Here is a 143,101-nt window from a genome sequence, read left to right as displayed (position 1 = left end):
TTTGTCCAGCACCTCAAGTGTCCATAGTCCATCCTGAAATCTAAATGATAATCAGAATTACCTTTAAAATCACAAATCACATCAAAAATGAATGGATCCAAGAAGTATAATCTAAAACATATGAATTTATATATACAATAATTTTTACTTCAGATTATTCACATCATCAAAAGTGTATGTCCCAAATCTGCATTTTTCATGTGATGCTGTCACCTTTGGAGGCATGGTGTACCTACACATAAAGAAATGCCACACAAAATTCCCAGAATACAAGGCAATCTGCATGGGTTTGAGTTACTTATTGGACAACAATAAATACATACATACATACCTTTCAGATGGACCACGGACTCTGTGTATTACTTGGAACATGATAATGTCATGTATAAGCAGATCCTTGTCTTCCAGCCTCCGTAGCGGCCTCAGGCAGCCAGCATTGGCTAAGTATTCCTGAAGTGGCTCAGTTGCTACTATCAGATCTTCAAAGGATTTACACTCTTTAACCTTCAAATAAAAAAATAAAAAATTAATGGGCCCCAATTAATACATGGAGTAGAACGAAATGCACACAATACTAAAACATTATCCAACAACTGACAAATCAGTTTTACCCTTTTAATTTTTTCACGCAGGTCACTATCGGCAACATCTTCTAAAACTGGTTTAGCCAAATCTGGGCCATCAACAAGGCAAGAGAAGAGTGTTGGGGACAGAAAGCCTGCTGGTGGACCACCATGTACAAGGCTTACTGCAATGGCTCTGCCTGCAATGAAGTACCTGTCCTCCCTCATGGCTAGAAATAATGAAAAACATTACATGTCAATAGATGCATGAAAGCGCTTGACAAGAACTTCATAAAAATGATTTTTTTATTGCATTACTCCAGGGATATCAGCCTAAAATCAATACATACCAGCACTATCAAGCGCCAAGTTCATTTTGCCTTCTTCACCCTCAAACATTGGAGACAGGGGCAAAGCTTCGATCAGAAGTCTTAGAAATTCTCTTCTTGGTCCACCCAAGTCAACAGCCTCTTCAGGTACTCCCATATCGTCAGAAAACCTGACAGAAATTGTGTGGCATGGATCATATGTTGCTCGTTTAAAACCTCTAATTGCTCCATCCAGGACTGTTGATCTATTAATGTTGAACTTGCATTTCTTCTGTTGGTTTACTTTTGCAGAAAGTTCCTCCAAAATATCTTTTGCTGATACCAAACAACTTGAAGTCCTGTAGGATTAAAAAAAAGAAAAGAAAAAAAAAAAGAAAAAATATTGAAAAGAACATCAGTAAAAACATTCACATACAAGGGCTACAAGGACATACAAAGTTTTGTCAAAATCAGAATCAGCATACTTTATTAATCCCTAAAGGAAATTATCATAATCATAAGCAAAATGTACAAAGGAGTATATTGCTCAGTGGCTTTTTATATTGTTTATATGTTTTGGAGAACTAGAAAGCACTAGAGCAAAGAAAAATAGTTTCAATGCACAATAAGTAAATTTCATTTCATTGTCAGATAGGCTGTTAAAAATTCGCTGCCTATTTCAAATAAAATAAAATTTGCCAGCATTACAGCATTATCATTTGACTCTGTAGACATTATTCAAAAAACTGTTTTGTTAACAGCAAATATAAATATCATATATGCATATAAATATCTGAGGATGGATTACACTCCTTCACAACACTGGTTACAGTATTGGATTGCAACAAATATGGTGTGTTTAATTGGCTACTGTAAAACATTTGTATTTGAAACTAACCTTTCGCTCTGCAGGCTTGCTAGTATAGCCTGGTTAAGTTCCTCATCATCAGAAGACATGTCAGATAGTGGAGTCATGATTGAAAGGTAGTTATCGTAGTTTACAGATTGACTGTGTGTTGATGTACAGGGTAATGCTGAACAATGATTCTCTGGATTCCTGGTCTGGTAGGGTGAGCTTGAGGTATTTCGGCACGTCAGGACCAGAACTGGATCACTTAAAGATGCAGATGATGAGGTAGAAGGCTGACTAGTGGAAGGGTAGATTTCCAATGAAGACACTGGTAACTGGCTGAAGGAAATGTTTGTTGAAGCGCTGCTGTACTTGTGTGAGATACTACTTTCATGGGTCAAGGCAGGAGTTTCCGTTAATAATGTTCCATTACAAACTGATGAGGCAGGAGATTGCGTCGGAGCAGAGATTGGTTGGAAGGCAGCTGTTGAACTGGTAAAACTGTCTGAAGATGATGAGCGCAGCTGCCTTGATGAAACAGGGTTTTCTTCACAGTTTTCCTCACTGCTGTAGCTTGTAATATCATCCTTAGAAATAAAATAATAATTATAATAATTCACATATATTGAATTTGAACATTAAATACCATATATCCAACCTCTTCTGCTTATTCTTATCAGAGGTGGGGTGGTTGGAGCCTATCCCAGCTACCATAGGGTGAGAAATTTCAAGAGTTAATAGATCTTTCTCACAATTACTTTGACATACTAGGCAGACAAAATTGTAACACATCTCCTGAACAGCAGTAGTCTTACGTTCTATAATTCACAAACAGCCCAACAGAGCAGCTGTAAATTTAGTCAATACCAGAGCTTAGGATTAACATTTTTAAAAAGGAACATTAACTTGGTACTATTCTATCCAACTACAAAAGGTGAAAGGCAAGTTTAAAAAGAACAGAGATGAGAAAGTTCAAAGGTTGTTTATGCACCAATTTCTGGTCTTCATATTATTACTGTACAGTGCTATGTAGATTCATTTAAAAGTCAAATAATGTACCAAAATTGGTTTTGATGGTCTGATGTATAGGGCTCTCGATTTATAAATTTTATGTATGAGATTTGCATCCAGCGCCTGTCCTGCTCGCAGTTTGGGCGCAATCAGTCTGTTGCCACAAGCCATCAGAAACTCCAGGCTGGAAAACAGTTAAGTTGTAAAATGTTTAAAATCCAAAACAGCAAAAATGTTCCAATAACTTTTTTAGAGCTAATCTTGTTTTCCTCTTTGAATCAGACTTAAACCAGTAGTAACAGAAGTAAACTTTATACAAATGTCAAAAAAGTATGCCAAAAATGGAGTGTTCAAGAAAGGATAACTGATTTGGTTCTTTTAGTTTAGTTTACTGATTCATGTCTACCTGTTCTCTGACTTAAATCGTTATGTAAAGCTTTGAAATGCCTAGATATCGAAAAGACTACTGACAAAAGCTGTGTCGTATTAGGTTTCGACTGCTAGCACAACCTACCTTACATCAATAGAAAGTTTATCTCCAAAGGCGTCCCTTATTTGTTCAGAGACAGTTTTCTGGTCCCAGGATTTTTGGAATTCAAATCCATTCAATATATGCCCTTGTTCATGTAAATGTTGTTTTGTGCGATGCTTGACAACAACACTGCTTGATGGCCGTGGAAGAAGGATGACAACTTTGTTGAAAGTATCATGATAATGTGTCTTGGCCCTATAAAACAAAACAGAAACTATATTCAGATTTATGTATCCTTTGTTTTATTTACCTATACTTAGACACTATCAGTTCCTTAAGAAAGTTGCTAATGTCACTTGGTAGTGACCAGCTTACACGTTAAACTGTTGCTAAGCTTTTATAAATAAAATAAAATGTTACACAGTTTATATTAAAAAAAACAGTATCGCAGCTAGCCATTTAGCCCACTTGAATATGTTTAAAGTTGCTCGTGCATGTAAGAGTTGAGTATAATAGCAAACACAAATAACAGAAACATAATTTGAAAGAAAAAAAATGCATAAAGTAATAGCATGCTTATAAATTGCCTTTGAAAAAAAATGGAAAATGTACGTAAAATAGAAAATGTTTTGGGGTTTGACCATTATAATTCACTGACGCTTGAATAAAAAAAAAAAATATATATATATATATATATAGTACAATGAAAGAAAATCTAAGAGCTCCAGTTCAACTACAGTGCGGCCCCTTCAATCACAAAAGCTCAAAAAATAAACTGCATGAGGATTTATTTTACTGCTCTTTAAAATGAAATACGCCTACAAAGAGGCATACAAAGAAACATTTGCTATTACTTTTTACTTTGACTAAAGAACAAAAAAGACACCGATCATATTTCTTTTTTTCTTATTTCATACACTTTAGAAACTGGACTGAAGGCATGACTTGGCATCCATGTTTATCTACCTCTACAGTGGTACAGATATTGATCCACTCACAACACAGAGTTGGATTGATGTCTTCTAGCAAGATTAAAATTCTACCCCAAAAAATAAATAAATAAATAAATACAAAACTAAACAAAAACAACAAGAAAATTAACCCAACCTTTTATTTAGCAGGAGGTGGTAGCTACATCAGTGAATAATGTAGCTACCACCTCCCACATTAATAAAGAAGATTTAATATAAATAATCTTAAAGTAAGCATCAACTTACACTCGGGTCACAAGTACAAACAGCCACTAATATTGAAATAAATGCCACGGTCTTTACTGTTTTTAATGTGGATGCTGCTGAATAAATTAGCTAGGGATAAAAAATTATAAGGGTAACAAAGTGCGTTGCTAAATGAGCAAAGCACATTTCGTATTTTGTATTTCGCAGTTGTATAGTTAAGTGGCAAACTGTTTTGTTCTTACCTTTTCCTTGATCTGCAGTTCCAGTTGCCAAAGTGTTTCTGGGTCTGATATCGCAAAGACTGCCCCACTCCAGTCGAACTCCGTGTAGCTACTTGACTCGTTGAAGATACCCGGGTGTTAGCTGGTCTAAAAAGTTCCCTCATCTCACTTTCCACCGTGCTGTGGGTAACACTGGGTGCAGTTGAGCCCGTCCGATCTCGATCAAGTGACGAGGACAACGATGTGACCGTTTCAGGAGATGATAAAATATTTCTTAACAACCCGACAGCTTGCTGAAGAACTCGAGTTTCTTCTCCCCCCTCCATGCTGTCAGACACTTGAAAGTGACCCGCGCGTGCTTCTCAGCCAATCACAGCGGTACAGACACCCAGCCTTCCGTTTCCATTAAACTCCTTCCGTTTCCACTATACTCTTTCATTCACATACATTATTCTCTTGCATACATATATTTTCTTCAGATATGTATGCATTCTCTTCTTACATACATATATTATTTGTAAGATTAAATGCATTTTGAATGCATGTAAATGAGAGCAAAATGTAGGAATGCATAAATGAAAATGCATGTATGTTAGAGTGCAAATGTGTAAATATGTAGATTAAAATACATGTATAAGAGAGCATAATATTGCAATGTGTGTGTTAAATATGTGTAAACATGAGAATAAAAATATCTAAATATAAAAATTAAAATAAAACAACATGAGAGTGAAAGTATATGTATGTGAAAGAAGAATATATGTGTGTGAGAATGAAAATATATGTATGTGAGAGTGAAAATATGTGTGTGAAAGAAGAATGTATGTATGTGAGAGTGAAAGAATAAATTTTGGCTTGTACGGCCCCTCATACAAACTTGTTAGAGCCGTTTATAAGAGTCTAAAGAAGACATATAAGTCTAAAATGATGGTACAGACTGCCATGGAATTCAGGCAGTTAAACTTTGAAGATAATATAGCAAGAACGGTGATATCTGAAGTGAACAAGATGAAGGAGAAGAGGATTAAGGTTTTTGTTGTTAAGGAGAATAACAACAATTCATCTGAACAATCCTCTTCAAAGACCACTAGGAACTTGTTAAGGGATTCTTTTATCAAGCACTCAGACGTAATGAAATAACACTCAGACACTTCAGCAGTTTAACGTGCACGGGTGAAACCTCAAAAGAGATTCACACACTTCCCTGTTGCAGTCTGCCTTTATTTATACAAAGCAGGAAGCATACAAAAAAGGAAATATCATGCTTATCTTGTCAAGCAAGCAGGTATGATTTCTCAAGAACTTTGTATCCTCCACAAGGTCGTTTCTTACTCTTGGGTGGCGGTTTCCTGCTGCTGACAGATAATGTGAAGGCAAACAGTTTCCGTTACAGAGTAGAGAGCCAGCAATTAAAATATGCAGCTGGTTGAGTACAGAAGAGAAATGTAAACACTCTTAGCTGATTATTATATGAATAATAAAACCTTTAAAAACAAAAATCCGCTGACAGAACTGTTGTTCTTTTGGGAAATTTTTGAAAACATTGTTTCCCTACAAAATCATAGTCGAAATCAGGCTATGATTTCGACTATGATATATACAATTCACAAGATTTCAACAATTTTAAAATCCTACAGTGTTGGTTCTGTCTCGCATCAGCCCCATCCAAACAGGTCGCGGCAGATGGCTGACCCTCTCTGAGCCTGGTTCTGCTGGAGGTTTCTTCCTGTTGAAAGGGAGTTTTTCCTCCCCACTGTTGCCAAGTGCTTGCTCGTGGGGGATTGTTTGGGTTGGAGCTTTAATTTTGTAAGGTTTTTACCTTACAATTTAAAACACCTCGATTCAGAACCTCTCACTGTTGTTGAAATTGTTTGGCCCTTTCTGTGAGGGCACTGCATGTTCTCAATCTCATTGGGAAATGCTACATTTTGCACATGAATGCAGATTTATTCTAAATTGCAAAATGCATTTGCTAAAAATAAACAAACTAAACTAATGCATGGCTATGGTGTATTTTTATGAATCTCGTACTCAGGTAATAAATACTTTTGTCTTATTACTGAGCAATAATAAAGTTAAAAAAAAAAACCCTCATGTCTTTTAATGAACCGCTTGTGTTTTAGTTTAGTTATAGTTATAGGTAGTGGCCGAAAGAGTTTTGGTCCCTCTTACTCCAATGTAAGCTTGTGGAAAAAGCCCAAGAAGTGTGTTCAAGCCTGTCTATTGAGCAGCGTTTAGATTATGAAACTCTTAAGAAAACTGTGCTGCAGGCGTATGAACTTGTCCCTGAAGCATATCGGCAGAAATTTAGGAATCTTAATAAAACTGCTAACCAGACTTTTGTTGAGTTTGCGCGAGAAAAGAATGTGTTGTTTGAGAAATGGTGTTGTTCATGTAAAGTTAAAACCGTGGAAGAGTTAAACCCTTATTTTGCTGGAGGAGTTTAAAAAGTGTTTGCCGGAACGCATCGTGACTTATTTAAACGAACAAAAGGTGTCGTCTCTCACTAACGCGGCACTCCTGGCTGACGACTTTGTTTTAACGCACAAAAGTGTGTTCTGTGCACAGAATTCGTTTCAGGAAAATTTCTCTGAACGAAAAAAGTCACCACGAGCAGTGCGTAAAAATGTATCAGCGTTCATTGCTAGATCAAACGGTCGAGAATGTTTTTATTGTCACGACTCAGGACATTTGATTGCTGCGTGTCCAGTATTAAAAAGAAAAGAAGCGAGGGGCACTAAATTCCCCGCAGGCGTGGGTTTGATTAAAACCGCTTGCTCGCCAAAGGTGCACGCGGAGGCTGAACAAAACCCGAAAACTGACATTGATCCGCAGTTGTGTCATGCGGCTTTGTTTCGTTGACGGGTGAAGAAAATGATAAAGTGCCAGTCACGGTTCTTAGAGATACGGGTGCGTACCACTCATTCTTACTAGAATCTGTGCTGCCTTTGTCTGAAAAACATCCTGTGGTTCCGACATAGTAGTGTGGGGAATAAAAATGAGTGTCACCAAAGCCCCTCTGCATATGGGTGCATTCGCCGTTAGTGTCGGGCTACGTTAAAGTCGCCGTGCGCCAGCGATTACCAATCGAAGGAGTTTCCTTCATTCTTGGTAATGATCTAGCTGGTGGGCATGTTTTTCCCCCGCCAGAAGTTGTTGATGTTCCTGCCCTTGCTGCTGACTCAGGCTCCACTGCTTCAGAGGTGTTTCCTGCGTGCGCAATTACTCGTGCTCAGGCTCGTAAAATGGGTGAGATTGTGGATTTGTCGGGGTCGTTTATGGCTACGCTTGATGAAGACGACTCTTTCGTGTCACCCATTGATTCTGTAAAAAATCTCCACATGTGACGTCCCTGAAATGATTCCTGAGGACATTAATCAGAGCTTGAATATGACCAGAGCACAGCAGGGTGATCCTTCACTGGTGCCTTGTTTTTCCTCTGTTGTGGACAGAGAGGGATCTAAAGCTCCAGTGAAATATTTCATTTGTTCTAATTTGCTATGACCTCAGAGTAGGGCTGTGCGATGTGACCAAAATCACATATCCCAATATAAGCATCTATAGCCCCGATAACGATAGAAATCACAAAAATGTACAGAGCGTTCTCACTCCCGAGGCGTAACATGTTGACGTTTTGTCACGTCCCGCGGCGTTCCTGAGGAACGCGAAAGGAGACCTTCGGCGTTCTTATGGTAAGCGGCGGGTTATTGCTGGAATCCAGTGCAATGACGCTCCCGCGGTAGTAGACGTTCCAGCCCTGTATTCCAGCCCTAAACCTAACCTTATCCCTAGCCCTGACCATAACCTTATTCCTGACCTTAACCAGGACTTTAATGATGTTAAATAGCGTGTTTCTAAGCGATTTGAAGAAAAAGAGCGAACATGTGTAGGTTCAGTCCAGACGGTTCTCATATTTCCTCTTTTTCCGAGGTCGTCATTTAGGAACGTGGTGGGTAGCCGAAAACGTAATATGGTGACGATTTGTCACCTAGCGTAAAATATTACGCTTTGGGAGTGAGAACGGGTTGAAATGTAACATTTTCTGTAAATTCTGTGAATCTCGGGCAGCTCGACTCAGCTGGGCATCGTGTACCTGGAGTTGAGTGTTTTAACCGATGCATGAAACGATACATAAGTTGTAACGGCCGCCGTTTTCTTCGTGAGTATTTATTCAACGGCGTGCTGCGGGGAAAGGCCTGTTCTAACGTTTGAGTCTAAGGTTTATTTTTAGCAACTGCCGGCTCTTTTTTGCTTCTCATCTATGGGCTCAAATTGTGGTCATAAATATTTTGTTATTTATTTGTGGGGCGGTCGTGGTTCAAGAGTTGGGAGTTCGCCTTGTAATCAGAAGGTTGCCGGTTCCAGTTTCACATGTACTTTTTGGCTAAGTCCACACACAAATCTTTTTTACACATACAAATCTTTTTTACAAGTACAACATATTTATGACCACAATTTGAGCCCATACTCATCCGTAAACACTCTTTCACGTCATTCAGTTTATTTTGAAAAGTCTCAACAGGATCTTGAGCTTTATTGTGAAAGGGAAATAAACAAGCGTACACGATGGTTTTACCGTCCTTGTTGCTAACGACAACACATAAAAACAGTCGCTACACCCTGCTGTGACATCACACTCCAGAGCTGACGTCGGTGTCACGTGATACATTTTCAGCTTTGATCTGGTCCTACCAGCTCATAAATAGGGGCGGAGGCAAGGCAAGTTTATTTGTATCGCACAATTCGACACCGATGGTTTGCTTTGCAGAGACATTAGAAACAAAAGTTATTACAGACACTAGCAACGGGATCAGAGAACAGCACAGAAAAAAACTCAAATGGATTCCTTTAAAGGAGACAGTCCACAGGAAACCAGGCCCATAGAAATATCTGAAGAGGAGATGCAGACACTTCTCTTCAAATCCGTCTTTATGACCTGTACACAGGCAGAGAGACGAGAAATGGATGAAAAAAACTTTATCGTTCAGTTTGTTGTAAAGCTTTCAAACACCATTACAACAAAAACTAAATTAGTCATAAAACCCATCGACATGTTTTCACTCATCAAAACAGTCACAGAAAAAACTGCAGGAAAATTACCTGCAGAACTGCCAACATCTATAAACAGGGTGGTTAAGTCTGTTTTCCGTGGACTGCACAAGATGTACAACTCCAAGGACTTGCTACAATTTTTCATTGTATTTCGTCAGTCAACATTTGAAGAAAATGTCTCAAGAATTTTAATATCAGAGATCAATAAGGTAAAGGAGAAAAGGATAAAGGGTTCTGTTGTTTGGGAAAATCAGACCAGTCCTGCTGAAACGTCTGAAGAACAGATCCCCAGTCCAGGGCAAAGGACACAAGAAACTAAAGAAAGAAACTTTATAATTCAGTTTCTTGTTAGGCTGAACAACATGGTCGCCTTAAAGACAGGCACAGCAACAAAGCAGGTCAACATTTTTGCCATTTTAGAAAATGTCATTGAAATGGCTGTGGGTAAACTACCCACACAACTTCCAAAATCTTTAGACAAACTTGTTAGAGCCGTTTATAAGAGTCTAAAGAAGACATATAAGTCTAAACTGATGGTACAGACTGCCATGGAATTCAGGCAGTTAAACTTTGAAGATAATGTAGCAAGAATGTTGATATCTGAAGTGAACAGGATGAAGGAGAAGAGGATTAAGGTTTTTGTTGTTAAGGAGAATAATAACAACAATTCATCTGAACAATCCTCTTCAAACACCACTAGGAACTGTTGTTCTTTTGGGAAATTTTTGAAAACATTGTTTCCCTACAAAATCATAGTCGAAATCAGGCTATGATTTCGACTATGATATATACAATTCACAAGATTTCAACAATTTTAAAATCCTACAGTGTTGGTTCTGTCTCGCATCAGCCCCATCCAAACAGGTCGCGGCAGATGGCTGACCCTCTCTGAGCCTGGTTCTGCTGGAGGTTTCTTCCTGTTGAAAGGGAGTTTTTCCTCCCCACTGTTGCCAAGTGCTTGCTCGTGGGGGATTGTTTGGGTTGGAGCTTTAATTTTGTAAGGTTTTTACCTTACAATTTAAAACACCTCGATTCAGAACCTCTCACTGTTGTTGAAATTGTTTGGCCCTTTCTGTGAGGGCACTGCATGTTCTCAATCTCATTGGGAAATGCTACATTTTGCACATGAATGCAGATTTATTCTAAATTGCAAAAAGCATTTGCTAAAAATAAACAAACTAAACTAATGCATGGCTATGGTGTATTTTTATGAATCTCGTACTCAGGTAATAAATACTTTTGTCTTATTACTGAGCAATAATAAAGTTTAAAAAAAAAACCTCATGTCTTTTAATGAACCGCTTGTGTTTTAGTTTAGTTATAGTTATAGGTAGTGGCCGAAAGAGTTTTGGTCCCTCTTACTCCAATGTAAGCTTGTGGAAAAAGCCCAAGAAGTGTGTTCAAGCCTGTCTATTGAGCAGAGTTTAGATTATGAAACTCTTAAGAAAACTGTGCTGCAGGCGTATGAACTTGTCCCTGAAGCATATCGGCAGAAATTTAGGAATCTTAATAAAACTGCTAACCAGACTTTTGTTGAGTTTGCGCGAGAAAAGAATGTGTTGTTTGAGAAATGGTGTTGTTCATGTAAAGTTAAAACCGTGGAAGAGTTAAACCCTTATTTTGCTGGAGGAGTTTAAAAAGTGTTTGCCGGAACGCATCGTGACTTATTTAAACGAACAAAAGGTGTCGTCTCTCACTAACGCGGCACTCCTGGCTGACGACTTTGTTTTAACGCACAAAAGTGTGTTCTGTGCACAGAATTCGTTTCAGGAAAATTTCTCTGAACGAAAAAAGTCACCACGAGCAGTGCGTAAAAATGTATCAGCGTTCATTGCTAGATCAAACGGTCGAGAATGTTTTTATTGTCACGACTCAGGACATTTGATTGCTGCGTGTCCAGTATTAAAAAGAAAAGAAGCGAGGGGCACTAAATTCCCCGCAGGCGTGGGTTTGATTAAAACCGCTTGCTCGCCAAAGGTGCACGCGGAGGCTGAACAAAACCCGAAAACTGACATTGATCCGCAGTTGTGTCATGCGGCTTTGTTTCGTTGACGGGTGAAGAAAATGATAAAGTGCCAGTCACGATTCTTAGAGATACGGGTGCGTACCACTCATTCTTAATAGAATCTGTGCTGCCTTTGTCGGAAAAAACATCCTGTGGTTCCGACATAGTAGTGTGGGGAATAAAAATGAGTGTCACCAAAGCCCCTCTGCATATGGGTGCATTCGCCGTTAGTGTCGGGCTACGTTAAAGTCGCCGTGCGCCAGCGATTACCAATCGAAGGAGTTTCCTTCATTCTTGGTAATGATCTAGCTGGTGGGCATGTTTTTCCCCCGCCAGAAGTTGTTGATGTTCCTGCCCTTGCTGCTGACTCAGGCTCCACTGCTTCAGAGGTGTTTCCTGCGTGCGCAATTACTCGTGCTCAGGCTCGTAAAATGGGTGAGATTGTGGATTTGTCGGGGTCGTTTATGGCTACGCTTGATGAAGACGACTCTTTCGTGTCACCCATTGATTCTGTAAAAAATCTCCACATGTGACGTCCCTGAAATGATTCCTGAGGACATTAATCAGAGCTTGAATATGACCAGAGCACAGCAGGGTGATCCTTCACTGGTGCCTTGTTTTTCCTCTGTTGTGGACAGAGAGGGATCTAAAGCTCCAGTGAAATATTTCATTTGTTCTAATTTGCTATGACCTCAGAGTAGGGCTGTGCGATGTGACCAAAATCACATATCCCAATATAAGCATCTATAGCCCCGATAACGATAGAAATCACAAAAATGTAACATTTTCTGTAAATTCTGTGAATCTCGGGCAGCTCGACTCAGCTGGGCATCGTGTACCTGGAGTTGAGTGTTTTAACCGATGCATGAAACGATACATAAGTTGTAACGGCCGCCGTTTTCTTCGTGAGTATTTATTCAACGGCGTGCTGCGGGGAAAGGCCTGTTCTAACGTTTGAGTCTAAGGTTTATTTTTAGCACCTGCCGGCTCTTTTTTGCTTCTCATCTATGGGCTCAAATTGTGGTCATAAATATTTTGTTAATTATTTGTGGGGCAGTCGTGGTTCAAGAATTGGGAGTTCGCCTTGTAATCGGAAGGTTGCCGCTTCGAGTTTCACATGTACTTTTTGGCTAAGTCCACACACAAATCTTTTTTACACATACAAATCTTTTTTACAAGTACAACATATTTATGACCACAATTTGAGCCCATACTCATCCGTAAACACTCTTTCACGTCATTCAGTTTATTTTGAAAAGTCTCAACAGGATCTTGAGCTTTATTGTGAAAGGGAAATAAACAAGCGTACACGATGGTTTTACCGTCCTTGTTGCTAACGACAACACATAAAAACAGTCGCTACACCCTGCTGTGACATCACACTCCAGAGCTGACGTCGGTGTCACGTGATACATTTTCAGCTTTGATCTGGTCCTACCAGCTCATAAATAGGGGCGGAGGCAAGGCAAGTTTATTTGTATCGCACAATTCGACACCGATGGTTTGCTTTGCAGAGACATTAGAAACAAAAGTTATTACAGACACTAGCAACGGGATCAGAGAACAGCACAGAAAAAAACTCAAATGGATTCCTTTAAAGGAGACAGTCCACAGGAAACCAGGCCCATAGAAATATCTGAAGAGGAGATGCAGACACTTCTCTTCAAATCCGTCTTTATGACCCGTACACAGGCAGAGAGACGAGAAATGGATGAAAAAAACTTTATCGTTCAGTTTGTTGTAAAGCTTTCAAACACCATTACAACAAAAACTAAATTAGTCATAAAACCCATCGACATGTTTTCACTCATCAAAACAGTCACAGAAAAAACTGCAGGAAAATTACCTGCAGAACTGCCAACATCTATAAACAGGGTGGTTAAGTCTGTTTTCCGTGGACTGCACAAGATGTACAACTCCAAGGACTTGCTACAATTTTTCATTGTATTTCGTCAGTCAACATTTGAAGAAAATGTCTCAAGAATTTTAATATCAGAGATCAATAAGGTAAAGGAGAAAAGGATAAAGGGTTCTGTTGTTTGGGAAAATCAGACCAGTCCTGCTGAAACGTCTGAAGAACAGATCCCCAGTCCAGGGCAAAGGACACAAGAAACTAAAGAAAGAAACTTTATAATTCAGTTTCTTGTTAGGCTGAACAACATGGTCGCCTTAAAGACAGGCACAGCAACAAAGCAGGTCAACATTTTTGCCATTTTAGAAAATGTCATTGAAATGGCTGTGGGTAAACTACCCACACAACTTCCAAAATCTTTAGACAAACTTGTTAGAGCCGTTTATAAGAGTCTAAAGAAGACATATAAGTCTAAACTGATGGTACAGACTGCCATGGAATTCAGGCAGTTAAACTTTGAAGATAATGTAGCAAGAATGTTGATATCTGAAGTGAACAGGATGAAGGAGAAGAGGATTAAGGTTTTTGTTGTTAAGGAGAATAACAACAATTCATCTGAACAATCCTCTTCAAACACCACTAGGAACTGTTGTTCTTTTGGGAAATTTTTGAAAACATTGTTTCCCTACAAAATCATAGTCGAAATCAGGCTATGATTTCGACTATGATATATACAATTCACAAGATTTCAACAATTTTAAAATCCTACAGTGTTGGTTCTGTCTCGCATCAGCCCCATCCAAACAGGTCGCGGCAGATGGCTGACCCTCTCTGAGCCTGGTTCTGCTGGAGGTTTCTTCCTGTTGAAAGGGAGTTTTTCCTCCCCACTGTTGCCAAGTGCTTGCTCGTGGGGGATTGTTTGGGTTGGAGCTTTAATTTTGTAAGGTTTTTACCTTACAATTTAAAACACCTCGATTCAGAACCTCTCACTGTTGTTGAAATTGTTTGGCCCTTTCTGTGAGGGCACTGCATGTTCTCAATCTCATTGGGAAATGCTACATTTTGCACATGAATGCAGATTTATTCTAAATTGCAAAATGCATTTGCTAAAAATAAACAAACTAAACTAATGCATGGCTATGGTGTATTTTTATGAATCTCGTACTCAGGTAATAAATACTTTTGTCTTATTACTGAGCAATAATAAAGTTAAAAAAAAAAACCCTCATGTCTTTTAATGAACCGCTTGTGTTTTAGTTTAGTTATAGTTATAGGTAGTGGCCGAAAGAGTTTTGGTCCCTCTTACTCCAATGTAAGCTTGTGGAAAAAGCCCAAGAAGTGTGTTCAAGCCTGTCTATTGAGCAGCGTTTAGATTATGAAACTCTTAAGAAAACTGTGCTGCAGGCGTATGAACTTGTCCCTGAAGCATATCGGCAGAAATTTAGGAATCTTAATAAAACTGCTAACCAGACTTTTGTTGAGTTTGCGCGAGAAAAGAATGTGTTGTTTGAGAAATGGTGTTGTTCATGTAAAGTTAAAACCGTGGAAGAGTTAAACCCTTATTTTGCTGGAGGAGTTTAAAAAGTGTTTGCCGGAACGCATCGTGACTTATTTAAACGAACAAAAGGTGTCGTCTCTCACTAACGCGGCACTCCTGGCTGACGACTTTGTTTTAACGCACAAAAGTGTGTTCTGTGCACAGAATTCGTTTCAGGAAAATTTCTCTGAACGAAAAAAGTCACCACGAGCAGTGCGTAAAAATGTATCAGCGTTCATTGCTAGATCAAACGGTCGAGAATGTTTTTATTGTCACGACTCAGGACATTTGATTGCTGCGTGTCCAGTATTAAAAAGAAAAGAAGCGAGGGGCACTAAATTCCCCGCAGGCGTGGGTTTGATTAAAACCGCTTGCTCGCCAAAGGTGCACGCGGAGGCTGAACAAAACCCGAAAACTGACATTGATCCGCAGTTGTGTCATGCGGCTTTGTTTCGTTGACGGGTGAAGAAAATGATAAAGTGCCAGTCACGGTTCTTAGAGATACGGGTGCGTACCACTCATTCTTACTAGAATCTGTGCTGCCTTTGTCTGAAAAACATCCTGTGGTTCCGACATAGTAGTGTGGGGAATAAAAATGAGTGTCACCAAAGCCCCTCTGCATATGGGTGCATTCGCCGTTAGTGTCGGGCTACGTTAAAGTCGCCGTGCGCCAGCGATTACCAATCGAAGGAGTTTCCTTCATTCTTGGTAATGATCTAGCTGGTGGGCATGTTTTTCCCCCGCCAGAAGTTGTTGATGTTCCTGCCCTTGCTGCTGACTCAGGCTCCACTGCTTCAGAGGTGTTTCCTGCGTGCGCAATTACTCGTGCTCAGGCTCGTAAAATGGGTGAGATTGTGGATTTGTCGGGGTCGTTTATGGCTACGCTTGATGAAGACGACTCTTTCGTGTCACCCATTGATTCTGTAAAAAATCTCCACATGTGACGTCCCTGAAATGATTCCTGAGGACATTAATCAGAGCTTGAATATGACCAGAGCACAGCAGGGTGATCCTTCACTGGTGCCTTGTTTTTCCTCTGTTGTGGACAGAGAGCCTAAACCTAACCTTATCCCTAGCCCTGACCATAACCTTATTCCTGACCTTAACCAGGACTTTAATGATGTTAAATAGCGTGTTTCTAAGCGATTTGAAGAAAAAGAGCGAACATGTGTAGGTTCAGTCCAGACGGTTCTCATATTTCCTCTTTTTCCGAGGTCGTCATTTAGGAACGTGGTGGGTAGCCGAAAACGTAATATGGTGACGATTTGTCACCTAGCGTAAAATATTACGCTTTGGGAGTGAGAACGGGTTGAAATGTAACATTTTCTGTAAATTCTGTGAATCTCGGGCAGCTCGACTCAGCTGGGCATCGTGTACCTGGAGTTGAGTGTTTTAACCGATGCATGAAACGATACATAAGTTGTAACGGCCGCCGTTTTCTTCGTGAGTATTTATTCAACGGCGTGCTGCGGGGAAAGGCCTGTTCTAACGTTTGAGTCTAAGGTTTATTTTTAGCAACTGCCGGCTCTTTTTTGCTTCTCATCTATGGGCTCAAATTGTGGTCATAAATATTTTGTTATTTATTTGTGGGGCGGTCGTGGTTCAAGAGTTGGGAGTTCGCCTTGTAATCAGAAGGTTGCCGGTTCCAGTTTCACATGTACTTTTTGGCTAAGTCCACACACAAATCTTTTTTACACATACAAATCTTTTTTACAAGTACAACATATTTATGACCACAATTTGAGCCCATACTCATCCGTAAACACTCTTTCACGTCATTCAGTTTATTTTGAAAAGTCTCAACAGGATCTTGAGCTTTATTGTGAAAGGGAAATAAACAAGCGTACACGATGGTTTTACCGTCCTTGTTGCTAACGACAACACATAAAAACAGTCGCTACACCCTGCTGTGACATCACACTCCAGAGCTGACGTCGGTGTCACGTGATACATTTTCAGCTTTGATCTGGTCCTACCAGCTCATAAATAGGGGCGGAGGCAAGGCAAGTTTATTTGTATCGCACAATTCGACACCGATGGTTTGCTTTGCAGAGACATTAGAAACAAAAGTTATTACAGACACTAGCAACGGGATCAGAGAACAGCACAGAAAAAAACTCAAATGGATTCCTTTAAAGGAGACAGTCCACAGGAAACCAGGCCCATAGAAATATCTGAAGAGGAGATGCAGACACTTCTCTTCAAATCCGTCTTTATGACCTGTACACAGGCAGAGAGACGAGAAATGGATGAAAAAAACTTTATCGTTCAGTTTGTTGTAAAGCTTTCAAACACCATTACAACAAAAACTAAATTAGTCATAAAACCCATCGACATGTTTTCACTCATCAAAACAGTCACAGAAAAAACTGCAGGAAAATTACCTGCAGAACTGCCAACATCTATAAACAGGGTGGTTAAGTCTGTTTTCCGTGGACTGCACAAGATGTACAACTCCAAGGACTTGCTACAATTTTTCATTGTATTTCGTCAGTCAACATTTGAAGAAAATGTCTCAAGAATTTTAATATCAGAGATCAATAAGGTAAAGGAGAAAAGGATAAAGGGTTCTGTTGTTTGGGAAAATCAGACCAGTCCTGCTGAAACGTCTGAAGAACAGATCCCCAGTCCAGGGCAAAGGACACAAGAAACTAAAGAAAGAAACTTTATAATTCAGTTTCTTGTTAGGCTGAACAACATGGTCGCCTTAAAGACAGGCACAGCAACAAAGCAGGTCAACATTTTTGCCATTTTAGAAAATGTCATTGAAATGGCTGTGGGTAAACTACCCACACAACTTCCAAAATCTTTAGACAAACTTGTTAGAGCCGTTTATAAGAGTCTAAAGAAGACATATAAGTCTAAACTGATGGTACAGACTGCCATGGAATTCAGGCAGTTAAACTTTGAAGATAATGTAGCAAGAATGTTGATATCTGAAGTGAACAGGATGAAGGAGAAGAGGATTAAGGTTTTTGTTGTTAAGGAGAATAATAACAACAATTCATCTGAACAATCCTCTTCAAACACCACTAGGAACTGTTGTTCTTTTGGGAAATTTTTGAAAACATTGTTTCCCTACAAAATCATAGTCGAAATCAGGCTATGATTTCGACTATGATATATACAATTCACAAGATTTCAACAATTTTAAAATCCTACAGTGTTGGTTCTGTCTCGCATCAGCCCCATCCAAACAGGTCGCGGCAGATGGCTGACCCTCTCTGAGCCTGGTTCTGCTGGAGGTTTCTTCCTGTTGAAAGGGAGTTTTTCCTCCCCACTGTTGCCAAGTGCTTGCTCGTGGGGGATTGTTTGGGTTGGAGCTTTAATTTTGTAAGGTTTTTACCATACAATTTAAAACACCTCGATTCAGAACCTCTCACTGTTGTTGAAATTGTTTGGCCCTTTCTGTGAGGGCACTGCATGTTCTCAATCTCATTGGGAAATGCTACATTTTGCACATGAATGCAGATTTATTCTAAATTGCAAAAAGCATTTGCTAAAAATAAACAAACTAAACTAATGCATGGCTATGGTGTATTTTTATGAATCTCGTACTCAGGTAATAAATACTTTTGTCTTATTACTGAGCAATAATAAAGTTTAAAAAAAAAACCTCATGTCTTTTAATGAACCGCTTGTGTTTTAGTTTAGTTATAGTTATAGGTAGTGGCCGAAAGAGTTTTGGTCCCTCTTACTCCAATGTAAGCTTGTGGAAAAAGCCCAAGAAGTGTGTTCAAGCCTGTCTATTGAGCAGAGTTTAGATTATGAAACTCTTAAGAAAACTGTGCTGCAGGCGTATGAACTTGTCCCTGAAGCATATCGGCAGAAATTTAGGAATCTTAATAAAACTGCTAACCAGACTTTTGTTGAGTTTGCGCGAGAAAAGAATGTGTTGTTTGAGAAATGGTGTTGTTCATGTAAAGTTAAAACCGTGGAAGAGTTAAACCCTTATTTTGCTGGAGGAGTTTAAAAAGTGTTTGCCGGAACGCATCGTGACTTATTTAAACGAACAAAAGGTGTCGTCTCTCACTAACGCGGCACTCCTGGCTGACGACTTTGTTTTAACGCACAAAAGTGTGTTCTGTGCACAGAATTCGTTTCAGGAAAATTTCTCTGAACGAAAAAAGTCACCACGAGCAGTGCGTAAAAATGTATCAGCGTTCATTGCTAGATCAAACGGTCGAGAATGTTTTTATTGTCACGACTCAGGACATTTGATTGCTGCGTGTCCAGTATTAAAAAGAAAAGAAGCGAGGGGCACTAAATTCCCCGCAGGCGTGGGTTTGATTAAAACCGCTTGCTCGCCAAAGGTGCACGCGGAGGCTGAACAAAACCCGAAAACTGACATTGATCCGCAGTTGTGTCATGCGGCTTTGTTTCGTTGACGGGTGAAGAAAATGATAAAGTGCCAGTCACGATTCTTAGAGATACGGGTGCGTACCACTCATTCTTAATAGAATCTGTGCTGCCTTTGTCGGAAAAAACATCCTGTGGTTCCGACATAGTAGTGTGGGGAATAAAAATGAGTGTCACCAAAGCCCCTCTGCATATGGGTGCATTCGCCGTTAGTGTCGGGCTACGTTAAAGTCGCCGTGCGCCAGCGATTACCAATCGAAGGAGTTTCCTTCATTCTTGGTAATGATCTAGCTGGTGGGCATGTTTTTCCCCCGCCAGAAGTTGTTGATGTTCCTGCCCTTGCTGCTGACTCAGGCTCCACTGCTTCAGAGGTGTTTCCTGCGTGCGCAATTACTCGTGCTCAGGCTCGTAAAATGGGTGAGATTGTGGATTTGTCGGGGTCGTTTATGGCTACGCTTGATGAAGACGACTCTTTCGTGTCACCCATTGATTCTGTAAAAAATCTCCACATGTGACGTCCCTGAAATGATTCCTGAGGACATTAATCAGAGCTTGAATATGACCAGAGCACAGCAGGGTGATCCTTCACTGGTGCCTTGTTTTTCCTCTGTTGTGGACAGAGAGGGATCTAAAGCTCCAGTGAAATATTTCATTTGTTCTAATTTGCTATGACCTCAGAGTAGGGCTGTGCGATGTGACCAAAATCACATATCCCAATATAAGCATCTATAGCCCCGATAACGATAGAAATCACAAAAATGTAACATTTTCTGTAAATTCTGTGAATCTCGGGCAGCTCGACTCAGCTGGGCATCGTGTACCTGGAGTTGAGTGTTTTAACCGATGCATGAAACGATACATAAGTTGTAACGGCCGCCGTTTTCTTCGTGAGTATTTATTCAACGGCGTGCTGCGGGGAAAGGCCTGTTCTAACGTTTGAGTCTAAGGTTTATTTTTAGCACCTGCCGGCTCTTTTTTGCTTCTCATCTATGGGCTCAAATTGTGGTCATAAATATTTTGTTAATTATTTGTGGGGCAGTCGTGGTTCAAGAATTGGGAGTTCGCCTTGTAATCGGAAGGTTGCCGCTTCGAGTTTCACATGTACTTTTTGGCTAAGTCCACACACAAATCTTTTTTACACATACAAATCTTTTTTACAAGTACAACATATTTATGACCACAATTTGAGCCCATACTCATCCGTAAACACTCTTTCACGTCATTCAGTTTATTTTGAAAAGTCTCAACAGGATCTTGAGCTTTATTGTGAAAGGGAAATAAACAAGCGTACACGATGGTTTTACCGTCCTTGTTGCTAACGACAACACATAAAAACAGTCGCTACACCCTGCTGTGACATCACACTCCAGAGCTGACGTCGGTGTCACGTGATACATTTTCAGCTTTGATCTGGTCCTACCAGCTCATAAATAGGGGCGGAGGCAAGGCAAGTTTATTTGTATCGCACAATTCGACACCGATGGTTTGCTTTGCAGAGACATTAGAAACAAAAGTTATTACAGACACTAGCAACGGGATCAGAGAACAGCACAGAAAAAAACTCAAATGGATTCCTTTAAAGGAGACAGTCCACAGGAAACCAGGCCCATAGAAATATCTGAAGAGGAGATGCAGACACTTCTCTTCAAATCCGTCTTTATGACCCGTACACGGGCAGAGAGACGAGAAATGGATGAAAAAAACTTTATCGTTCAGTTTGTTGTAAAGCTTTCAAACACCATTACAACAAAAACTAAATTAGTCATAAAACCCATCGACATGTTTTCACTCATCAAAACAGTCACAGAAAAAACTGCAGGAAAATTACCTGCAGAACTGCCAACATCTATAAACAGGGTGGTTAAGTCTGTTTTCCGTGGACTGCACAAGATGTACAACTCCAAGGACTTGCTACAATTTTTCATTGTATTTCGTCAGTCAACATTTGAAGAAAATGTCTCAAGAATTTTAATATCAGAGATCAATAAGGTAAAGGAGAAAAGGATAAAGGGTTCTGTTGTTTGGGAAAATCAGACCAGTCCTGCTGAAACGTCTGAAGAACAGATCCCCAGTCCAGGGCAAAGGACACAAGAAACTAAAGAAAGAAACTTTATAATTCAGTTTCTTGTTAGGCTGAACAACATGGTCGCCTTAAAGACAGGCACAGCAACAAAGCAGGTCAACATTTTTGCCATTTTAGAAAATGTCATTGAAATGGCTGTGGGTAAACTACCCACACAACTTCCAAAATCTTTAGACAAACTTGTTAGAGCCGTTTATAAGAGTCTAAAGAAGACATATAAGTCTAAACTGATGGTACAGACTGCCATGGAATTCAGGCAGTTAAACTTTGAAGATAATGTAGCAAGAATGTTGATATCTGAAGTGAACAGGATGAAGGAGAAGAGGATTAAGGTTTTTGTTGTTAAGGAGAATAATAACAACAATTCATCCGAACAATCCTCTTCAAAGACCACTAGGAACTGTTGTTCTTTTGGGAAATTTTTGAAAACATTGTTTCCCTACAAAATCATAGTCGAAATCAGGCTATGATTTCGACTATGATATATACAATTCACAAGATTTCAACAATTTTAAAATCCTACAGTGTTGGTTCTGTCTCGCATCAGCCCCATCCAAACAGGTCGCGGCAGATGGCTGACCCTCTCTGAGCCTGGTTCTGCTGGAGGTTTCTTCCTGTTGAAAGGGAGTTTTTCCTCCCCACTGTTGCCAAGTGCTTGCTCGTGGGGGATTGTTTGGGTTGGAGCTTTAATTTTGTAAGGTTTTTACCTTACAATTTAAAACACCTCGATTCAGAACCTCTCACTGTTGTTGAAATTGTTTGGCCCTTTCTGTGAGGGCACTGCATGTTCTCAATCTCATTGGGAAATGCTACATTTTGCACATGAATGCAGATTTATTCTAAATTGCAAAATGCATTTGCTAAAAATAAACAAACTAAACTAATGCATGGCTATGGTGTATTTTTATGAATCTCGTACTCAGGTAATAAATACTTTTGTCTTATTACTGAGCAATAATAAAGTTTAAAAAAAAAACCTCATGTCTTTTAATGAACCGCTTGTGTTTTAGTTTAGTTATAGTTATAGGTAGTGGCCGAAAGAGTTTTGGTCCCTCTTACTCCAATGTAAGCTTGTGGAAAAAGCCCAAGAAGTGTGTTCAAGCCTGTCTATTGAGCAGAGTTTAGATTATGAAACTCTTAAGAAAACTGTGCTGCAGGCGTATGAACTTGTCCCTGAAGCATATCGGCAGAAATTTAGGAATCTTAATAAAACTGCTAACCAGACTTTTGTTGAGTTTGCGCGAGAAAAGAATGTGTTGTTTGAGAAATGGTGTTGTTCATGTAAAGTTAAAACCGTGGAAGAGTTAAACCCTTATTTTGCTGGAGGAGTTTAAAAAGTGTTTGCCGGAACGCATCGTGACTTATTTAAACGAACAAAAGGTGTCGTCTCTCACTAACGCGGCACTCCTGGCTGACGACTTTGTTTTAACGCACAAAAGTGTGTTCTGTGCACAGAATTCGTTTCAGGAAAATTTCTCTGAACGAAAAAAGTCACCACGAGCAGTGCGTAAAAATGTATCAGCGTTCATTGCTAGATCAAACGGTCGAGAATGTTTTTATTGTCACGACTCAGGACATTTGATTGCTGCGTGTCCAGTATTAAAAAGAAAAGAAGCGAGGGGCACTAAATTCCCCGCAGGCGTGGTTTTGATTAAAACCGCTTGCTCGCCAAAGGTGCACGCGGAGGCTGAACAAAACCCGAAAACTGACATTGATCCGCAGTTGTGTCATGCGGCTTTGTTTCGTTGACGGGTGAAGAAAATGATAAAGTGCCAGTCACGATTCTTAGAGATACGGGTGCGTACCACTCATTCTTAATAGAATCTGTGCTGCCTTTGTCGGAAAAAACATCCTGTGGTTCCGACATAGTAGTGTGGGGAATAAAAATGAGTGTCACCAAAGCCCCTCTGCATATGGGTGCATTCGCCGTTAGTGTCGGGCTACGTTAAAGTCGCCGTGCGCCAGCGATTACCAATCGAAGGAGTTTCCTTCATTCTTGGTAATGATCTAGCTGGTGGGCATGTTTTTCCCCCGCCAGAAGTTGTTGATGTTCCTGCCCTTGCTGCTGACTCGGGCTCCACTGCTTCAGAGGTGTTTCCTGCGTGCGCAATTACTCGTGCTCAGGCTCGTAAAATGGGTGAGATTGTGGATTTGTCGGGGTCGTTTATGGCTACGCTTGATGAAGACGACTCTTTCGTGTCACCCATTGATTCTGTAAAAAATCTCCACATGTGACGTCCCTGAAATGATTCCTGAGGACATTAATCAGAGCTTGAATATGACCAGAGCACAGCAGGGTGATCCTTCACTGGTGCCTTGTTTTTCCTCTGTTGTGGACAGAGAGGGATCTAAAGCTCCAGTGAAATATTTCATTTGTTCTAATTTGCTATGACCTCAGAGTAGGGCTGTGCGATGTGACCAAAATCACATATCCCAATATAAGCATCTATAGCCCCGATAACGATAGAAATCACAAAAATGTAACATTTTCTGTAAATTCTGTGAATCTCGGGCAGCTCGACTCAGCTGGGCATCGTGTACCTGGAGTTGAGTGTTTTAACCGATGCATGAAACGATACATAAGTTGTAACGGCCGCCGTTTTCTTCGTGAGTATTTATTCAACGGCGTGCTGCGGGGAAAGGCCTGTTCTAACGTTTGAGTCTAAGGTTTATTTTTAGCACCTGCCGGCTCTTTTTTGCTTCTCATCTATGGGCTCAAATTGTGGTCATAAATATTTTGTTATTTATTTGTGGGGCGGTCGTGGTTCAAGAGTTGGGAGTTCGCCTTGTAATCGGAAGGTTGCCGGTTCCAGTTTCACATGTACTTTTTGGCTAAGTCCACACACAAATCTTTTTTACACATACAAATCTTTTTTACAAGTACAACATATTTATGACCACAATTTGAGCCCATACTCATCCGTAAACACTCTTTCACGTCATTCAGTTTATTTTGAAAAGTCTCAACAGGATCTTGAGCTTTATTGTGAAAGGGAAATAAACAAGCGTACACGATGGTTTTACCGTCCTTGTTGCTAACGACAACACATAAAAACAGTCGCTACACCCTGCTGTGACATCACACTCCAGAGCTGACGTCGGTGTCACGTGATACATTTTCAGCTTTGATCTGGTCCTACCAGCTCATAAATAGGGGCGGAGGCAAGGCAAGTTTATTTGTATCGCACAATTCGACACCGATGGTTTGCTTTGCAGAGACATTAGAAACAAAAGTTATTACAGACACTAGCAACGGGATCAGAGAACAGCACAGAAAAAAACTCAAATGGATTCCTTTAAAGGAGACAGTCCACAGGAAACCAGGCCCATAGAAATATCTGAAGAGGAGATGCAGACACTTCTCTTCAAATCCGTCTTTATGACCCGTACACGGGCAGAGAGACGAGAAATGGATGAAAAAAACTTTATCGTTCAGTTTGTTGTAAAGCTTTCAAACACCATTACAACAAAAACTAAATTAGTCATAAAACCCATCGACATGTTTTCACTCATCAAAACAGTCACAGAAAAAACTGCAGGAAAATTACCTGCAGAACTGCCAACATCTATAAACAGGGTGGTTAAGTCTGTTTTCCGTGGACTGCACAAGATGTACGACTCCAAGGACTTGCTACGATTTTTCATTGTATTTCGTCAGTCAACATTTGAAGAAAATGTCTCAAGAATTTTAATATCAGAGATCAATAAGGTAAAGGAGAAAAGGATAAAGGGTTCTGTTGTTTGGGAAAATCAGACCAGTCCTGCTGAAACGTCTGAAGAACAGATCCCCAGTCCAGGGCAAAGGACACAAGAAACTAAAGAAAGAAACTTTATAATTCAGTTTCTTGTTAGGCTGAACAACATGGTCGCCTTAAAGACAGGCACAGCAACAAAGCAGGTCAACATTTTTGCCATTTTAGAAAACGTCATTGAAATGGCTGTGGGTAAACTACCCACACAACTTCCAAAATCTTTAGACAAACTTGTTAGAGCCGTTTATAAGAGTCTAAAGAAGACATATAAGTCTAAACTGATGGTACAGACTGCCATGGAATTCAGGCAGTTAAACTTTGAAGATAATGTAGCAAGAATGTTGATATCTGAAGTGAACAGGATGAAGGAGAAGAGGATTAAGGTTTTTGTTGTTAAGGAGAATAATAACAACAATTCATCTGAACAATCCTCTTCAAACACCACTAGGAACTGTTGTTCTTTTGGGAAATTTTTGAAAACATTGTTTCCCTACAAAATCATAGTCGAAATCAGGCTATGATTTCGACTATGATATATACAATTCACAAGATTTCAACAATTTTAAAATCCTACAGTGTTGGTTCTGTCTCGCATCAGCCCCATCCAAACAGGTCGCAGCAGATGGCCGCCCCTTCTTGAGCCTGGTTCTGCCGGAGGTTTCTTCCTAAAGGGAGTTTTTCCTCCCCACTGTCGCCCAGTGCTTGCTCAAAGGGGATCATTGGATTGTTGGGGTTTTCTGGCTTTTACTGTAGTGTTTTCACCTTACAGTATAAAGCAGCTTGAGGAGACTGTTGTTTTGCCATGATGCAATATAGTATTAAATATGACTACATTTTAAAAACATCTATTATAGCATCAAAGTAAAACAAAAAAACTAAATGAAATGAATCAAAATGTCTAATCTGGCAAAACAAGAAAAGAAAAAAGGTTTCACCTTTAAATAAAAATCCAAATCACAAACACATTCTGATTTTTGTTGTGTGTGGTTTTTTGTGTGTGTTGTCACGTATAAAATCTTTGCACTCTGTCTCGGTGTCTGCCCGGCCGGCTCCGCAAGGCTACATATGTTTATTGTGTTGCTGCTTTCTTCCACTCGTCATTCTGCCTGGGCGGAGCTCAGGCCCACGCACCTGTCTGCAATTACGCTGCAACGTGTCCTGTCTGTATGGAGACTGAGAGCTGCCAGAGTAATAATGTAGATACAGGCCTCTTTCTCCTTCTGCTGCTGTTCATGCTTTTATTCCATTGATGTTGCTATCATTTGTAAATATATTTATTTGCTCTTATTTTATCAATTTACTGTCGTTCATGTATTTAATCTTCTTTGTATTTAAATATGATTTTTTTTTAAAGTAATGCCGCGAGATGGACAGTTAAATAAAGGTTTCATTGAATTAAAAAAAAGATTTAAAGATGACTGGTGGCGGAAGCAGAGCACAGACTGTCTGTGAGAATCTATCGCCATCGTGTGGTGCAGAGATATATTGCCATTGAATTTAGACAACGAAAGCTTGGCTCACAGAGCAGCTGCAACACGAACAAAAAACATTAAATAGCAACATGATATATTATATTATATTATATTATATTATATTATATTATATTATATTATATTATATTATATTATATTATATTATATTATAGCTGTCGAAATTAACGCGTTAATTGCGATAATTAAATTTTGGAATTAATTACGTTAGAATATTTAACTATTTAGCGCAACACGCAGATAAGTCGCTCCCATAATTCCACTTGATTTGTTTACCGCGCCACTGAAAATGGAGAAGCAGGAAGCGGATGGCCTTCTGGATGGGGAATTTAAATACAAGAAGAACATAGATGGGACAATAAACAAACGCGTTGTAATTTGCACTCACTGTAGTAAAGAGTTTCAATTTCACCGTTCAAATTCGACCTTAAAATACCACCTTAATGCCAAACACGCGTTTGTCGGGGCAGCAGCTTCACCCGGCCTGCGTCAGACCACTCTTAGTGAACGCAGGCCACTCGGTAAGTCTTCTTTGGACAAACTGACCGACAATATAGCCAAATGGATAGCAAAGGACTGCAGACCGCTAAGCATTGTGGAGGACAAGGGCTTTGCGGATGTTTTAAAGGTTGCATCTCAGGACGCGTCCTACAAGCCCCCAGCGAGAAGCACAATAACAATTCGAATCCACGAACTGTATGAAACGGAGAAAAAGAAAAAAGAAGAGGCTTTAGTTCACAGAGAATGCGTGGCTCTGACAGGAGACCACTGGACATCATTGAGTAATGACAATTACCTGGGAGTTACTGCGCATTTAATCACTGAAGCCTGGGGTCTGACATCCTTTGCGCTGACTATAATGAAAACGGAAGAGCGGCACTTTGCGGAGGCTTGTGCAGAGCAGTTCCAGACTGTTGCTCGCAGGTGGAGAATTGAGGAGAAGGTGACAACAGTAGGCACGGACAGTGCGCGCAATATGATCGCCGCGGCTCGCATCATGCCATTCAATCACATGCCGTGTACCGCGCACATTATACAGAGATGCATCACAGTGAGTCTCGCAGACAGTGGCTTTGTCACTGCGCTGGCCAAATGCCGCAAAATTGTTGGCCATTTTAAGCACAGCCCAGCAAACACAGCAGAGCTGAACGCAGAGCAGGTGTCACTGGGGCGCAAGCAGGAGCCGTTGGCCCAGGACGTGCCTACGCGCTGGAACTCCACGCTGGAGATGGTGAAGCGCTTGATCCGCAACCAAACTGCAGTAACCGCGACTCTGGATAAACAAAAGCATAAACTTGTCCTCCTGACGCCTCCAGAGTGGGACAAACTCCAGAGACTGGAGACACTTCTAGAGCCCTGCAGGTGAGCCTGTCATTGTGACCATAATTGTAGGTTTAGATTAAATGTATCAAACATACATCTTAAATCAGTTTTGTTATTATGAAAATGTCTTATTTAAAAAATAAATGAAATCAAATATTTTATTAATATTACCTAGTATTAAAAAGCTTTTTTTAATTTGCTGTCTTATCTCTGTGTGTGTGTAAATGGCCTGCATTTGTATAGCGCTTTTCTAGTCCATAGGACCCCAAAGCGCTTTACACTACATTCAGTCATTCACCCATTCACGCACACATTCACACACTGGCGATGGCAAGCTACATTGTAGCCACAGCTGCCCTGGGGCGCACTGACAGAGGCGAGGCTGCCGGACACAGGCGCCACCGGGCCCTCTGACCACCACCAGTAGGCAAACACGGGGTTAGTATCTTGCCCAAGGATATTTGGCATGCAGCCAGGAGGCAGCCTGGGATCGAACCACCGACCTTCTGATTAGTGGCTGACCTGCTCTGCCACCTGAGCTACAGCCACCCCATGTGTGTATGTGTGTATTCCACTGCAGATATGTGACTGAACTGCTGGGAGGAGAGGCCTACGTCTCCTGCTCTGTAGTTCTACCAGCCTTCTGCCACCTGCGCCGTGTCATGGAAGTAACTGATGAGGACCCTGCATATGTGGTGAGGTTTAAAGAGAAGTTTAAGGAAGACCTTGCTTCCCGCCAGGAACATACCAACTATGCATGGCTCCAGATCGCAACTGCACTGGACCCACGTTTTAAAGACCTACGCAGTGTGCCCAAGACTGACAGAGAAGCAGTGTGGACCACACTGGCAGGCATGCTGCATGAAGACTCTCCTAGAAGATCACACACTGCAGAAGAAGGTCCAGCCAAGAAGAGGCTGAGCCTGCTGCAGATGGACTCTGACTCTGAGTCAGAGGAGGAGGTACAGCAGGACAGAGCCATACAGCGCTACAGAGCAGAGCCCTGCACTGCCTTAGAGGACTGTCCCTTACAGTGGTGGGCAGCTCATGCAGGAGCCCACAGCCAGCTGGCCCGCCTTGCTCGCAGATACCTGGCCACTCCTGCCTCCACATTTTGCCTGTTGAATTAGGCCTATGTTCTGTGAACTTGAAGATGTATATGGATAAAACAATGTGCTAGATTTAAACGGGTGGAAAACATTCAGTAAAAATCCCTCACAATTATTTGAAGCCCTGTTCTGCTTGTACTGCTTGTACTCACAATTAATAATAAATAAAACAAACAAGTGTGTTAAAAACCACTATCTGTCCCGATTTTTACACATATATACACACATATACACATATATTTCGAGTTGCGATTAATCATGATTAATTAATTTTTAGGCTGTGATTAATCTGATTAAAAATTTTAATCATTTGACAGCCCTAATTATATTATATTATATTATATTATATTATATTATATTATATTATATTATATTATATTATATTATATTATATTATAGTGCAAACAGTGCAGGCTTCAGCTCTGGGGAACAAGCTGTTCCTCAGTTTGGGTGGATTCCGTCACTCACAGCGTTGTTAGCCCTCTTGTGCGCGCAGACTGCAACCCCCCCACTGTGCTTTGCCCTGATATCTGCAGTGTGAGGTTGGATCGCTCATTCTCATCCTCACACTGATGCCACTTATTTCGGTCTTTGTTTGACATAAAAGGGCATATTTGTCACTTTATTGCAACTATATTTGCACTCTTGAGCTCCTTCATTCACTGACTGATCATAAAGTTATTACTTGCGTTATGTATTCATCCGTTTGAACATAATTAATGAAGCCACATGTAATCACTAAAATTTGTATTTTGGGTACAATAAGAGAGTTTCAGATGGAATGCTGTTTTGTTTTGTTTAAATTTCACCAACTTGCTGATGCCCACGGTTGTGAGTGCGGCTTCTTGCTGTACATGGGTGGATGGTTGTAAATCACATCACAGATGCCAAAAACCTCTCAAACCAAGCCCCCTTGCCGGTGATGCTGTGCGCAACCTCGTGACGGAGTCAAGCATATTCAAAACACCCCCTCACCTCCCGTGTCAAACTCAAATGTCAGCCTATTTCATGTGTCACTTTTGGAGCAGTTGCCATCCCGACGAGCCATGGAGAAGTTCGTGTTTGTGTTATTTTACTTATTTGGTGTTCTGGTGTGTTTGGGCACCGGTCAGCACCATCGTGTTGAGCACGTGTTGGACCGTGGACACACCGGATTCAGTGGGAGAATAACGGTCAGGTGTACAGTTTACTGAGCACTGGGACTCAGTATCGTTTACCAGCACAGACACGGAGACGCGCTCAGCTTCTATTGAGAGCAAACAACCAAGTGAACCCTCCGGCTGCGTCCAGTAGACGAGACACACCGTCTGGGCCGGGAGCTTTCCGAGCATTCAGACTCTTAAACTGCTTCAAGAAAAGGTTCTTTGGGGCACCTTTAATGGTTTTTCAAAGAACCTTTTTAAAAATGGTTCTTTAAAGAACCATTTTTAAAAAGGTCCTTCAAATGGTTCTTTAAAAGAACCATTTAAAAGAACCTTTTTTGAGTGGTTCTTTAAAAAAAACCATTTTAAATCTTTCAAAATAAAATGCATCATAAATTGAATTTGAGTAGGGTAAAATAAATACGAGCACAGCATAGACATATATTAATGGTTTATTGTCATTTTGTAGTTACCAAAAGACAAAAAGGCATTTTAACCCTCAGCACAACATCACTACTAATACATGTCACATATTAGTGTTTTAAAAAGTAATAATTAAATATATTGGCTATACTATAAATAAATATATATATAAATACTATATCTACAGATAACACAACAAATAATACATGTATTGTTTAATTAATAAAACATCAGAAAGTGATAAAACACATTAGAAATAGCAATAGCTTCATAACAGACCAATAAATCAACACATTTTCATCAGCAGATATTTGCATGTTCAGTAAAAACATTTCAACAACAAGTTTATGATTAAAATGATCAATGAACTTCAGCCTTACGCTATGTAATGTACTTTTCATGTTGTACTCATGGTCCTTTGTTAGTCCAGTTTAGGACAATGTCTCTGACGTATGTTTCATATCAAATATATGTCATATCAAAACAAGCCCACACCTGCAGTTGTTTCAGTTTTTCACTGGTGTTTCCTGTCAGCTGGTCAACCTCACTCAGGCGGACATCCATATCAGCCAACCAAATGACAAGTTCCTCCCTTTGTGCTTCAAATCCCTCCCACTCTGAGACAAGGAGCTGAAAGAGAGAGAAAAGAGTCAATTATAAAGAAGAGAGAAAAGTGAAACCCTCCTCAGAAGGTCTGACTCGCATACCTGCAGTTGACCTGTGATGGACTCCAGTTTGGCGTTCACGTCATCCCTCGTCGATGCCAACAGCCGAGTCTGCAGGGTGCCCTGGAAGAGCTGAGTTAATGTTCGACTCCTCCTGGTCAGGCTCTCCAGCTGGATGACCCGAGGTCTCCCCTCTCGCCGCTGCCTCTGAACGCACAAACACAAATTGCATCTGAAGCAGGAGGTGCAGATTTTTTTTGCTATTCTTTTCTAAATCCAGGCTTGATCACGTGGAGGTATTTGGAAAATTGTTTTGGCCAGTGGACGACTGTTGTCTTGCAGAAAGTCAAACCAAACATATGCGATACACAATCAATTCACAAGAACACATTGTAAAAAATAAGTCCAGTTCTTGCCTGATTTCAAGTGAAAGCTGCATCAAAACAGGGTAAAATGAGTGTTTGCAGCAAATGTGAGCACAAAGCCTCACTTTGTACAAGCCTGCTATTACAGTTCTCCTCTATGCAGACGACTTTCCTGTTTTCAAGGCACAACTTGGATCTGCTGTACGAATCTTATGGATACACACTAAATGAAATAATAGTGTGCATGACTCCAGATTCTGATCCCTCATCCTAATATGGTCCCAACATAGCAACAGCAATAATGCAAATGTTGAGGCTTCAAAATACAAAGTCCATAAACCAATGGCTGACATGGGTTTTATCATAAGGGTGATAAATATACAGATTTCAGACTGTCTTAGAGATTTGATGTTCATTTACCTGCAGATGCACTATACGTACCTGCTCCATGGTTTTTCACAACATTTTGCATATCACTATTTAATACAGGAAGTACGTGAACTAAAACATGTCATCGTTCTTTGTGAGAGGACCATATTAATGAAACAAACCTCAATGACATCATAGGGATCCCTAAAGATGCTCCTGCTGCTTCTCTTCCTCCTCATCCAAAGCTTCCTTCTCCTTGTCCTCAACTTCCATCCAATTGTAATTCAATCTAATTGTGTTTCTGCCCCTCCTCTTCCTCATTTTGTTGGAGCTGTGAACACAGTTAATGTGAATCTGGATTAATTTGTGCAAACAAGAAAAATCTACAGCTTTTTGGTCAGAGGTGCTCTTGTGATTTAAGCCGGGTAGAGTAGATTTATGTGTTGATGCTACCTGCTTCAGCTCTGGCTGGATTACAAACTTTAACCATGTGCTGAACTTTGGCCCAGCGTTGATACCTCTTGTTAGTATAACGACCTCTTCTTAGCTTGTATGTATGATGTATGATGGTGGATAAATTAAATATACAAAAAAATTTAACTATATTACAAAAGAACATCTATCTTGGAAACATCAAATGACCGGAGCATAACTTGTCAACTAGTCCGAAACTAAGTTATGCAGGAACAGTCAAAGACACACCTTCTCATGTTTGAAACCATTGTTTGAAAGGTTCTTTGTGGCACCAAAACAGGTTCTTCTATGGCATCAGTCTAAAGAACCACTTTCTATTCATTTCTATATAATTCGATTAGACAATGAAGAGTTATCTAATCTAATTATTCATTCAAAACTCTTATGCATAGCTGTATTTTATACAGCTCATACAGAATTCAAAGTACAGGTTCATGTGAGTATTTAATGTACGGCTCAGATCTACAGAATTTCAGTTTCTAGAGCAGACACAGAGCTCACAACAGGCTTCAGGCGCCATTTTAGTGACTTTAACAATATATTAAATTTTAATTTCGGTCTAGCTGACATTAGGTTATGTACGCAGCACGCAATTGAACCACATATTTTAGAAGCCAAAGGTTCAAATTAGCTGGGAGCACCTTCACTTAATTATAACAGTGGTTTTGTTAGGAAAACAGTTTCTGTATACCGGATACTAAATTGCGGGGGTTAGGGTCTTTAGGCTTTGGCCCCCACCCCTGCCACCAGTATATTTTTAAGCAAATATTTCTAACTTTTATTTGAATATTCAGTTTCCTACCATCTTCTCTTAAAGGGTAATTGCCAGGTAACCCGCCCTCTCCCTTCGCACACACATGCACACAAAGAAAACACACAGTATAATTCACAGCCTCATTATAGTGAATAAATATTTATGCCCTTTACACCATCAAACTTAGATTGCTAAGGATGAAGAACCTTTTGTTCTTTAAAGAACCATTTGTAATAGCTGAAGGACCATCCACAAAATAAAAAGGTTCTTTGACGTATGATGGTTCTTTAAAGAACCATGAAGCCATCTGAAGAACCATTTAAGAACCATAATTTTTCTGAGCGTGTACCTGGAGTTGAGTGTTTTAACCGATGCATGAAACGATACATAAGTTGTAACGGCCGCCGTTTTCTTCGTGAGTATTTATTCAACGGCGTGCTGCGGGGAAAGGCCTGTTCTAACGTTTGAGTCTAAGGTTTATTTTTAGCACCTGCCGGCTCTTTTTTGCTTCTCATCTATGGGCTCAAATTGTGGTCATAAATATTTTGTTAATTATTTGTGGGGCGGTCGTGGTTCAAGAGTTGGGAGTTCGCCTTGTAATCGGAAGGTTGCCGCTTCGAGTTTCACATGTACTTTTTTGGCTAAGTCCACACACAAATCTTTTTTACAAGTACGAAATATTTATGACCACAATTTGAGCCCATACTCATCCGTAAACACTCTTTCACGTCATTCAGTTTATTTTGAAAAGTCTCAACAGGATCTTGAGCTTTATTGTGAAAGGGAAATAAACAAGCGTACACGATGGTTTTACCGTCCTTGTTGCTAACGACAACACATAAAAACAGTCGCTACACCCTGCTGTGACATCACACTCCAGAGCTGACGTCGGTGTCACGTGATACATTTTCAGCTTTGATCTGGTCCTACCAGCTCATAAATAGGGGCGGAGGCAAGGCAAGTTTATTTGTATCGCACAATTCGACACCGATGGTTTGCTTTGCAGAGACATTAGAAACAAAAGTTATTACAGACACTAGCAACGGGATCAGAGAACAGCACAGAAAAAAACTCAAATGGATTCCTTTAAAGGAGACAGTCCACAGGAAACCAGGCCCATAGAAATATCTGAAGAGGAGATGCAGACACTTCTCTTCAAATCCGTCTTTATGACCCGTACACGGGCAGAGAGACGAGAAATGGATGAAAAAAACTTTATCGTTCAGTTTGTTGTAAAGCTTTCAAACACCATTACAACAAAAACTAAATTAGTCATAAAACCCATCGACATGTTTTCACTCATCAAAACAGTCACAGAAAAAACTGCAGGAAAATTACCTGCAGAACTGCCAACATCTATAAACAGGGTGGTTAAGTCTGTTTTCCGTGGACTGCACAAGATGTACAACTCCAAGGACTTGCTACAATTTTTCATTGTATTTCGTCAGTCAACATTTGAAGAAAATGTCTCAAGAATTTTAATATCAGAGATCAATAAGGTAAAGGAGAAAAGGATAAAGGGTTCTGTTGTTTGGGAAAATCAGACCAGTCCTGCTGAAACGTCTGAAGAACAGATCCCCAGTCCAGGGCAAAGGACACAAGAAACTAAAGAAAGAAACTTTATAATTCAGTTTCTTGTTAGGCTGAACAACATGGTCGCCTTAAAGACAGGCACAGCAACAAAGCAGGTCAACATTTTTGCCATTTTAGAAAATGTCATTGAAATGGCTGTGGGTAAACTACCCACACAACTTCCAAAATCTTTAGACAAACTTGTTAGAGCCGTTTATAAGAGTCTAAAGAAGACATATAAGTCTAAACTGATGGTACAGACTGCCATGGAATTCAGGCAGTTAAACTTTGAAGATAATGTAGCAAGAATGTTGATATCTGAAGTGAACAGGATGAAGGAGAAGAGGATTAAGGTTTTTGTTGTTAAGGAGAATAATAACAACAATTCATCTGAACAATCCTCTTCAAACACCACTAGGAACTGTTGTTCTTTTGGGAAATTTTTGAAAACATTGTTTCCCTACAAAATCATAGTCGAAATCAGGCTATGATTTCGACTATGATATATACAATTCACAAGATTTCAACAATTTTAAAATCCTACAGTGTTGGTTCTGTCTCGCATCAGCCCCATCCAAACAGGTCGCGGCAGATGGCTGACCCTCTCTGAGCCTGGTTCTGCTGGAGGTTTCTTCCTGTTGAAAGGGAGTTTTTCCTCCCCACTGTTGCCAAGTGCTTGCTCGTGGGGGATTGTTTGGGTTGGAGCTTTAATTTTGTAAGGTTTTTACCTTACAATTTAAAACACCTCGATTCAGAACCTCTCACTGTTGTTGAAATTGTTTGGCCCTTTCTGTGAGGGCACTGCATGTTCTCAATCTCATTGGGAAATGCTACATTTTGCACATGAATGCAGATTTATTCTAAATTGCAAAATGCATTTGCTAAAAATAAACAAACTAAACTAATGCATGGCTATGGTGTATTTTTATGAATCTCGTACTCAGGTAATAAATACTTTTGTCTTATTACTGAGCAATAATAAAGTTTAAAAAAAACCCTCATGTCTTTTAATGAACCGCTTGTGTTTTAGTTTAGTTATAGTTATAGGTAGTGGCCGAAAGAGTTTTGGTCCCTCTTACTCCAATGTAAGCTTGTGGAAAAAGCCCAAGAAGTGTGTTCAAGCCTGTCTATTGAGCAGAGTTTAGATTATGAAACTCTTAAGAAAACTGTGCTACAGGCGTATGAACTTGTCCCTGAAGCATATCGGCAGATATTTAGGAATCTTAATAAAACTGCTAACCAGACTTTTGTTGAGTTTGCGCGAGAAAAGAATGTGTTGTTTGAGAAATGGTGTTGTTCATGTAAAGTTAAAACCGTGGAAGAGTTAAACCCTTATTTTGCTGGAGGAGTTTAAAAAGTGTTTGCCGGAACGCATCGTGACTTATTTAAACGAACAAAAGGTGTCGTCTCTCACTAACGCGGCACTCCTGGCTGACGAGTTTGTTTTAACGCACAAAAGTGTGTTCTGTGCACAGAATTCGTTTCAGGAAAATTTCTCTGAACGAAAAAAGTCACCACGAGCAGTGCGTAAAAATGTATCAGCGTTCATTGCTAGATCAAACGGTCGAGAATGTTTTTATTGTCATGACTCAGGACATTTGATTGCTGCGTGTCCAGTATTAAAAAGAAAAGAAGCGAGGGGCACTAAATTCCCCGCAGGCGTGGGTTTGATTAAAACCGCTTGCTCGCCAAAGGTGCACGCGGAGGCTGAACAAAACCCGAAAACTGACATTGATCCGCAGTTGTGTCATGCGGCTTTGTTTCGTTGACGGGTGAAGAAAATGATAAAGTGCCAGTCACGGTTCTTAGAGATACGGGTGCGTACCACTCATTCTTACTAGAATCTGTGCTGCCTTTGTCTGAAAAACATCCTGTGGTTCCGACATAGTAGTGTGGGGAATAAAAATGAGTGTCACCAAAGCCCCTCTGCATATGGGTGCATTCGCCGTTAGTGTCGGGCTACGTTAAAGTCGCCGTGCGCCAGCGATTACCAATCGAAGGAGTTTCCTTCATTCTTGGTAATGATCTAGCTGGTGGGCATGTTTTTCCCCCGCCAGAAGTTGTTGATGTTCCTGCCCTTGCTGCTGACTCAGGCTCCACTGCTTCAGAGGTGTTTCCTGCGTGCGCAATTACTCGTGCTCAGGCTCGTAAAATGGGTGAGATTGTGGATTTGTCGGGGTCGTTTATGGCTATGCTTGATGAAGACGACTCTTTCGTGTCACCCATTGATTCTGTAAAAAATCTCCACATGTGACGTCCCTGAAATGATTCCTGAGGACATTAATCAGAGCTTGAATATGACCAGAGCACAGCAGGGTGATCCTTCACTGGTGCCTTGTTTTTCCTCTGTTGTGGACAGAGAGGGATCTAAAGCTCCAGTGAAATATTTCATTTGTTCTAATTTGCTATGACCTCAGAGTAGGGCTGTGCGATGTGACCAAAATCACATATCCCAATATAAGCATCTATAGCCCCGATAACGATAGAAATCACAAAAATGTAACATTTTCTGTAAATTCTGTGAATCTCGGGCAGCTCGACTCAGCTGGGCATCGTGTACCTGGAGTTGAGTGTTTTAACCGATGCATGAAACGATACATAAGTTGTAACGGCCGCCGTTTTCTTCGTGAGTATTTATTCAACGGCGTGCTGCGGGGAAAGGCCTGTTCTAACGTTTGAGTCTAAGGTTTATTTTTAGCACCTGCCGGCTTTTTTTTGCTTCTCATCTATGGGCTCAAATTGTGGTCATGAATATTTTGTTAATTATTTGTGGGGCGGTCGTGGTTCAAGAATTGGGAGTTCGCCTTGTAATCGGAAGGTTGCCGCTTCGAGTTTCACATGTACTTTTTGGCTAAGTCCACACACAAATCTTTTTTACACATACAAATCTTTTTTACAAGTACAACATATTTATGACCACAATTTGAGCCCATACTCATCCGTAAACACTCTTTCACGTCATTCAGTTTATTTTGAAAAGTCTCAACAGGATCTTGAGCTTTATTGTGAAAGGGAAATAAACAAGCGTACACGATGGTTTTACCGTCCTTGTTGCTAACGACAACACATAAAAACAGTCGCTACACCCTGCTGTGACATCACACTCCAGAGCTGACGTCGGTGTCACGTGATACATTTTCAGCTTTGATCTGGTCCTACCAGCTCATAAATAGGGGCGGAGGCAAGGCAAGTTTATTTGTATCGCACAATTCGACACCAATGGTTTGCTTTGCAGAGACATTAGAAACAAAAGTTATTACAGACACTAGCAACGGGATCAGAGAACAGCACAGAAAAAAACTCAAATGGATTCCTTTAAAGGAGACAGTCCACAGGAAACCAGGCCCATAGAAATATCTGAAGAGGAGATGCAGACACTTCTCTTCAAATCCGTCTTTATGACCCGTACACGGGCAGAGAGACGAGAAATGGATGAAAAAAACTTTATCGTTCAGTTTGTTGTAAAGCTTTCAAACACCATTACAACAAAAACTAAATTAGTCATAAAACCCATCGACATGTTTTCACTCATCAAAACAGTCACAGAAAAAACTGCAGGAAAATTACCTGCAGAACTGCCAACATCTATAAACAGGGTGGTTAAGTCTGTTTTCCGTGGACTGCACAAGATGTACAACTCCAAGGACTTGCTACAATTTTTCATTGTATTTCGTCAGTCAACATTTGAAGAAAATGTCTCAAGAATTTTAATATCAGAGATCAATAAGGTAAAGGAGAAAAGGATAAAGGGTTCTGTTTGGGAAAATCAGACCAGTCCTGCTGAAACGTCTGAAGAACAGATCCCCAGTCCAGGGCAAAGGACACAAGAAACTAAAGAAAGAAACTTTATAATTCAGTTTCTTGTTAGGCTGAACAACATGGTCGCCTTAAAGACAGGCACAGCAACAAAGCAGGTCAACATTTTTGCCATTTTAGAAAATGTCATTGAAATGGCTGTGGGTAAACTACCCACACAACTTCCAAAATCTTTAGACAAACTTGTTAGAGCCGTTTATAAGAGTCTAAAGAAGACATATAAGTCTAAACTGATGGTACAGACTGCCATGGAATTCAGGCAGTTAAACTTTGAAGATAATGTAGCAAGAATGTTGATATCTGAAGTGAACAGGATGAAGGAGAAGAGGATTAAGGTTTTTGTTGTTAAGGAGAATAATAACAACAATTCATCCGAACAATCCTCTTCAAAGACCACTAGGAACTGTTGTTCTTTTGGGAAATTTTTGAAAACATTGTTTCCCTACAAAATCATAGTCGAAATCAGGCTATGATTTCGACTATGATATATACAATTCACAAGATTTCAACAATTTTAAAATCCTACAGTGTTGGTTCTGTCTCGCATCAGCCCCATCCAAACAGGTCGCGGCAGATGGCTGACCCTCTCTGAGCCTGGTTCTGCTGGAGGTTTCTTCCTGTTGAAAGGGAGTTTTTCCTCCCCACTGTTGCCAAGTGCTTGCTCGTGGGGGATTGTTTGGGTTGGAGCTTTAATTTTGTAAGGTTTTTACCTTACAATTTAAAACACCTCGATTCAGAACCTCTCACTGTTGTTGAAATTGTTTGGCCCTTTCTGTGAGGGCACTGCATGTTCTCAATCTCATTGGGAAATGCTACATTTTGCACATGAATGCAGATTTATTCTAAATTGCAAAAAGCATTTGCTAAAAATAAACAAACTAAACTAATGCATGGCTATGGTGTATTTTTATGAATCTCGTACTCAGGTAATAAATACTTTTGTCTTATTACTGAGCAATAATAAAGTTAAAAAAAAACCTCATGTCTTTTAATGAACCGCTTGTGTTTTAGTTTAGTTATAGTTATAGGTAGTGGCCGAAAGAGTTTTGGTCCCTCTTACTCCAATGTAAGCTTGTGGAAAAAGCCCAAGAAGTGTGTTCAAGCCTGTCTATTGAGCAGAGTTTAGATTATGAAACTCTTAAGAAAACTGTGCTGCAGGCGTATGAACTTGTCCCTGAAGCATATCGGCAGAAATTTAGGAATCTTAATAAAACTGCTAACCAGACTTTTGTTGAGTTTGCGCGAGAAAAGAATGTGTTGTTTGAGAAATGGTGTTGTTCATGTAAAGTTAAAACCGTGGAAGAGTTAAACCCTTATTTTGCTGGAGGAGTTTAAAAAGTGTTTGCCGGAACGCATCGTGACTTATTTAAACGAACAAAAGGTGTTGTCTCTCACTAACGCGGCACTCCTGGCTGACGAGTTTGTTTTAACGCACAAAAGTGTGTTCTGTGCACAGAATTCGTTTCAGGAAAATTTCTCTGAACGAAAAAAGTCACCACGAGCAGTGCGTAAAAATGTATCAGCGTTCATTGCTAGATCAAACGGTCGAGAATGTTTTTATTGTCACGACTCAGGACATTTGATTGCTGCGTGTTCAGTATTAAAAAGAAAAGAAGCGAGGGGCACTAAATTCCCCGCAGGCGTGGGTTTGATTAAAACCGCTTGCTCGCCAAAGGTGCACGCGGAGGCTGAACAAAACCCGAAAACTGACATTGATCCGCAGTTGTGTCATGCGGCTTTGTTTCGTTGACGGGTGAAGAAAATGATAAAGTGCCAGTCACGATTCTTAGAGATACGGGTGCGTACCACTCATTCTTAATAGAATCTGTGCTGCCTTTGTCGGAAAAAACATCCTGTGGTTCCGACATAGTAGTGTGGGGAATAAAAATGAGTGTCACCAAAGCCCCTCTGCATATGGGTGCATTCGCCGTTAGTGTCGGGCTACGTTAAAGTCGCCGTGCGCCAGCGATTACCAATCGAAGGAGTTTCCTTCATTCTTGGTAATGATCTAGCTGGTGGGCATGTTTTTCCCCCGCCAGAAGTTGTTGATGTTCCTGCCCTTGCTGCTGACTCAGGCTCCACTGCTTCAGAGGTGTTTCCTGCGTGCGCAATTACTCGTGCTCAGGCTCGTAAAATGGGTGAGATTGTGGATTTGTCGGGGTCGTTTATGGCTACGCTTGATGAAGACGACTCTTTCGTGTCACCCATTGATTCTGTAAAAAATCTCCACATGTGACGTCCCTGAAATGATTCCTGAGGACATTAATCAGAGCTTGAATATGACCAGAGCACAGCAGGGTGATCCTTCACTGGTGCCTTGTTTTTCCTCTGTTGTGGACAGAGAGGGATCTAAAGCTCCAGTGAAATATTTCATTTGTTCTAATTTGCTATGACCTCAGAGTAGGGCTGTGCGATGTGACCAAAATCACATATCCCAATATAAGCATCTATAGCCCCGATAACGATAGAAATCACAAAAATGTAACATTTTCTGTAAATTCTGTGAATCTCGGGCAGCTCGACTCAGCTGGGCATCGTGTACCTGGAGTTGAGTGTTTTAACCGATGCATGAAACGATACATAAGTTGTAACGGCCGCCGTTTTCTTCGTGAGTATTTATTCAACGGCGTGCTGCGGGGAAAGGCCTGTTCTAACGTTTGAGTCTAAGGTTTATTTTTAGCACCTGCCGGCTCTTTTTTGCTTCTCATCTATGGGCTCAAATTGTGGTCATAAATATTTTGTTAATTATTTGTGGGGCAGTCATGGTTCAAGAATTGGGAGTTCGCCTTGTAATCGGAAGGTTGCCGCTTCGAGTTTCACATGTACTTTTTGGCTAAGTCCACACACAAATCTTTTTTACACATACAAATCTTTTTTACAAGTACAACATATTTATGACCACAATTTGAGCCCATACTCATCCGTAAACACTCTTTCACGTCATTCAGTTTATTTTGAAAAGTCTCAACAGGATCTTGAGCTTTATTGTGAAAGGGAAATAAACAAGCGTACACGATGGTTTTACCGTCCTTGTTGCTAACGACAACACATAAAAACAGTCGCTACACCCTGCTGTGACATCACACTCCAGAGCTGACATCGGTGTCACGTGATACATTTTCAGCTTTGATCTGGTCCTACCAGCTCATAAATAGGGGCGGAGGCAAGGCAAGTTTATTTGTATCGCACAATTCGACACCGATGGTTTGCTTTGCAGAGACATTAGAAACAAAAGTTATTACAGACACTAGCAACGGGATCAGAGAACAGCACAGAAAAAAACTCAAATGGATTCCTTTAAAGGAGACAGTCCACAGGAAACCAGGCCCATAGAAATATCTGAAGAGGAGATGCAGACACTTCTCTTCAAATCCGTCTTTATGACCCGTACACAGGCAGAGAGACGAGAAATGGATGAAAAAAACTTTATCGTTCAGTTTGTTGTAAAGCTTTCAAACACCATTACAACAAAAACTAAATTAGTCATAAAACCCATCGACATGTTTTCACTCATCAAAACAGTCACAGAAAAAACTGCAGGAAAATTACCTGCAGAACTGCCAACATCTATAAACAGGGTGGTTAAGTCTGTTTTCCGTGGACTGCACAAGATGTACAACTCCAAGGACTTGCTACAATTTTTCATTGTATTTCGTCAGTCAACATTTGAAGAAAATGTCTCAAGAATTTTAATATCAGAGATCAATAAGGTAAAGGAGAAAAGGATAAAGGGTTCTGTTGTTTGGGAAAATCAGACCAGTCCTGCTGAAACGTCTGAAGAACAGATCCCCAGTCCAGGGCAAAGGACACAAGAAACTAAAGAAAGAAACTTTATAATTCAGTTTCTTGTTAGGCTGAACAACATGGTCGCCTTAAAGACAGGCACAGCAACAAAGCAGGTCAACATTTTTGCCATTTTAGAAAATGTCATTGAAATGGCTGTGGGTAAACTACCCACACAACTTCCAAAATCTTTAGACAAACTTGTTAGAGCCGTTTATAAGAGTCTAAAGAAGACATATAAGTCTAAACTGATGGTACAGACTGCCATGGAATTCAGGCAGTTAAACTTTGAAGATAATGTAGCAAGAATGTTGATATCTGAAGTGAACAGGATGAAGGAGAAGAGGATTAAGGTTTTTGTTGTTAAGGAGAATAATAACAACAATTCATCCGAACAATCCTCTTCAAAGACCACTAGGAACTGTTGTTCTTTTGGGAAATTTTTGAAAACATTGTTTCCCTACAAAATCATAGTCGAAATCAGGCTATGATTTCGACTATGATATATACAATTCACAAGATTTCAACAATTTTAAAATCCTACAGTGTTGGTTCTGTCTGGCATCAGCCCCATCCAAACAGGTCGCGGCAGATGGCTGACCCTCTCTGAGCCTGGTTCTGCTGGAGGTTTCTTCCTGTTGAAAGGGAGTTTTTCCTCCCCACTGTTGCCAAGTGCTTGCTCGTGGGGGATTGTTTGGGTTGGAGCTTTAATTTTGTAAGGTTTTTACCTTACAATTTAAAACACCTCGATTCAGAACCTCTCACTGTTGTTGAAATTGTTTGGCCCTTTCTGTGAGGGCACTGCATGTTCTCAATCTCATTGGGAAATGCTACATTTTGCACATGAATGCAGATTTATTCTAAATTGCAAAATGCATTTGCTAAAAATAAACAAACTAAACTAATGCATGGCTATGGTGTATTTTTATGAATCTCGTACTCAGGTAATAAATACTTTTGTCTTATTACTGAGCAATAATAAAGTTAAAAAAAAAACCCTCATGTCTTTTAATGAGCCGCTTGTGTTTTAGTTTAGTTATAGTTATAGGTAGTGGCCGAAAGAGTTTTGGTCCCTCTTACTCCAATGTAAGCTTGTGGAAAAAGCCCAAGAAGTGTGTTCAAGCCTGTCTATTGAGCAGAGTTTAGATTATGAAACTCTTAAGAAAACTGTGCTGCAGGCGTATGAACTTGTCCCTGAAGCATATCGGCAGAAATTTAGGAATCTTAATAAAACTGCTAACCAGACTTTTGTTGAGTTTGCGCGAGAAAAGAATGTGTTGTTTGAGAAATGGTGTTGTTCATGTAAAGTTAAAACCGTGGAAGAGTTAAACCCTTATTTTGCTGGAGGAGTTTAAAAAGTGTTTGCCGGAACGCATCGTGACTTATTTAAACGAACAAAAGGTGTCGTCTCTCACTAACGCGGCACTCCTGGCTGACGAGTTTGTTTTAACGCACAAAAGTGTGTTCTGTGCACAGAATTCGTTTCAGGAAAATTTCTCTGAACGAAAAAAGTCACCACGAGCAGTGCGTAAAAATGTATCAGCGTTCATTGCTAGATCAAACGGTCGAGAATGTTTTTATTGTCACGACTCAGGACATTTGATTGCTGCGTGTTCAGTATTAAAAAGAAAAGAAGCGAGGGGCACTAAATTCCCCGCAGGCGTGGGTTTGATTAAAACCGCTTGCTCGCCAAAGGTGCACGCGGAGGCTGAACAAAACCCGAAAACTGACATTGATCCGCAGTTGTGTCATGCGGCTTTGTTTCGTTGACGGGTGAAGAAAATGATAAAGTGCCAGTCACGATTCTTAGAGATACGGGTGCGTACCACTCATTCTTACTAGAATCTGTGCTGCCTTTGTCTGAAAAACATCCTGTGGTTCCGACATAGTAGTGTGGGGAATAAAAATGAGTGTCACCAAAGCCCCTCTGCATATGGGTGCATTCGCTGTTAGTGTCGGGCTACGTTAAAGTCGCCGTGCGCCAGCGATTACCAATCGAAGGAGTTTCCTTCATTCTTGGTAATGATCTAGCTGGTGGGCATGTTTTTCCCCCGCCAGAAGTTGTTGATGTTCCTGCCCTTGCTGCTGACTCGGGCTCCACTGCTTCAGAGGTGTTTCCTGCGTGCGCAATTACTCGTGCTCAGGCTCGTAAAATGGGTGAGATTGTGGATTTGTCGGGGTCGTTTATGGCTACGCTTGATGAAGACGACTCTTTCGTGTCACCCATTGATTCTGTAAAAAATCTCCACATGTGACGTCCCTGAAATGATTCCTGAGGACATTAATCAGAGCATTTCCATTTGCACTATTTGCACTACACTGCCTGGTTACACTCAATGTCACTTACCCATTATATTGTATATTATATAGCTTTCTTGTTATATGTAAAATTGTATTTATTTAAATGTTTACTTTTTAATTATTTTACTTGCATTTTTTAATCACTTTTTGTTGGGGGAAAACTCTGTAAAAGACCCAGGAGAAATAAAGACACAATGAGACAAAGTTACTTTCTTTATCAAACGTGTACACGGGTGAGCTGCTAAGAACAACTCACACCATGCACAGTGGCTTGGTAATTTTTATAGGAAAGACAGTGAGAACAGGATAAGAAAATACAAAACAAATAAAATAAACAACTCCATATGTGGCGCTAGTCTCGTCAGCAGAGAGCTGGGAGAAGGCTGTGAGAGATAAAACAATCTAAAACAATATGTCCCAGAAACAAGATGTCTTTGCTGGGAAAGTCTAAAAAGATCATTCTAAACTAATCTAACCATAGGCAAAGGGCAGACAAAAGGCATCTTTGTACATTTAAAAGAAGGTAAAGAAACATAGAATCATTTTTCCTGTAACATTCCCTCCTGTTTTAACTTATTTTAAATGTATACAACAATTGTCTATGAAGGTTATTTATTAAGTATCTTAGGCAATTTTTTTAATTTCCAAAATTTTCAAAATGTCAGCATAGCAGAAATGGCAGTCATTTGGTCTAAAGAATAAAACAAAGAAAATAATAAAAAGAAAAACATAGTAAATGAAAATCATAGTAAATGAAATAACAAGTGGAATAAACAAGAAAAAATAATAAAACTAAAACTACAAAAAATAAAAGGATGAAAACTAAAATGAAAACTTTGTATTTAAAAAAAATGATGAAAACCTAATATGTAAAATGAAAACTTCAAAAAATACAAGGATGAAAACCTTATATTTAAAATGAAAACTTACAAAAAATAAAAGTATGAAAACGTTATAAAAATGAAAAACTTTGTTTAAAAGTCAAGACTTCAAAAAAAAATAAAAGCATGAAAACTTGCATAACCTACTAATGTTTTAATCAGTGCATGATCACTTGACAAGTCATTTTTAATCACCACGTCATTTATTAGCAGCTAGTACAAGTTCTCCTCTAACAGAATTGCAACGGGATGTTGTTCTTCTTCAGGCACGGCAACATAAGCAGTCATTGTAGTTGTTATCATCTGTGAAATCATTACTCTTAGGCATGGCAACACACACAACACTAATATGAGCAGTGCTATCATGATGAGACCTAGAAGAAAAAATGGCTTTGCTACAGCAGCCAGCCATGAACCGCTGAACAGCCAGTCAAGCCAGCCTTGTGCTGTAGCTGCTCCAGGTGTGTGGTCAGTGACATATTTTTGCAGAGCGGTCAAATTCTGCAAAGCTTCATAAATGTCTCCTCCAGTTTCGTATCCATCAGGGATAAAAGTGCAACATGTTTCCCCGATCAGCTTGCAAACTCCTCCTTGTGATGCTGTTAGCAGGTCTAGTGTCAGTCTGTTCTGCAGCACCATCGTTCTGATGGCCTGCTGTTCTCCTGCTAAGGCAGTTCCCAGGGTCTTAGTCAAGTTGATGTGTCGTAGCAGAGCATATCGGTTGATTTCCACATGATCCCGCACCTCGGCAACTCCAATGCCGGGGATCAAGCTCTGTAAGAATTTCACTCCACCTCCCCAGATGCGAAACTCTCCCGGCACTCCAGTGTCCACAGTAATGCCGAAAGAATTGGGGGAGGCGATGTCCACTTCACGTCTCTGCCGGCTGCTTGGATGATGTGCAACACTTTGCATGAAGAAAACGTGATCTGATAATTCCACCAGGGCGCACAGACCTCCCCAACCTTCAGGGAGTGACAGATAAGCCTTGTTGCCACATAGGAAGTACCAGTCAGCCAAAACTCTGGTTCCTCTGCTGCTGGGTGCCGTCCGTGCACATCCTGTCTGGTACTGAGTCTTTGTTTGTAGTGGCATTCGGTAGCTGTAGTCGGAGCGACAGTTTAGGCCCATCAGCGTCGTGTTACTGGCACAGGTGGCGTTGATTGAACAGGTCATACACTTCCTCTCGTTCCTTGGTGGGCAGAAAGTGTATATGTACTTACATAGGTGAGTAGGCAGCTCCCCCACTGCCCGCGAGCCATTGTTCATCACACATACTGGCAGTTGTGATGCGTTCAGTTTGTTCAGTAGAATTACATCAGGCAGCGGGTCTGAGACTTGGGGCCAGGTCAGTAGGTAGGTCTGTCCGGAACAGTTCACATTTGTGAGTGATGATGACCTCCAGGTTGCTTTTGCTGGGATGCTGTAGTTGGCTTTGGACCAAAGAGTACCGTAGCCTGGATGTGTTGCCAGGCCCAACAGACACCAACTGCGATCTTCAGGTATGCTGTACGGCCACAGGCCAGACGTCTGTGAGGATAGGGGCATATGGGTACATGCATAGCAGTCAGTTTTGTTATTCAAATGAGCTGTAGTGTTCATAAACTGCCACCAGAAGTTAGTGGCGTAGCCATGGGGAAACTTGGTGTACTTTCCTTTGTCATACAGTGTCTGCCTTTTCTCCACATAGCGTGACTTGTTGTCCCTCACGGAAGCAAAGGTGAGGAGCCCGGCCATGGTCAGGGCCGCTGCAGTTGATAAGAGCCACCACCTCATGACGACGGAACACACCCTCCTGTCGCGAGTAGACCCCCCGGCCAGGAAAGCTGACCCCTCCACCGGGCGAGATCACAACAAGTAGGCAAGCCTGCCGTCAGCTGTGTTTAGATGGCTTCACTGACTCGCCTGCAGTGACTCTGATGGACCCAGGATGGTCGTTCCGCAATTTTGCAAGCGGTCGGTGTAGTGAGGAGGACTTGGTATGGCCCCTCCCACCTGGGTGTGCTCCAGTTTTTCCTTTGGAGCACCTTGATCAGAACCCAGTCACCGGGCTTTAGTCTGCAAGACACTGGAGAAACATCATCAGGTTGTTGATTATGTACAATGATCTCTTTGTTTTCTAACAGCTTAGACATCCATTCTGCTAATGTGTTTTCTCTGATTGCTTTGTCTATTGGTTGACTGGTAATAGGCAGTGGAAACGGCCTGCCATGAATGATTTCAAATGGAGTTAGTTTATGGGAGCCTTGTGTTAAGCGCATCCACATTTTCACTAAACCCAAACATTCAGGCCACGGCCTTCCTGTTTCTGCCATGCATTTCCTGAGCCTTTGTTTTATAGTGCCGTTAGTTCTCTCTACAAGGCCTGCGCTCTGAGGGTGATAAGCACAGTGGTGTTTTATGCTGAAACCGAGTGCTTCAGAGACCTTAGTGATGACATCATTTACAAAATGAGTGCCGTTGTCTGACCGTATCAAAGCTGGGATGCCATATGTGGGTATGAAGTGATTGCACAGGCACTTTGCTACTGAAATTGCATCTGCCTTTTTCACTGGATAGATTTCCGGCCACTTTGAGAACACGTCTATAACCACTAGGGCGTATTTTGACCCTTGACATTCGCTTAGTTCAATAAAATCCATATGAATTGTGTGAAAAGGATGAGGCGGAGTTGGAAAACGGCCTCTTTGTGGTCGCAGGTTACCCTGAGCATTATATTTTTGACACGTCATGCATGTTCTGACAAATTGTTTTGCTGAGGTTTCAAAATTTACAGTGTAGAATTTACAGTGTAGAAATGAGAGTTGACAATACTGGTCAGTCCCCCCGTTGACAAATGCGTACAGCCATGAGTCACTAATGCCGCCATTTTGTGGAGGAATTTTGGCAACACTGGCTTGCTATAACACATCATTAAGTCGTTTGTCAGAACTGCACCGTGTTTTAGCCATTTTGCCTGCTCTGCTGTGCTTGCTGCTTTTTGTTCATTTTTCAACACATCCAGTGGAATCTGATGTGTGTTTACTGCCATCAATGTGATGTTTGCCTGTTGTGCCGCCTATTTTGCTGCTCTGTCAGCAAAATTGTTGCCTGTAGTAATGAAAGAGTCAGTAGGCGTTGTAAGAGGTTGGCATGCTGGTTTGCCAGTTGGTGTAATCATTCCTCTGTTATGCCAAATTTTTTGCAAAATGATGCACAGCAGAGAAAACATACTGGCTGTCTGTATGTATGTTTATTAGTTTGTCTTTGTGTATTTAGCTTTCGCGTATCACAGCTATCAGCTCAGCGCTCTGTGCAGGACATGAAGAAGAAAGTGGTTTTGCTTCTATTATTTTACTATCTGTGGTTACTGCGTAACCTACACAATTTCGGCCTGTGCTGTAAGGTCAAATGCTGTTCTCCTAGCTTCCACACTTGCTGATCATAAGGTGGATCTGGGCCTGGAGTTTGTTTAAATCTCAGAATGTTGTGATACTCGGTCGGTTTCTGGCACTCAGGTGTAATACCAGAAAAGAATGGCATGACGGGTCATATATGCATTTAATAAAGCACCTGCGGCCACTTGCTGTGTGTACTAGTTCTAAAAGGGCAGTTAATTGTTGTACAGTTGTGTGGCCTGAAGCTGACTTTGCAACTAATTTGTCCTCTACTCCTACAATCTCGTGGGAAGTGACCTTCCTCTCCACGGTTCTAGCAGGCGTTGTCTCTATGTTATCTGCTGTTTCTGCGTGGCTGTCTGCAGCCTTAGTGTCTGTGACTTTGCTCGCCTCTCTGTTCCTGATAGCCACCTGTGGATTAGTGTTTTAGTCTATTGTCAACAGTCAGCCTTATTTTGAAGTTACAGAAAGCTTCTTCTTTTTTGTTTGTCTTGGTTTGGGAGAATAGATGCAACTCTACATTTTCACTTAAGGCAGTTTTAAATAATTTCTAGTTTTTCAAACAATTCATGGATCTCACACATTTCAAACTTTCAAGTTAGGGTTGTTTCCCATTTATACATATATATATATATATGTATATATATATTTAACTTTGCATAGCTCACAGCTCTAAACCTAGGCATTTTTCAATCATATGCCTATCACTATGTGTCACTGTGATTCTCAAGTATTGTCACAAGTTCGTTTAAATTCGTTTCCAAAACCAACAAAATAATCAAACAAAAACAAAAAACATAAACGTGTCAGGACACAAAAGAAAAAAGAAAAATGCTGCCACCCGAACAAGGCAGAAGTCTGCATATGTTGGCTTGTAATAGCATGCAGCTTGTAACATGGTAGACTAATGTGCCTGTGTTAATTCAGCTCCATATTATTGTGTGAAGTTGCACTGGGTTGGGAGTGGTTTTGTGTGTGTCACATTTTTGGTGAGCCAATGGCTGGAATGGGGTTGGACTAATTAGAGGCAGGTGTACTTGATTGCACTGACACACTGGTCTTCTTATAGCCCACACTACAAACACTGCTGTGTTGTTTTGTCTCTCTGTGCAGGTATGTAATGTGATGAAATCAGATATGTTTGGGATGGACGGGTTTTGCCCTATGAATTTTATATTAAGTGTGTCGTTTTGTCTCTCTGTGCAGTCCAGGGCCTATTATATGCCACAGCCTAAAGGCAGCTGGGTTGCAGAGGCTTGAGTGACCACTGACTATATGCTTGCAGGGTGGTGGGTCTCCAAGGACGACTTCTAACCCCGTTAAAGGCAACATGTGGAGTGCAACTTGGCTGTGTGGCATAGCTGGCTCTGGCCTTGGGACTGTGTGTTTTTATACAATTCTTAAGTGGGACACTGGACTGTTTTATCTTTTATCTCTTGATATATTTTTTGTCAACAAATTATCTTTTAGAATTTTATTGACTGACATCTTTTTGCCCACGACTGAGACGGTTGGTCAGACCTAGAGTCTTTCTTTGGGTGTGTTACAGCAGCTTCTGCTCTAAAAGAAACAAATAAATAAAAAGAAAAGAAAATGTGGAACATGCTCATCAGCTTAGCAGTGTCTACATATTTAATTCAGCTTCTCAATCCTGTAGTTGTAGCTGTTGTCTACAGGGTTTTGCTTATTGGTTGTTATTATAGGTGTGCTCTATATCTCAGCAATGTGTCATTCTAGGATGATAAGTTTCAAGCTGGTCAAGTGCCTCTATGCACTTCATTAGTTTAGTTATTCTCCGTATTGTCTTCATCTCACATGTCATTACACTGAGTTTCAGCAAACCTTAAGCTTGATGCAGACTACTGCTTAACAATTATTCACCTCACATCATAACCGATTAAGGTGCCTCTTCATATTAATATTATGTCATTGTTAATATTATCCTCTTTGTCTTATATAACAGCAATAGCATATTATAATATTTTATCAGTGTGTACCACTATACTACTACTGAGCCAATTTGATAGTTAGGATCATCTTATTCAGCAAACAGATAATTTTGAATTCATCCAATCTGCGGTCACATTTGTTCTCTCTGTTGCATGGCGGACCAGGCAGTTCTATTATAATATATTATTCATATTTTATTTTGTATCCATCAAGGGCTTCAGATGACCTGCAGAATCATCCTTTTCCCAAGGTGGAGACAGTTACCTTTTCACACACTGTCCTTGGCTGAACAGTGACACAGCCTTAATATACCTTATTTATTTTATTAAAATATTTTCGTGTGAATTATTTGCTTTATATTCATTTTATACATGCTGGGCATGGTCATCATGCCAACTGTGTTTCATTGTTAATATCACTTTACAGGTTGTTATCCTTGCTATTATTAATTTCAAGTACTCTAAAGATAATTTCTACTGTAACTTTCCCTTTGTTCATCTTTATTTCGTACTTTTTATATTTATATCTACTCAGTGGGGTCTGTTTTCAACCCTTTTAAACTACTTCAAACTACTTTGATCTCTAGTTTTCACTTAATAAGGGATTATTAAGTTCTTCCTGATATGGGTGGTGCTGCAGATGCGGCTGCAGGAGTGAGTGATGGCTTTCTAAAAGGGTTGTGGGAACTGCACAGTGTCTCGTCTTCTGGTTTTACTAAACTGGCAGTTGAGTTCTGTTCTTCTGACTGTTTATATTTTGTTTTCTTAAATCTCTCAGTTTACAGACACTGTTTTTGTCCGGCGTCTGGACTTTTCTTTTCTCACCACTGCTCGTCCGCAGGAGTGAGTTTTAATTTCACTTGCTTGATTACCCATCTTATTTATGTATTTACTTATTTTTGTTTAAGTAATATATACACAATACAGCTGCTATCACCTTCGCTGGTATTAGAGACGAGAGTGGTTGCTCACACGCCCTTCTACTTTCGGACTATTTCCAAAAGCGGTGTGAACTTTACGAGACGGAACTCGACCGTTCTCTCAACTCACCAGCACGTCAGTGAATAGCAGTAGAAGAAAAACACAGTAGGAGCAGCTCAGTCTCTTATTGGACCGTGAAAATTCAGCTTGCTCCATTAATTAAAACAATACACACACACACATTCACATTCACAGCTTCGACGCGCGCGCGACCGGAACCCTTATAATAAGGGGAGCTCCCAGAGCTACTTACTCCCTAGACCCAGTCTAGACCCAGCTGGGGGAGCTACCCAGAGCTCCAAAGCTACCAGTCGACGAGCTCCCAGAGCTACCAGTCGACGAGCTACGCTACCAGTCGACGAGCTTCCAAAGCTACCAGTCGACGAGCTACTTTCGCTATTTTAAATTCCCTGAATTCAAAATGCGCTTTTACGCAAGATTGTGTCAGTGTGTCTGTATCTACCTGGTCGGTGTCGCCGGGTCTGGTCCACCTCGATCGGGCCCCACCACCGTGGGTCGCTTTCTAAGACGTTGGCCAAGACCCGAATTTAACGCTCTTGGTCTTTTTCCACACACCTGGTGTGTGGGCTGTCGACAGGCGAACAACGTGGACTGGTCACGGAGATGGGACACGATGGAGGTGATCCGGCTGTCGAAGGACCAAGAAATGTTGGGGGAAAACTCTGTAAAAGACCCAGGAGAAATAAAGACACAATGAGACAAAGTTACTTTCTTTATCAAACGTGTACACGGGTGAGCTGCTAAGAACAACTCACACCATGCACAGTGGCTTGGTAATTTTTATAGGAAAGACAGTGAGAACAGGATAAGAAAATACAAAACAAATAAAATAAACAACTCCATATGTGGCGCTAGTCTCGTCAGCAGAGAGCTGGGAGAAGGCTGTGAGAGATAAAACAATCTAAAACAATATGTCCCAGAAACAAGATGTCTTTGCTGGGAAAGTCTAAAAAGATCATTCTAAACTAATCTAACCATAGGCAAAGGGCAGACAAAAGGCATCTTTGTACATTTAAAAGAAGGTAAAGAAACATAGAATCATTTTTCCTGTAACACTTTTATATTTAAATATATTTAAATGTTCATTTGCTATTTATCTAGGGATTGAAGAGTAACGCAATTTCTATTCTCCGTATGTCCTGTACATGTGGCAGAATCGACAAATAAAGTTGACTGACTGACTGACTGACTAAGCTTGAATATGACCAGAGCACAGCAGGGTGATCCTTCACTGGTGCCTTGTTTTTCCTCTGTTGTGGACAGAGAGGGATCTAAAGCTCCAGTGAAATATTTCATTTGTTCTAATTTGCTATGACCTCAGAGTAGGGCTGTGCGATGTGACCAAAATCACATATCCCAATATAAGCATCTATAGCCCCGATAACGATAGAAATCACAAAAATGTAACATTTTCTGTAAATTCTGTGAATCTCGGGCAGCTCGACTCAGCTGGGCATCGTGTACCTGGAGTTGAGTGTTTTAACCGATGCATGAAACGATACATAAGTTGTAACGGCCGCCGTTTTCTTCGTGAGTATTTATTCAACGGCGTGCTGCGGGGAAAGGCCTGTTCTAACGTTTGAGTCTAAGGTTTATTTTTTAGCACCTGCCGGCTCTTTTTTGCTTCTCATCTATGGGCTCAAATTGTGGTCATAAATATTTTGTTAATTATTTGTGGGGCAGTCGTGGTTCAAGAGTTGGGAGTTCGCCTTGTAATCAGAAGGTTGCCGCTTCGAGTTTCACATGTACTTTTTTGGCTAAGTCCACACACAAATCTTTTTTACAAGTACAACATATTTATGACCACAATTTGAGCCCATACTCATCCGTAAACACTCTTTCACGTCATTCAGTTTATTTTGAAAAGTCTCAACAGGATCTTGAGCTTTATTGTGAAAGGGAAATAAACAAGCGTACACGATGGTTTTACCGTCCTTGTTGCTAACGACAACACATAAAAACAGTCGCTACACCCTGCTGTGACATCACACTCCAGAGCTGACGTCGGTGTCACGTGATACATTTTCAGCTTTGATCTGGTCCTACCAGCTCATAAATAGGGGCGGAGGCAAGGCAAGTTTATTTGTATCGCACAATTCGACACCGATGGTTTGCTTTGCAGAGACATTAGAAACAAAAGTTATTACAGACACTAGCAACGGGATCAGAGAACAGCACAGAAAAAAACTCAAATGGATTCCTTTAAAGGAGACAGTCCACAGGAAACCAGGCCCATAGAAATATCTGAAGAGGAGATGCAGACACTTCTCTTCAAATCCGTCTTTATGACCCGTACACAGGCAGAGAGACGAGAAATGGATGAAAAAAACTTTATCGTTCAGTTTGTTGTAAAGCTTTCAAACACCATTACAACAAAAACTAAATTAGTCATAAAACCCATCGACATGTTTTCACTCATCAAAACAGTCACAGAAAAAACTGCAGGAAAATTACCTGCAGAACTGCCAACATCTATAAACAGGGTGGTTAAGTCTGTTTTCCGTGGACTGCACAAGATGTACAACTCCAAGGACTTGCTACAATTTTTCATTGTATTTCGTCAGTCAACATTTGAAGAAAATGTCTCAAGAATTTTAATATCAGAGATCAATAAGGTAAAGGAGAAAAGGATAAAGGGTTCTGTTGTTTGGGAAAATCAGACCAGTCCTGCTGAAACGTCTGAAGAACAGATCCCCAGTCCAGGGCAAAGGACACAAGAAACTAAAGAAAGAAACTTTATAATTCAGTTTCTTGTTAGGCTGAACAACATGGTCGCCTTAAAGACAGGCACAGCAACAAAGCAGGTCAACATTTTTGCCATTTTAGAAAATGTCATTGAAATGGCTGTGGGTAAACTACCCACACAACTTCCAAAATCTTTAGACAAACTTGTTAGAGCCGTTTATAAGAGTCTAAAGAAGACATATAAGTCTAAACTGATGGTACAGACTGCCATGGAATTCAGGCAGTTAAACTTTGAAGATAATGTAGCAAGAATGTTGATATCTGAAGTGAACAGGATGAAGGAGAAGAGGATTAAGGTTTTTGTTGTTAAGGAGAATAATAACAACAATTCATCCGAACAATCCTCTTCAAAGACCACTAGGAACTGTTGTTCTTTTGGGAAATTTTTGAAAACATTGTTTCCCTACAAAATCATAGTCGAAATCAGGCTATGATTTCGACTATGATATATACAATTCACAAGATTTCAACAATTTTAAAATCCTACAGTGTTGGTTCTGTCTCGCATCAGCCCCATCCAAACAGGTCGCGGCAGATGGCTGACCCTCTCTGAGCCTGGTTCTGCTGGAGGTTTCTTCCTGTTGAAAGGGAGTTTTTCCTCCCCACTGTTGCCAAGTGCTTGCTCGTGGGGGATTGTTTGGGTTGGAGCTTTAATTTTGTAAGGTTTTTACCTTACAATTTAAAACACCTCGATTCAGAACCTCTCACTGTTGTTGAAATTGTTTGGCCCTTTCTGTGAGGGCACTGCATGTTCTCAATCTCATTGGGAAATGCTACATTTTGCACATGAATGCAGATTTATTCTAAATTGCAAAAAGCATTTGCTAAAAATAAACAAACTAAACTAATGCATGGCTATGGTGTATTTTTATGAATCTCGTACTCAGGTAATAAATACTTTTGTCTTATTACTGAGCAATAATAAAGTTTAAAAAAAAAACCTCATGTCTTTTAATGAACCGCTTGTGTTTTAGTTTAGTTATAGTTATAGGTAGTGGCCGAAAGAGTTTTGGTCCCTCTTACTCCAATGTAAGCTTGTGGAAAAAGCCCAAGAAGTGTGTTCAAGCCTGTCTATTGAGCAGAGTTTAGATTATGAAACTCTTAAGAAAACTGTGCTGCAGGCGTATGAACTTGTCCCTGAAGCATATCGGCAGAAATTTAGGAATCTTAATAAAACTGCTAACCAGACTTTTGTTGAGTTTGCGCGAGAAAAGAATGTGTTGTTTGAGAAATGGTGTTGTTCATGTAAAGTTAAAACCGTGGAAGAGTTAAACCCTTATTTTGCTGGAGGAGTTTAAAAAGTGTTTGCCGGAACGCATCGTGACTTATTTAAACGAACAAAAGGTGTCGTCTCTCACTAACGCGGCACTCCTGGCTGACGAGTTTGTTTTAACGCACAAAAGTGTGTTCTGTGCACAGAATTCGTTTCAGGAAAATTTCTCTGAACGAAAAAAGTCACCACGAGCAGTGCGTAAAAATGTATCAGCGTTCATTGCTAGATCAAACGGTCGAGAATGTTTTTATTGTCACGACTCAGGACATTTGATTGCTGCGTGTTCAGTATTAAAAAGAAAAGAAGCGAGGGGCACTAAATTCCCCGCAGGCGTGGGTTTGATTAAAACCGCTTGCTCGCCAAAGGTGCACGCGGAGGCTGAACAAAACCCGAAAACTGACATTGATCCGCAGTTGTGTCATGCGGCTTTGTTTCGTTGACGGGTGAAGAAAATGATAAAGTGCCAGTCACGATTCTTAGAGATACGGGTGCGTACCACTCATTCTTAATAGAATCTGTGCTGCCTTTGTCGGAAAAAACATCCTGTGGTTCCGACATAGTAGTGTGGGGAATAAAAATGAGTGTCACCAAAGCCCCTCTGCATATGGGTGCATTCGCCGTTAGTGTCGGGCTACGTTAAAGTCGCCGTGCGCCAGCGATTACCAATCGAAGGAGTTTCCTTCATTCTTGGTAATGATCTAGCTGGTGGGCATGTTTTTCCCCCGCCAGAAGTTGTTGATGTTCCTGCCCTTGCTGCTGACTCAGGCTCCACTGCTTCAGAGGTGTTTCCTGCGTGCGCAATTACTCGTGCTCAGGCTCGTAAAATGGGTGAGATTGTGGATTTGTCGGGGTCGTTTATGGCTATGCTTGATGAAGACGACTCTTTCGTGTCACCCATTGATTCTGTAAAAAATCTCCACATGTGACGTCCCTGAAATGATTCCTGAGGACATTAATCAGAGCTTGAATATGACCAGAGCACAGCAGGGTGATCCTTCACTGGTGCCTTGTTTTTCCTCTGTTGTGGACAGAGAGGGATCTAAAGCTCCAGTGAAATATTTCATTTGTTCTAATTTGCTATGACCTCAGAGTAGGGCTGTGCGATGTGACCAAAATCACATATCCCAATATAAGCATCTATAGCCCCGATAACTATAGAAATCACAAAAATGTAACATTTTCTGTAAATTCTGTGAATCTCGGGCAGCTCGACTCAGCTGGGCATCGTGTACCTGGAGTTGAGTGTTTTAACCGATGCATGAAACGATACATAAGTTGTAACGGCCGCCGTTTTCTTCGTGAGTATTTATTCAACGGCGTGCTGCGGGGAAAGGCCTGTTCTAACGTTTGAGTCTAAGGTTTATTTTTAGCACCTGCCGGCTCTTTTTTGCTTCTCATCTATGGGCTCAAATTGTGGTCATAAATATTTTGTTAATTATTTGTGGGGCGGTCGTGGTTCAAGAGTTGGGAGTTCGCCTTGTAATCGGAAGGTTGCCGCTTCGAGTTTCACATGTACTTTTTGGCTAAGTCCACACACAAATCTTTTTTACACATACAAATCTTTTTTACAAGTACAACATATTTATGACCACAATTTGAGCCCATACTCATCCGTAAACACTCTTTCACGTCATTCAGTTTATTTTGAAAAGTCTCAACAGGATCTTGAGCTTTATTGTGAAAGGGAAATAAACAAGCGTACACGATGGTTTTACCGTCCTTGTTGCTAATGACAACACATAAAAACAGTCGCTACACCCTGCTGTGACATCACACTCCAGAGCTGACGTCGGTGTCACGTGATACATTTTCAGCTTTGATCTGGTCCTACCAGCTCATAAATAGGGGCGGAGGCAAGGCAAGTTTATTTGTATCGCACAATTCGACACCGATGGTTTGCTTTGCAGAGACATTAGAAACAAAAGTTATTACAGACACTAGCAACGGGATCAGAGAACAGCACAGAAAAAAACTCAAATGGATTCCTTTAAAGGAGACAGTCCACAGGAAACCAGGCCCATAGAAATATCTGAAGAGGAGATGCAGACACTTCTCTTCAAATCCGTCTTTATGACCCGTACACGGGCAGAGAGACGAGAAATGGATGAAAAAAACTTTATCGTTCAGTTTGTTGTAAAGCTTTCAAACACCATTACAACAAAAACTAAATTAGTCATAAAACCCATCGACATGTTTTCACTCATCAAAACAGTCACAGAAAAAACTGCAGGAAAATTACCTGCAGAACTGCCAACATCTATAAACAGGGTGGTTAAGTCTGTTTTCCGTGGACTGCACAAGATGTACGACTCCAAGGACTTGCTACGATTTTTCATTGTATTTCGTCAGTCAACATTTGAAGAAAATGTCTCAAGAATTTTAATATCAGAGATCAATAAGGTAAAGGAGAAAAGGATAAAGGGTTCTGTTGTTTGGGAAAATCAGACCAGTCCTGCTGAAACGTCTGAAGAACAGATCCCCAGTCCAGGGCAAAGGACACAAGAAACTAAAGAAAGAAACTTTATAATTCAGTTTCTTGTTAGGCTGAACAACATGGTCGCCTTAAAGACAGGCACAGCAACAAAGCAGGTCAACATTTTTGCCATTTTACAAAACGTCATTGAAATGGCTGTGGGTAAACTACCCACACAACTTCCAAAATCTTTAGACAAACTTGTTAGAGCCGTTTATAAGAGTCTAAAGAAGACATATAAGTCTAAACTGATGGTACAGACTGCCATGGAATTCAGGCAGTTAAACTTTGAAGATAATGTAGCAAGAATGTTGATATCTGAAGTGAACAGGATGAAGGAGAAGAGGATTAAGGTTTTTGTTGTTAAGGAGAATAATAACAACAATTCATCTGAACAATCCTCTTCAAACACCACTAGGAACTGTTGTTCTTTTGGGAAATTTTTGAAAACATTGTTTCCCTACAAAATCATAGTCGAAATCAGGCTATGATTTCGACTATGATATATACAATTCACAAGATTTCAACAATTTTAAAATCCTACAGTGTTGGTTCTGTCTCGCATCAGCCCCATCCAAACAGGTCGCGGCAGATGGCTGACCCTCTCTGAGCCTGGTTCTGCTGGAGGTTTCTTCCTGTTGAAAGGGAGTTTTTCCTCCCCACTGTTGCCAAGTGCTTGCTCGTGGGGGATTGTTTGGGTTGGAGCTTTAATTTTGTAAGGTTTTTACCTTACAATTTAAAACACCTCGATTCAGAACCTCTCACTGTTGTTGAAATTGTTTGGCCCTTTCTGTGAGGGCACTGCATGTTCTCAATCTCATTGGGAAATGCTACATTTTGCACATGAATGCAGATTTATTCTAAATTGCAAAATGCATTTGCTAAAAATAAACAAACTAAACTAATGCATGGCTATGGTGTATTTTTATGAATCTCGTACTCAGGTAATAAATACTTTTGTCTTATTACTGAGCAATAATAAAGTTAAAAAAAAAACCCTCATGTCTTTTAATGAACCGCTTGTGTTTTAGTTTAGTTATAGTTATAGGTAGTGGCCGAAAGAGTTTTGGTCCCTCTTACTCCAATGTAAGCTTGTGGAAAAAGCCCAAGAAGTGTGTTCAAGCCTGTCTATTGAGCAGAGTTTAGATTATGAAACTCTTAAGAAAACTGTGCTGCAGGCGTATGAACTTGTCCCTGAAGCATATCGGCAGAAATTTAGGAATCTTAATAAAACTGCTAACCAGACTTTTGTTGAGTTTGCGCGAGAAAAGAATGTGTTGTTTGAGAAATGGTGTTGTTCATGTAAAGTTAAAACCGTGGAAGAGTTAAACCCTTATTTTGCTGGAGGAGTTTAAAAAGTGTTTGCCGGAACGCATCGTGACTTATTTAAACGAACAAAAGGTGTCGTCTCTCACTAACGCGGCACTCCTGGCTGACGAGTTTGTTTTAACGCACAAAAGTGTGTTCTGTGCACAGAATTCGTTTCAGGAAAATTTCTCTGAACGAAAAAAGTCACCACGAGCAGTGCGTAAAAATGTATCAGCGTTCATTGCTAGATCAAACGGTCGAGAATGTTTTTATTGTCACGACTCAGGACATTTGATTGCTGCGTGTCCAGTATTAAAAAGAAAAGAAGCGAGGGGCACTAAATTCCCCGCAGGCGTGGGTTTGATTAAAACCGCTTGCTCGCCAAAGGTGCACGCGGAGGCTGAACAAAACCCGAAAACTGACATTGATCCGCAGTTGTGTCATGCGGCTTTGTTTCGTTGACGGGTGAAGAAAATGATAAAGTGCCAGTCACGATTCTTAGAGATACGGGTGCGTACCACTCATTCTTAATAGAATCTGTGCTGCCTTTGTCGGAAAAAACATCCTGTGGTTCCGACATAGTAGTGTGGGGAATAAAAATGAGTGTCACCAAAGCCCCTCTGCATATGGGTGCATTCGCCGTTAGTGTCGGGCTACGTTAAAGTCGCCGTGCGCCAGCGATTACCAATCGAAGGAGTTTCCTTCATTCTTGGTAATGATCTAGCTGGTGGGCATGTTTTTCCCCCGCCAGAAGTTGTTGATGTTCCTGCCCTTGCTGCTGACTCGGGCTCCACTGCTTCAGAGGTGTTTCCTGCGTGCGCAATTACTCGTGCTCAGGCTCGTAAAATGGGTGAGATTGTGGATTTGTCGGGGTCGTTTATGGCTACGCTTGATGAAGACGACTCTTTCGTGTCACCCATTGATTCTGTAAAAAATCTCCACATGTGACGTCCCTGAAATGATTCCTGAGGACATTAATCAGAGCTTGAATATGACCAGAGCACAGCAGGGTGATCCTTCACTGGTGCCTTGTTTTTCCTCTGTTGTGGACAGAGAGGGATCTAAAGCTCCAGTGAAATATTTCATTTGTTTTAATTTGCTAGAACCTCAGAGTAGGGATGTGCGATGTGACCAAAATCACATATCCTAGTGATGGGATTTCTGGCTCTTTTTAGAGACCCGGCTCTTTTGGTTTGGCTCACTAAAAAGTGCCGGCTCTTTCGGCTCCGAACCGGCTCTTCAGGTTGTTTTGTTGCTTTAATTCATTTATTATTAACAATAATATAAAATTATGCACAAAAGGAATTACTAACGTAAAAAAAAAAAGTGGTTTTATTTACATATGTTTATTATAGCTGTCGAAATTAACGCATTAATTGCGATAATTAAATTTTGGAATTAATTACGTTAGAATATTTAACTATTTAGCGCAACACGCAGATAAGTCGCTCCCATAATTCCACTTGATTTGTTTACCGCGCCACTGAAAATGGAGAAGCAGGAAGCGGATGGCCTTCTGGATGAGGAATTTAAATACAAGAAGAACATAGATGGGACAATAAACAAACGCGTTGTAATTTGCACTCACTGTAGTAAAGAGTTTCAATTTCACCGTTCAAATTCGACCTTAAAATACCACCTTAATGCCAAACACGCGTTTGTCGGGGCAGCAGCTTCACCCGGCCTGCGTCAGACCACTCTTAGTGAACGCAGGCCACTCGGTAAGTCTTCTTTGGACAAACTGACCGACAATATAGCCAAATGGATAGCAAAGGACTGCAGACCGCTAAGCATTGTGGAGGACAAGGGCTTTGCGGATGTTTTAAAGGTTGCATCTCAGGACGCGTCCTACAAGCCCCCAGCGAGAAGCACAATAACAATTCGAATCCACGAACTGTATGAAACGGAGAAAAAGAAAAAAGAAGAGGCTTTAGTTCACACAGAATGCGTGGCTCTGACAGGAGACCACTGGACATCATTGAGTAATGACAATTACCTGGGAGTTACTGCGCATTTAATCACTGAAGCCTGGGGTCTGACATCCTTTGCGCTGACTATAATGAAAACGGAAGAGCGGCACTTTGCGGAGGCTTGTGCAGAGCAGTTCCAGACTGTTGCTCGCAGGTGGAGAATTGAGGAGAAGGTGACAACAGTAGGCACGGACAGTGCGCGCAATATGATCGCCGCGGCTCGCATCATGCCATTCAATCACATGCCGTGTACCGCGCACATTCTACAGAGATGCATCACAGTGAGTCTCGCAGACAGTGGCTTTGTCACTGCGCTGGCCAAATGCCGCAAAATTGTTGGCCATTTTAAGCACAGCCCAGCAAACACAGCAGAGCTGAACGCAGAGCAGGTGTCACTGGGGCGCAAGCAGGAGCCGTTGGCCCAGGACGTGCCTACGCGCTGGAACTCCACGCTGGAGATGGTGAAGCGCTTGATCCGCAACCAAACTGCAGTAACCGCGACTCTGGATAAACAAAAGCATAAACTTGTCCTCCTGACGCCTCCAGAGTGGGACAAACTCCAGAGACTGGAGACACTTCTAGAGCCCTGCAGGTGAGCCTGTCATTGTGACCATAATTGTAGGTTTAGATTAAATGTATCAAACATACATCTTAAATCAGTTTTGTTATTATGAAAATGTCTTATTTAAAAAATAAATGAAATCAAATATTTTATTAATATTACCTAGTATTAAAAAGCTTTTTTTAATTTGCTGTCTTATCTGTGTGTGTGTGTGTGTGTAAATGGCCTGCATTTGTATAGCGCTTTTCTAGTCCATAGGACCCCAAAGCGCTTTACACTACATTCAGTCATTCACCCATTCACGCACACATTCACACACTGGCGATGGCAAGCTACATTGTAGCCACAGCTGCCCTGGGGCGCACTGACAGAGGCGAGGCTGCCGGACACAGGCGCCACCGGGCCCTCTGACCACCACCAGTAGGCAAACACGGGGTTAGTATCTTGCCCAAGGATATTTGGCATGCAGCCAGGAGGCAGCCTGGGATCGAACCACCGACCTTCTGATTAGTGGCTGACCTGCTCTGCCACCTGAGCTACAGCCACCCCATGTGTGTATGTGTGTATTCCACTGCAGATATGTGACTGAACTGCTGGGAGGAGAGGCCTACGTCTCCTGCTCTGTAGTTCTACCAGCCTTCTGCCACCTGCGCCGTGTCATGGAAGTAACTGATGAGGACCCTGCATATGTGGTGAGGTTTAAAGAGAAGTTTAAGGAAGACCTTGCTTCCCGCCAGGAACATACCAACTATGCATGGCTCCAGATCGCAACTGCACTGGACCCACGTTTTAAAGACCTACGCAGTGTGCCCAAGACTGACAGAGAAGCAGTGTGGACCACACTGGCAGGCATGCTGCATGAAGACTCTCCTAGAAGATCACACACTGCAGAAGAAGGTCCAGCCAAGAAGAGGCTGAGCCTGCTGCAGATGGACTCTGACTCTGAGTCAGAGGAGGAGGTACAGCAGGACAGAGCCATACAGCGCTACAGAGCAGAGCCCTGCACTGCCTTAGAGGACTGTCCCTTACAGTGGTGGGCAGCTCATGCAGGAGCCCACAGCCAGCTGGCCCGCCTTGCTCGCAGATACCTGGCCACTCCTGCCTCCACATTTTGCCTGTTGAATTAGGCCTATGTTCTGTGAACTTGAAGATGTATATGGATAAAACAATGTGCTAGATTTAAACGGGTGGAAAACATTCAGTAAAAATCCCTCACAATTATTTGAAGCCCTGTTCTGCTTGTACTGCTTGTACTCACAATTAATAATAAATAAAACAAACAAGTGTGTTAAAAACCACTATCTGTCCCGATTTTTACACATATATACACACATATACACATATATTTCGAGTTGCGATTAATAAATTTTTAGGCTGTGATTAATTCGCTTCCAGCACAACACCCAGCCTACGTCAGACCACGCTGAGTGAACGCAGGCCACTCAGCGTGGTCTTAGCATTAAATAACACTAACAAGTGTGTAAAAATCCGCTATCTGTCCGTATGTTTGCACACATTTTGGTCATATTTCGAGTTGTGATTAATCATGATTAATTAATTTTTAGGCTGTGATTAATCTGATTAAAAATTTTAATCATTTGACAGCCCTAATTATATTATATTATATTATATTATATTATAGTGCAAACAGTGCAGGCTTCAGCTCTGGGGAACAAGCTGTTCCTCAGTTTGGGTGGATTCCGTCACTCACAGCGTTGTTAGCCCTCTTGTGCGCGCAGACTGCAACCCCCCCACTGTGCTTTGCCCTGATATCTGCAGTGTGAGGTTGGATCGCTCATTCTCATCCTCACACTGATGCCACTTATTTCGGTCTTTGTTTGACATAAAAGGGCATATTTGTCACTTTATTGCAACTATATTTGCACTCTTGAGCTCCTTCATTCACTGACTGATCATAAAGTTATTACTTGCGTTATGTATTCATCCGTTTGAACATAATTAATGAAGCCACATGTAATCACTAAAATTTGTATTTTGGGTACAATAAGAGAGTTTCAGATGGAATGCTGTTTTGTTTTGTTTAAATTTCACCAACTTGCTGATGCCCACGGTTGTGAGTGCGGCTTCTTGCTGTACATGGGTGGATGGTTGTAAATCACATCACAGATGCCAAAAACCTCTCAAACCAAGCCCCCTTGCCGGTGATGCTGTGCGCAACCTCGTGACGGAGTCAAGCATATTCAAAACACCCCCTCACCTCCCGTGTCAAACTCAAATGTCAGCCTATTTCATGTGTCACTTTTGGAGCAGTTGCCATCCCGACGAGCCATGGAGAAGTTCGTGTTTGTGTTATTTTACTTATTTGGTGTTCTGGTGTGTTTGGGCACCGGTCAGCACCATCGTGTTGAGCACGTGTTGGACCGTGGACACACCGGATTCAGTGGGAGAATAACGGTCAGGTGTACAGTTTACTGAGCACTGGGACTCAGTATCGTTTACCAGCACAGACACAGAGACGCGCTCAGCTTCTATTGAGAGCAAACAACCAAGTGAACCCTCCGGCTGCGTCCAGTAGATGAGACACACCGTCTGGGCCGGGAGCTTTCCGAGCATTCAGACTCTTAAACTGCTTCCTCGCATCTGCTTCATGAATATGAAGGGTTGTGGTGGGAGGAGGTGGTGTGAAATCCTCTTTTGTGTGGGGTGAGGAGGGGGGTGTTGTAAAAGTCCCCAAGAGCAATGATGAGAGAGTCCGGGAATGTCCGCTCCATGTGCAGTATCTGCTCCGCGAGTGCGCACTGAGCTGCCTGCGCATCCGCATCTGGCGGGATGTAAACAGCGGCCAAGATGAATGAAGCAAACTCCAGCGGAGAATAAAACGGTTTGCAGTGAATAAAAAGGTATTCCAGAGAGGAAGAGCAGTGCTGAGCAATCACTGTTACATCTGTGCACCAGCCACTATTAATGTAGAAGCAGACACGTCCACCTGTGGTCTTACCAGAGAGAGAGGCCTGCCGGTCCGCGCGCAGCAGATGAAAGCCCTCCAGCTTGAGCGCGCTGTCCGGGATGTCCTCACAGAGCCACGACTCCGTAAAACACAAGACACAGGAGGAGGCAACGTCTCTGTTCATGCTTCTCATCAGGGCCAGCTCGTCCATCTCATTCCTGAGTGAGCGTACGTTGGAAAGGAAGATCCCAGGAAGAGCAGTTCGCAGTCCGCGTCTCCTCAGACGCACGAGTGCGCCGGCTCGCTTTCCTCGCTTTCGGCGTCTCACTTTCCTGATCAGAGTCTGCAGTAAATCTGCCGCAGATGCGACAAATATTGGAAGTAAATCCACAGGTGTTGTAGTCCTGTAGTTAAGAAGCTCTTCTCTAGTGTAAGAATATCCAGAGGAGTGCCCAGACACAGAAGTTATGCACAAAAACAAAACAGAAGTAACGCACTGAAGCACCGGGGCATCCGCGGCGGCGCCATCTTGGAACAAGGGACTTGTCTTTGAAAGGTAGAGTGTTAATTACTAAAGCTGAAGGGATATCCCGATGAACATATGCTGCTCTCTCCTTACATCTGGATAAGAAAAGTAGTAAAGATATTGACCGTATGCTCTTTAATTTTATATGGAAAAACCGTACGCACTATATTAGAAAAACTGTTGTGATGAATAAGTACGAATCAGGTGGGCTTAACGTCTTAGACTTTTCTACTTTAAATAACACTTTCAAAATTAATTGGGCCAAACATTTTCTTAAAACCCTACCTCTATCTGGAACTTTATACCATACCACATTTTCTCTCGTTTTGGTGGCTTTACTTTTATTTGAAATTGTAATTACAATGTTGAGAAAGTCCCTGTAAAGCTTTCATCCTTCCATAAGCAGGTCCTCTTAGCGTGGACCCTCATTTATAAACACAACTTCTCACCTCACAAATACCTTATCTGGAACAACAGAGATATTTTATAGAAAAATAAATCACTTTTCCTGGAAACTTGGCTCCAAAATGGGATCCTATTGGTGGCTCAGCTGGTTAGTAAAGAGGGACAACTACTTACTTACAACGACTTTATTGCACTATATAATTTTCCAATCAGTGTTCCAGATATCAAGCGGAAGACAGTCTGGATGGTCCCCCATAAATATTTGATTGTAAATAAGGTGAAAGAAGTCTCTTTTAAAATTCGACATACATGTTATCCAGCCAGTCATTACATGGTCAAATTTAAAAGGGACATAAATACTAATTGTACTTTCTGTGGGGATCATCCAGAAACGGTGACACATCTTTTTTGGTACTGTTCTTTTACACAGAGATTCTGGAAGGAATTTAGCAGCTTTGTTATTGTCCATATTTTAAGGGAGTTTTCTTTACGATGGGAAAATGTTTTATTCTGTTTCTTTAAGTTCCCCAAGAAGTATGAGAAATGTTTTTTATGATAAATTTCTTAATACTTTTAGCTAAATTTTTTATCCATAAATGTAAGTTTACTAACAAAACACCATATTTCTGTCATTATTTTAAGGATGTGCACATGCACATACAATCAATATCAGACTGCACCAACAAAAAGGCTCTCACAACAATATATGTATGTGAATTTTTGCGTGTATTCTTATAATTGTTACCTTTTTCTTTCACCCTTGGCTTTTTGTGTTCATGTTCTGTTGTATACGTCATCTGTTCGTATGTTGTATACTCATTGTTTGTTAAATAAAGTTTTAAAAAAAAAGACACGCTTTGTTTAGACCCCCAAAATCCTTTCCACGCCCACCCCCGTGACATCACGCTCCAAAGCCCTGTTACGTCACAGAACGTGGTGATGTCATAGTGACAGTCCTTTCATCCTTTGATGTTCAAGTCTATAAATAGAGGACAGCTGTCAAAGGGAATTCATTAAGCTATCGTTTTGTTGGAGTGATACAGCACATAAAAAAGCAGAAATGAGTTCGAAAGCTAACAAAGACAGAAATGTTAATTTCTCAAAAACAATGGTTAAAAAAAGTGAAAAAGAAAAAGAAACATATGCCAGACAGTTCGAGCAAAGACTGCAGCCAATGATCGACGAGGTTGAAAAGCTCAAAACTGAGCTTGACTACTTCAAAAACCTGCATACAGTCAATAAGAAACGGATCGAGGATCTAACAAAAGAAAACAATGAACTTTTGCAGAATAATAAGCTGCTGGGTTCGGTCTTGGATGACAGGACAAACATCGCAGACAGGTTGGACTCGATAAAAGATGACCACGAAGCTCTGGTAAAGTTCCGCGCAGAGACGGAGAAAACTCTGGCTGAGCTTAAAGAAAAACACGAGGACGAAGTCCAAGTCCTGCAAGGACTGCTGGAAACAGAGAAAGAAAAGGTGGCACGTCAGCAATTTCACAACAGCCAAGTTGTTGAATTATTATTGAAACGCCACAAAGAGGAAAAAAATAAGATGCAGCAGTTTTACCAGGAAAATACTAAAAAACTGGAAAACAAAGCAAATGCTACAGACAGGAAGTTAGAAGAGGTGATCAACATGTATGACTCCAAAATAGAAAAGCTGCAGACGGCAGTAAAAAATAGTAGAGGTGTGACCGTCAATGCGGTTAAGGAACGCGAGGAAGAACGTCAATCCTCGCAGTGTTGGATTGACGGTGTTTTGTTGCATAATACAAAATTACAAGACGAAAATGAAATTATGGTTAAAAACATGAAAGAATTAACAGAGGAGACAGATCAAATGGGCAAAGTGATAGACGACCAAAAGGCCCAGAATATGGCGATCAAGCAGAAATGCCAGAGTAATATTAGAGCTCTGGCCTTGGAAAAGAAAATGAAGGCTATGCTTGAAGACGAAGTTGATTCTTTGAAAAAGAAAATTGAAGACATCAAAAAGGCCCTAAGCACAGAGCAGGAAAACCACAGAAAGACAGCAGTGGACCGGCACAAAGTAAAAGCGGCACACAATCAGGCACTGGCTGAAAAGGTGGCGCTGGAAGAGAAACTGCGCTCCACAAAAAAGCAACGGGAAAGATTTATATCCAAAGTGAATTGGCTGGAGAAGAAAGAGCGCTACTTCCAAGAGGAATTGTGCCAGTGCGTTTTGTCCTTTGAAAACGCATTTCCACATGCCTTGAGAGGAAAAGAAAAGGTGGAATTTAGGGATATGTTCCACAACTTAAAAAAGAAATACGTAGACGGAGTGGAAGGCACCCTCTTTGTTGGAACAACGGAGTTTCTTGAAAAACAGCTGAACTGTCTACGTATCAGATGCAAGGATCTAGATGCAGCTTTACTAGATAAAACACGGGAGCTGGAATCATTTAAAAAGCAGTACAATGACATGGTAAAGTCTTCCGAGTACGCTTTATTCCGACAAAGAGAGGAGCTCATTGGACCAGTGAACCAGATTATCCAAAAGGCTGCCAATGAAGAAAAAGAGATAGGTCATCTAAAATCTAGAGTGAAAGACGCTCAACTCCAGCTTAAATTAGAAAAACAGAAAGGACAAAAGCTGGCATCGTTGGACCATAGAAGCATGATGGGGAGATGTTCTGAGGAGACTCCGTCTCAGATTAATCCTCGTCCACTTCCAGGGAAAACTACATTTATTCAGGTACGTCCAAGACACCCTGGCAGAAGTGCAGGTATGGCTTCCCCAGTGAATCCTCCTGTAGAGTCTCCATCAACACCACCTTTCCTCAATTCTGATGATGGATTACCACCAGTTGATTGTTAAAAATTAACTGCTAAAATAGGCCATTAGAAGTATACTTCATCTTGTCTCCCTATATCATGGGTGGGCATTCTCAGTCCACGAGGGCCGGTGTCCCTGCAGGTTTTAGATCTCACCTTGGCTCAACACACCTGAATCACATGATTAGTTCGTTACCAGGCCTCTGGAGAACTTCAGGACATGTTGAGGAGCTAATTTAGCCGTTTAAATCAGCTGTGTTGGTTCGAGGACACATCTAAAACCTGCAGGGACACCGGCCCTCGTGGACTGAGATTGCCCACCCACCCCCAACCGGTCGCAGCAGATGGCCGCCCCTTCTTGAGCCTGGTTCTGCCGGAGGTTTCTTCCTAAAGGGAGTTTTTCCTCCCCACTGTCGCCCAGTGCTTGCTCAAAGGGGATCATTGGATTGTTGGGGTTTTCTGGCTTTTACTGTAGTGTTTTCACCTTACAGTATAAAGCAGCTTGAGGAGACTGTTGTTTTGCCATGATGCAATATAGCAGGGCTGCCCAATCCCAGTCCTCGAGAGCTACTATCCTGCAGCTTTTAGATGCATCCCTACTCCAACACAGCTGAATCAAATGAATGGCTTGTTATCAGGCCTTTGCCAAACACGATGGCATGCTGAAGAGGTAATCAAACCATTTGATTCAGCTGTGTTGGAGTAGGGATGCATCTAAAAGCTGCAGGACGGTAGCTCTCGAGGACCGGGATTGGGCACCCCTGCAATATAGTATTAAATATGACTACATTTTAAAAACATCTATTATAGCATCAAAGTAAAACAAAAAAACTAAATGAAATGAATCAAAATGTCTAATCTGGCAAAACAAGAAAAGAAAAAAGGTTTCACCTTTAAATAAAAATCCAAATCACAAACACATTCTGATTTTTGTTGTGTGTGTTTTTTTGTGTGTGTTGTCACGTATAAAATCTTTGCACTCTGTCTCGGTGTCTGCCCGGCCGGCTCCGCAAGGCTACATATGTTTATTGTGTTGCTGCTTTCTTCCACTCGTCATTCTGCCTGGGCGGAGCTCAGGCCCACGCACCTGTCTGCAATTACGCTGCAACGTGTCCTGTCTGTATGGAGACTGAGAGCTGCCAGAGTAATAATGTAGATACAGGCCTCTTTCTCCTTCTGCTGCTGTTCATGCTTTTATTCCATTGATGTTGCTATCATTTGTAAATATATTTATTTGCTCTTATTTTATCAATTTACTGTCGTTCATGTATTTAATCTTCTTTGTATTTAAATATGATTTTTTTTTAAGTAATGCCGCGAGATGGACAGTTAAATAAAGGTTTCATTGAATTAAAAAAAAGATTTAAAGATGACTGGTGGCGGAAGCAGAGCACAGACTGTCTGTGAGAATCTATCGCCATCGTGTGGTGCAGAGATATATTGCCATTGAATTTAGACAACGAAAGCTTGGCTCACAGAGCAGCTGCAACACGAACAAAAAACATTAAATAGCAACATGATATATTATATTATATTATATTATATTATATTATATTATATTATATTATATTATATTATATTTATAGCTGTCGAAATTAGCGCGTTAATTGCGATAATTAAATTTTGGAATTAATTACGTTAGAATATTTAACTATTTAGCGCAACAGCAGATAAGTCGCTCCCATAATTCCACTTGATTTGTTTACCGCGCCACTGAAAATGGAGAAGCAGGAAGCGGATGGCCTTCTGGATGGGGAATTTAAATACAAGAAGAACATAGATGGGACAATAAACAAACGCGTTGTAATTTGCACTCACTGTAGTAAAGAGTTTCAATTTCACCGTTCAAATTCGACCTTAAAATACCACCTTAATGCCAAACACGCGTTTGTCGGGGCAGCAGCTTCACCCGGCCTGCGTCAGACCACTCTTAGTGAACGCAGGCCACTCGGTAAGTCTTCTTTGGACAAACTGACCGACAATATAGCCAAATGGATAGCAAAGGACTGCAGACCGCTAAGCATTGTGGAGGACAAGGGCTTTGCGGATGTTTTAAAGGTTGCATCTCAGGACGCGTCCTACAAGCCCCCAGCGAGAAGCACAATAACAATTCGAATCCACGAACTGTATGAAACGGAGAAAAAGAAAAAAGAAGAGGCTTTAGTTCACACAGAATGCGTGGCTCTGACAGGAGACCACTGGACATCATTGAGTAATGACAATTACCTGGGAGTTACTGCGCATTTAATCACTGAAGCCTGGGGTCTGACATCCTTTGCGCTGACTATAATGAAAACGGAAGAGCGGCACTTTGCGGAGGCTTGTGCAGAGCAGTTCCAGACTGTTGCTCGCAGGTGGAGAATTGAGGAGAAGGTGACAACAGTAGGCACGGACAGTGCGCGCAATATGATCGCCGCGGCTCGCATCATGCCATTCAATCACATGCCGTGTACCGCGCACATTCTACAGAGATGCATCACAGTGAGTCTCGCAGACAGTGGCTTTGTCACTGCGCTGGCCAAATGCCGCAAAATTGTTGGCCATTTTAAGCACAGCCCAGCAAACACAGCAGAGCTGAACGCAGAGCAGGTGTCACTGGGGCGCAAGCAGGAGCCGTTGGCCCAGGACGTGCCTACGCGCTGGAACTCCACGCTGGAGATGGTGAAGCGCTTGATCCGCAACCAAACTGCAGTAACCGCGACTCTGGATAAACAAAAGCATAAACTTGTCCTCCTGACGCCTCCAGAGTGGGACAAACTCCAGAGACTGGAGACACTTCTAGAGCCCTGCAGGTGAGCCTGTCATTGTGACCATAATTGTAGGTTTAGATTAAATGTATCAAACATACATCTTAAATCAGTTTTGTTATTATGAAAATGTCTTATTTAAAAAATAAATGAAATCAAATATTTTATTAATATTACCTAGTATTAAAAAGCTTTTTTTAATTTGCTGTCTTATCTGTGTGTGTGTGTGTGTGTAAATGGCCTGCATTTGTATAGCGCTTTTCTAGTCCATAGGACCCCAAAGCGCTTTACACTACATTCAGTCATTCACCCATTCACGCACACATTCACACACTGGCGATGGCAAGCTACATTGTAGCCACAGCTACCCTGGGGCGCACTGACAGAGGCGAGGCTGCCGGACACAGGCGCCACCGGGCCCTCTGACCACCACCAGTAGGCAAACACGGGGTTAGTATCTTGCCCAAGGATATTTGGCATGCAGCCAGGAGGCAGCCTGGGATCGAACCACCGACCTTCTGATTAGTGGCTGACCTGCTCTGCCACCTGAGCTACAGCCACCCCATGTGTGTATGTGTGTATTCCACTGCAGATATGTGACTGAACTGCTGGGAGGAGAGGCCTACGTCTCCTGCTCTGTAGTTCTACCAGCCTTCTGCCACCTGCGCCGTGTCATGGAAGTAACTGATGAGGACCCTGCATATGTGGTGAGGTTTAAAGAGAAGTTTAAGGAAGACCTTGCTTCCCGCCAGGAACATACCAACTATGCATGGCTCCAGATCGCAACTGCACTGGACCCACGTTTTAAAGACCTACGCAGTGTGCCCAAGACTGACAGAGAAGCAGTGTGGACCACACTGGCAGGCATGCTGCATGAAGACTCTCCTAGAAGATCACACACTGCAGAAGAAGGTCCAGCCAAGAAGAGGCTGAGCCTGCTGCAGATGGACTCTGACTCTGAGTCAGAGGAGGAGGTACAGCAGGACAGAGCCATACAGCGCTACAGAGCAGAGCCCTGCACTGCCTTAGAGGACTGTCCCTTACAGTGGTGGGCAGCTCATGCAGGAGCCCACAGCCAGCTGGCCCGCCTTGCTCGCAGATACCTGGCCACTCCTGCCTCCACATTTTGCCTGTTGAATTAGGCCTATGTTCTGTGAACTTGAAGATGTATATGGATAAAACAATGTGCTAGATTTAAACGGGTGGAAAACATTCAGTAAAAATCCCTCACAATTATTTGAAGCCCTGTTCTGCTTGTACTGCTTGTACTCACAATTAATAATAAATAAAACAAACAAGTGTGTTAAAAACCACTATCTGTCCCGATTTTTACACATATATACACACATATACACATATATTTCGAGTTGCGATTAATAAATTTTTAGGCTGTGATTAATTCGCTTCCAGCACAACACCCAGCCTACGTCAGACCACGCTGAGTGAACGCAGGCCACTCAGCGTGGTCTTAGCATTAAATAACACTAACAAGTGTGTAAAAATCCGCTATCTGTCCGTATGTTTGCACACATTTTGGTCATATTTCGAGTTGTGATTAATCATGATTAATTAATTTTTAGGCTGTGATTAATCTGATTAAAAATTTTAATCATTTGACAGCCCTAATTATATTATATTATATTATATTATATTATAGTGCAAACAGTGCAGGCTTCAGCTCTGGGGAACAAGCTGTTCCTCAGTTTGGGTGGATTCCGTCACTCACAGCGTTGTTAGCCCTCTTGTGCGCGCAGACTGCAACCCCCCCACTGTGCTTTGCCCTGATATCTGCAGTGTGAGGTTGGATCGCTCATTCTCATCCTCACACTGATGCCACTTATTTCGGTCTTTGTTTGACATAAAAGGGCATATTTGTCACTTTATTGCAACTATATTTGCACTCTTGAGCTCCTTCATTCACTGACTGATCATAAAGTTATTACTTGCGTTATGTATTCATCCGTTTGAACATAATTAATGAAGCCACATGTAATCACTAAAATTTGTATTTTGGGTACAATAAGAGAGTTTCAGATGGAATGCTGTTTTGTTTTGTTTAAATTTCACCAACTTGCTGATGCCCACGGTTGTGAGTGCGGCTTCTTGCTGTACATGGGTGGATGGTTGTAAATCACATCACAGATGCCAAAAACCTCTCAAACCAAGCCCCCTTGCCGGTGATGCTGTGCGCAACCTCGTGACGGAGTCAAGCATATTCAAAACACCCCCTCACCTCCCGTGTCAAACTCAAATGTCAGCCTATTTCATGTGTCACTTTTGGAGCAGTTGCCATCCCGACGAGCCATGGAGAAGTTCGTGTTTGTGTTATTTTACTTATTTGGTGTTCTGGTGTGTTTGGGCACCGGTCAGCACCATCGTGTTGAGCACGTGTTGGACCGTGGACACACCGGATTCAGTGGGAGAATAACGGTCAGGTGTACAGTTTACTGAGCACTGGGACTCAGTATCGTTTACCAGCACAGACACAGAGACGCGCTCAGCTTCTATTGAGAGCAAACAACCAAGTGAACCCTCCGGCTGCGTCCAGTAGATGAGACACACCGTCTGGGCCGGGAGCTTTCCGAGCATTCAGACTCTTAAACTGCTTCCTCGCATCTGCTTCATGAATATGAAGGGTTGTGGTGGGAGGAGGTGGTGTGAAATCCTCTTTTGTGTGGGGTGAGGAGGGGGGTGTTGTAAAAGTCCCCAAGAGCAATGATGAGAGAGTCCGGGAATGTCCGCTCCATGTGCAGTATCTGCTCCGCGAGTGCGCACTGAGCTGCCTGCGCATCCGCATCTGGCGGGATGTAAACAGCGGCCAAGATGAATGAAGCAAACTCCAGCGGAGAATAAAACGGTTTGCAGTGAATAAAAAGGTATTCCAGAGAGGAAGAGCAGTGCTGAGCAATCACTGTTACATCTGTGCACCAGCCACTATTAATGTAGAAGCAGACACGTCCACCTGTGGTCTTACCAGAGAGAGAGGCCTGCCGGTCCGCGCGCAGCAGATGAAAGCCCTCCAGCTTGAGCGCGCTGTCCGGGATGTCCTCACAGAGCCACGACTCCGTAAAACACAAGACACAGGAGGAGGCAACGTCTCTGTTCATGCTTCTCATCAGGGCCAGCTCGTCCATCTCATTCCTGAGTGAGCGTACGTTGGAAAGGAAGATCCCAGGAAGAGCAGTTCGCAGTCCGCGTCTCCTCAGACGCACGAGTGCGCCGGCTCGCTTTCCTCGCTTTCGGCGTCTCACTTTCCTGATCAGAGTCTGCAGTAAATCTGCCGCAGATGCGACAAATATTGGAAGTAAATCCACAGGTGTTGTAGTCCTGTAGTTAAGAAGCTCTTCTCTAGTGTAAGAATATCCAGAGGAGTGCCCAGACACAGAAGTTATGCACAAAAACAAAACAGAAGTAACGCACTGAAGCACCGGGGCATCCGCGGCGGCGCCATCTTGGAACAAGGGACTTGTCTTTGAAAGGTAGAGTGTTAATTACTAAAGCTGAAGGGATATCCCGATGAACATATGCTGCTCTCTCCTTACATCTGGATAAGAAAAGTAGTAAAGATATTGACCGTATGCTCTTTAATTTTATATGGAAAAACCGTACGCACTATATTAGAAAAACTGTTGTGATGAATAAGTACGAATCAGGTGGGCTTAACGTCTTAGACTTTTCTACTTTAAATAACACTTTCAAAATTAATTGGGCCAAACATTTTCTTAAAACCCTACCTCTATCTGGAACTTTATACCATACCACATTTTCTCTCGTTTTGGTGGCTTTACTTTTATTTGAAATTGTAATTACAATGTTGAGAAAGTCCCTGTAAAGCTTTCATCCTTCCATAAGCAGGTCCTCTTAGCGTGGACCCTCATTTATAAACACAACTTCTCACCTCACAAATACCTTATCTGGAACAACAGAGATATTTTATAGAAAAATAAATCACTTTTCCTGGAAACTTGGCTCCAAAATGGGATCCTATTGGTGGCTCAGCTGGTTAGTAAAGAGGGACAACTACTTACTTACAACGACTTTATTGCACTATATAATTTTCCAATCAGTGTTCCAGATATCAAGCGGAAGACAGTCTGGATGGTCCCCCATAAATATTTGATTGTAAATAAGGTGAAAGAAGTCTCTTTTAAAATTCGACATACATGTTATCCAGCCAGTCATTACATGGTCAAATTTAAAAGGGACATAAATACTAATTGTACTTTCTGTGGGGATCATCCAGAAACGGTGACACATCTTTTTTGGTACTGTTCTTTTACACAGAGATTCTGGAAGGAATTTAGCAGCTTTGTTATTGTCCATATTTTAAGGGAGTTTTCTTTACGATGGGAAAATGTTTTATTCTGTTTCTTTAAGTTCCCCAAGAAGTATGAGAAATGTTTTTTATGATAAATTTCTTAATACTTTTAGCTAAATTTTTTATCCATAAATGTAAGTTTACTAACAAAACACCATATTTCTGTCATTATTTTAAGGATGTGCACATGCACATACAATCAATATCAGACTGCACCAACAAAAAGGCTCTCACAACAATATATGTATGTGAATTTTTGCGTGTATTCTTATAATTGTTACCTTTTTCTTTCACCCTTGGCTTTTTGTGTTCATGTTCTGTTGTATACGTCATCTGTTCGTATGTTGTATACTCATTGTTTGTTAAATAAAGTTTTAAAAAAAAGACACGCTTTGTTTAGACCCCCAAAATCCTTTCCACGCCCACCCCCGTGACATCACGCTCCAAAGCCCTGTTACGTCACAGAACGTGGTGATGTCATAGTGACAGTCCTTTCATCCTTTGATGTTCAAGTCTATAAATAGAGGACAGCTGTCAAAGGGAATTCATTAAGCTATCGTTTTGTTGGAGTGATACAGCACATAAAAAAGCAGAAATGAGTTCGAAAGCTAACAAAGACAGAAATGTTAATTTCTCAAAAACAATGGTTAAAAAAAGTGAAAAAGAAAAAGAAACATATGCCAGACAGTTCGAGCAAAGACTGCAGCCAATGATCGACGAGGTTGAAAAGCTCAAAACTGAGCTTGACTACTTCAAAAACCTGCATACAGTCAATAAGAAACGGATCGAGGATCTAACAAAAGAAAACAATGAACTTTTGCAGAATAATAAGCTGCTGGGTTCGGTCTTGGATGACAGGACAAACATCGCAGACAGGTTGGACTCGATAAAAGATGACCACGAAGCTCTGGTAAAGTTCCGCGCAGAGACGGAGAAAACTCTGGCTGAGCTTAAAGAAAAACACGAGGACGAAGTCCAAGTCCTGCAAGGACTGCTGGAAACAGAGAAAGAAAAGGTGGCACGTCAGCAATTTCACAACAGCCAAGTTGTTGAATTATTATTGAAACGCCACAAAGAGGAAAAAAATAAGATGCAGCAGTTTTACCAGGAAAATACTAAAAAACTGGAAAACAAAGCAAATGCTACAGACAGGAAGTTAGAAGAGGTGATCAACATGTATGACTCCAAAATAGAAAAGCTGCAGACGGCAGTAAAAAATAGTAGAGGTGTGACCGTCAATGCGGTTAAGGAACGCGAGGAAGAACGTCAATCCTCGCAGTGTTGGATTGACGGTGTTTTGTTGCATAATACAAAATTACAAGACGAAAATGAATTTATGGTTAAAAACATGAAAGAATTAACAGAGGAGACAGATCAAATGGGCAAAGTGATAGACGACCAAAAGGCCCAGAATATGGCGATCAAGCAGAAATGCCAGAGTAATATTAGAGCTCTGGCCTTGGAAAAGAAAATGAAGGCTATGCTTGAAGACGAAGTTGATTCTTTGAAAAAGAAAATTGAAGACATCAAAAAGGCCCTAAGCACAGAGCAGGAAAACCACAGAAAGACAGCAGTGGACCGGCACAAAGTAAAAGCGGCACACAATCAGGCACTGGCTGAAAAGGTGGCGCTGGAAGAGAAACTGCGCTCCACAAAAAAGCAACGGGAAAGATTTATATCCAAAGTGAATTGGCTGGAGAAGAAAGAGCGCTACTTCCAAGAGGAATTGTGCCAGTGCGTTTTGTCCTTTGAAAACGCATTTCCACATGCCTTGAGAGGAAAAGAAAAGGTGGAATTTAGGGATATGTTCCACAACTTAAAAAAGAAATACGTAGACGGAGTGGAAGGCACCCTCTTTGTTGGAACAACGGAGTTTCTTGAAAAACAGCTGAACTGTCTACGTATCAGATGCAAGGATCTAGATGCAGCTTTACTAGATAAAACACGGGAGCTGGAATCATTTAAAAAGCAGTACAATGACATGGTAAAGTCTTCCGAGTACGCTTTATTCCGACAAAGAGAGGAGCTCATTGGACCAGTGAACCAGATTATCCAAAAGGCTGCCAATGAAGAAAAAGAGATAGGTCATCTAAAATCTAGAGTGAAAGACGCTCAACTCCAGCTTAAATTAGAAAAACAGAAAGGACAAAAGCTGGCATCGTTGGACCATAGAAGCATGATGGGGAGATGTTCTGAGGAGACTCCGTCTCAGATTAATCCTCGTCCACTTCCAGGGAAAACTACATTTATTCAGGTACGTCCAAGACACCCTGGCAGAAGTGCAGGTATGGCTTCCCCAGTGAATCCTCCTGTAGAGTCTCCATCAACACCACCTTTCCTCAATTCTGATGATGGATTACCACCAGTTGATTGTTAAAAATTAACTGCTAAAATAGGCCATTAGAAGTATACTTCATCTTGTCTCCCTATATCATGGGTGGGCATTCTCAGTCCACGAGGGCCGGTGTCCCTGCAGGTTTTAGATCTCACCTTGGCTCAACACACCTGAATCACATGATTAGTTCGTTACCAGGCCTCTGGAGAACTTCAGGACATGTTGAGGAGCTAATTTAGCCGTTTAAATCAGCTGTGTTGGTTCGAGGACACATCTAAAACCTGCAGGGACACCGGCCCTCGTGGACTGAGATTGCCCACCCACCCCCAACCGGTCGCAGCAGATGGCCGCCCCTTCTTGAGCCTGGTTCTGCCGGAGGTTTCTTCCTAAAGGGAGTTTTTCCTCCCCACTGTCGCCCAGTGCTTGCTCAAAGGGGATCATTGGATTGTTGGGGTTTTCTGGCTTTTACTGTAGTGTTTTCACCTTACAGTATAAAGCAGCTTGAGGAGACTGTTGTTTTGCCATGATGCAATATAGCAGGGCTGCCCAATCCCAGTCCTCGAGAGCTACTATCCTGCAGCTTTTAGATGCATCCCTACTCCAACACAGCTGAATCAAATGAATGGCTTGTTATCAGGCCTTTGCCAAACACGATGGCATGCTGAAGAGGTAATCAAACCATTTGATTCAGCTGTGTTGGAGTAGGGATGCATCTAAAAGCTGCAGGACGGTAGCTCTCGAGGACCGGGATTGGGCACCCCTGCAATATAGTATTAAATATGACTACATTTTAAAAACATCTATTATAGCATCAAAGTAAAACAAAAAAACTAAATGAAATGAATCAAAATGTCTAATCTGGCAAAACAAGAAAAGAAAAAAGGTTTCACCTTTAAATAAAAATCCAAATCACAAACACATTCTGATTTTTGTTGTGTGTGTTTTTTTGTGTGTGTTGTCACGTATAAAATCTTTGCACTCTGTCTCGGTGTCTGCCCGGCCGGCTCCGCAAGGCTACATATGTTTATTGTGTTGCTGCTTTCTTCCACTCGTCATTCTGCCTGGGCGGAGCTCAGGCCCACGCACCTGTCTGCAATTACGCTGCAACGTGTCCTGTCTGTATGGAGACTGAGAGCTGCCAGAGTAATAATGTAGATACAGGCCTCTTTCTCCTTCTGCTGCTGTTCATGCTTTTATTCCATTGATGTTGCTATCATTTGTAAATATATTTATTTGCTCTTATTTTATCAATTTACTGTCGTTCATGTATTTAATCTTCTTTGTATTTAAATATGATTTTTTTTTAAGTAATGCCGCGAGATGGACAGTTAAATAAAGGTTTCATTGAATTAAAAAAAAGATTTAAAGATGACTGGTGGCGGAAGCAGAGCACAGACTGTCTGTGAGAATCTATCGCCATCGTGTGGTGCAGAGATATATTGCCATTGAATTTAGACAACGAAAGCTTGGCTCACAGAGCAGCTGCAACACGAACAAAAAACATTAAATAGCAACATGATATATTATATTATATTATATTATATTATATTATATTATATTATATTATATTATATTATATTATATTTATAGCTGTCGAAATTAGCGCGTTAATTGCGATAATTAAATTTTGGAATTAATTACGTTAGAATATTTAACTATTTAGCGCAACAGCAGATAAGTCGCTCCCATAATTCCACTTGATTTGTTTACCGCGCCACTGAAAATGGAGAAGCAGGAAGCGGATGGCCTTCTGGATGGGGAATTTAAATACAAGAAGAACATAGATGGGACAATAAACAAACGCGTTGTAATTTGCACTCACTGTAGTAAAGAGTTTCAATTTCACCGTTCAAATTCGACCTTAAAATACCACCTTAATGCCAAACACGCGTTTGTCGGGGCAGCAGCTTCACCCGGCCTGCGTCAGACCACTCTTAGTGAACGCAGGCCACTCGGTAAGTCTTCTTTGGACAAACTGACCGACAATATAGCCAAATGGATAGCAAAGGACTGCAGACCGCTAAGCATTGTGGAGGACAAGGGCTTTGCGGATGTTTTAAAGGTTGCATCTCAGGACGCGTCCTACAAGCCCCCAGCGAGAAGCACAATAACAATTCGAATCCACGAACTGTATGAAACGGAGAAAAAGAAAAAAGAAGAGGCTTTAGTTCACACAGAATGCGTGGCTCTGACAGGAGACCACTGGACATCATTGAGTAATGACAATTACCTGGGAGTTACTGCGCATTTAATCACTGAAGCCTGGGGTCTGACATCCTTTGCGCTGACTATAATGAAAACGGAAGAGCGGCACTTTGCGGAGGCTTGTGCAGAGCAGTTCCAGACTGTTGCTCGCAGGTGGAGAATTGAGGAGAAGGTGACAACAGTAGGCACGGACAGTGCGCGCAATATGATCGCCGCGGCTCGCATCATGCCATTCAATCACATGCCGTGTACCGCGCACATTCTACAGAGATGCATCACAGTGAGTCTCGCAGACAGTGGCTTTGTCACTGCGCTGGCCAAATGCCGCAAAATTGTTGGCCATTTTAAGCACAGCCCAGCAAACACAGCAGAGCTGAACGCAGAGCAGGTGTCACTGGGGCGCAAGCAGGAGCCGTTGGCCCAGGACGTGCCTACGCGCTGGAACTCCACGCTGGAGATGGTGAAGCGCTTGATCCGCAACCAAACTGCAGTAACCGCGACTCTGGATAAACAAAAGCATAAACTTGTCCTCCTGACGCCTCCAGAGTGGGACAAACTCCAGAGACTGGAGACACTTCTAGAGCCCTGCAGGTGAGCCTGTCATTGTGACCATAATTGTAGGTTTAGATTAAATGTATCAAACATACATCTTAAATCAGTTTTGTTATTATGAAAATGTCTTATTTAAAAAATAAATGAAATCAAATATTTTATTAATATTACCTAGTATTAAAAAGCTTTTTTTAATTTGCTGTCTTATCTGTGTGTGTGTGTGTGTGTAAATGGCCTGCATTTGTATAGCGCTTTTCTAGTCCATAGGACCCCAAAGCGCTTTACACTACATTCAGTCATTCACCCATTCACGCACACATTCACACACTGGCGATGGCAAGCTACATTGTAGCCACAGCTGCCCTGGGGCGCACTGACAGAGGCGAGGCTGCCGGACACAGGCGCCACCGGGCCCTCTGACCACCACCAGTAGGCAAACACGGGGTTAGTATCTTGCCCAAGGATATTTGGCATGCAGCCAGGAGGCAGCCTGGGATCGAACCACCGACCTTCTGATTAGTGGCTGACCTGCTCTGCCACCTGAGCTACAGCCACCCCATGTGTGTATGTGTGTATTCCACTGCAGATATGTGACTGAACTGCTGGGAGGAGAGGCCTACGTCTCCTGCTCTGTAGTTCTACCAGCCTTCTGCCACCTGCGCCGTGTCATGGAAGTAACTGATGAGGACCCTGCATATGTGGTGAGGTTTAAAGAGAAGTTTAAGGAAGACCTTGCTTCCCGCCAGGAACATACCAACTATGCATGGCTCCAGATCGCAACTGCACTGGACCCACGTTTTAAAGACCTACGCAGTGTGCCCAAGACTGACAGAGAAGCAGTGTGGACCACACTGGCAGGCATGCTGCATGAAGACTCTCCTAGAAGATCACACACTGCAGAAGAAGGTCCAGCCAAGAAGAGGCTGAGCCTGCTGCAGATGGACTCTGACTCTGAGTCAGAGGAGGAGGTACAGCAGGACAGAGCCATACAGCGCTACAGAGCAGAGCCCTGCACTGCCTTAGAGGACTGTCCCTTACAGTGGTGGGCAGCTCATGCAGGAGCCCACAGCCAGCTGGCCCGCCTTGCTCGCAGATACCTGGCCACTCCTGCCTCCACATTTTGCCTGTTGAATTAGGCCTATGTTCTGTGAACTTGAAGATGTATATGGATAAAACAATGTGCTAGATTTAAACGGGTGGAAAACATTCAGTAAAAATCCCTCACAATTATTTGAAGCCCTGTTCTGCTTGTACTGCTTGTACTCACAATTAATAATAAATAAAACAAACAAGTGTGTTAAAAACCACTATCTGTCCCGATTTTTACACATATATACACACATATACACATATATTTCGAGTTGCGATTAATAAATTTTTAGGCTGTGATTAATTCGCTTCCAGCACAACACCCAGCCTACGTCAGACCACGCTGAGTGAACGCAGGCCACTCAGCGTGGTCTTAGCATTAAATAACACTAACAAGTGTGTAAAAATCCGCTATCTGTCCGTATGTTTGCACACATTTTGGTCATATTTCGAGTTGTGATTAATCATGATTAATTAATTTTTAGGCTGTGATTAATCTGATTAAAAATTTTAATCATTTGACAGCCCTAATTATATTATATTATATTATATTATATTATAGTGCAAACAGTGCAGGCTTCAGCTCTGGGGAACAAGCTGTTCCTCAGTTTGGGTGGATTCCGTCACTCACAGCGTTGTTAGCCCTCTTGTGCGCGCAGACTGCAACCCCCCCACTGTGCTTTGCCCTGATATCTGCAGTGTGAGGTTGGATCGCTCATTCTCATCCTCACACTGATGCCACTTATTTCGGTCTTTGTTTGACATAAAAGGGCATATTTGTCACTTTATTGCAACTATATTTGCACTCTTGAGCTCCTTCATTCACTGACTGATCATAAAGTTATTACTTGCGTTATGTATTCATCCGTTTGAACATAATTAATGAAGCCACATGTAATCACTAAAATTTGTATTTTGGGTACAATAAGAGAGTTTCAGATGGAATGCTGTTTTGTTTTGTTTAAATTTCACCAACTTGCTGATGCCCACGGTTGTGAGTGCGGCTTCTTGCTGTACATGGGTGGATGGTTGTAAATCACATCACAGATGCCAAAAACCTCTCAAACCAAGCCCCCTTGCCGGTGATGCTGTGCGCAACCTCGTGACGGAGTCAAGCATATTCAAAACACCCCCTCACCTCCCGTGTCAAACTCAAATGTCAGCCTATTTCATGTGTCACTTTTGGAGCAGTTGCCATCCCGACGAGCCATGGAGAAGTTCGTGTTTGTGTTATTTTACTTATTTGGTGTTCTGGTGTGTTTGGGCACCGGTCAGCACCATCGTGTTGAGCACGTGTTGGACCGTGGACACACCGGATTCAGTGGGAGAATAACGGTCAGGTGTACAGTTTACTGAGCACTGGGACTCAGTATCGTTTACCAGCACAGACACAGAGACGCGCTCAGCTTCTATTGAGAGCAAACAACCAAGTGAACCCTCCGGCTGCGTCCAGTAGATGAGACACACCGTCTGGGCCGGGAGCTTTCCGAGCATTCAGACTCTTAAACTGCTTCCTCGCATCTGCTTCATGAATATGAAGGGTTGTGGTGGGAGGAGGTGGTGTGAAATCCTCTTTTGTGTGGGGTGAGGAGGGGGGTGTTGTAAAAGTCCCCAAGAGCAATGATGAGAGAGTCCGGGAATGTCCGCTCCATGTGCAGTATCTGCTCCGCGAGTGCGCACTGAGCTGCCTGCGCATCCGCATCTGGCGGGATGTAAACAGCGGCCAAGATGAATGAAGCAAACTTCCGCGGAGAATAAAACGGTTTGCAGTGAATAAAAAGGTATTCCAGAGAGGAAGAGCAGTGCTGAGCAATCACTGTTACATCTGTGCACCAGCCACTATTAATGTAGAAGCAGACACGTCCACCTGTGGTCTTACCAGAGAGAGAGGCCTGCCGGTCCGCGCGCAGCAGATGAAAGCCCTCCAGCTTGAGCGCGCTGTCCGGGATGTCCTCACAGAGCCACGACTCCGTAAAACACAAGACACAGGAGGAGGCAACGTCTCTGTTCATGCTTCTCATCAGGGCCAGCTCGTCCATCTCATTCCTGAGTGAGCGTACGTTGGAAAGGAAGATCCCAGGAAGAGCAGTTCGCAGTCCGCGTCTCCTCAGACGCACGAGTGCGCCGGCTCGCTTTCCTCGCTTTCGGCGTCTCACTTTCCTGATCAGAGTCTGCAGTAAATCTGCCGCAGATGCGACAAATATTGGAAGTAAATCCACAGGTGTTGTAGTCCTGTAGTTAAGAAGCTCTTCTCTAGTGTAAGAATATCCAGAGGAGTGCCCAGACACAGAAGTTATGCACAAAAACAAAACAGAAGTAACGCACTGAAGCACCGGGGCATCCGCGGCGGCGCCATCTTGGAACAAGGGACTTGTCTTTGAAAGGTAGAGTGTTAATTACTAAAGCTGAAGGGATATCCCGATGAACATATGCTGCTCTCTCCTTACATCTGGATAAGAAAAGTAGTAAAGATATTGACCGTATGCTCTTTAATTTTATATGGAAAAACCGTACGCACTATATTAGAAAAACTGTTGTGATGAATAAGTACGAATCAGGTGGGCTTAACGTCTTAGACTTTTCTACTTTAAATAACACTTTCAAAATTAATTGGGCCAAACATTTTCTTAAAACCCTACCTCTATCTGGAACTTTATACCATACCACATTTTCTCTCGTTTTGGTGGCTTTACTTTTATTTGAAATTGTAATTACAATGTTGAGAAAGTCCCTGTAAAGCTTTCATCCTTCCATAAGCAGGTCCTCTTAGCGTGGACCCTCATTTATAAACACAACTTCTCACCTCACAAATACCTTATCTGGAACAACAGAGATATTTTATAGAAAAATAAATCACTTTTCCTGGAAACTTGGCTCCAAAATGGGATCCTATTGGTGGCTCAGCTGGTTAGTAAAGAGGGACAACTACTTACTTACAACGACTTTATTGCACTATATAATTTTCCAATCAGTGTTCCAGATATCAAGCGGAAGACAGTCTGGATGGTCCCCCATAAATATTTGATTGTAAATAAGGTGAAAGAAGTCTCTTTTAAAATTCGACATACATGTTATCCAGCCAGTCATTACATGGTCAAATTTAAAAGGGACATAAATACTAATTGTACTTTCTGTGGGGATCATCCAGAAACGGTGACACATCTTTTTTGGTACTGTTCTTTTACACAGAGATTCTGGAAGGAATTTAGCAGCTTTGTTATTGTCCATATTTTAAGGGAGTTTTCTTTACGATGGGAAAATGTTTTATTCTGTTTCTTTAAGTTCCCCAAGAAGTATGAGAAATGTTTTTTATGATAAATTTCTTAATACTTTTAGCTAAATTTTTTATCCATAAATGTAAGTTTACTAACAAAACACCATATTTCTGTCATTATTTTAAGGATGTGCACATGCACATACAATCAATATCAGACTGCACCAACAAAAAGGCTCTCACAACAATATATGTATGTGAATTTTTGCGTGTATTCTTATAATTGTTACCTTTTTCTTTCACCCTTGGCTTTTTGTGTTCATGTTCTGTTGTATACGTCATCTGTTCGTATGTTGTATACTCATTGTTTGTTAAATAAAGTTTTAAAAAAAAGACACGCTTTGTTTAGACCCCCAAAATCCTTTCCACGCCCACCCCCGTGACATCACGCTCCAAAGCCCTGTTACGTCACAGAACGTGGTGATGTCATAGTGACAGTCCTTTCATCCTTTGATGTTCAAGTCTATAAATAGAGGACAGCTGTCAAAGGGAATTCATTAAGCTATCGTTTTGTTGGAGTGATACAGCACATAAAAAAGCAGAAATGAGTTCGAAAGCTAACAAAGACAGAAATGTTAATTTCTCAAAAACAATGGTTAAAAAAAGTGAAAAAGAAAAAGAAACATATGCCAGACAGTTCGAGCAAAGACTGCAGCCAATGATCGACGAGGTTGAAAAGCTCAAAACTGAGCTTGACTACTTCAAAAACCTGCATACAGTCAATAAGAAACGGATCGAGGATCTAACAAAAGAAAACAATGAACTTTTGCAGAATAATAAGCTGCTGGGTTCGGTCTTGGATGACAGGACAAACATCGCAGACAGGTTGGACTCGATAAAAGATGACCACGAAGCTCTGGTAAAGTTCCGCGCAGAGACGGAGAAAACTCTGGCTGAGCTTAAAGAAAAACACGAGGACGAAGTCCAAGTCCTGCAAGGACTGCTGGAAACAGAGAAAGAAAAGGTGGCACGTCAGCAATTTCACAACAGCCAAGTTGTTGAATTATTATTGAAACGCCACAAAGAGGAAAAAAATAAGATGCAGCAGTTTTACCAGGAAAATACTAAAAAACTGGAAAACAAAGCAAATGCTACAGACAGGAAGTTAGAAGAGGTGATCAACATGTATGACTCCAAAATAGAAAAGCTGCAGACGGCAGTAAAAAATAGTAGAGGTGTGACCGTCAATGCGGTTAAGGAACGCGAGGAAGAACGTCAATCCTCGCAGTGTTGGATTGACGGTGTTTTGTTGCATAATACAAAATTACAAGACGAAAATGAAATTATGGTTAAAAACATGAAAGAATTAACAGAGGAGACAGATCAAATGGGCAAAGTGATAGACGACCAAAAGGCCCAGAATATGGCGATCAAGCAGAAATGCCAGAGTAATATTAGAGCTCTGGCCTTGGAAAAGAAAATGAAGGCTATGCTTGAAGACGAAGTTGATTCTTTGAAAAAGAAAATTGAAGACATCAAAAAGGCCCTAAGCACAGAGCAGGAAAACCACAGAAAGACAGCAGTGGACCGGCACAAAGTAAAAGCGGCACACAATCAGGCACTGGCTGAAAAGGTGGCGCTGGAAGAGAAACTGCGCTCCACAAAAAAGCAACGGGAAAGATTTATATCCAAAGTGAATTGGCTGGAGAAGAAAGAGCGCTACTTCCAAGAGGAATTGTGCCAGTGCGTTTTGTCCTTTGAAAACGCATTTCCACATGCCTTGAGAGGAAAAGAAAAGGTGGAATTTAGGGATATGTTCCACAACTTAAAAAAGAAATACGTAGACGGAGTGGAAGGCACCCTCTTTGTTGGAACAACGGAGTTTCTTGAAAAACAGCTGAACTGTCTACGTATCAGATGCAAGGATCTAGATGCAGCTTTACTAGATAAAACACGGGAGCTGGAATCATTTAAAAAGCAGTACAATGACATGGTAAAGTCTTCCGAGTACGCTTTATTCCGACAAAGAGAGGAGCTCATTGGACCAGTGAACCAGATTATCCAAAAGGCTGCCAATGAAGAAAAAGAGATAGGTCATCTAAAATCTAGAGTGAAAGACGCTCAACTCCAGCTTAAATTAGAAAAACAGAAAGGACAAAAGCTGGCATCGTTGGACCATAGAAGCATGATGGGGAGATGTTCTGAGGAGACTCCGTCTCAGATTAATCCTCGTCCACTTCCAGGGAAAACTACATTTATTCAGGTACGTCCAAGACACCCTGGCAGAAGTGCAGGTATGGCTTCCCCAGTGAATCCTCCTGTAGAGTCTCCATCAACACCACCTTTCCTCAATTCTGATGATGGATTACCACCAGTTGATTGTTAAAAATTAACTGCTAAAATAGGCCATTAGAAGTATACTTCATCTTGTCTCCCTATATCATGGGTGGGCATTCTCAGTCCACGAGGGCCGGTGTCCCTGCAGGTTTTAGATCTCACCTTGGCTCAACACACCTGAATCACATGATTAGTTCGTTACCAGGCCTCTGGAGAACTTCAGGACATGTTGAGGAGCTAATTTAGCCGTTTAAATCAGCTGTGTTGGTTCGAGGACACATCTAAAACCTGCAGGGACACCGGCCCTCGTGGACTGAGATTGCCCACCCACCCCCAACCGGTCGCAGCAGATGGCCGCCCCTTCTTGAGCCTGGTTCTGCCGGAGGTTTCTTCCTAAAGGGAGTTTTTCCTCCCCACTGTCGCCCAGTGCTTGCTCAAAGGGGATCATTGGATTGTTGGGGTTTTCTGGCTTTTACTGTAGTGTTTTCACCTTACAGTATAAAGCAGCTTGAGGAGACTGTTGTTTTGCCATGATGCAATATAGCAGGGCTGCCCAATCCCAGTCCTCGAGAGCTACTATCCTGCAGCTTTTAGATGCATCCCTACTCCAACACAGCTGAATCAAATGAATGGCTTGTTATCAGGCCTTTGCCAAACACGATGGCATGCTGAAGAGGTAATCAAACCATTTGATTCAGCTGTGTTGGAGTAGGGATGCATCTAAAAGCTGCAGGACGGTAGCTCTCGAGGACCGGGATTGGGCACCCCTGCAATATAGTATTAAATATGACTACATTTTAAAAACATCTATTATAGCATCAAAGTAAAACAAAAAAACTAAATGAAATGAATCAAAATGTCTAATCTGGCAAAACAAGAAAAGAAAAAAGGTTTCACCTTTAAATAAAAATCCAAATCACAAACACATTCTGATTTTTGTTGTGTGTGTTTTTACCATTTACACCATTACAACAAAAACTAAATTAGTCATAAAACCCATCGACATGCTTTCACTCATCAAAACAGTCACAGAAAAAACTGCAGGAAAATTACCTGCAGAACTGCCAACATCTATAAACAGGGTGGTTAAGTCTGTTTTCCGTGGACTGCACAAGATGTACGACTCCAAGGACTTGCTACGATTTTTCATTGTATTTCGTCAGTCAACATTTGAAGAAAATGTCTCAAGAATTTTAATATCAGAGATCAATAAGGTAAAGGAGAAAAGGATAAAGGGTTCTGTTGTTTGGGAAAATCAGACCAGTCCTGCTGAAACGTCTGAAGAACAGATCCCCAGTCCAGGGCAAAGGACACAAGAAACTAAAGAAAGAAACTTTATAATTCAGTTTCTTGTTAGGCTGAACAACATGGTCGCCTTAAAGACAGGCACAGCAACAAAGCAGGTCAACATTTTTGCCATTTTACAAAACGTCATTGAAATGGCTGTGGGTAAACTACCCACACAACTTCCAAAATCTTTAGACAAACTTGTTAGAGCCGTTTATAAGAGTCTAAAGAAGACATATAAGTCTAAACTGATGGTACAGACTGCCATGGAATTCAGGCAGTTAAACTTTGAAGATAATGTAGCAAGAATGTTGATATCTGAAGTGAACAGGATGAAGGAGAAGAGGATTAAGGTTTTTGTTGTTAAGGAGAATAATAACAACAATTCATCTGAACAATCCTCTTCAAAGACCACTAGGAACTGTTGTTCTTTTGGGAAATTTTTGAAAACATTGTTTCCCTACAAAATCATAGTCGAAATCAGGCTATGATTTCGACTATGATATATACAATTCACAAGATTTCAACAATTTTAAAATCCTACAGTGTTGGTTCTGTCTCGCATCAGCCCCATCCAAACAGGTCGCGGCAGATGGCTGACCCTCTCTGAGCCTGGTTCTGCTGGAGGTTTCTTCCTGTTGAAAGGGAGTTTTTCCTCCCCACTGTTGCCAAGTGCTTGCTCGTGGGGGATTGTTTGGGTTGGAGCTTTAATTTTGTAAGGTTTTTACCTTACAATTTAAAACACCTCGATTCAGAACCTCTCACTGTTGTTGAAATTGTTTGGCCCTTTCTGTGAGGGCACTGCATGTTCTCAATCTCATTGGGAAATGCTACATTTTGCACATGAATGCAGATTTATTCTAAATTGCAAAATGCATTTGCTAAAAATAAACAAACTAAACTAATGCATGGCTATGGTGTATTTTTATGAATCTCGTACTCAGGTAATAAATACTTTTGTCTTATTACTGAGCAATAATAAAGTTAAAAAAAAAACCCTCATGTCTTTTAATGAACCGCTTGTGTTTTAGTTTAGTTATAGTTATAGGTAGTGGCCGAAAGAGTTTTGGTCCCTCTTACTCCAATGTAAGCTTGTGGAAAAAGCCCAAGAAGTGTGTTCAAGCCTGTCTATTGAGCAGAGTTTAGATTATGAAACTCTTAAGAAAACTGTGCTGCAGGCGTATGAACTTGTCCCTGAAGCATATCGGCAGAAATTTAGGAATCTTAATAAAACTGCTAACCAGACTTTTGTTGAGTTTGCGCGAGAAAAGAATGTGTTGTTTGAGAAATGGTGTTGTTCATGTAAAGTTAAAACCGTGGAAGAGTTAAACCCTTATTTTGCTGGAGGAGTTTAAAAAGTGTTTGCCAGAACGCATCGTGACTTATTTAAACGAACAAAAGGTGTCGTCTCTCACTAACGCGGCACTCCTGGCTGACGACTTTGTTTTAACGCACAAAAGTGTGTTCTGTGCACAGAATTCGTTTCAGGAAAATTTCTCTGAACGAAAAAAGTCACCACGAGCAGTGCGTAAAAATGTATCAGCGTTCATTGCTAGATCAAACGGTCGAGAATGTTTGCGTGTCCAGTATTAAAAAGAAAAGAAGCGAGGGGCACTAAATTCCCCGCAGGCGTGGGTTTGATTAAAACCGCTTGCTCGCCAAAGGTGCACGCGGAGGCTGAACAAAACCCGAAAACTGACATTGATCCGCAGTTGTGTCATGCGGCTTTGTTTCGTTGACGGGTGAAGAAAATGATAAAGTGCCAGTCACGGTTCTTAGAGATACGGGTGCGTACCACTCATTCTTACTAGAATCTGTGCTGCCTTTGTCGGAAAAAACATCCTGTGGTTCCGACATAGTAGTGTGGGGAATAAAAATGAGTGTCACCAAAGCCCCTCTGCATATGGGTGCATTCGCCGTTAGTGTCGGGCTACGTTAAAGTCGCCGTGCGCCAGCGATTACCAATCGAAGGAGTTTCCTTCATTCTTGGTAATGATCTAGCTGGTGGGCATGTTTTTCCCCCGCCAGAAGTTGTTGATGTTCCTGCCCTTGCTGCTGACTCAGGCTCCACTGCTTCAGAGGTGTTTCCTGCGTGCGCAATTACTCGTGCTCAGGCTCATAAAATGGGTGAGATTGTGGATTTGTCGGGGTCGTTTATGGCTACGCTTGATGAAGACGACTCTTTCGTGTCACCCATTGATTCTGTAAAAAATCTCCACATGTGACGTCCCTGAAATGATTCCTGAGGACATTAATCAGAGCTTGAATATGACCAGAGCACAGCAGGGTGATCCTTCACTGGTGCCTTGTTTTTCCTCTGTTGTGGACAGAGAGGGATCTAAAGCTCCAGTGAAATATTTCATTTGTTCTAATTTGCTATGACCTCAGAGTAGGGCTGTGCGATGTGACCAAAATCACATATCCCAATATAAGCATCTATAGCCCCGATAACGATAGAAATCACAAAAATGTAACATTTTCTGTAAATTCTGTGAATCTCGGGCAGCTCGACTCAGCTGGGCATCGTGTACCTGGAGTTGAGTGTTTTAACCGATGCATGAAACGATACATAAGTTGTAACGGCCGCCGTTTTCTTCGTGAGTATTTATTCAACGGCGTGCTGCGGGGAAAGGCCTGTTCTAACGTTTGAGTCTAAGGTTTATTTTTAGCACCTGCCGGCTCTTTTTTGCTTCTCATCTATGGGCTCAAATTGTGGTCATAAATATTTTGTTAATTATTTGTGGGGCAGTCGTGGTTCAAGAGTTGGGAGTTCGCCTTGTAATCGGAAGGTTGCCGCTTCGAGTTTCACATGTACTTTTTGGCTAAGTCCACACACAAATCTTTTTTACACATACAAATCTTTTTTACAAGTACAACATATTTATGACCACAATTTGAGCCCATACTCATCCGTAAACACTCTTTCACGTCATTCAGTTTATTTTGAAAAGTCTCAACAGGATCTTGAGCTTTATTGTGAAAGGGAAATAAACAAGCGTACACGATGGTTTTACCGTCCTTGTTGCTAACGACAACACATAAAAACAGTCGCTACATCACACTCCAGAGCTGACGTCGGTGTCACGTGATACATTTTCAGCTTTGATCTGGTCCTACCAGCTCATAAATAGGGGCGGAGGCAAGGCAAGTTTATTTGTATCGCACAATTCGACACCGATGGTTTGCTTTGCAGAGACATTAGAAACAAAAGTTATTACAGACAGACACTAGCAACGGGATCAGAGAACAGCACAGAAAAAAACTCAAATGGATTCCTTTAAAGGAGACTGTCCACAGGAAACCAGGCCCATAGAAATATCTGAAGAGGAGATGCAGACACTTCTCTTCAAATCCGTCTTTATGACCCGTACACAGGCAGAGAGACGAGAAATGGATGAAAAAAACTTTATCGTTCAGTTTGTTGTAAAGCTTTCAAACACCATTACAACAAAAACTAAATTAGTCATAAAACCCATCGACATGTTTTCACTCATCAAAACAGTCACAGAAAAAACTGCAGGAAAATTACCTGCAGAACTGCCAACATCTATAAACAGGGTGGTTAAGTCTGTTTTCCGTGGACTGCACAAGATGTACAACTCCAAGGACTTGCTACAATTTTTCATTGTATTTCGTCAGTCAACATTTGAAGAAAATGTCTCAAGAATTTTAATATCAGAGATCAATAAGGTAAAGGAGAAAAGGATAAAGGGTTCTGTTGTTTGGGAAAATCAGACCAGTCCTGCTGAAACGTCTGAAGAACAGATCCCCAGTCCAGGGCAAAGGACACAAGAAACTAAAGAAAGAAACTTTATAATTCAGTTTCTTGTTAGGCTGAACAACATGGTCGCCTTAAAGACAGGCACAGCAACAAAGCAGGTCAACATTTTTGCCATTTTAGAAAATGTCATTGAAATGGCTGTGGGTAAACTACCCACACAACTTCCAAAATCTTTAGACAAACTTGTTAGAGCCGTTTATAAGAGTCTAAAGAAGACATATAAGTCTAAACTGATGGTACAGACTGCCATGGAATTCAGGCAGTTAAACTTTGAAGATAATGTAGCAAGAATGTTGATATCTGAAGTGAACAGGATGAAGGAGAAGAGGATTAAGGTTTTTGTTGTTAAGGAGAATAATAACAACAATTCATCTGAACAATCCTCTTCAAAGACCACTAGGAACTGTTGTTCTTTTGGGAAATTTTTGAAAACATTGTTTCCCTACAAAATCATAGTCGAAATCAGGCTATGATTTCGACTATGATATATACAATTCACAAGATTTCAACAATTTTAAAATCCTACAGTGTTGGTTCTGTCTCGCATCAGCCCCATCCAAACAGGTCGCGGCAGATGGCTGACCCTCTCTGAGCCTGGTTCTGCTGGAGGTTTCTTCCTGTTGAAAGGGAGTTTTTCCTCCCCACTGTTGCCAAGTGCTTGCTCGTGGGGGATTGTTTGGGTTGGAGCTTTAATTTTGTAAGGTTTTTACCTTACAATTTAAAACACCTCGATTCAGAACCTCTCACTGTTGTTGAAATTATTTGGCCCTTTCTGTGAGGGCACTGCATGTTCTCAATCTCATTGGGAAATGCTACATTTTGCACATGAATGCAGATTTATTCTAAAATTGCAAAATGCATTTGCTAAAAATAAACAAACTAAACTAATGCATGGCTATGGTGTATTTTTTATGAATCTCGTACTCAGGTAATAAATACTTTTGTCTTATTACTGAGCAATAATAAAGTTTAAACAAAAACCTCATGTCTTTTAATGAACCGCTTGTGTTTTAGTTTAGTTATACTTAGCTACATTAACTAACTATAGTTAATGTAGCTACCCTAACCCTTTAGTTGTAGTTCGTTAATGTAGCTTGAACTGAAACCTCCATGCTTCATAAGTCTGGTTAAAATAAACTAGTGCTTGATGATGTCACTGTTTGCTTCATGATGGATTGCAGCTCTGTTTTGATTTCAAAAACGTATTTTATTAAATGCAGGGGGGGGGACTGCTGCAACTATACTAAATAAGGTTATATTAAATACACTTTAAATAGGGATGTTGGTGGCACTGAAGTATAAATAGGAATACGGTTTGTAAATAAGGTGTAATGTCCATGAGTGCTGGCAGTGCAGTTATCCTCCAATCAGGGTGGAGCACAGCAAGAATTTGCTGAAATTATTTTCTCAGCAAGTAATTTTTGTAACTTTCTATGTTAATATTAGTAAATATGGTAAAAATCAAGAGTAACATGTGGAAATCACAAATATCAAAACTAATTTTGTTCAGAGAGGAACTGTAATACTGCACGAGTGCGTCCGTACACCACCAACCCGTTGATGTGTCTAATCATTCCTCCCCACTCTGCGACACGACCGCCGGGGATCAGACTGCAATTTTGTTCTGGGATATGTGAAGCTAGAGACACCATCAACCAGGGACGAGAGCAGGAGACACTGAGGCAGGCACGGAGGACGGTACGAAACGTGAACCCAAGCGCAGAGACAGACACGGAGAGCAGCACTCAAGGTTAACAAGTCTTTATTCCCACGTACCGGAAGAATCTCTGGATGGAAATCTGAGCAGGACTGAGATCTAAATTAATAATAAGTCAAAGTAGCAACATACAACCTTCAGAAATTTTCACTGCTCTAAATTTAACTGCCATCAAGTATCTGTTATTTCTGTGATTTGATTGACAAGGCCGCATGTTAGAATATAGAATACACACTGAAAAACCACCAGTTTGCCGAGACGATTCAGAATTCTGACCGCTTTACTTTTAATTAGTATTTAAATTCCTTAAGTTATCATGTTTTTAGTCTGCACTAAAAGAAATTCAGAGTGAAAATTTGTTTTGAGAGTTTCTTGAATTTTGTAAAAATGATTAAAAATCTAAAACTGAAATATTTCTTTTTTAAAACTATTCAAGTAACCATTGAAGGTTTATTAGAATGTTTGCTTTAAGGAAGGGTGTAGAATGTCCTCAGTCCGATTGGTCCTCATTCCCAATACAAATTCCAGCAACTATATCCTGAAATTGTGTTTGTACACCTTGTCAGAGAGCTGGTCAATATTTAGCCGTGTCTTGATAACAATTTCTGTGGAAACGTGGGTTTATTATCTAAAGGTGAGGTAAAACATTATTCCAGTGCAAGGTATTTGTATCAGTGCGGATTAAATGTGATTTCAAATTCAGAAATTAATTTCCAAAAACATTAAATATGGTGTAACAGAAAAGTGTAATTTGTGCAGAGAACAGAAAAGCTAACGTAAAACCGAATCTCTCCAAGCACCTGCAAAGAAGGTGCTCAGGATCTCTTGTTCCAATAAACAAGTGAAGCAGAGCAAGCTCAAACATGCACGAGGAAGGCAATGATTGCTCTTTAGAATATAACCATATCGTGGTGATAAATATATGGATGCCGAAAACAAGGTGCGGAAAGCTGCATCTGGTCAGATGGAAAAACACAAATGTGGAAGAGTTGGACGGATTTGTACAAAATCAAATGGCTGCTAATCAACGGATGCAAGGTTATCGATGGTTACACCTTCATGCAGTAAAGAAGATGCTTGTTGTTTCACATATAAGAGCTGATCACTTTGTTTCAGCTACTTATCTAAACAAGACATTTTGTAGACAGTACAGCAAATGTGGCAGTCTGTCTTGAAACAACAACGGTAATATCCACAATTCAACTTTGATCTCAATTTTTTTTTCTTAATGTGGCTCTAATACGTCATCATGATACTCAGAAAGTGATTTAAATACTGGCCTCCTTTATTACCACCATTATTCACTTTTCCCTCAGCGCTGGAGTTGTTACTTCATTATTGAAAACTGCATCCGTTATTCCAATTCTTAATAATTTCCCATAATTTCAATAACTTTCTACAGATATCTAACCTCCCTTTAATTTCTAAAATTATTGAGAATGTTGTCGCCTCTTAGCTTCACACACGTCAATAACAATAATCTCTATGAACAATTCTAGTCTGGTTTTCGCCCACTTCACAGCACAGAAAATATTAAAAATGACCAATCACCTCCTGATGGCAGGTGACTCCAGTGTCCTCATCATCCTCACCCTTCTCTGATTGCAGCCTTTGATTTACCACACTATCCTTCTGAAAAGACTTTGGCATTAGTCATATCCTCCTAGCCTGGTTCACCTCATATCTCTCAGATTGCACTCATTTCATTCAACTTAAATTTCACTTTTTAGGTTCATTTTCTGTTTCTGCTGGTGTGCCACAGGGTTCAGTATTAGGGCCTTTTCTATTAATTTTTTACATGCTTCCACTTGGTTACATACTCAGAAATGTAATATTAAGTTTCACTGTCATGCTGATGACACTCAGCTGTATATTTCTTCCTTCTAGCCGCTCTGCACCGCGGCACTGGAATTCCCTTCCTCCTGATATCAGGAAAACTGGCTCTCTCTTCTCATTCAAGTCAAAACTCATCTGTTCAAACTGGCTAACTCTCTTTAAACATTGATTCCAATCAATGACACCGTTTATACTGTAATACAAACCTATCTGAAAATGTGAGGAAAGAAGTCACCAAACTGCTGACTCATATTTGTGTTTGTGCAGCAGCTTTATTAAGACAAAGTATGAAACTAATGTACAGAGCAGCATCACCTCATCACGTTAAATATGAAGGCCACTGGCTATGAATGTCTCAGTGAGTTTGAGCTGGCGATGAACAGATGAATGAGTGCTGAGTTTCTGCAGAGCAGCTCGTGGAGATCCAGCTTCTCGGGTTTTGAACCAGCACGCAGTTGGAGTCGTTCTCGGGCTCACCGGGGCTCACTGGCGCCCCCCTCAGTCTGGAGGAAGACAGCGAGCGACTGTCAGCCCACGATGAGCGTCCTGGACCTCCAGACAGACCTGAGGAGCAGACAGAGGAGCCGTCAGTCTGGAAGCAAAGCCTGACACGCACCAGGCCTCAGGATACAACATTTCATCCACTGGAGCTCCAAATCAGAGTCACTGAAACAAAAACCTTTCATCGTCATCAGAATCAGCCCGAAAACTCATGAATAAAGAAAATCTGCTCAGGTTTGCCAGCTTAAAAGTTTCCAAAGAGTTCAAAGCATCAAAAGATGGCAGATTCAAGAGTGATCCAGAGGGCCACACCGACACCACAAAGCTTCCTTTGTGTTCAGGTGTGTGAGAACAAACTCGGCACCTGTGTGAAAATGATCCTGCAGTTTGCCTGCAGCACAGCCTCCTGCCAGGTAACAATGACAGCTTGATCGCTCTGAGAACAGAGTTTTAAAAAAGACAATGGCTTTGCCACATATTCAAAGTGATGCCCCAAACTCTAAATTTCTGAAAACAGAACTTTGCTCGTTTATTCCTCCTACGTCAGCATCACCTTTGATTCTCTCTGAACCTGCAGGTCCAGCGAGGTGTTACTAAGAGCCCAAAGTGAAAATCTGTGAGGGACCAGATTCAGCCTGCGTACAGTTTCACATATCTGTGCTACATCCTAAAAACACAGTGAAATAAAATCTGTTTCCCAGTCAAACTGCAGAGGCCTGCTGGGGTTTGTTCAGACTTTCAGTTCTTTAAATGTGGATAAAAGTCAACATGACCCAAAAGCCAAGAAACATCAGGAAACAGCTAAATTAACTATTAATTAACTTGATTAATTACTGGTTATCATTATTGAGGAAACACCCACCGATCCAAAATGGCTTCTTCCCTGCAAACCTCCACAACCAGCTCACATCTCTCCTGGAGTGCACGTCGGTCAGGCTGCTGTTAAACCTGCCAGAGGAGAGGAGAGCAAAGGTCAAAGGTCACATCAGAGAGCAGGTTCTTCACTGATTAATATTTCCGTCCTGCTCATACGTGCAGCACAGAGGTGCATGACCTCAGGCTGGCTCAGCATCGTTGCCTTAATTAAATGAAGCACAGTTTTCAAATGCTCATGAAGTTAAAATAAAAATCAAACAGTCACTGCGATGGTTCAAAATCTTTTTCTTGCTTTGCAGCTGCAGGCTGTTCGCCACGCACAGCTGGAAGAAACTCTGTGAGGACCTCCTTTAAACCGTCAGATGTGTTACAGCGAGACTCATGGTCATGTTTTAAACATGTCAAGGATATCAGTGATGATTCTGACTTGTGTCACATCTCAGCTGAGTGACCAAATCTGAAACCAAAGATCAATCAGCAAACCGGAAACAGAACAGAAACAGAGTCAGAGGAGAAAGCGGCTTCTTTACAGCAGCGAGCAGGTTCTGTCGGCGCTGGCCCAGCTCGCCACGGACGGGCTGAGGATGTAACATCGTCTCCTGTGGTGCGTCCAGCCATCAGGACATGAGCTGCTCACAGACTTCCCCACCTGAACACACACAGATAGCCAGAGGTCAAAGGTTACTCCGGTGTGTGTGTGTGTGTGTGTGTGTGTGTGTGTGTGTGTGTGCAGGTGTGTGTGTGTGCCTTGTGCTGGCGGAGCTCGGGTTGGTGTTTCTGAGCTTGATGAGCCATCTGAGGAGAATCTCCAACTTGGAGTTCCTGCAGGGGACGACCGTGAGCTGACCAGCTCCACTCGACATCGCCCGGTTGCAGCTCCTCGAGCCGGAGAGGAGTCAGACTGTGGAACTGGAGGAAGAAGGAGGGGAGGAGGAGGAGGAGGAAGAGACATTAACACAGTGAGCTTCAGTCGGTCATTGGATAAACTGGCTGAGTGTCTTACCGTCCAAACCTTCTCCTGCTCGTCCTCAGGCCTCCTCTGTGCAGACAGACGGACCTGAACAACAACACAAAGTTCAGAATTTACAGAAAGACACACTCACACAAACACACACAGACGAGAAAATGGATCACAAATCTGTGAACAGATATTGTTTGAGAGCGCAGGCGGTGCCCATCTGAGCCCAACTTCCTGTTCGCTGATTTGTTATGATCGTGTGACAATTGTTCACTCTGACTGTTTAAAGTTTAAAGAACTCAGAATCATGTTCTGTCTGTGTCTCACCGTGCTCCCAGTGTTCCCAGTACTGCTTCCAGTGTGCTGCTGAATGTTTAGGTGGCTGCTGTGGGGGGTGTAGCCATTGCTGTGGGGCTCTGGGTCTCGTGGCTCCACCTCTTTGTAGTCCAGGTGATGTCGATTCGGGACGTCTCCTCGGGGCGGGTGAGGCTGGTTCTCCCACAGCAGCTCCGCCTCTATATTGATGACCGGAACCTCCTCTTCCTCCTCTTGCTGCAGAGGATCAGGGAGCTGAGGAGGGAGAGGGGGAGGAGTAGGAGGAGGAGGAAGGGGGCGCTGATCATCTTCTACCCACAGGTCGTCTGGGTCACAGCTTCCTGAGACACAGAAGCAATCCTTTAACGTTCAGTCGAATCTAAGACTGACCAGCGGCTTAAAGTCCTAACTGTGATGGTGTGAGGATGGTTTGATGGAGCAGCAGTTTTCATTTTAAATCGACTGGAATCATTTTTAAATCCCACTCACAGACAATTTATTGTATTTATTTCTCAGTTTGTAGAGTTAAACTCATTCATTCATTGGACTCATTGATCAGATCGATCATGTCACCTCGGTGGGGGTCGATGATCTCCACGGTGGCCGAGCTCCTTGGTCCCAGGACGGCGTTCTGGGGGTTTCTCAGCGTGACCGTGAAGCTCTCGTGGTTTTCTTCCAGGCCGTCGTCAATCAGGTAAATGTTCCAGGTTTTCACCTTCACACCTGAAGCACAACAAAAAACAGCTGTTAGACAGGGACTGCACGCTGCGCCACAACAGGTCACATGATGAGGCGGTGAAAGTCCAAGCGGCGGTCAGACCTGGATCGAACTGGATGAGACTCGCAGTGCTGTGAGTGAAATCTCTGCCAGCTTTGGCTGATCCTTCGTCCACCTGAAGAAGAAGACGTCAGGATTTTAGTCCAAAACAAACCGAGCTACAGCTTCCTGCTCGTTACACGTCGGCTTCACTCAATTCTCAGCTGTTTTTAATCTAACTCAGAGTTTGTAAAAGCTGGAGTCTTTCGCAGGTTTACCACAGCGGCTTGAAAACTGAGAAACGCTCAGGAAGACATCTGAGAGTCTGCGATTGCACTCAGACTTAAAACAGAATCTGAGCAGACAAAGTGGTTAGGAACTTCCAGTTTTATATATTATAAACCAGGAGGTGGGTGAGGCGTGACCTGGATGGCGACGTAGGCAGGGTCAGCGCTCCTCCCGTTGCGCTGCACGCGGATCTGAAGTATCCCGGCCGTCTCACAGGTTCTGTAGCAGGTCGCCGACAGCTCCACTCGAGACCAGGACAGCTCCAGCCTGCAGGAAAAAGAAGAGGCTGTTAGAGTCAGACAGCACCCCCACCTGACCGAAGGTTTCATTTATGTTCACAGAGTAACCACGAGCAGACAGACAGGATGTGATGTAACGTACGTCTGAGGCTCTATCTGGAACTTTATCTTACATCATGTGTTCTCTAATTTAGGCGGCCTTAACTTCCTACTGCTCTGCAATTACAGTATTCCAAAAATACCACTGAAACTTTCTCACTTTCATCAACAAATTCTTTTGGCATGGGCGCTGATTTACAAACACAATTTCTCTCCACAAAACTGTTTTATTTGGAATAACTGCAATATTATTTATAAAAATAAAACTCTTTTTTTAAATAACTGGTTTAGTAATGGAATAATCTTGGTTAGTCAGTTATTTAGAGAAGATGGACTCTTTTATAATTACTCTGAGTTCCTCAGGAGATACAATGTACCGATAACGCCTAAAGAATTCTCAATAGTGTTCGATGCCATCCCATCTGGTCTGTCCATGTTACACAGATGCTCCCACAGTGCTCCACTACAGGTCACTCCCCCGGATGTGTTACATTCTTCTCTTGGCAATGTTTGCTTTTCCTCTCATAAGTCTATAAATACCAAAATAAGATCTCTCTTTCAGGATGCAATGGTCTCTGTTCCATCAGCCATATTTTATTGGGCCAATTTTGTAACAGATATTGAATGGAAAAAAGTTTGGACTTTACCACAAAGGTTTTTCTTGACAAACAAAATTAAAGAGATTTCTTTTAAGTTGATTCATAAGTTTTACCCTACCAAACAATATTTGTCCAAATTTATGGCTGAAATAAATGTAAATTGTACCTTCTGTCAAGAGCAACCTGAAACATTTTCTCATCTGTTTTGGTCATGTAAATTTACGTGTAAATTCTGGAAGGATTTCCACAAGTTTATTACTGACTTTGTTCTCCCTAATCTTCAACTGTACTATAAGGATGTTATCTTTGGCTATTATAATTTTAAAGACAAGGACAATGATGCTTTCTTTTTTATAAATTTGGTTTTATTTTTGGCAAAATTTCATATACACAAAATCAAAGTCCTCGGCAGAAAGCCTGAACTTCTTGTATTAAAAATGGAACTTGCACAATATATAAGGACAATCTCCTCATCAAAAAACACGAAGGCTCTCAAGACTGTTAACATCTGTAACCGATTGAAACTGCTAACTTGATTTTGGCTCTTGCAAACTTTTGTTTATTTTTGTTCCCCTTAATTTATTTTATTTTTTGTACTCACTTTTGTCTCACTGTCTTTGTCACTCTTTCTGTTCCTCATTGTACTACCACAATGTTATCTTTTATGTGATCCCTGTTTTACCTGACTGTATGTCTATAATGTGATAAATAAAGTTAAAAAAAAACAAAAAAAACGTACGTCTGAGGCAACGCGCCGTTTCCTGCCGGATCTCTGAGGACAAACAGGAAGCTGTCAGACGTCACTTCCACGTCAGCGGGGAGGACGAACATCACGGCTCGCCGATCCACGTCACGCTGCGTGAAACGACCTTTGATGTACGACCCTGATGGAGCGAGAGAAGGAAGAGGAAGAGAAGGAAGGCTTTTAATCTGACTGCACGTGAGCCCTGCACAGGTGAGCCTGTGTAAGCAACCATCAGTTTCCTCGCACACCTGTGGCGGCGTTCTCCAGGTATCCTAAGAGTGGAGGTCTGCTGATGGAGAACTCGAGCTCCTCTGTGGGGCTGTCAGGGTCTGAGGCCTGCAGCTCTCTGCTGGTGATGAAGATTCCGTAACGGCCGCCGCCCAGATCCACCACGGTGCTGGGACTCCCCCTGGTGGTCAGAGTGGGAGGCGTCCGGTCGACCCAATCCACCTGAACACAGCAGGAAGTTAAATCAGTAACACAGAAACAGCGAGCACTTCAGGGGGACGAAGATCAGAGGAAACTGAGCAGCAGGAATCGAAAAGAAACCAAACGAGTCAAACACACGCAAAAAACTTTTTTATTTTCTTTAGGGAAACACTTCGTTTGTGCATCCGTCATCAACTCATCATCTCACTTCAAGACCTGAATGAACAGTTTAACAAACAGTGTTTTCTGGAACGTGTCTTCAGACGAAGTTCAGAGGAGAGGATGAGGATGATTTGTCGGTCATGCAGAGATAACAGTCGGGCTTCAGTCAGGCTTACGGCTTCCCAAGAAAGCGTCGCTCTTTTAGCACTTTACAGAAACTCAAATCTGTGGAAGCGACAGATTCAAAGGTGATGGAGGAAGTGACATCAGAAACAGCAGCATGTGACATCACATGTTGGCGGAGCTTCAGGTCATCCTTTGTCATCCTGATTTAAGATCTGAGCAGAGGCGGTCGGTGGAAGGCGCTTTTACGCTGCTGTTGTCATCAAACTGAGCACAAATCATCTCCCCCTCGTTCTCTCAGTGCCTCCTTTTCCTGAAAAGGCCTGCTGCACTTCATCTCAGGATTTTTATGTTCTGGATATTTCAGAGAACTTTGTGCAGAAGCAGCAGAAACTGATCAGTGTGTGTTATTTTACCCGTCTCTCTCTCTCTCTGCCTGCAGTTCAGTTGCCTGACCACCAGGTGTCACCGATGTCCTATGTATGAGTCTGTTCATGGATGATTCTGCTGACACTGATGAAGCTTATGCCATCCTCTGACTTCAGCTCTTTTTTGGTGTGTGTAATTCATTTTCAGAGCAGGAACAGAACATCTGAATAAGACAAGGTCCTTTAATATCTCAGTGATCTGCAGCTTTTTCGGTTTCTAATATTTTAAAGAACAGAGGAAGGAGCCCAGTTTCATTCATCCGGGTCGCATCTGTTATGTCCAAACACAAACAGACATAACATCTATGTCATCATCAGGTCAGAGATTTGTGCTGCAGGCATGAGCTGCTCCTCTGTGAGGGGATCCTCTGCTCTGCTGCTTTTCATGGATGCTCCCTGCTCTAATGGCTTCACACACACACACACACACACACACACACACATTTCACTGATATCCTTCTCACACACAAACTATTCGATGTTTGGTCCAATCACAGGTGGCCTCCAGAGTCTCAGAGGCTCGAGGCAATGGTGTTAGCCACCTGGCTGCCCGTCAGCAGGTAACCTGTGGGGAGGAATCCAACTCTGGGTCAAAATCAGGCTTTTAGTGGAAACCTGGAACTGGTTCCAGATCAGGACCAGCACCTCCTGTGTTTGGTCCATTTTCACTGCTGGAAGTTGCTGGTTTGAAGCCGTGTGCAGAGGTCCAGATCGTTGTTTTTTGGGCTCCGTCTGACCTGCTTTAGTTATTATTAAAATTTCGCGTTTCTGCTGTGAGATGAATAGAGTAATTCTACCTGTGGATTGAGCCACACTGACCTCTGACCCTGCAGTCAGTGTTTGGTTCTGCTGGAGTTTTCTGCCTGATTAAATTGAGTTTTTCCTTCCCACTGTCCCCCGGTCACAGGGGTCACGTGGTTGTTGAGGTTTACTTTGTATTATTGTAGAATCTTTACCTTATCAAAAAACCGCCTTGAGGTGACTGTTGATGTGATTTTTGGTTATATAAGAAAAACTGAACTGAAATGTTCAGACTTCCTGTGTTGTGTTACTTCCTGTTACTTCCTCTGAGTTGTGTTTTGCGTTCGTGGCTCACCTGTATGTCAAACACAGCAGGCTCCTCCCTCAGCTGCCCAAACTCCAGGTAGCCCCTGTTGTGTCCGTCGCTCGGCATAAAGTAGAACCCGTCGATCTTCGCAGGGCTGCTCGGGTCGTGTTGGTAAGTCAGGTGGAGGTCGTCCACGTTCGTCTGGGAGAACCGGGGCGGCGAGGGTAGCGGCGTGCCTCTCAGCAGCAGCTTCCCGTGCTGCGGCAGCTGCGTGATGACGTATCCCAGGTTGGCGGTGGTAGTGTCGGGGTCGGTGAGCTGCAGCTGGTCCGAAGTGATGGTCACTGTGGAGCCATCCTGCAGCCGGAGGCCAACGTTGCGGCTGAGGGTGGGCGGGATGCGGTCACCATGCTCGATGGTGAAGTGGAGGGTGGAGCTGCGAGACGAGTCACCGTTTGTAACAACAAAACTGAGGAGAGAAGAGTGGAAGCAGTTAGAAACTGATCTGATATTTAGCTTCAACTCAGTTCTGCAGCGCCTCCCGATGGGAGAACATGTTATACAGGACATTGTCCTCAGGTTGAGGCAGTGTCCCCCAAACCAGTGTGTGTCTGTGTGTATGTGTGTGTGTGTTTTGTCCTCTCTGCTCTTTGCCAACACAATCTGCCTCTCAGCCCTGCAGCTGACAAACTGCCCCAGGCCTACACACACACAGTCCTGGTGTAACATCTGGCTGCAGTAGCGTCCACGTTTGCCCAGGGACGGCCGTGCTCTGGTGCCAACGTTGTTGTTATTTTTCTAATAATACACATTCATCATCTGCTGTCACCACACACACACACACACACACACACACACACACACACACACACACACACACACACACACACACACACACACACGTGTGCACCTGAGTCCTAACCCACATCATCAGTTAAAGGTAAATCCAGCCACAGCTCAAACTCAGACTCTAAAAGAGGGTGTCAAACATGTGGCCCGGGGGCCAAATCCGGCCTTCCAGAGGGTCCTAAGCAGCCAGCGTTAATGTTGAAGAATAAAAGATTTTCACATCATTACTAGTTTTTGATTGAGGTTAAATATTTGTGTTGTTCCATGACAGAGACACACTAACTAACTGAGACACGATGTTCAAACTGGTTTTTCTTCATCTTCTGACTCGTCGGGCTGTTCGTGATTTTAGCTTCGTGACCTTATTTTGATGTTTTCAGAAGTTAAAAAGGGGACATTTCCTCCTCCTTGAATATATAACTGTAGTGGTCTGAACTACATGAGACTGAGTTTGTCTGTGCCTTCTAAAGCTGACAGGCTTACGCTGATGAAAGCTGTTTCACCCCGATTCTGATTCCAGATCTGATTCCGATACTAGGAACGTGATCAGAATTAAAGGAAATCCAGTGTAGTTGAAGCCTAAACTCTAACTGTAAACCTCGCAAGATAAGAAATACTTCCTCTCAAAAGTCTGGAAATTACTGTCCCCCAGCAGCCAATCAAAAAGAAAATACACAAAATGAAAACATCAATAAATTAAAGTCATTTGTATAGCTCTAACATGAATGCAGGTGCTGAGGTGTGAGGTAGTAAAGAAAGTGTTCAATTATCAGTTATCCACATTCATGCACCACAGCTACAACCACTGGAGTCAGCGGATGGAGGAATCTAATCAGCGAAAGCAGTTATTAATTCCCGCAGCTTATCACAGGTTTTATTTCGTTCAATTGATGTTTGATGATAAATGATGAACTCACTCGCTATCGGTTCTACACAGCCACAACTTAAACAGACATAATCAGCTGGAGCTCCACAGGAAACACAGCACACTCTTTCACTATGCAGATGACACCCAACTTTCTGTGTGAAGCCAGATAACACACACCAACTACTTAAACTGCAGGGATGTCTTAAAGACAAAGACCTGGATGACCTCTAATTTTCTGCTTCTAAATTCACATAAAACCGAGGTTATTGTACTCAAACCTAAAATCTTACAAATATGGTATCTAACCAGATACTTACTCCAGTAACACCAGACCAGCATGTCATTCAGTGCACATATTAAACAAATATGTAGGACAAATGGAAGAACATTTGTGCAGGATCTCTAAAATTAGAAACACCCTGTCTCAGAGTGATGCAGAAGAACTAGTTCATGTATTTATTATTTCCAGGCTGGACTACTGTAATTCATTATAATTCAGCTGCTCTGGAAGCCGTCAGAGTGTGGCTCTCTCTCTCAGTCTTGGCTGTGATCTGATGGGTGTTCTGGAGCCAGATAGCCAGCCGGCTGGGGCAGCAGAGGTCTGGGTGACAAACCCGGGGTCTGCACACACCAGCATGCTCCCCTCCTCCTCCTCAAAACCCTAACCGCTGCCAAATTGGCTGGAAAAGCAGATAAACATACTGCAGCAGGGAAAGCCTCTCGTCTCCTGATGCTGAGCCTTTTTTCCTCTTGTCTCCGTGCCCAGTTTTCTTTTGTTGGCCAAATGTTGTGTGTGATAGTTTTGTGTGTGTGTGTTTGGGGGGGGCAGTGATTTAAGGACTAAAATATTCTTCTTGACAATTAGATTTCTTATTTAACAACAACAAGGTTTTAAAACTTCATAAGACCTTAACCACTCTGAAAGCATCACTTTTATTTTGAAAATTCACTGTGTTTAATAGTTGCCATCTGACATATGCAGGTTGGTCAGGTTCCTGTTGGTCCTCAATATCACTCAACCTCCTCCTCGTTCTGTTTTGGAAGCTTCTTCTAACCAGAACCTGCAGCAGGAGGACCGTTTGTGAGCAGAACCAGAGCTACCACCTGCAGAACTCAATTCAATTTTATTTATATAACGCCAAATCACAACAGCAGTCACCTCAAGGCACTTTATATTGTAAGGTAGACTCTACCCACCCTGCATTCAAAGACAAAAACACAACAATCATATGACCCCCTATGAGCAAGCACTTTGGCGACAGTGGGAAGGAAAAACTCCCTTTTAACAGGAAGAAACCTCCGGCAGAACCAGGCTCAGGGAAAAGCGGCCATCTCAAGTTGAGATTCAGTGTTTCGACACAGTGACGGAGTTTCAGCAAGCATCTTAAATCTTTAATGCACGGTCAGAAAAGAACCTCCAGGAAGTGTCCTTAAATCAAGGAATTGGTCCGGAGAACACTAGCAGATGACCTCGGAGGGCAGGTGGGGTAAACTTAAATATACTAAAGAACACACCGTGTGTAACACACAAACACACAGCAACGGTTTGAAAGCTGACAGATTGCACTGTAATGGTTCTTGGAAAAAGAGCAGAGAGAAAACCCGGAGTGTTTGTTTTTTTTAAAATCAGGCTCCGCCTTCACCTGCACAGCGGCTGTCATTAAAAGAAGCTGCTCTGAGCTCCAACTCTCACCTGAAGGAGTCAGCCTCGGCATCATGGCTGTTGTCGTGGGTGTAGCAGACTCGGTGCGCAGCCACGTCCAGCTGGGTGAAGCTGAGTAGCGGGACTCCAGGCCGGTGGACGGCGTGGACGAGGCCGTGACGCGGCGGGTCAGACACCGTGTAGACCAGCTCCTCGGGCCGGCCAGTCGAGTCTGATGCCAGCAGGATGTCAGTGTTCAGGACGACACGCTGCCCCTCCCTCAGGTGCACTGGCCTGCTCAGCACCACGATGTCCCCTGGAGGCAGTCAGAGGGAGCGTTCAGGTGTCAGAGGGGACCGAGCGATTGCCTACATAATACATGTGACAGTCAGGGCCCAAGTTCAACTTTTCAACTAAAAAGCACCCAGAGGAGGTGAGGCGGCGCCCTCCACAGCTGCTCCACCTCCCCGCCATTAATTATTCAGCAGCCGAGGAGGTCGGCCATTTCTCACCTCTCTGTTCCTCCAGGATCACAGGGCGCCAAGCCAGAAGGGCCGCAGACCCACGGCAGCGTGTTCATCCGACTGGTAAAACCGGCAGGAAGGGGGCGCGCTCAATAATGAATGAAACAGGGCCACACAGGGCCCTGTGTGTGTGTGTTTGAGTGAGTGTGTGTGTGAGTGCGAGAAAACATGAAATAAAATCATGACCTGGATAAAAGTGTTACTGCTGAATTCTCTGCATTGAAACTCTCTGTGACCTCTGACCTTTCTGCATCACGTGCACAGAGATGAAGAAGCTCTGAGCCGGAGACTCGTTGTCCAGGTCGCTGAGGGTGAAGCGGAAGCTGTCGTGACCTTTAAAGCCGGCTGCGTTGGTGGCGGCGGTGTGTTGGTACCACAGTCGGTTCATCTCCACGTCGCCCTGTGTGAAGTTCTGACCCGCCGTCAGCTCGTTCCACCCCGACGTCGTCTGCGGGCGAGACGCTCGGATCAGGAAGAGACGCGGCAGGAAGACGAGTCACCTTCAACGTCTCACACCAGCCTCAGGTCACAATTTAATCAGGAGGATTTAACACCTGCACAAACACACACCTGACTTCCTGTTTCTGCCACTTCCCCTCCCATCCTTCATTCCTCTCTTCCCTTTCTCTTTCCGCTCTTATTCCCTTACTTTATTCTACCATTTGTTGTCTTCATCCTCCCTTCACTCCTCCTTTCCTTCATTTTCTCCTTTTCTAATTATTTTCCTCCTCTTGATTCCATCCTTAGTCTTTCAATCCTTCCTTCCTTCCTCTACTCCTCTCATCCTCCCTTGTTCCTTTCTTTTTCCTTCCCTTTCCTCCTTTAATTCTTCCTTCTTTCCTTCCCCCCTCCTCTTTAAACTTTTAACCTGGAAACAACTCAAACTGAAATCTTTGCTTATTATAGAAGTAAAACTCAGTAAACACACACACGCATGCACAAACACACACACACACCTTCAGCTGCAGTTTTCCAAACCGCGGAGCAACATTAAGGAAGTAGTACACCTGTTCTGGGGGCGTGTCCAGGTCCTCAGCCTCCAGAACCACACTGGAGATCACCCTGAGCTCACCTGAGTCCACCTGCAGTCCAGCATTCCTGAAACACCACAGAAGAAAATTTCTCATTACGTTTGTGGTCAAGCACATTTTTCTGTTCTCAGCATGCTCATAACTTCCATCCTGCATGGAGTTCAACTCAAACATCTGTTTAACTTAAAGTTAAACAGATGTTTGAGTGCCCCCTCCTGGCAGATCTGTGTTCAGAGTGAGACAAAAGTTCACTTAAACTTGTTTCCTGTGCAACAAAACTGCAGACAGAGAGGAGGTAATGACACTGACCCTCTAAGAGCATCTGTATGTCACAACACCAAGAGCGAACCAACATCTCTGAGGTGAAGTGCAGAGATGAAGCGCAGAGGTGGAGAACAGAAAATATTGGTCTGCTTCAGCTTCATCTTTTAGCTGCACTCTGGATGACTTTAACAAAAAATATTTCTGACTTTAAAAACATCTTGCTTTATTTTTATCATCAAACACGTTTCGCCCTACAGGACTCGAAGAAAACACGAACAGAAGCCGTTTGATGTGAGTCACGAGCAGGAGGGTGAAGGTTTGTGTGAGCAGGCTTTTCCTGTAGGATGGTGGAGATGTTGGTGGTGCTGGTGGTGGGGTCTTTTTTTGTTTTTTTGAGGTGGGGCGGTGTTGAACATCAGGAACCATCTGGCTGCTTCTTCACTCGGAAGTAAAATCCACGCAGGAGTGAAGCTGCCACGTCCATCCTGCAGGAAACGGGAAAACAAGGCGGCCGGCATCTGCCAAGTCTCTGTGTTATTTCTGCCTCGGCGGCCTTTACAGCACCAGCTCAGCCTCCGCCAGCAACCTCCACCCCCACCAACACAGCTGATCTGGGGACGGCGCAGGGGAGGGGGTGAGGGACAGTGGGTGGGAGCCCAGTCAAGGATGCAAATTCACAATCAGTGGAATGAAAACACTAAGGATGGGGGAGGAGGGGGTCACAGGTCACACGCACCTACCACCCCCTCCCCAAATGCTCTGGATTACACAGCAGCTGCAGACAGATGTTAAACCGGACGTCTGCTGACAGTTCAGGACTTAAACGAATATCCGAACACCCAAACAACACAAAAAATTCTAAACAGCTCAAAAGGTGACGCGATCGGAGCCGGAGAGATTTCTGAATTTCAACTTTTAGGGTCCAACGCTCAGACTGCAGAGGAACAACAGAGGTACAGGTGTGAGGTGGAAACACCTGGACTGAGCATCACACATAAACTTTTATTTTTAGAGTTTTTACGCCGTATTAAGAATTTACTGCACTTGTTTCTGTAGCAGTTTGTGACAGTTAAACGGATTTTTGCTGCTCTGTTGTCACACTGTGCAGGTAATTCCCCCTCCCTGTGCAGCAGTGCCGCCTGCTGTGCGGAGGCAGAAGTTTCTTTCCATAAAGCTCAATCTAATCCAAATTATAGTAGGTCCATGTGACGAGAGGAACTAAACCCAAAACATTTCAACTCCTTCACAGCTTCTCTTTACTTCCTCCCTGAAAACCTTTAAAGAGTTTTAAATCTCCTCACATACAAGGTCTTAAATAATCAGGTCTTATCTTAATGACTTTATAGCACCATATTACCCCACTAGAGCACTGACGCCTTACTTCTTGTATTTAAGTATTTAAAAGTAGAATGAGAGGCAGGGCCTTCAGTTTTCAAGCCCCTCTTCTATGGAACCAGCTTCCAGTTTGGATTCGGGAGACAGACACTAGCTCTACTTTTAAGATCAGGCTTCAAACTTTCCTTTTTGCTAAAGCATATAGTTAGGGTTGGATCAGGTGAAGCCAAATCCTCCCATAGTTATGCTGCAACAGGTGTAGGGTGCTGGGGGATTCCCATGATGCACTGAGTGTTCCTGTGTGTTAACACACCTCTGCTGCATGTAATTAACTTTTGTCTTCTACTTGCTGACATCCGTGTTTGGTCTCAGACAAAGGAAGGCAGTCTTAGATATTTCTGTGTGACACCATGTTTCTGAGGTTTTTAGGGACAAGAACATTAACTTCATAACAACGAGAATAAATGTGTGTGACAAATTGAAAACGATGTTCAGCAAATGACACAAAACCATCAAGAAGAAAAACATTTTGCAGCAGCTGCATTTTTAATTCCTGCAGCAAAGTCACAGGAAATGTAAAACATGTTCAGCCTCCTTTCACCTGATTTTAATTTCAGACCCACAGGAAGCCAGATCCACATCAGGGTGAGCAAACACCACTCTGTCTGTGTGTGTGTGTGTGTGTGTGTGTGTGTGTGTGTGTGTGTGTGTGTGTGTGTGTGTGTGTGTGTGTGTGTGTACTTGAGCAGTCGTGGTTTCTCGTCGTTGACCAGCAGCACGGTGACCTGAACTGTTCCCTCGACTGCATGGACACCATCTGTCAGCCGCAGAGCCACGGCGTCCTTCAGGGTTTCTGTGTCATCGTGCATGTAGACGATCCTCATGCCTGCAGGAGGAAAACAGAAAATATGGAGCAGTGTGTTTCTGTGAGCATGTATTCATATCTTTATGGGGTTAAAAAATTGGATGTTCCCACTGTCGCCAAAGTGCTTGCTCATAGGGGGTTCTCTGTATCTATTATTGTACGATCTACTGTACAATATAAAGCGCCTTTAGGCAACTGTTGTTGTGTTTTGGTGCAATATAAATAAGAATTTAATTGATGTTAACTATACTTATGGGGACTAACATCCTGGTCCCAACAAGTTTGAAGGCATTTTTTAGACTCAAAATGTGGGGGTTTTTTTTTTTGTTTTTTTAATCGACATTTAGGAATCACTGTACAATACCACCAACTTCAGCAATTTGTTACTACATGTATTTCAAAATGTGATTTTAGTGACAGGGTTACAGCTGGGTTATGATTAGGTTTAGGGTTAGGCATTCATTTTGATGGTTAGGGTAAGGGCTAGGCCAGTAGCTCCCCAACTTTTTTTGGTAGGCCCCCCGTTGTTTTACAAGAAAATCTTTGCGACCCCCCCTGCCCGGCACAAACACATCCTCCAACCACACACATATTTTTTTTCAAACTCCATTGCAGTTTATTTCACTCCTCGAACCTTTTGTAAGCAATTAAACAAATAAAAATTAACTGCAATAAATTACAGGTAGCAATAAAATGAACTACTAACTCTTACACTACGTCCACATGTACACGAGTATTTTTGAAAATGCATCTTTTCCTATGCATTTGGGCCTTTCGTCCAAACGTAAACAGTGTTTTGGATCACTGAAAACTGAGATTTTGAAAAACTCCTGCCAGTGTGGAGTTTTCAAAGTCTGTTCTTGCATTTACCTGTGGACGAGGAAAACGGAGATTTAGTCACGCAACGTCAAAGGTGTGTGCCTTTTTTGGCATCACGCTGTGCGCCACGTGATGTTTACGTGAGATGCATTTCTACAATGGCGAATAGAGACAAAATACTGTTGCTGTTAATCTGACTATCTGCAGTTTTTACATAAACACACGCAGTTACTGTCCCTCCATTTAGAAAGACAAAGGCGTCAGAGTGAACTTCGGAAGTGGCTTCTACGTTCACCACAGACGCTTTCACAACCCAAATCCCGACGCCAATGTTGTCGTCAGTTTTGAATACATTTAATTTTTTTAAAATTATGTATGCTGTATGCATTTGTCCATTCCTAAGTTGTGAGTCTACATCAGGCATATTTAACAGCGCTGTGACTTATGATTATGAATCACTCAGGCTGATTTTCAGTTTATTTATTGAATAAACTCTGGCCAAGGGAGTCAGTGAGACAAAATCCAAAATACTGTCTTTAGTTATTAACATTTGAAATGATGAAGGTGTTTGAAAAGTAACACAAAATTAGCTGCCTTTCCAGAAAAACACAAAAACTTTTCAGTACTTTACTCCCAGGCGTCTAGACTTCTGATTGGCCAACATTTCTTCACAGTTAGGATTTGGCACATTCTTGACAGCGTTTAACTTCATTTTTTTTGTTTACATGTGGACGGAGATATTTTTTTCAAAACTGTACATGAGGACGGGATTTTTTTTTTTTTTTTAACGAAAATGGAAAATCTCAGTTTTCAAAAATACCCGTGTACCTGTGGACGTAGCCTTAAATAACAAAAACAAACCATCTTTATGGTGTGATTATTTTACGTGGTTGTTTTTTTGTTTTTACTGTGTAAGAATATTCAACACTGCTGTCAATACAAAAAATTACTCTGTGCAAAATGGGTCTAAAAACATAAACAACTGTGGGATACTGTTTGTCTGTGATTTGGGGCCAAGGTATTCCTGCATGCACTCTCCGTGTATGCATGGGTTCTCTCTGGGTACTCCAACTTCATCCCACAGTCCAAACACATGCAGTTAGTGGGGATAGGTAAACTCTAAAGTGCCCATAAGTGTGAATAGTTGTCTGTCTCTATGTGTTAGTGACCTGTCCATTGCATACCCAGTCTCTCGCTCTAAGACAGCTGGGATTGACTCCAGCCCCTTCGCGACCCTGATTTAGATAAGCAGAAGCAAATGGATGGACCAAAAGCCTTTTATTTTTTAGATGGTTGGGAACACGGCCCTGCTGCTTACCCTCTCCGAATATGAAATAAAAAGCGATTATTGCTCTTGTTCAAAGTCATCCTGGTTCAAAGTGTTTGAATGATGATCATCTGTATAAAACACCAATAATCTAGAATGTATTCACATTTTACTGTCACACTTCCTGTTTGAGTGACTGCCTCACCTTGTCGGAGCTCCTGCAGAGTGAAAGAGGTGACAGAGAGGCTCCTGTGCAGGAGGTCAGCTCCCGCCTCCGTGCCGTGGATGCTGTTAATCAGGCTGCCGTGAGCCGGCGGCTGCACCACAGTGAAGGTGAGCAGCTCAGGTGGGGCGTCCAAGTCAAAACCATCCAGTATGGATGGAATTAGCTCCCTCATCCCGCCCTCTTTTACCTGCAGAGAACAGGAGGAGTGCGCCCCCGTGAGGCTGTTGGGATCATCGCAGATTCAGTTTCAGTCAGAGAAATCGTTTTACTTTGACTCTCGTGTGAATTTTGTTTAGTTTTTATTGTTATTTTCTCTTGTTTGATGTCACAATTACAGCTTTGTCACCTCAATCGGGGGGAGGTGACAATGTTTTTAATAACCAGTCAGCTGTCTTCAAGTCATAGCTGATTGATGACCGATTACTGATCAGGTCTCAGGTGTACGTACGGTGAAGTTGGCGAGCAGCAGCGATGGTGTTTCGTCATTGGTTGGTTTGATAATGATGTAGAAGGAGACGGGGGCGGAGCGATGTAGCCCGTCGCTCACACTGATGGACAGCTGGTCGACAGTTGGCTCCACCCCTTTGTGCTCCGATTGCACGTAGTTGATGAAGCCAGAGGTCAGGTGTTTGAGAGTGAAGGATTCTGGGAAAAGACAAACATTAGAGTGAGATCTGAGTTGGCTCCCCGAGGTTCTGCCCGTGCACCGCACACTGACCGACTCGCACTCCCGCGTTGCTCTTTTCGGAGCCGGGCATCGGCTGCGTGTTCTCCAGGAAGCCGTGAAGGGGAGGAGTCTCCAGGTGAAAGACGAGCTGCTCAGGGGGACTGTCTGGGTCTGACGCTCCGAGGACCCCCCCGCACAGACAGATAGAAGAGCCTTCATCCACCACCAGCATGGACTCGCCTGCGCCAGGACACAGCAACACCTTCATTCTTCATTTATCAACTATGCTGCTCGCCACACTGACTGAGCGCCTGATAGTGGATTTCAACTCCACTGCTTCCACACATGCACGCCACGCAGTAAGCACACCGTCCACCGAGATGTCCACTCAAAGCACACGGGAGCACTGGCTTATTTTCTGCCATGATGTTGAAGCCCACCTGAGCCACTAGCACAACTCTGGGCTGGACATGTTGTACACAATAGGTACAGGTGTAGATGTTGAGCTGCCAGCTCCTCATGTGTTAGCGGACGGTTCATGCAGGCGAATCTGTCCATTCTTTCACTCCCACCTCATCACACTTTACCCCAAACTGAGATCTCTCACAGCTGGAAACTAAACCTGTTTAGTTTCTAACTAAAGTTCAGGCATCGTTTAATAATCCTGTTTTTTTTTTATTGAGTGAAACTCAAACAGGACCAGGAGCAGAATTCCTTCCACCTGCAGCCTCCACCCCCCGTTTCCTGCAGACAGGAGCGGGTCTAAGCCTGCTGTGTTCAGTTGGAGTATGAACACTGTGGGCGGATGTGAGTGGATGGGTGTGAGCATTAATGAGGGACAGTCCTGGATCTGGCTGATAAACCAGCGTCGTCCTAAAACAGGAACACGTGGATGTGAGGCTCGCTCCACTAAGGCTCTTATTCTGTGTCTTTATTCACTGCTAATTAATTAGACCAAGAACCCCCCACCCAAACACCAGCACCACCACACGCGCATGCACACACACACACACACGCACCACCCCACCCTCGGCCCTGAACTGTGCGCCGGTGCCGAATGAGCAGGGAGACCCGCCGGCAGGATTACGAGTCGTCCCGCCGTCGGCAGCGCTAAGCTGATCTGGCTGCTGAGCTGCGGCTAACACGTCTCCTATTGTGAGCACGAAATGGAGGTTCTGTCTTTTGTTTAGTTAAGACGCTCATTGTCCGCTGTCCACACACACACACGGTGAGATAATCTCTCAGCCGTGTGTGTGTTTTCATGTAATACCACCAGACAATTAGCAGATTTCATTTAAAACACATCAGTGCCAACCTCGTTAGCCGGCTGACAACACACACACACACACACACACACACACACACACACACACACACACACACACACACACACACACACACACACACACACCAAGTATCAGGCCAGTTTAAACAAAGACCCCAGCAAGTGTAAACTCAGGGCTCTGTCTCCAGAATAAACTCTATGCTGAGTTTAACTTTAAATCTTTAAACTTAGAGATCATTCTGATTTCGGTTTCCTGAAGCTCGACAGGATCAGAGCACCAACCTACAGTTACATTAAAACTCGGCCAACCCCCAAACTGCTCCATCTTCTCATCTGCTGCCTCGATGGTTAAACCCTGGTTCATGAAACTGTAATCCTGGGGATCCCAACACAAGGTCCGAGGGCCAGAATCATCCCAGCAAAGACTGAAATGCGGCCCACGGGATCTCATTAAAAAATGGGAAGGAGGGCATAAACTTTTTAATGTATTTTCATAAGTTTCACAAGTTTTTCCTTTTGGGTAAGGTTGGGGTAGTCATGGGTTAGGTTAAGACCTTGCCCATGACTACTCACACTACACCAGGGGTGAGCAACTCCAGGCCTGAAGGGCCGGTGTCCTGCAGGTTTTAGATCTCACCCTGGGTCAACACATCTGAATCACATGATTAGTTTGCTACCAAGCCTCTGGAGAACTTCAAGACATGTTGAGGACATAATTTAGCCATTTGAATCAGCTGTGTTGGTTCAAGGACACATCTAAAAGCTGCAGGACACCGGCCCTCAACGCCTGGAGTTGCCCACCCCTGCACTACATCAAGGTAATGAAGTAATAAATAGACAGTTACATGAAAGAAAAGTCCCCGTTTTTAACCACCTACTGTAGAATTTTCTGGCTTTATAGTGAGTAGTTAATGCATTGTTAAACTTCATTAGACTGACTGGAAGGAGAGTTTCTTCGGTCTGACCCACAGTGTTTGACATCCCTGCTGTAATCAAGCCAGCAGCAGGCTGACAATGCAGCTCACAGCAAAGTGTTATTTGTGAGCTCAGAGGACGGCTCATTTTTACTAGAATGGTTCTGATTTATTGCCCTGAAATAAAGCATCGTGTTCACATTTCACTCCTGATTAGCATCATTTCTGGGGAATTATGCGCCGTTTGTAAAGGAACCACCGACTAACAACACAGACCTGCTGTTTCTCATCTCCCATCATCTCCACCTGTGACAGGTGAGTCACTGAGTGCAGCTACCTCACAGTTTAAACGTCTGTGACCGAAAATCAACCCAAAGAACATCTTCAGGATTAAAACAGAGAAAATGGAGACAATGCACAGATGATGTCTCTACTGTGGAGGAGATTATCCACACACACACACACACACACACACACACACACACACACACACACACACACACACACACTCACTCACACACACACACACACACACACACACACACACACACACACACGCACGCGCTCTCTCTCCTGAGAGGATGATCATTCTCACTGCTCACAGCCAAAAACAGGGATTGAAGAGCTCCATGGTTATCAATGGAGACCAGTGACCACTGGGACACACACTGGGAAGACTGGGAGACGGTGTATGTGTGTGTGAGAGATGTTAGCCCCCCTTGCCCCTCCCATTACAGAGTGTGTGTTGGACTGATAGGTAATGGTGTGTTGTTGGTTAGAGAGGATTAAGCACACACATGCGCACACGCACACACGGAGCCTTTCAGTGGGAATGAAAGCACACACTTCCCTACAGTTCACAGATGTAAACGCAAACACAACATTGAAAGGACATTGTGTGAACGCCGTGTGTCAGCTTCACTAAAATCTGGCCAATCCTGAAGGAGATCAGTGAGCGAACATCAGCACAGTTTTTTAATGGTTTTTGTTATTTTTGACATTTCTTTATTTCTGCAGTTTAAATAACCACAAACCTGTTTCCTGTTTGCAATAAAGTAGTTTGATAACAGTTTGAGTTTTTTTGTGGCTCTGGTGCTGTTACAGAGGAAAGTTAAGGGCTTCTCTCTGATTGGTTCACTCACACAGATCCAACAGGTGCGTCCGCGTGACATCGTGAATGAGGCTGTTGTGTAAACTGTACACGTGGTTTTTGTGAATTTGGTGAATCTTACCCAGAGTGACAGCAGGGACTTTATCGTTGACAGGAAGAACTGTGATGTTCAGATCGTAAACAGGAAGTGTACCATGGAGAGGAACAGGAGGGGGCGGGGCCTCCCCGTGGCAGCAGCTGTCCGGCCCTCTGGCCTCACTGTCGGAGATGATGAGGGTGACCGTGTCGAACACCGGCTCAGGTCCGATCTCCCCGCCTTAAACAGAACAGCATGTCCACAACAAATGTTTCTATAGAACTGCTTTCGTTTCATTGTATTTCATTTATGAATGCACCACGGGTTAGTTTCTGCTTTCAAACCTACTTCATAACCCATTCAAACTTTTTCCAGAGTTCAGCCAAGGCTGGTTCCCTTCCTGCGGAAGGAACACACATTTTTCCTACGTGCCGTGAACGCAGCCTGGCCTGCTCACCTGTGTGGGCATAGTAGATGTGACCCTGCAGGACGTCCTGCTGGGAGAACTTGTCCACAGTCACGCCGGCTCGCTGCAGCTCTCCCCTGCTCGGTCTCCGGGCGAGCATGTAGGTCAGCGCGGAATCGTCGCTGTCCTGGTCGGTGGCCGACAGGTAGTCCACCGTCACCTGGACACGCCCCCCTTCCTCGCAGCTCAGCCCCCCTTGCAGACGGGCGCCCAGCTGAGGAGGCTCGTCGTTCATCGGCAGCACCTGAGGACGGGGGGGGTGGGTTACATTTCGTTTTTATTAACCAGCTAAAAGTCCCGGCTGTGTTTGGTCTTTTTTACACACACACACACACACACACAGTCATCGCTCTGGTTTCTCTCCGCGTTTGAACTACAACCAGTGAAAACTCCTCACAGTTCACTGAAATAGGAAACTCTAGAAAGCAAACATTCACCAACATCAATGTCAGTCACATCTGCTGACCCCTCCCACTCTGCTTGCTCCTCCTCTGCATTGCCCCCTGGTTTTGTGTGGGCAGGACTCAATGTTTACAGGTGTTAAGCAACACCTGTAAGCACTGAGCTGATTGCTATAAAAGGTGGTCATGCCCTAACACGCTGACCTCTTCTGATTTAGGTTGCTGTGTGTCACCTTGCTTTTATCCATAAACTGTCCACTGAGACAGACTGTCGCTAGTTAAACACTCGGGTGTCTCTTTGTCTCCCTGTCTTAATCTGTGATTTTTTAACTGAAGTTATCCCGTTTCGATTTCTGCTAGTGTCTAAGCATCCCGCCCACAGTAGCACCTGAACTTTTATAATCAGCTTCTTCTTCACTTGTTACATGTCAGTAGAAACCTTTGAGTGCTCAGCAGGTGACACCTTTATTCAGTAGATTCACCTGAACGTGCAGGACGACGTCCACAGAGTTCAGACCGTCCGACACCTTGAGACCAACGACATCCTCAGTGGTCTCAGAGTCATCGTGGATGTACCTGAAACACAGAGATGCCGTCACGCTGACCTGTGACCAGCTCCTTAGTCAAACATCGGTGACATCAGCAGCTTCTACAAACACTGATGATGTTTAGAGCCCAGATTTTCTGCTTTTTAAATGGAGACTACTGAACCTCTTGTGAACTTTCCAACAGCGGTAAGCCAGGGGTAAAGGTCAAGCACAATACTGAGTCTAATTTAATCTGAATAATTACACAAAGTAAAACTCAATAAAAAGCTTGAATCTTAATAAATACAATAAAATCAAACATTAATGTCATAAAATAAACTGGCACAAAATAATTGCGGAATAAAAATGTTATTAAATGTACAAAAGAAAACGATGAGTCGACGAGTCAAAGTCACGTGTTGACAGAGTCTGCCTCTAATCATCGCATTAACAAAGAAATTCTTAATATATAAAACATGAAGCCTGATGTGGGTTTCAGCTAAAACAAGAACCTGGCTTCCGAGTATAAATATAGTAAAATAGAAAGATTACAGCTGCTAATTACAGAAATACTCATAGTCACCTAAGGACAACTGGAAAAAAATGTTGGATGCCTTAAACATTCAAAAAAAGAAGAAACTTTCTGATTTTCGTGAACTTTAAGAACACAAACTGCTGGCTGGTGAGTGACCCGGGGTCCCTGAACACCACACGGTTACAGCCACCGGCTGGTTGGATTTTACGTGACTGGCGCTCTTTGCAGGGCGAGGTTTCAGAAGAACACGACAACAGCAAAAACAGCAGCATCACTCACAGGAACAAACTGCAGCGTTTCTATCTGACGTGTGTGCTGGAACAAGAAATCATACATCACCTACAAATGAATGTGAGACGAGCAAAAGCAACAAAACAGTTTTGCAAAACAGGAACAATAATTGGTTTATCTAAACGTTCAGTGGACGTTTAAAACAGAGGTGCAGGTGAAACACTTTAAAGGTGACCTACCTGCACACTCTGAGCTCGTTATTAGAAACATGTTTAATGTGAACGCCCACCACTCGAGCAGGAGGTACATGACAGGAAGTGAGGAGTAGAAAAGCTGGCACTAAATCCGCTCCGTGCTTTCTGCTCTAAGAAACCAAGACTGACTGCAAACAGTCGACCACAGCGCGGTGAGCGGCTTCATGATCACCTGAAAACTTCGGAACCTCTGAAACCGAATCCTCTGAAATCAGAAAAACCCTCCGGCGTTACATCACCGGTGAAAACACACCCATCTGCTGAAGCAGCGGATAAAACCAGAGAGCTCTCAGAGTGATCGCTGAGCTCAGATCACCACGGCACGTCCAGAACCACCTGACCCGGGTCTCACCTGATGCCCAGCCCTCTCAGTTCCTGCAGGGTAAACCCGCCTCCCTGCTGCAGCGCTTGGCCCCGCAGCTCCAGCCGGCCGTGACGAGCCGTGCTCCGAATCTCCACCCTCAGCGCCTCCTCTCGACTGTCCCGGTCCCGGACCAAGAGGTGCTCCTCCGTCACGAAGGCCGCGCCGCCCTCCTCCACCCGAAGCAGGTTGGTGAAAGCCTGAGGAGCACAGAGAGATTCAGCACGACGTCCACAGCACGGTCAAACCAGAGGCTCCGCCTGTTTGACCTCTGACCTCTGGCGCCTGGTCATCGACAGGGGTAACCGTGATGTTGAAGATGAGGCCGGAGACGGTGTCGCCGTGGTGATCGCTGACTGAGAAGACGAACTGGACGAAGAGCGACTCGGGCCCAATGTCCTCGACCGGCGGCATGAAGGCCACCTTCATGTGGTTCACAGCATGCTAGGAGAAAACAAGAAATTTACATCTTAACCTGCAAAAGCCCAACCCATGCCAACCTCGCCAGCCACGCCACTCTCCCCTCCAGCAGCGACTCCTTCATATGTATTAGAATCAAGCAGGTGCTGCATACCTGAGTGAAGGACTTCAGCACGGGCGCTGTGTGGTCCTTCTTCATGGCGTTGGTGCTGTCGGTGTAAAACAGACGTCCTGCATCCATCAGGCTGAAAACGAATACAAACACGATAGTTAGTTTCTCAGTCACAGGGTCTGCTCTTTCTCCTCTGTCAAAGCTAAGCTGGCAGCCGGGTCCTTACCCAGGATGTAGCGGGCTGAAGCAGGGCTGTGTAATGACATAGGTGAGGTCAGCATCTGGGTGCTCTCGGTCTGTGAAGTGAAGGTGAGCCTGGGTGATGTAAACCACCTCCGTCTCCTTCACTGTCAGCGAGCGGACGCTGCCGGGAACTTCGACTGGCACCTGGTCCTCCACCGGGAACACGTGCACCACCACCGTCTGCACACGGGGAGGAAGAGGAAGGAAGAGGTGAGAGGAAGAGGAGGTCTCAAAGCGACATTCAGACTTGTCACTCTCTCAGACCAGAGCCGACTCACGTATGTCTGCGACAGGTTGGGCGGCCGGTGGCTGTCAGACAGCGTGAAGTCGAAGGCATCCTCAAACTGCTCATCTCCCGAGTGCTGGTAGAAGATCTGACCCTGGATCAGGTCCCTCTGCAGGAAGCTGGCCACCGGTGACCCTGCAGGGAGAGCACAGAAGAGCTCAGAGACCAGCAGTGCAGGAACATGATGGTTTACAGCAGAGAGCTGCAGGACTGAGCCCTCTCACCCAGAAATCAGCATTTTCACCCCCTTGTAGATTATTTCTGAATGTGTTTGTGGTTCAGTGAGTAAAGCTGAGCGTCCCCCAGGAGCTCAGTGGTGTGACCCCTAGTCATGTGACTGTGGTGAACATTTACCTTTACCCTTCAAAACCATTAAATTCAACAGAAATCGAGTATCACAAACATTTATTTACCACAGAGGTGATTCTGGTCATTGAGGTCAGTATCAGCTGATAATCAGCTGACCTATCAGAGTGAGTTTGGATTGGCTGATTCTTCTGGGTGGGAGAGTCCCAGCGTTAGACACGCCCACATTGCCTCTCTAATTATTACGTCTAAATACTCGCCCTCACCTGTCTCATGGGCGGATGTCCTCCTGACCAGGTGCCCGGCCCGGGGGGCGGAGACTATCTGATAAAGGATGTAGTCGTCGCTGGAGTCGAGGTCAGAGGCCAGCAGCATGAACTCCTCGAGCCGCACGGCCCCACCCTCCTGCACCTCCACCGCCACGTTGTTGATGAGGAAGGGCGGAGAGTCGTCCTTCGGGAGGATGTTGATGGGGAACTTGTGGCGGACGCTGTGACGACCGTCGCTGATGCGGAAGACGACGTGGTCGCGGGTGGAGTCGCTGTCGGAGTGGTGGTAGACGACTGTGCCCTCCTTCAGGTCCCGCACGCGGAACATAAACGCCTTCCCGCCTGGAAACACAACGCAAAAGTCACATGAGTCACAAGAGAAAGATCTTTAATTCTTTTCCACTAAACAACAGTGAGTCCTCACTATTCCCACAGCGTCAGACGTCCGTTTTCTAAAATAAAAAAGCCTCAAATCCTCACCTCTGAGAAGCCTGACAGATCAAAGCACCTTCGATTTCAGCCAGCAGGTTCAGAGCGATGACAAGATTTCAGACATTAGAGACTGAAATGTCGGCGGCCTCCTTCCAGCCACTCAAAGCATCTGACTGGCAGCTAAAATGATGTTTTTACCTGATCATAAATGATCTGTGATCCTCTCAAACTGGACCTTCAGTCTCACTGAGGAGAAACTTCAGTCAGTAACTTTATTCTTCACGCTCACTGCAGACTCTTGTCTGTCTGACTGGGGTCGAGTTCAGATCTTATATTTAACGAGACAAAAACTCATTTCTACATTTAAACAAAACTCTGACTGTGATGACGACTGTGTTAATCAGCTGGAGGCAGATTCACGACGACATCAGTCAAAAGAAAGACAGAAAATCATCTGCTGAAGGCTTCACCTCAGCGACAGCACAAACGCACCGAGGTCACTCGCCCTCTGTGCCTCTTCACGAACTACTGGCAGGATTTTTTTTAATGCTGAAAGAAGTTTTTGCAATACTGTTTGGACTGAATAAAGATGAAAGCACTCCCTCTTTAACCTGAGTTATAATTCAGAAAACTAAAACAGAACGATGCTGTAGACTCTGTTTTAAACACTGCACATATTTCTGACCCTTCACCATTTATTGTTACATTGCTATTATTTATTGTCTTCACAAGCGTCATCTTTTTAAAGATTAAATAGCCTCCATAAAGACTGATTATTGATTTTTTTTTTTTTTTTGATGGGATCTTCCCGCTGCAGCCAGGTTTCACAATAAATGTTCATGCTGACTTATAAACTGAAACAGATTGAATGTTTCCACGGAGTGACGCGTCAGGAGGGCATCGTGTCGTACTCGGGATGAACGTGTGGCGAGCGTCTGGATGCTGTTTGTCTCTCGTCGAGCCGAACATGAAAAACTTCGGTGTCCTACATTAATGAAACGGCGGCCGCGTCCATCTGCCAGCTCTCTGCCGCTGGCTGGCCCTCCTCGCGCTCTACAACATGCTGATGGCCCAGCGTCACGTGACCGTGGCCTACTGGAGGACACGTGTTGTCAGTGGCCGGTTTCCAGCCAAAGCTTCGCACTTTGATTCAATTACCGTCTCCAACACGTGCGCTGCTTTCCTCCCATTGTCACTTGGAAATAACAAGTTTGTGTTGGCGCCTGGAGGCACAGCGAGGCACTGGCTCGGTCTGCGCTGCGAAAACCGGTGGGCTACAACATGGCGTCCTTCCCGGCGGCTGCCCGGCTGCCAGGACGGGGGCTTCCTGTCTCCTTGCGAGTGCCAGAGAGACAGAAGGGCAAGGTCAGCAGACAGATTGAGAGACGAGCGGTCGCAAGCCCGAACCTCATTAGCAACTTTACCGAGGGGAACCGGCTCGCGGTCCAAGTGATGGAAACAACTTGGTAATTGGGCCCAAAGGTGGCGTTGGGCAGCCGGCCCACGAAGGGAGAAACGCCACGCCTGTGTATATGTGTGTGTGAGAGTGTGTGTTTGTTAGGGACAGGCAGCCATCCATTTGGCTGAAGGCGTTGGAGCGAGCCCGTCCCCACGCTGCAGCCGCCACCCTCCAGTCGCAGCACCGAGGGTCAGCGGCGTCCTCAGAGACGCAGCTCCACCGCAGCTTCCTGCACGGACGCGGTGCCAAACTTCAGCCCAAACCGACGGGATGAAATGATGCAGGAGCAGGTGCTGCAGGAGGAGGAGGAAGCTGCCTGGTGGGACCAAAGTTCCAACAAGCATTATTGTTGAAACTTATTTTGCTGCGTGTTAGAGACGTTCATCCCTCTGCAGGTTTCTGCGCTTTGATAGAGGATGCAGACATGTCGACGAAGCAAGCACGAGTTCTCGCTGTTGTGAAGTTTGTGGTTTGAAGCCTGACAGAGGCACAGTGAGCAGGTTTAACCTCTGCTCTTTTTCCAGCCTGCTGTGAAATCATCAGCCTGACCTCACTGTAGCTCTTCTGTGTGACCCCGATCTGTAAATCTGAGGAAACTGCTGCCCAATCTGAGTGTGAACACGTGGTAGGAGGCTTCCTCCGAGCAGAGGTCTGAATGTCACATGCTGGATGGAGAATTTTTGTGGATCATTTTCTGCATCAGCTTACACAACACGGGTTTTTGTCCCAAACACAGTGAAAGCTCCTCTGCTGAAAATTAAACAACCAATAAAAACAAAAACACACATCTCGATCAATAAAGTAAAAAGTAGGACAAAACCAAAATCTTAAAAAAGGTACAAACTTAGAGGAGCTGAAGAATAAATAAAAAAAATATATAAAAGTGGTTAATCATTTAAAATCTTCTCTCCTGTTCTTTTTGCAGCAGTGACGATCAGATTCATTTCTGATTAAATGTGTTTATGTTAGTAATAATTCATTTATTGGAATTCATAAATTCATTATTTTTGTTTCCATGGTTTCATTTATTTCTGTGAACTTTGACAGCTGGGGCAAAAATGATGATGTAATTATACCAAATTATTTTTGCCTCCACCTTTTTTAATTCCTGTTTATGGATGTAAGTCAGTGGATACGGCAGCACGCTGATGAAAAATCATGTTCAGGAAATAAAAATGAAACTTTTTCAGGGACATGGAAAAAAAAAAAGAGCAGAAATGTTGTGACTTAATTTGAAAAGGTGGCGCGATGTCACAGCAGCTCAGGTGAGGACTGCAGCTTGAATCACTGATTAAACCTCACAAACGAGCGGAAGATGAGGCGAGCACAAAAGCAGACATGAAAGGTTAACTCCCGCCCGCATGAAGCCCTCGGGGCGCCCGCCACCTCCTCCCCCTCCGAGCTGGTAGCATGAAAACCTGTTTGGGGACAGTGCATCTGCTCCCTGTGCACGCCGCCATGAAATGGCAGAAGTCGCTCCAATCTGCTCCGTCCCGATGCCGTTCAGACAAAGAGGCGACCTCGCCGAGCGGCGGGCTGGAAGGGACGGAAGTGGACGGAGAGGCGGGCAGCGGCGGCCCCTGGCGAAGTGGCCCTGGCCCCATTTTACACCTGATTAGGAAACACATGCAGGACCGTGAGACATATGCTTCCCCTGCCACACGGCGGTCCCTGATGGACGCGCAGCACATGGAGCTAAAAGGGCGGAAAAGGCCAGACGCCGGTTTGCAGAAGTCCCAGGCGACCGAGCAGCATACCAGCGAGGGAGTCGAGGACGGAGGGACAAGGCAAGGCGGTGTTGCCGAGGGGCTTCCCGAAACCCGTCGACGACATCTTCTATACTTTCTGTCTGTTCTGTGTTTATCGTTGGTCTTGATGATGATTTCTAACAGACGTAACATAAATACTCATGGATCATAATTTATATATAACAAGATTTAAACTCAAAATAGAGAAGATAAAAAGTAAATTAAGCGCAAATAAATAAATCATTAATTTTAAAATGGAACATAAATCCTTGAAACTTGATTAGTTTTTTAACACACTTTTTATTTGATGTAAATAAATAAAAATATATAATTTTAATAAAAAATTATCATAATATATATATAATTAAAATTTTAAGGTGTTTAAAAAAATATTTTGTCACAGCCAGAGGTGGGTAGTAACTACTAATTATATTTATTCAGTTACATTTACTTGAGTGACTTTTTGGTTACTGTACTTTTTACTTTTGCTTGAGTAAAACTATTATTATAAAGTATCACTACTCTTACTTTTAATCGACTCAGTGTGAGTAACTTCAGTGAATGTATAACAAGCACGTTTTAACCAAAAATGCATGAGACACAGACACAAACTTGCAGTTTATGTCAGTGATTCTTGTTTATACAAAAGGTTTGTTGTTCTAATGTTATTCTGTCTGCTGAGCCTGTTGTGCCATTTAGAGATGAAGTAAAGTAACACCATATATTGTCACTGGAAGTACTTTACCCTTTTCTTACACACACACACACACACACACACACACACACACACACACACACACACACACACACGTATGTTTTATTAGATGTATTATTTTTTAATCATGTTATTTATATTTATTTACTTTTGTTTCAAATACCAAATTTTGGACTAAACTTTATACTTCTGTCTGTCTGATTATCTCATTTTCAAACATAAATCGGATGTTATGATCACGTACTCAGTACTCAAATAGGCTATATACTTTTTTACTCTTGAGTAATTTCTTGGACGGCTACTTTTTACTTTTACTTCAGTAAAACTATGTTGAGGGAGTGCTACTATTACTTGAGTACCATTTTTGGCTACTCAAGGATTAAAAACTAACATTAAAACGATTTTTAATATTTTAATAAACGTAGCACCCGACCATGTTTTCTTTCATCTGCTCAGATCTGATTGGTCAAAAGAACTCAGACTACACAGAAAGCAGAAGCTTCAGGTACAAAAGTCTCACCTATAGATTCTATTTTGTGGCACATCAAAGTTTTGGTAGCAACTAAAACTGAAAAACTTGATTAGTCTGAAAGAAAAGAAAGAAAACTGAGGAGACGATTTTTCTTCACTTTGACTGTCTGATGTTCGATAGAGCATTTACCACCTTAAACCCAACCCCGCCGACCTTTGACCCCTCACCTCTGACACTGAGCCGCCCGTGCACGGGTCCGTCCACGGCCACCAGGTAAACGGCGTCAATGTTGTCGCTGTCGACTATCTGCAGCTGCTCCCAGGTGATTGGTCGGGACTGACCCTCCAACAGGTCTAGACCTGAGATGGCACACGTGTTCACATGTTACCTCAACGAGTAAAACGCCGTGAGACATTTTTCACGCCACAGAGATGGACGCGAACGTACCCACGTTCCAGGAGACTCTCGGAGCATTCGTTTCCGATGTCCTGATGGAGACGTGGACCACGATGGGTGGGCTGGTCAGATAGGAGCCGTCTATCACCTGAAACTCCACCTAAGCATATAAAAAGGGAACGCAATGACAGGAAATTACATTATTAAGCGTGTAAAACAAGCGTGTGGAACTTCACAGAGTGCATTCTGGGTACACTTTCAGGGCTCATATCAGCCTGTGGGACAGGTGAGAGAAAAAGAAAGGTCTTCTTTTCACCTACATTTGACACCAGGATCATCTTCTAGTTGCGATTCCTTCTGGGTCAAAATAATTTTGTAATATATATTTCTTTAGCCGTTCCAGCCCAAGCAGGCCAGCAGTGATTTTGACCCTGTGTGATTGTATCTCACTCGCTCTCCTTCTGCTGTTTTTTGTACAGCTGACTTGAAGGTGAAGCGTCTCCTAAACCTCCATGTCTCCTTTTTTTGACATAGACATTTTTGAAGGGAACAGAACACGAACACTCAGATCTGAAGCCCCAGCTCAGACCCTCTGAAACATTGGTGTGGGGTGGGTTAGCTATGGTTAGCTTTGGTGTGCTGTTATGCTGTAGAAGTTGAAGCAGCATTAGCAGCTACAACGTTAGGTTAGATTCCTAGAATAAAAGCTCAGATATCGGCCACACTGCCCTGAAAAAAAGCTGTTTTCTCCAAAATTCCCAGTGTTGGTGCTTCTAACATTCCAACTTTTCTACAGAAACTGGAAGAACCTTTGGAGCCCTGTCGCGTCTTCAGTACCTCATAGTTCCTGCGGCGCCCCCGGCTGCTGTTGGATGGCTGGTAGGCCACTTTCATCTCGTGAAGGTCCAGCCATGTGAAGGACCGGATGGGCTTGGTGTGGTCGTCCAGGTGTGTGATGTAGCCCTCGGCGGGTGGGACGGTCACATTGAAGACCAGCTTCTCCTGCGGAGTCTCGTGGTCCTTGGCGTCCAGCGTGGCAGTGGTGAGCGGGGTGAGGATGAACTGGTCCACCTCCAGGATGAAAGAGGCCATGAAGGTAGCCTGCGGGGGCTGGTTCTGCATGGCCCCGTGGATCAAAACCGGCAGCCACACGGCCTGTGACTGTGGGAGGAGGAGGACAGGTAAAGTTTAACACACCACGCAGAGATCAACACATGGCGCCACAACTTCTGCTGTTACACTCGTGAGAGGTGTTATGCCACCGCTCACGTGCTAACGATGAGACAGAAATGCTTTAAAGGAATGCTGGAGGCTTCGAAACCTCCGCCTGCACATCCGTCCTCATCGCCGAGCTGAGAAGGCGGGATGTCACCTTCTCACTGCCAACATCTCACCTGCAAACAGCAGAATCTGCACTTTACAAACTTTCTTCCTTTAAAGCAAGTCTGAGCCTCATTTCTAATCTCTTTGTTTCCACGCTGCTGTCTGAGCTGTGAGCTCATCGGTCTTTCCTGTACCTCCAGCAGTGCTCTGCTCGCCTGCTCTCTCAGCTCCACCCTGACGGGGACGTAGTCGATCTCCGGGGACGGCGGGCTGAGGTGCTGGTACTTGAGGCCAGAGCTCAGGAATTCATGGCAGCTGGTTTTGAGGAAGTGGACCTCGGTGGTGTCGTGAAGACACGGACTGTTTCCTGGGCAGAGCGTCGCCTGTCGACCTATCAGAGAGGAGAGCCGAGGGTTTTAGACCAGTCGGTGAGTGGAAAACACCAGACGCACACAAACAGATAAACCACAAGCAGCCTGCATTTCAGTTTATATTTATACTAATGTGTATTTTATATTTAAGCATTTCTCTCAGTTATCTTTAAGTTTTGATATTTTTTATAGTTTTTGCTTTATTTGTGCTCAACATTGTAAATAAAGTTTAATTTATTCAACTTAAAAGGTTAAATTACATTTTATAAACTGTGATGACACAATGAAACAAAGCAAATTAAAAACATCTTATGAGTTTGGTACCCTTCCTCTGCGTGGAGTCTTCCTCCCTCACCAGCCGACCCGCAGCGGGGACGCTGGTGTCTGCGGTCAACAGCCTGACGGTGCAGACAAGGTCAGGCGCGGCCCTGATATTCAGCACAGAGCCGTTGATGGCGTTGGATAAACCGTAGAACTGGGGAACGACCAGCGGAGCGCTGCCGAGTGCCACCACGCCCGCACCAGAGTCCACCACCCGGACCCTCAGGATCACTGTCTCCACCTGCGTGTCCGAGGACGTGAACCTCCACACAGACACCACATGTCATGTTAAACAGAGCTCCACCTGGCCCACGAGGTCATCACACGTACATCCAAATTTGAATTAATGTTTAAGCCACGTCTGTAAACGCTCCATAAATCTAACCTGCAGAAATTGTTTTTCTCATTATTCTAAAATCAATGGCAACCTTCAGGAAGCCTGCTGAGGGGCAGCGAGTGTTGAGCGGGGTCGGGGCCGTTTTCATTGGGCTCAGAGGGGTTGTTGTTACTGTTTGCAGGATCAGCTAACCGACCATGTCTGTGCCTCCAGGACTGGACTGGCACCTGAAATCTTATCTGCTGTGTGTCCCAGATGGGCCTCAAACTTTCCACCTAGGAGAGTCCAGGAATGTCCGATCACAGGTCGAAACTCCCTGCCTTCAGTGTTTCTACTCTGACCTCCTCACCTCAGCCCTCAGAGGAGTCATTTCTGCTGCTTGGATCCTCCATCTCATTCTTTCGGTCATCACTCACCAATCCTGCTCCACCATCCTCTCACTGAACAAGCCCCTAACACCCTGACCCCCCCCCCCAGCACTGCAGCCATTTCCAGCTGACCCTCAAGGGTCAGAGCACCTCAGGTTAAAAGACATGTTAGAAGACATGTTGCAGACCTGTGGATGCTGCTGACTGACCTGTAGACTCTGAGCATCACCACGTCCTCGTCCAGCAGAGGGCTGCCGTCGTGGACATACTTCACCTCGTCCTCCAGGAAGCTGCAGTCAAACACCTGCAGAGTGCACAGAGCAGAGCGCCTGTAACTCCTCTGAGCGGCTGCCATACGGCACCAACCTGTTCCACCCTCACCTGTGGGCTCAGCCTCCCGACCCTCTGAGTCACGGGCTCGTTCATCACCACCTCCACCTTACAGTCGGCGCTCGGGTCCACGCTGATCTGAAGCTCCGCCCTCGTGATGAAAACCGAGCGCCCTCTGCTGACCTCCACGGCAGAGTTCACCACAACCAGAGTCCGAGGGCAAACGCCCGTCACCGCGAGCAGCAGCAGGGACACGAGGACGGCAGCCATGCTGTGGGCGGGGTCACCGGTTTCAGTAGTTCAGGTGAAGCAACGCTGAGGGAGAATAAATCTGTCCGAGGTTTCAGAGGTTCCCGCTCACATCGTCCTCAACTCCTCGTCTTTGGGCTGAAGGAGGAAAACAGGAAAACCTCATATTGTATTTCAGCGTCACTTGACTGATTTCACACACACACACACACACACACACACACACACACACGAGACGTCAAAGTAAATATATATATGAAATCCGAATGGAAACAAACTGAATAATATCAGAATTATTGTCTGACGTCAAACAGACAGAAGATTCAACACTGTGTGGTGTTTGCATGTCTGCAGCTTCCTCCCACAGTCCAAACACATGCAGTCAGTGGGGTTAGGTGATTCTAAACTGCCCAAATGTGCTCCAAATGTAAGTGTGATGAGTTGTCTCTCGGTGTTAACCCTGCAACAGGCTGATGACCTGTCCAGGTGTACCCCGCCTCTCGTCCTACGGTAGCCTGGATAAGCTCCAGCCCTCCCACAACCCTGATAAGGACAAGAGGAAGAGGATGGACAAAGATGTTATTCTATTTTATAGGCTTTTATACACTTACTGCAGTTTAACTGTTCAAAAAGCTCATGTTAAATTTACTGTATTAGTCATTTGTACACACTCATTTCCAGACCCTAAAAACAAAATAATGGATGATGGAACAGAGCGAATCATATTTTAGAACTGGTTGACTAATGCTAACATTGGACCATTTACAGAGGATATCATATGAACCATATCCAATAAGAGAGCACGGAGCCGAACACTGTGCAGGAGCACTGCCTGATACTGTAATGGGCTCATTTACAGTTTACACTGTAAACTCCGTCAGTCTTAAATAACTGCAGCTGTCATGCAAATGAGCTGTCAAAGTGTCTTCATCTGACACAACATGCCACAGAAGCACCGACAACATGACAGCCGACCCCAAGCTTATTTCAGGCAGGTATAAATACAGGTGTGCATTTACATTTTGGTTTGCCCTTCAGTGTGCTGTGGGTGTGCTTTGAACACCACCTGTCTATGAAACCGAAGACTCCAGCCTCTCCTGCAGGAAATACTGCACACAAAGAAGCAGGGAGCTGCTGCAGAACAACAGAGTCTTTCTTCTTTTGTGGTTTTCTTTGTGTGTCCTCCACAGGTCAGTTTTCTGCATGAAAACGGCTCAACACAGATCAAACTAAAGCAGATTTAATAATGTCTGACTCCAACAGAGACAGATGTAATCCTGACTCTGACCTCTTCCAACACAAACACTGAACCCAGCAGACCAGAATACTTACAGCAGATACTCCAGAGCAGCTCCAACCCTCCTCCACTGTTCCCTCTGAATCCCTGCAACTGCCCCTCTGCCACATGAAAAGTCCTCTAAATCCTTCAGACAAAAACAAAAAAACACTCCCAGCATGCAGCTGGCCAGCCCAGCTTCTTCCCCCACTGCCCCACACTCCCAGCCGGAAACTGCTTCACCCTCCATTTCACTCCCAACCAAAACTGTCTGCAGGAAACGACAGGTTAATCTGCATGACCCCGCAAAGGTGCTGGACGGGCCGGGGGAGGGGGAGAAGGAAGGAGGAGGTGATGGGGTGTTTTCAGGATCAAAGCAGAGAGCTGGCGTGCCGCTTCCCATCCAGCCAGATGAGCGTGGGTTCATTAGTTTGAGGTTGGAAGGAAACAGAAGCTACAACGAACTGCAGTCCCTGTGACGTCCAGCAGATCAGCAGTGAGTCAGTCCCCATAGACTCCCATGTAATACATTAGAGCAGAAACAAACACGTTTAACAGCCTGTTTTTGTAAATTACCTGTTTAAATTGTACTAAGGCTTAAATTAGGATTATTAGAGGCGTGGCCTCTTTGACTGACAGGTGGATGTGGACACAGGTGGCTGTACCTGCGAGCTGTCTGCTAGGCTTCACCTGAGCTGGACCTCTGGGCTGTGTTTGTTCTGTTTGAGCCTTTTAGAGCATTTTTAATGTCAATGAGATTTTTTAACTGGATATAGGATAAAGGATGTATAAAAGTCACTGCCAAAAACTGATTGCAGCTTCTACCTTGTGACAGGAATGTGGTTCAAGATGACTGGATATCATTCATGAGGAATCCATTTGACATGTTTCATATAATATAGACCAACAAGTTATTTATGACAGTTCAAACAAATTTAAATAACGCTAATCACTTTTTGGCACGACACCGGTCAGCAGTCTACACACGGCTCATCGGTACTTGACCCAATTGACCCAAATGACGCTGCCGCAGATGGACGGATGGATCCTCTCAGACGCTGTCTGGCTGACGTTCGAACAGTTCAACCCTCATCCTCCATCTTGTCTGAGCTGACGTGTTTAGATTTGCCCGAATCCCATTCTCAGAGACACCTGGACGTTAAACTGTACTGGACGGGGTGTATCTCTCTTACTTTAGTTAACAGTTGCTTATTTGGAATGTTAAGCCTGCATAAATTAAAAATTACTGGTCAAAATCATGTTTAATCGCAGTCCTGGTGATTTTCATCAACACCTCTTTGGTGGGCACCAGAATTTTAGAAAAAAAACCAAACGCTTGATAGGCGGCACCATTCACAGAAATCAGTAATGACTAAAAGGTAGACGTACAGAGACTTACATGTTTTGTAAGGATGCCGGGTTTTTACATAGAAGGACACAAAGGTACTGTCACTTCCTGCCACCAGCTCAGCTTCCCCAACAAAACGTGTCATCACTTATAGGCATTAAAGAGCTGAACTAAGTCGCGCTTCAGGTGAATGTCTGTCTGCATCGCTGCTTCCTGCTGCACCAACACGGCTGGCAAAGTTTCATCCTGAGCCTGCAAAGCCCAATGACTCGCTGTGTGAGGTTTTTCTTTTTTTAAAGGAGGAGGAGGAGGAAGCCAAAAGGAGAAAAGGGTGAGAAAATAACGAAGGAAAATCCTTTAATCTGCACGAGCCGGTCGGAGATGAGGGAGCTGGCACCTACCTGCAGCTGCAGGAGCTCCATACTTGTCTTCTTCACCTTCTGCACACGCTCACAGGAATGCTGTGACACAAACAACACAAACATCCACCGCGCGCCGTCAGTCACCCTGACACATCTGGCATCTGAGGGGAACAGAGGGGGAAAACTGAGATAAGGAAAACAAGGCGAGCACAGACGTTCTACAGCCAGAGAGAGAGAGCAGACAGGAAGTGTGCTGAGAAGTTTCCAGGACTTTTAGTTTTACTGCCCCCGTCTGTTTACCCCCTCTGTGTGCCTGACTCAGCTCCACCTTCTGCTCTCAGTCCTGAACCACATCAGAGCCCTGAGTCCCAAACACGCCTCTGATCCTCATCAGGAATACCAAACATTTCACTCACAGATCTGAGTCCACAGACTGAACTGTATCTGTTATCTGTACACTTCAGTGTAAACGTTTTAAATGTTAAATTGAACCTTCTGGCAGGACGAGTGAAACCAGGGTGAAACGAGCAGCAAAGCTCCACAAAGTTCAGACAATAAACTCCCAAAAGCAGCGAGAAGGTTTCTGGTTTCTCCAACAAACCCATGAAGACTTAAGATGATTTCAAATATATGAGGCCAACTTTCTTCTGATTGGCTGCCCATTAAAAACCGCAGGTGGGTGGGTCTTGTATCCCTTCTGTGACATCCCACAATTTAACTAGTAGAAGAAGAAAAAAAACTGTGTGAAGTCTAAACTTTCAGAGAATAAAGAAAAAGGTAGAACCTTAAGTTCCCACAGCAACTTAAACTGTTATTGTTAATATCATTGAAGCTCCTTAAATATAAATTAGACCTGTGAGGATCTTTCTGGTTCACGTGGCTCTTGCTTCATATGAAGTAGGAAGACTCAGATAACGATCAAGTCAGAGCTGTGTGAACGTCATTTGATTTCAGTGTGAGGCTTTTAAGACCACCAGCAGATCCAGCTGTGAATCATCGCTGACGGCGTGTTTAATCAGAGGAACCCTGCTAACAGCTCTTTCTCCATCACAGCTGCAGCTCAGCTAAGCACAAACACTGGAAGTGAAGGGAAACCGTTAGCATAAAGACAGAAAGGCATCTTTCGAGAACTCGTGTTTGCATCTTTTTAAAACTAAGCTGGTATAAACAAACTTTGCCACAGAGCCGCTGATGGCCTCACAGCTCTGTTATCCTCGTTAACTCCCAGGTTACCCTGATCCCTGCTCTCTGATGGCTTCTGCAGCTGCCAGAGGAGAAAATCTGCCTTAATGGAAGAACCAGCAGCAGAAGATCAGCTGACTCAGCAGAAACAGTTTCACTCAGGCGGTAAACTCTTACCGTGCAGCTGCTCACAGCCAGCAGTGCTGCCTGTAACATTCAGTCTGAGCTCAGCTGAGAGTCTCCCTCCATTCCAGCATTACTGAACCCAAAGCAACAAACTGGAGGCAAGAGTCAAACACCATCACAGTGTGTGTCTGTGTCGTGTGTGTTTCTGAGTCTTTATCTGTGTGTTTTTCTACATGAACAAATCTGATTAAACGCATCTCTGCCAAACAGAAGCTTTCCTGCAGGTTTTCAGGTTTCATTATGACTTTGCTGTCTCTGGCTCCTCCCACCACAGCTGCAGTAAACAAACGCTGAGTATTCCGGCCTTCCATCTTTACCACCATAACAAGTCCATTCGTCTGACATCCTCTCAAACTGTCCTCGGTCTCTGTTGTGCAGATGTGATTGGTTCCTACATTTCCCCGTTCAGCAGCTGATTGGGTGTTTGGTGGCAGCGAACGAGAACATGTCTCGCCATTTTTGCCGTTACCAGACTACAGGTTTCAGTGAGTTCGGCCTCTGATTGGTTGGAACAGAGGTGAGTCATGCAGAGTCCAAAAGCTGACAAGACTCAAGTCAAGTGGCTTTACTGTCATTCCAACCAGTGGTACAGTACACGGTGAAGCGAGACAGCGTTCCTTCAAGACCATGGTGCTACATATAAACAGTAGGGGTGCAACGATACACAAAATTCACGGTTCGGTTTGATACTTTGGTGTCACGGTTCGATATTTTTTTTGATACAAAAAAAATGTTCATGCCTTTTCAATTTGTCATTAAAATTATAAATATATATTTTAACTCAAAAGTACAGTTTTTAAATGTAATGTTGCTGAAACAAAAACAAAAAAAATCTATCTGATCGAGAAATCACTCATCTTTGGAAAAGAGAGTTTATTACAGAGAAATGGCTCTTTCCAAAATAAAAGCTATACTATACGCTTCTTCTAGGCTATATACTCAGCAGCATATTAAACATATCAGGTCCCCATAAGGAGAATCATGTGCTTGTTGTTTTTGTCTGCTTCCACTTGTCTTTGCACTAGGATGATGTCAGTGTAAATGTGCAGTGATATTCGTTGTGTTCCCACTAGTGCTGTCAGCGTTAATCTCGTTAAAATGACATTAATGCCATAACGCAGCAAATCTCCAACGAGTTACCGCGGATCGCCCCGTGCGTGGGGATGGACAGTGTCAACACGTTAACAAGCTAACTGCGCTGACGCACTAGTTCCCACCAACATTGCGTGCATTGCGTGGCACATCCGACATACTGTTTTACTTTTGTCCATGACACGCTTACCATCAGGGTCATGCTTCACATAGAAACCAAGATAGTTCTTCTTCTTTGTGTTAAACGGCGGTTGGCAACCAACGTAAAGGAGCATTACCGCCTCCTACTGTTCCGGAGTATGGGTCAGACAGTGAGTTCACAAGCTGTATCAAACCCCCCCCACCCAAAAAAAAACCCCACCAGTTCCCTCAACCAAGATAGTTCCAAACGCCAGATCTGAATGAGGGTGGGGGAGGTTCAATTTCGAGCTTAGCTTCTGTCTTGCTAGCTTGCGCTGCGCTCAGTGGATCTGCACTCGACAGTGCAGCCTAGTAGTGTTGCCAACTCCTCAGTAAGGAAAATCGCTATTGGCTGTCCTAAAAGTCGCTAGAAGTCGCAAATTGACGTCATCACCTAATTTGCATAATTGGTCATGTTAATATAATTGTAACCTACGCTGTTGGAGAGAGAAATAACATCGTGGAAGAGACATAAAGTGAGCAAAAAACGTCCTAAATGCATTTAGAATTTATTTAGAACTACAAATTAAATTTCTTTTAGCAATTATTGTTTTTTAATGTCACAATTCCAACCCTGCTCCTTTATCCGGGCTTCGACCGGCAAAAGTGACCCGAAATTGGCACTCTGGTGGAGTTACTTTGTGTGTGTGTGTTTATAAGTAGTTTTAAACCTTGTGATCCACAAAACAGCATAACAGTAAAAGAAGAACTGACTGCATTACAGTCAGTGCGGGAGCAGCGGCTTCGCTCATGCGCGATTCATTTGCAGTTTGGACGCATAGGTGTGAACATCTCCTGCAGCTGGGGGAGGACTATCCTCCGCCCGTGAGTGCTTTAGCAGGGTGAGGTGCCCACGGCAGCACCGCTACTTGTTAAGAGTAAGAGCAACACGCTCTTTCACGTCAAAAAGTCGTCATAAATAAGTCTCCAATAACACCAGAAAAAGTCGCCAGATTTGTCACTAGTCGCTTTTTAGAAAAAAAAAAAAAAAAAGCAGAACACAATGCGTAATCTAGGAAGAATACAACAAATAAATTAAGTTATAAATAATACAAAATAAATAAATTATTATCGCTAAGGGGCCTGAAAACTCGCTAAATATAGCGACAAAGTAGCTAAGTTGGCAACACTGCAGCCTAGGCGGAGTAGTCGAACGCAGATCCACTGAGCGCTCAACACAGACAGCATCGTCAGAAGAAAAGTTGATAAAATAAATAAATAAAAAAGTTTGTATTGTTCGATACATATGGTACCGAACCGAAAGCACTGTATCCAACGGTTCAATATCGATACAAGTATTGTTGCACCCCTAATAAACAGACAATCAATACAGGACTACATACTGTGCAAGTGTGAAAAAATTGCAACAAAACAAAGACAGAACAGAACGATACAGGCAGAACAGTGCAATAGAAATGTGCAACAATGACAGTGGGTTGTGCAAAAAGTAACGTGATGTATGAATCTGTGTGTGTGTGTGAGAGAGAGAGATTGTGCATATAAGTGCTTGGTAGGTCTGTTAAAAAAATGGATCCAGTGATCAGAAGCTAATGTAAATGTGGAACTAAACAGGAAATGGAAGTAAATGCAAAAAAATCAAATACACTTGATTAAGTAATACATGTAAATGCAGAACTTAATACAAACCAACCATCCAATAAAACTGCAAAAATGTATGTATAAAAACTGTGGAAAGGTTCAGATTAGGCTGTTTCTGACTCTCGGGTAGTTATGGCCAACATGTTTGGACCCCCGTACCTGAGTGAGGCGCTGTTGTGCATTTTTCCAGAGTTCAGAATAGAAACGTGATTTCTTAATGCATTTCTTTTTCATGCTTTGTGTAGAGTTTAAACCTGAGGAGCAATCTCTCTGAAACCGTCAGCCCCCCCGTCCCCCAGGCCGTGCACACGTCCTTGCCGTGGCCTCAGAAAGTGGCGGTGAAGTTGAAGCGTGTCTGTCACATGGGTTTATGTTCATTCAGAGGCTTCGCTGCCAGAAACGCACTGACTTCCAGTCCGCTGTCCGACGCTCTCTGATCACTTTTGACTGCTACCCTTTTGCGTGGTGACTTCAGAGGCTACCACGGCATTTGGCCCCGTGCCCGCCCCCCTTGGCCCCAGGGCCCCTGTCAGCCTGACGCCGTGACTCCTCCACCGCCTGAGATTAATTTCCCTTCCTCGCTGACCCATAATTAAACAGGCCGTGTCGCCGAGCAGCAAAGAAGAAGAATTTTCTCTCTGACTTTGCAGGCCTTTAACTTTTCTGCTGCAGCTTCATTGTGGCGCTGAAGAAGCACCGCTCCAAGTCTGAAGCTGCGGATGTGGAAACGGGGCTGAGCTGCTGGCTCTTCCTACAGCTCCGGTGGCCCAGAAAGTGATTCTGAGTTCAGTGAAGATCAGGTAAGAGCTGTGGTTCCTGCTGAGCCTCTTACAAATAGAGAGATGAAAGCCGCTCGAGTCTGCAGCGTGCTGGCAGGAGAGCGACGGGCCGCTGCCAGCGTCATGGCTGCCGTTCAGCTCGATGGCATCGACCCACAGAAAGCCGCCGCTCTGGAGAGACGAGGGGCTCTGTAATAGCAGACTCAGAGCTTCCATCTTGACTGAGCATGCTCTGTCTGTCAGAGGAAACTCTACTCCACTCATCATCATCATCATCGGGTTGCAGAGAAAGAGAAGGCTCCACTTCCTGTTCTTCCACTTCCTGTCAGTCTAAAGCAGCCGAAATCCCAAGCAGACATAAAGAAGCACGTTCTGAGATGAACACTGCCCTTTCTGGAGTGTCCTTTGACCTTTACAACCAGTGTTTGTCTGCACAGAGTTATGTCCTTTCAACTCTTTCTCCCATACCTGTGAATACAGCTGATCCTGCAGCCAGAGTCCACAGCTGCAGGCCAGGCCACACTTCTCATGGCCGAAGAATTCATGATAACATGGATCTGTACAATTTATCTGCAGGAAGAGCAGGTTCGATCCCTGGCTGCTCCAGTCTGCATGCAAGCTGCTCTCTGAGTGTGAATGTTAGATAGAAAGCACTTTGGCACAGAAAAAAAAGTGTTTGTGTGAATGAGGCATGTTGTATATAAAGCCCTGTGAGTGCTGAGGAGAAAGGAGGACCTGTCCATTTAAAGAATCATTTTAACATGTGTGAAAATTTGCTTTTTTTGGCAAAAATAATAACTCTGCACAGAGCAGAGGAGAGTCTCTGGAACCAGAATTGACCAATTTTATCACATTTTTATATTCATATTTAAGCCATTACTAATATATTATCTTTAAATATCACAGCTATATAACTGCGCACAGTATTGGATCCATCTTTACCTTATGGTCAATGTCACAGGAACCATCAGACAGTCCAAACACACCACTGGGACAGCGTTTCAGTGCTGAAGAAGTACATCAACATTTAAGAATGAGCGACTGAGTCACATGATAAGTTAGCAAATGAATCTCAGGCTCTAAAAAAGCTCCAAATCTGTACTGAGTCAAAGTGTCTGAGCAGGTGCTAAGGTCAACTCCGACTCACATCACATAAATATTCAGGTGAGATACAAACTGTTTTCACACAGTTTACCAAACACACCACCGTCCCCACCTAAGCCCCTGAATGTCCTGATGTGGACCCAGGAGCTTTTGGAAAGATTCTTTCCTGTCCTGAGAAAAAAAGGACATTTGGGGTCAAAACAAAATTACAAATAACTGAAAGAAAAAACTACTGGGAGACATCTGGATGGTCTCCAGCTGTTTGGCTCATTCCGCTCCAGTTTAACACTCAGCTTCACATCCTGAAAGTTCTGGTTCAGGCCGACCCATCTTACTGTGTGTGTATGTCTCTTCTCTCAGGCCATTAGACCCATTAAGAGCTATACTGGTGACCAGTGGATAGTCGCACTGGGAAGCTGTCAGCTCTCATACATCACAATCACTGACTGACTGACACCCTCCTCCTCCTCAGGAGAAGAAAGGAGTGATCTCACACACACACACACACACACACACACACACACACACACACACACACACACACACACACACACACGCCTGCAGGTCAGCCTGCAGTATCAGGTGAAGGCATATTTAAGGAGGAATCAGACAACTGGATGAGATGAGATGATGAAGAGGAGAGGGGAGAAGGTGGTGGGGATGATCTGTGGGGGGATATCGCCTCCTGAGGAAGATGGGGAGCGGAGGGATCGACCTTCCCTGGCAGTGATGAGGAGGGAGGAGCTCAAGATCAGATTATGCAAATGAGGCGTTGTTTTGATGCAAAACAAGCCGGACTGGCTGCTAATGTTTCTCCAGTCGTGAAAGGGCGAGACTCCCTGGGAGAAATACCAGAAGAGAGAGGGTGGGGGGGGAGTGTGGAGGAACAAGGGAGTCTGGGTAATAAGCGGCGCTGGGCGGGCAGCTCCCCCGGCGTTATACATTATCATATTTCCACGTAATTAGTTGGTTTTTCCACATGAAATGAGGAAGCAGTTCGACGGTGCGTTCACTGCCGCGAGGACAGCCGGCTTCTTCTTCTTCTCCTCCTCCTCTGTTACCAAGAGATGACCTTTGACCTTTACTCTCTCATCAACTACTCTTCCCCCCCCCCCCCCCCCCCCCACACACACACACACACACACACACTTCACTGGTCAGTAAACAATAATTGAGCTACAGGACCTGATTAATATATGAATCGAGGCATGTAGAAGCAAACAGGGAGTTAATTGGAACCTTCTGGAACCTTTCATAGTCTGATTTCAATATCAGAAAACACACAGCAGGATAACTGGGACATACAAACAAAAAACACACACACAATTGTAAAGTGAATCAAAGCAGCAGAATCATCTAATTTCCAGCAGGAGAAATCTGCACCTGAAATAATCAAACAGCCACCTTGCTTTAGCATCCTTCCCTCCACGTGCCTAATATAAATAAATTCTAGTTGTGCTTCAGTCTGAAAGGTCTAGGGGCAGCTTTCGCACATCTGCCGGACAGCGACATAATTTCCTGATTTAACAGTCAAGTCATGATGTGCGATACCACTGATTTCCTTTCTGATCCGATACCAAGTAAAATTCAGGGTGGTATCGACGATACTGATCCGATACCGATACTTTGTACAAAAACGTAATATTTCATTGTATTTCATATATAATTGTATTATGTAATTGTAATAATAATATAGCTTCATAATGATTACAGGACATCAGACTACTTGTTCTTATTGCTTAATAATTCAGAATTATCATATAGAAATAAAACTTAAGCCCGTATTTCACACATGACTATGAAATGCAGAAGAGGAAGTAGTTCCTTCCAATTTAGATCCAAATGATATAGTTTCTACTGTGTTCCTGTTAACGATAAACTACAAATTTACCCCAAAATACTAAAATATCAATATTTTAATATAAGAATCGATTCTAGAACATAAATTACTGGTATCGGAAGAATCGATATTTCAATATCGATCCGCACACCACTACAGTCAAGCCAGCGTCTATTGTGTGTAGCTCATTGTGTCAAAATTCATTGTTATTCATGCATTTATTTCAACACGTCTGGATAATTGTAGCTCATTGTTCACTTGTCTTAAAGCTGCCCTGAAGCATCTGCAGGTTGTTGAGAACGTTGCTGTGAGTCTTATATTTGCTCTAGTGTCACATCGCTGATAATTCAGCTGCACTGAAGTCGTTCACGTTACCACGTGGTCCCTGTGATATACCACGTGGACATCACACAGACCGCGTGCACGCTGAGAAACTCCGTGATGGTCTAAGATGCTACAGAAATACAGCCTGACCCCATCTCTGACTGAGGTTGTCACACAGCAGGTGAGTTAGCTCGATGGTAATGTACCACAACCTCAACTTTATTGACAATGGCAGCATGAACACATGACATTAACTTTAGTTGCCTGAAAGCCAAAACTCTAGATGTTGTGGCCCAGTTTAACCCACATTTATACCTGACTGACATCTCACCTGGATACCAAACGGCTTTGAACAAACAGCTGATGATTAAGCCTGTTTAACCCTTGGAAGGTCCTGGAGCCATTTTAATAAAAATAAAATATAAAAAAAAATAAATAAATAAATAATAATAATAATAATAATAATAATAATAATAATAATAATAAATAATTAAAAAATAAAAAACGTGTAATTAAAACTGAAATGCTGCTCCTACATTTTAATTCAATAGCATATTTAAACTTTGGAGTTTTCCACTGACACTAATCGTTCTTTTAATAAATGTAAAGGTGATGAATGTTATGCTGTGAGGCTGCACCTGTGGCGAGTCAGGTTAGAGGTACCTGTTAAATCATCTTCATAGCACGAAGCCTCCATCAGCTCAGGTTGGGTGCCACGTGCTCCAGCAGGTATGCTAGCCAGGTACGCTTCTCTTCATGATGGTGCATTCAAGGAAACTCCGACATTTTAGAGTTAGTGATGTGCGGATCGATACTGAAATATCGATTCCTTCTATACCGATCATTTATAATATCGATATTTTAGTAACTTAGGGTAAATTTGTAGTTTATCATTAACAGGAACACAGTGGAAAGAAACTATAATATTCGGATTATCTACATTCAAAGGAACTACATCCTCTTCTGCCTTTCATAGTCATGTGCGAAATACAGCTGTGTAAATGTGTCGCAGCCCCTTGGCGTGCACACTCGCAACAATGGCTGAGCATAATTGTGCAGCCGTATTTTATCTCCACAAACAGCTGAGACGTGGTTTGCGATACATGTGGCAAAAAAAGTGAGGTGTTGTGGCCATACTTGCCAACCTTGAGACCTCAGAATT

General features: G+C 43.0%; 9 protein-coding genes across 13 annotated transcripts in view; 6 read left to right on the top strand and 3 right to left on the bottom strand.

The window, feature by feature from the left end:
* The window catches only part of LOC147301321 (uncharacterized), a 5,886-nt gene extending 583 nt beyond the window's left edge, over positions 1-5,303 (bottom strand). The window contains exons 1-8 of the mRNA XM_086283763.1: positions 4,625-5,303; positions 3,247-3,459; positions 2,781-2,916; positions 1,770-2,308; positions 914-1,230; positions 612-793; positions 332-504; positions 1-40 (exon numbers count right to left, since the gene is read on the bottom strand). The exon at positions 1-40 is cut by the window's left edge and continues 175 nt beyond it. Coding sequence (XP_086139889.1) covers positions 1-40; positions 332-504; positions 612-793; positions 914-1,230; positions 1,770-2,308; positions 2,781-2,916; positions 3,247-3,459; positions 4,625-4,929 — 1,905 coding nt within the window. The 5' untranslated portion in view covers positions 4,930-5,303. The remainder of the gene's footprint in view (positions 41-331; positions 505-611; positions 794-913; positions 1,231-1,769; positions 2,309-2,780; positions 2,917-3,246; positions 3,460-4,624) is intronic.
* Positions 5,304-27,022: 21,719 nt separating this feature from the next.
* Positions 27,023-29,363, top strand: LOC147301320 (E3 SUMO-protein ligase ZBED1-like). The gene is made up of 2 exons (XM_086282841.1): positions 27,023-28,095; positions 28,637-29,363. Exons 1-2 carry the CDS (start codon positions 27,023-27,025, stop codon positions 29,184-29,186), a joined length of 1,623 nt encoding a protein of 540 aa, XP_086138967.1. The 3' UTR covers positions 29,187-29,363.
* A 16,453-nt stretch (positions 29,364-45,816) lies between these two features.
* On the bottom strand, positions 45,817-49,470 carry LOC147301319 (uncharacterized). Its single transcript, XM_086282532.1, has one exon. It carries the CDS (start codon positions 47,484-47,486, stop codon positions 45,924-45,926), a length of 1,563 nt encoding a protein of 520 aa, XP_086138658.1. The 5' UTR covers positions 47,487-49,470; the 3' UTR covers positions 45,817-45,923.
* An 11,856-nt stretch (positions 49,471-61,326) lies between these two features.
* Positions 61,327-63,697, top strand: LOC147301318 (E3 SUMO-protein ligase ZBED1-like). Its single transcript, XM_086282676.1, has 2 exons — positions 61,327-62,399; positions 62,947-63,697. Exons 1-2 carry the CDS (start codon positions 61,327-61,329, stop codon positions 63,494-63,496), a joined length of 1,623 nt encoding a protein of 540 aa, XP_086138802.1. The 3' UTR covers positions 63,497-63,697.
* Positions 63,698-67,268: 3,571 nt separating this feature from the next.
* On the top strand, positions 67,269-69,050 carry LOC147301317 (uncharacterized). The gene has a single exon (XM_086282341.1). It carries the CDS (start codon positions 67,269-67,271, stop codon positions 69,048-69,050), a length of 1,782 nt encoding a protein of 593 aa, XP_086138467.1.
* A 1,676-nt stretch (positions 69,051-70,726) lies between these two features.
* Positions 70,727-73,097, top strand: LOC147301316 (E3 SUMO-protein ligase ZBED1-like). The gene is made up of 2 exons (XM_086282745.1): positions 70,727-71,799; positions 72,347-73,097. Exons 1-2 carry the CDS (start codon positions 70,727-70,729, stop codon positions 72,894-72,896), a joined length of 1,623 nt encoding a protein of 540 aa, XP_086138871.1. The 3' UTR covers positions 72,897-73,097.
* A 7,033-nt stretch (positions 73,098-80,130) lies between these two features.
* Positions 80,131-82,501, top strand: LOC147301315 (E3 SUMO-protein ligase ZBED1-like). The gene is made up of 2 exons (XM_086282672.1): positions 80,131-81,203; positions 81,751-82,501. Exons 1-2 carry the CDS (start codon positions 80,131-80,133, stop codon positions 82,298-82,300), a joined length of 1,623 nt encoding a protein of 540 aa, XP_086138798.1. The 3' UTR covers positions 82,301-82,501.
* A 3,570-nt stretch (positions 82,502-86,071) lies between these two features.
* Positions 86,072-87,853, top strand: LOC147301314 (uncharacterized). Its single transcript, XM_086282334.1, has one exon. It carries the CDS (start codon positions 86,072-86,074, stop codon positions 87,851-87,853), a length of 1,782 nt encoding a protein of 593 aa, XP_086138460.1.
* An 8,830-nt stretch (positions 87,854-96,683) lies between these two features.
* On the bottom strand, positions 96,684-142,673 carry frem1b (Fras1 related extracellular matrix 1b). 5 transcript variants are annotated; one of them, XM_086282794.1, is made up of 38 exons: positions 136,304-136,589; positions 133,693-133,814; positions 133,343-133,578; positions 130,470-130,805; positions 130,298-130,392; positions 129,387-129,646; positions 128,886-129,082; positions 128,206-128,529; positions 127,420-127,528; positions 127,200-127,331; positions 122,144-122,488; positions 121,564-121,706; positions 121,269-121,465; positions 121,085-121,175; positions 120,787-120,954; positions 120,502-120,710; positions 119,085-119,178; positions 118,193-118,445; positions 117,781-117,975; positions 114,401-114,589; positions 114,131-114,327; positions 113,662-113,869; positions 111,247-111,391; positions 108,832-108,973; positions 108,119-108,323; positions 107,403-107,667; positions 104,041-104,461; positions 102,051-102,252; positions 101,797-101,941; positions 100,258-100,387; positions 99,896-99,968; positions 99,649-99,798; positions 99,088-99,416; positions 98,806-98,859; positions 98,550-98,711; positions 98,333-98,451; positions 97,789-97,874; positions 96,684-96,989 (listed from the first exon to the last, which is right to left on the bottom strand). In XM_086282794.1, the coding sequence occupies exons 4-38, from the start codon at positions 130,686-130,688 to the stop codon at positions 96,781-96,783; spliced, it is 6,462 nt and encodes a 2,153-aa protein (XP_086138920.1). In that variant the 5' UTR covers positions 130,689-130,805; positions 133,343-133,578; positions 133,693-133,814; positions 136,304-136,589; the 3' UTR covers positions 96,684-96,780. The 5 variants fall into 5 exon arrangements, with proteins under 5 accessions (XP_086138920.1, XP_086138921.1, XP_086138919.1 ...); XM_086282795.1 differs by lacking the exons at positions 133,343-133,578; positions 136,304-136,589 and adding an exon at positions 142,603-142,673; XM_086282793.1 differs by lacking the exon at positions 133,343-133,578.
* Between the last annotated feature and the right edge of the window lie 428 nt (positions 142,674-143,101).

The sequence above is a fragment of the Aulonocara sp. 'chitande type north' Nkhata Bay genome, linkage group LG23 (assembly GCF_057382095.1).
Source record: "Aulonocara sp. 'chitande type north' Nkhata Bay isolate Kocher_YH1m ecotype deep benthic linkage group LG23, A_spYH_male_GT1.1, whole genome shotgun sequence".
NCBI classification, from domain to species: domain Eukaryota; kingdom Metazoa; phylum Chordata; class Actinopteri; order Cichliformes; family Cichlidae; genus Aulonocara; species Aulonocara sp. 'chitande type north' Nkhata Bay.
This window is presented reverse-complemented; position numbering and strand designations above follow the sequence as displayed.

Coding starts and splice junctions, on each gene's coding strand:
- LOC147301317 (XM_086282341.1), top strand. CDS start 67,269: ATGAGTTCGAAAGCTAACAAAGACAGAAATGTTAATTTCTCAAAAACA.
- LOC147301315 (XM_086282672.1), top strand. CDS start 80,131: ATGGAGAAGCAGGAAGCGGATGGCCTTCTGGATGGGGAATTTAAATAC. Junction 81,204..81,750: donor ACACTTCTAGAGCCCTGCAG/GTGAGCCTGTCA, acceptor ATTCCACTGCAG/ATATGTGACTGAACTGCTGG.
- LOC147301314 (XM_086282334.1), top strand. CDS start 86,072: ATGAGTTCGAAAGCTAACAAAGACAGAAATGTTAATTTCTCAAAAACA.
- frem1b (XM_086282795.1), bottom strand. CDS start 130,688: ATGGCTGCCGTCCTCGTGTCCCTGCTGCTGCTCGCGGTGACGGGCGTT. Junction 119,179..120,501: donor CTGAGAGGGCTGGGCATCAG/GTGAGACCCGGG, acceptor TCTGTGTTTCAG/GTACATCCACGATGACTCTG. Junction 104,462..107,402: donor GCCGAGGCTGACTCCTTCAG/GTGAGAGTTGGA, acceptor TTCTCTCCTCAG/TTTTGTTGTTACAAACGGTG.
- LOC147301319 (XM_086282532.1), bottom strand. CDS start 47,486: ATGAGGTGGTGGCTCTTATCAACTGCAGCGGCCCTGACCATGGCCGGG.
- LOC147301316 (XM_086282745.1), top strand. CDS start 70,727: ATGGAGAAGCAGGAAGCGGATGGCCTTCTGGATGGGGAATTTAAATAC. Junction 71,800..72,346: donor ACACTTCTAGAGCCCTGCAG/GTGAGCCTGTCA, acceptor ATTCCACTGCAG/ATATGTGACTGAACTGCTGG.
- LOC147301318 (XM_086282676.1), top strand. CDS start 61,327: ATGGAGAAGCAGGAAGCGGATGGCCTTCTGGATGAGGAATTTAAATAC. Junction 62,400..62,946: donor ACACTTCTAGAGCCCTGCAG/GTGAGCCTGTCA, acceptor ATTCCACTGCAG/ATATGTGACTGAACTGCTGG.
- LOC147301320 (XM_086282841.1), top strand. CDS start 27,023: ATGGAGAAGCAGGAAGCGGATGGCCTTCTGGATGGGGAATTTAAATAC. Junction 28,096..28,636: donor ACACTTCTAGAGCCCTGCAG/GTGAGCCTGTCA, acceptor ATTCCACTGCAG/ATATGTGACTGAACTGCTGG.